General features: G+C 38.2%; 2 protein-coding genes and 1 long non-coding RNA gene across 9 annotated transcripts; 2 read left to right on the top strand and 1 right to left on the bottom strand.

The window, feature by feature from the left end:
- The first annotated feature begins 36,052 nt into the window (after positions 1-36,052).
- C1ql3 (complement C1q like 3) lies at positions 36,053-45,232 on the top strand. The gene is made up of 2 exons (XM_003462767.5): positions 36,053-36,905; positions 42,612-45,232. The coding sequence occupies exons 1-2, from the start codon at positions 36,318-36,320 to the stop codon at positions 42,789-42,791; spliced, it is 768 nt and encodes a 255-aa protein (XP_003462815.2). The 5' UTR covers positions 36,053-36,317; the 3' UTR covers positions 42,792-45,232.
- Positions 45,233-45,382: 150 nt separating this feature from the next.
- On the bottom strand, positions 45,383-104,084 carry Pter (phosphotriesterase related). 7 transcript variants are annotated; one of them, XM_013144556.3, is made up of 7 exons: positions 103,967-104,069; positions 103,173-103,322; positions 101,439-101,477; positions 77,495-77,968; positions 75,920-76,185; positions 51,479-51,619; positions 45,383-46,186 (listed from the first exon to the last, which is right to left on the bottom strand). In XM_013144556.3, exons 4-7 carry the CDS (start codon positions 77,924-77,926, stop codon positions 45,976-45,978), a joined length of 1,050 nt encoding a protein of 349 aa, XP_013000010.2. In that variant the 5' UTR covers positions 77,927-77,968; positions 101,439-101,477; positions 103,173-103,322; positions 103,967-104,069; the 3' UTR covers positions 45,383-45,975. The 7 variants fall into 7 exon arrangements, with proteins under 7 accessions (XP_013000010.2, XP_003462826.2, XP_013000008.2 ...); XM_063237871.1 differs by lacking the exon at positions 103,173-103,322 and adding an exon at positions 48,285-48,344 and having other exon boundaries at positions 46,015-46,186; positions 103,967-104,084; XM_003462778.5 differs by lacking the exon at positions 103,173-103,322 and having other exon boundaries at positions 103,967-104,084.
- LOC134473482 (uncharacterized) lies at positions 47,001-69,885 on the top strand. The gene is made up of 2 exons (XR_010043727.1): positions 47,001-47,184; positions 59,335-69,885. It is a non-coding gene; the product is annotated as an uncharacterized LOC134473482 (long non-coding RNA).
- Positions 104,085-144,179: the final 40,095 nt, after the last annotated feature.

Here is a 144,179-nt window from a genome sequence, read left to right as displayed (position 1 = left end):
ATTTAGCCTTTTAACATATATACATATGTTCAGTAAAATGTTCATATAGTAGCTTCCTTTGGTTACACACGGAGTGTTTGTTTCTGACCAGTGTTATTCAGAATTTTAAGTCATCAGTGGCATGTGATAAAGGGGACAGGAAGTTGAAATTCTATAGCAGTCTAGAAAGATGATTCTTTTGAGGATGCATCTCTACCTTGTATTAGCAAGATCTGCCAGTATGAATGAATGAGAGTCTGAGCTGTCTCACAGAACTATGGCTGCAATACAGCATCGAGTGACCAGGGCACTAAATTTATCCTTGGTTTTTGTGCTTGTTCACCTTTGAGGATTTAGGTCAGTGATGCAAATTCCTAATGAAGGTAAGAGAAGATGACAGGGAAGAGGAGAAAGAGGAGGAGGAGAAAGAGAAGGAGGAGAAGGAGGAGGAGGAGGAGGAGGAGGAGGAGGAGGAGGAGGAGGAAAAGGAACTGGAAGTCTCTAGAATTGCTCAGCTTCTAATGCAAAGGCCCAAAGGCACCCAAGATTCATGATGTCGCAGATTAGAGAGAAAAAATGGACTTGGGCTTTCTAATTAGGACAAAGATATGTCTATCAAAGCCTTCAACATGTTATACTAAATATAAGCAAATGAATTTTTCCAGCAGTTTATTACTAACCTGAAAGCATTCTGGAAGTGGTGGTAGCTCATTGAATCTGCTTTGGGTTAGATTTTATAGAACATTTCTCATATATTGAAATATATGTATAACAACATAGATACAGACATGAACATACATATACAAACACACACACATGTGACTTGTAATATGTTCTGTCAGTTGGGTTCCAACCAGGAATAATCAATCATTTGAGCTTCTTCAAAGAGGAACTTTACTGCAAGGAGTTGGTAACTCCTGCATGGAGCTGCTGAGAAACTAAACAGAGGATGGAGAGGGGAATTAGAGACTGGCCTCTTCAGGCAGTAAGAGGGACAGAGGGAGGGGCAAATTACTGCAACCTGAGATGAGAAGCAAGGTGTTGTGAGCATCTTCTTTATTCCTCGCCTCTTATATTTTTTTCCCTACCTTTGTTTTTCTACTTCTCCATCTTGCTGATTGCAGTATAAGCATTTAGGAAAGAGAAGAAGAGGTAAAGAGAGACAGTTTGTTATGGTTTCTGTCTAGATGTCTTCCAAAGCCTCATGTAATCATGGTAGGTGTAGGTTTTTTTTTTTGTTGTTTTTTTTTTTTTTTTTTTTTTTTTGGAGGTGGCCTATCTAGATTTTATGATTGACTTGTAGTCATCTGACTGAATTGGCTGTCCTAATCCTGGTAGAAGGGATGTACTGTAAGGGATAGAAAGAGGCTTGTCTCATTCCTCTCTCTCACTGATTTTTCTGTCTTCTGTCACCATTAATGATTGCCCCTCTGCCATGTCTCACCCTGCCTTGGAGTCAGCCAATTATGCCTGAAATATTTACAGACTATGAATTAAATAAACCTTTCCTCTTGTGACTTTGGATATCAGGTATTTTGTCTCAGAGAAAAGTAACTAACACGCAGTTCCTGCCTGTCTGGTTACCTGATAGAAGCCAGAACCACCAAAAATAGTGACTGTCCCAGAGGCCATCCATGGCACAGAGTGAGAGGCACATGCCTTGGTTTCTTCCCCTTAGTATCCCCATTTCTCCACAACTTCCTCTTGGCCGAATGATGCTGGAGGCCTTGACATGGATGCCCAGAGACCTCCCAGAACCAATAGCCTTGGACTAATCTTCCATATTTATGACTGGTTACTACAAGGAGAAAGGCCTAATGCAATGCTCACTTATGATTTAATATTTGTTATACATATAAGGATAGAGATAGGTTAGTTGAATCTGCTATTCAGTCCCCCAGCCAGCACTTTGATCTCATGCAAGGATCTGGGCCTCTTCCACATTCATTCATGTTAACAGGATTAATCTTTCTGTGGTTGTAGGACTGAGCTTTCCTGCTGGCTGTGAAGTATGAAAGGTCCTAAGAGACCATGCACAGGTTCTAGCTACATAGCCCAATCACATGGAAGCTCAATGGCCTTGAGACAGAATCTTTCATGCACAACATGATCACAGGAATGAGACTCTCGTTTTTTTCACCAATCTTGCCCACACTCAAAGGGAGGAAACTATAGTGTAGACTAAGTGTTGGACTGTCTAGGTCCAATTTTCAATTGTGCTACCCCAGCCCAGAAACAATGATGTAGAAAAGAACTAAAGAGTAATATTTACACATTTTAAAAAGGAGCCATGCAACCAGATCCAGCATGAGCACATACACAGACCTAAACCAAATTTTGCTTTTCCTTTTGCTCCAATTTCATCAGTGCAGCTACTTAATTCCTTGTATCGTGTGACAATTGTGGCAGCTCTCATTGCGCCTGTCCATTCCTGTGTCATCACACACTGCATTGATGTAGTGACTAGTGTCCAGTTGCATGTCAGAGCCAATACTTGAAAGCTAATCAAAGTTAATTTTTCTCTTCCTCCTCCTCCTCCTCCGAACTCAGACCCAATGGGGTTAGGAAGCTATGTCAGGGAAGGCGGATGGAGGTATGGTTAGTGTCTGCTCTGATCACTAGCCTGCTTTCTTTCTCTATTTCCTTCATGTTGCTAAATGGTAGTCTGACTCACATGGCCATAAAGGGAAGGGGCAGCCACAAAGAGCAGGTGGAGGGTATGGCAGGAAAGTTCTTACTGCAAGCTGCTTTTGAAGATTGGCTGCATGCTTTCTGAGACCAGTTTCATGAGTTTTTTCTCTTACAGACATTTCTCTGTGTTCTTTGGTGTTGTTTTCAGGGCTGGGGATTTCCCAGCTACAGTTCCCTTAATAGCAGAGAGTGCATCTCTCTTCCTGCTGGTCTCCAGTAGCTCTTTGCTTAACTCTATGAACCTGGAATTCATTCCAGCCTCTTATCACCAAAGGTGTCTCACCTTCTGTGCAGCTCACTAGAGTGCAGACCACTTCCATAGGTACCTTCCCACGTGGCCCATTTTCTGACTAAAGGAGACCCTGATACATCTTTTGCTCTGACAAATTGTCAGAGAACAGTATGACCCCATGCTCACCTGTCACTCCTTCAGCTGGTCAACCTACTTCTAGCCTTCCGAAGTCAGACTGCAGTTCACTGGGCCGTACTTTATCATTCTTACTCTCTGTGCTGAGGGAGTCCCACTAGACTGGAGCAACACAGAGCCTCTGAACCTTGTGCTTTGGATGGGTGTGGAGGGCTCCAAGCCCTTCAACAGTTGTTTTTCATATTCCTTTATTCCTTGCACATGAATAGGCAGGTTAAGAAACAGGTGACATTTTTTGCTTTGTCTTATAAGAATTTGCATTTTTAGCTCTCAGAACAGTTCAGTAGCATAAGCGCCTAGCATGCATGGGGCCCCAAGTTTGATCCCCAATTCCACAAAACAGAAACAAAACAAACATAAATTTTACATCTTGGATCTTGGATTTGTACTCACTGGACTTAGGAATATTATCTGTTTTATCTCAGAGTGTCAGTTGAAACTTTTTATTCTCTAGATGTGGGAATCTTAAATTAAGGAAAGTCCCTGTTTGTTGGGAGCCGCAGCCCCGAGCCCGGTCGCCTTACTTGGCGGACGTGAGGCCTGTAGGAAAGAGCAAAGCCTGAGGTAGATTACCCCTCCCATCGAGCACGTTAGCTTCCTGCTTACCGCGTAAGCAACCCGCTCAACAATATAGTCTGCCTGGCAACTGATGATGTTAGCCAATCAGCTTGCCTTGCTTACTTTAACATGATTGGACACTGTATCCGTATATATACTGGTGCCACCCCTGGGGGGGAAGAAGAAGCCCGGAAGTAGAAGCCTAGAAGGAGCCGCGGGGAGCGGACCAAAGGAGGCTTCGGCTGGGAGCGATCCCAGGGCAGGCTGTACGGAGAAGGAAAATAAAAGAAAAGGTTGTCCACTGCCAGACTTTGTCGTGTGTCCTTCCTGCCGGCCAGGAGCGACATCGACATTTGGAGGCCCGCACGGGGACTGATCACCCCCGAGACGTGACAGCGGACAACGCTCCAGTACAGAGCTGCGAGACAGGTGAGTTGGGGATAAGCCTGGGCTCTGGGTGGCGCGCACCTACAGGGCTTTTAGACTCCCCTCAGGCTCACGCGTAAGTGGCGGATTCCTTGGGCCTCACGCGGTGAGTAACATATTAAAAGATGGGAAACATGCTAGGTAGCAACACTAAGAGCGAGGGTGGTTGTGGAGAAAGCTCTCAAGAGCTTACAAAAGTACGCAGGGTATTTGAGCAGGCCCAGTCAGGGAGCTCCCGAGAGGGGCCCGTCAAGGGGAACAAAGATGCTAAGGAGAAGGACGGGGCTCTAGCCTCGGAGTCGTCTGACTCCGAGGACGAGGGAAAGTTGAATGGCAAGGAGGCCAAAGAGACCAGCTGTCAGGAGCCTAAGTCGCTCGATAAGGAGTCGCAGGGTTCTTTCCCAGCGTTGCGCCGTGAATTGCGCTCCGCTCAACTTGGTCTGCGGAGGAGTGGAGAGCTCCTGAGCGCTCCCCGGCGCGAGAGGGAGGCGAAGCCTTCCGCCCCACCTTGGGGGCTGTTCCCGGAGGCGATCCCTCGCCGCGAGGCGGCCGCCCGGGAGCTCCCTTCCCCTTCGCCAGAACAGGAAGTGATGCACGGGCCCCCATTTTCCGCCCAATCATGGCCGCCGTCTTATGCTCCGCCGCCGGCGGGTCGGTATTTTTACAGGCGGCTTTGGCAGGGGGGACGTTTGTCTCATGAGGTACATCCACCACCTGGGATAGATAGTGGCCCCTACGGGATATTTCCTGTACAAGTAGCTATGGGCCAGGGACGTAATGCATGGGAGCCTTTTGAGATAAAGCAGATTAGAGAACTTAAAAATGCAGTTACAACCTTTGGGCCGACTGCGCCTTACACCATTGCCATGCTGGAGAACCTGTCTTCTGGGCCCCTCACCCCCGCGGACTGGATTCAGCTGGCAAAGGCGTGTCTGCCCTCGGGTAGTTACCTGGATTGGCGAGCCTGGTACGCAGAGTTCTCTGCAGAGCAGGCTGAGAGAAACGCCAGTCGGGGAAACCGGGGGTGGAACAAGGAAATGCTTATGGGAGAAGGTCGGCACGCTGATGATCAGACTCAGTTCCCCGGCGCTGTCTATGAACAAATCAACGCCATAGGGCTCCGCGCCTGGAAGCAGGTAAGTGGTGCCGGAACAGCCTCCTTGTGTCTTTCAAAAATAATTCAGGGTACCACAGAGCCATTTGTTGACTTTGTGGCCCGAATGCAAGATGCTGCCGATAAGATATTTTCTGATCCGGGAGTGGCTCGACCGCTGGTAAGGCAGCTGATTTTTGAGCAATGTACAAAGGAGTGCAAGGCAGCGATAGCTCCTCATAAGAACAAGGACCTCAACGCCTGGATTAGGATATGTAGAGAGATAGGGGGGCCGCTCTCCAACTCGGGAGTGGCTGCTCTCCTGGCCGCGGCTGTACAGCAGAGGGGACCTCGCGGGTTAGAAGGGGAATGTAAGGCTAAAGGGTGTTTTGCCTGCGGGGAGCCAGGACACATTAAACGTCATTGCCCAAACAATGCAGATGCTAGGCCTCGCCCTAGGAATGAAGAACCATATGTTTGTGGGCGATGCAAGAGGGGATCACACAAAGCTGAGGAGTGTAGGTCGGTCTTTGATGCTCAGGGCAACCGTATTTGTGGACGAGATGCTAGAGGGCCAAAAAACGGCCAGAGGGGGCCCCCTTCACAGGCGGGCCCCCGCCCCAGAGACAGGACAGCTCAGGATGGCAGCCTTCAACAAGGGCCACCCCTGGGTCAGCAGGTGTGGACCTCAGTGTCGCCTCCAGACTTATATTAGTGCCTGATATGGGTGTTCGAGTGGTTGAAACCACCTTTAAGGGACCGTTACCCGAAAATTCCGTGGGTCTGGTGATCGGGAGATCCTCCACGGCCCTTCGGGGTCTCACAGTAGTCCCGGGGGTCATAGACTCAGACTACACAGGACACATTAAAATTATGGTTCAATCTCTTGTGGGTACTATGGTAATCAATAAAGGAGACAAGATAGCGCAGCTCTTGCTGCTCCCCAGTCTCCACAAGAGATTTCCCTCAAAGCAGAAAATTAGAGAAAGTCAAGGTTTCAGTTCCTCAGGGGAAGTCTTCGAGGGACTCCATATAATACTTGATAAAAGGCCCATGCTCTCACTTAAGGTCAATGGCAAGAATATAACAGGGCTCCTAGACACAGGAGCTGACCGTTCCATTATCTCCAAAAAGGATTGGCCTTCCAACTGGCCCACCAACACTGCAGATAACACGCTGCAGGGCCTGGGGATGGTGTCAGCTCCTCAGGTTAGTGCTTCAACCCTGCTCTGGTGTGATGAGGAGGGTCATCAGGGCCATTTCCAACCATTTGTGTTACAGTTGCCAGTGTCTCTATGGGGAAGGGACATCCTCACTCAGATGGATGTCACGCTTACGTCAAACTGCTCCCCCCAGGCTAAGGATATACTCAGGAACCAGGGATATACCCCCGGCAAAGGCTTGGGCAATGCCCTACAGGGTCGGACATCCCCAATACCAGTAGAGAACAAAAAAGGTAGGCAAGGGCTGGGTTTTTCTTAGGGGCCGCTGAAGAAGCTCTCCTACCCACTTCGATCAAAATCACCTGGAGGTCAAATGATCCGGTTTGGGTACCTCAGTGGCCCCTGCCTAAGGAGAAGCTATTAGCCTTGTCAGAAATAGTCAGTACACAACTTAGATTAGGACACATTAAGCCGTCAACCTCCCCATGGAACACCCCCATTTTTATAATTAAGAAAAAGTCTGGCAAGTGGAGGCTGCTCCATGATCTAAGGGCGGTCAACGCGCAGATGCAGTCCCTGGGGGCGGTCCAGAGGGGGCTGCCAGCTCTCTCAGCCATCCCTCAGTCCTGGCCAGTTTATGTTATAGATCTTAGAGACTGTTTCTTCTCAATCCCCCTGCATCCAGAGGACACTCATAGGTTCGCCTTTACTTTACCCACCATTAACCAAGAAAGCCCTGATCTCAGATACGAGTGGATAACGCTGCCCCAAGGTATGGCCAACAGTCCCACTATGTGTCAGATTTACCTTGATTCCCTACTGGCCCCCCTACGGAAATCCTTTCCCAAGATAAGATGTGTGCATTACATGGACGACCTTTTGCTCAGCGGCAGGGACCCAGACATGCTAAATAATATGCTCGGCCAGTTGGTCGAGGCCCTGAGACAAGCTAATCTGCATGTTGCCCCCGACAAGATTCAGGGAGGAGAAATGGTGACCTACTTAGGCGCGAGAATCTCCCCTATGCTAGTCTCTCTGCAGAAGGTCACCATTAGGACGGATGGCGTTAGGACCCTAAATGACATGCAAAAGCTATTGGGAGACATTAATTGGATTAGGCCATATTTACATATACCAAATTCAGATCTCAAACCCCTGTTCGACCTTCTGAAGGGAGACCCAGATATAGCCTCCCACAGGAGGCTCACTCCTGAGGCAAGAGCTGCCTTACAGAGAGTGGAAAAAGCCTTAGGTGGGGCTACCTTACACAGAATTGAACCAGGGCGACCCTTTGATGTCTGTTTGCTACAGACTAGTCTACAGCCCACAGCGGTGATTTGGCAGAAAGGACCATTACTGTGGATACACCCTAAGGTCTCACCTGCAAAAGTCATAGAGCATTACCCAGAGGCAGTCGCTTCATTGGCCCTTGAAGCGCATGATAGAGCTGTCCAACATTTTGGCTCAGGACCACAAGCCATCCGAGTACCCTATACCGCCAGCCAGATCAAGACCCTGGCTGCCTGCATAGATACATGGGCCATTCTGAGATGTGTTTTCCATGGGGATATAAACAATCAATACCCTAAAGACCCTATCTTGTCATTTGTCACTCAGCACCCTATAATTTTTCCAAAGGTTACTGCCTCTGAGCCATTAGTCCCAGCAACTACAATATATACAGATGGCTCCAAGACGGGGATAGGCGCCTATGTGATCCTAGGCAAGCCCCCGGTTACCATACAATTTGAACCTGATCAGCCTCAGGTGGTAGAACTGCAGATCGTTAAAATGATTCTTGAACGGTTCTCAGAAGCCATTAATATTGTCTCCGATTCTAGGTATGTGGTCAATGCTATGCAAGTGCTTGAGACTGCCGGTTTAATTAGATCCACTTCCACAGTGGCTGGGCTGTTCCTGTCTATCCAGACATTGCTTCAGAACAGACACCATAAGGTCTTCACCACCCACATAAGAGCACATACATCCCTGCCGGGGCCCATGGCACAGGGGAATGCGGCTGCTGATACTGCCACTCGCCCGTTATGGATTTTTACCTTACTAACACCAATCGAGCGAGCCCGTGCCTTCCATGATAAGTTTCATGTCAATGCCAGGACACTAGCAAACCATTTCCATGTTTCCAGAGCAGATGCACGAGATATCGTGCGACTATGTGACTCCTGTGCCACATACAAACCTGCCATACCGATGGGAGTAAACCCTCGAGGTTTGATCCCTGGTGATGTTTGGCAGATGGACATCACACATATACAGGAGTTTGGGACTCTTAAATATGTTCATGTTTCCACAGACACCTGTTCTCACGTCATATTTGCAACAGCAGAAACAGGTGAAAAAGTGTCTAATGTGATCAATCATTGCCTGGCGGCTTGGGCCGCATGGGGCAAACCAAAAATATTAAAAACTGATAATGGACCAGCCTATATAGGCAAAGCCTTCAATGAGTTCTGCAAAATGATGGAGGTTCAATTAAAACATGGTATCCCATACAATCCCCAAGGTCAAGGAATCATTGAGAGGGCTCATAGAAGCCTCAAAGAAATTTTACAAAAACAAAAAGGGGGAGTAGGCCAAGGCCTGGCCCCAAAGGCACGATTATCCATGGCACTATTCACACACAATTTTTTAAATTTAAATAATGATAATTGCTCCCCAGCCGTGGAGCACTGCAACCCTTCCCCCAACCATAAAGGGTGGGTGAAGTGGAAAGATGTCCTGACAGGACAATGGATGGGCCCGGATCCAGTGGTCAGCTGGAACCGAGGCGCGGTTTGTGTTTTCCCACAGGAATCGGGACGAGAACCACTGTGGGTACCGGAGAGACTGACACGGGCGACAAAGCCCTCGACTGAAGATCAGACCTGCCCTACCGGAGATCCATCACAGACCAACCAACAAGATGAATAGAAATAGCGGTAGCCCGAAATGGACAAGAAGATCCTCAGGCATATGCATGGCTCGCTCGCCTAGCCTACGACCGAGTCTAGGGGCGGTGAGCTTCCCACACTCCTCCTCTAAAAAATTATGACATAGCTGGGTAGGAGAGTCAATGACGGGTAAGAGCGTACTCCCCCGGTGCGACTCAACCTAAGCCAGGCCCTACCCCATCCTGCACGTAAGCCGCTGGACTGTTAGATGCTGCCCAGGTCTAAATTTCTCTCCGAGGGGATTTCTTTACGGAGAGGAAATGAGTGCAAGCTTGTGTGCATCCAGGTTCCGTCCAGTTTGTGCCTGGCCCTAGAAAAAGGACGAGGGCCTCAGGGCCTTGGCGGACCATGGGACGGCCGACCAGGGTCTAAGCCAAGGACCTACGGTGGGCCTACGCATAGGGCATAAGCCTCTGCACCCAGTCCAGGAAGGGCTATGATGCGCACATTTATAAAAAAAATAAAAAAGGGGGAGATGTTGGGAGCCGCAGCCCCGAGCCCGGTCGCCTTACTTGGCGGACGTGAGGCCTGTAGGAAAGAGCAAAGCCTGAGGTAAATTACCCCTCCCATCGAGCACGTTAGCTTCCTGCTTACCGCGTAAGCAACCCGCTCAACAATATAGTCTGCCTGGCAACTGATGATGTTAGCCAATCAGCTTGCCTTGCTTACTTTAACATGATTGGACACTGTATCCGTATATATACTGGTGCCACCCCTGGGGGGGAAGAAGAAGCCCGGAAGTAGAAGCCTAGAAGGAGCCGCGGGGAGCGGACCAAAGGAGGCTTCGGCTGGGAGCGATCCCAGGGCAGGCTGTACGGAGAAGGAAAATAAAAGAAAAGGTTGTCCACTGCCAGACTTTGTCGTGTGTCCTTCCTGCCGGCCAGGAGCGACATCGACACCTGTTTGCATAAAGAGGACAAGCCCATGTTTTGAAAGAAATTGAAGGGTCTTCCAGTCATGGTCCTTACTTTCTTCTCTGGAGGAGAAGCTATCCCAAATATGCCTCTGGGACTATGGTTTGACTTTAGAATAGAATCATACTCAGCAGATTTCACAAGGGCTGCAGAGATACTAATATATGAAATAACTTGGACAAGTGTCTGTGAACATTATAAATCATGTTTCATCAGCAATATGTCATAATCAACTGTAGTTGACTTACAGCCTAAGAAAAAAAGAATGGAATCAACATTGTTTCCCTGCAGAATTCTTGTTAGGCAGTTGGTGTTTCAAAGATTTCTCATGTCTCGAAATGCTGCCATCCATCTTGACTAATGGCAAAATTACACCCACAGGGCTTTACAAAAGATGAAAAGTTTGTCCTCATTGTCTATCGGAATATTTTCTGTAATATTTCAGTCCATTGTCTCCAAAATACCATGCTTCTTTATCTGCATGTAGACAGTAGGTCACTGGCAATTTCCCTTTTGTTGAGAAAATTGCATGCGAGGACATTTTCCATGCTACAAGAAAAAAAATATCAAAATACTATCAGGTAATGAGAAGCCCCCTGTTAACTGAGGAAAACAAAAGGTTTATAAATAAATAAAAAAATACATTGCACTTATCAAGCAGTTATGTTGCAATAAACTATTTGTTAACTTATACACAAATCTTGCTTTCCAAGCTTACATTTTTCCAGGGTCACATACAGAGTCTTATAGGACAAATCCAGCTGTCACAAGACATAAACCAACTGTATTTGTAAATAAAATTTTATTAAAATGCAGCCACTTCACTTGCCTTTTGTCTGTGGGTACTTTCTTGCTACTGTATAAATACTTTCAGTGGGATTGTTTAACCCACCAATACTACAAAGTAATTGTGTGACTGAAAAATCTGCTTTTTAACTTAACAGAAAAATTATGCTGCACCTTGCCCTGGAACATGTGTGATATATAATAAGGCCCTGTTGTTTTAGATGGAATTTGACTACCTACATGATTGTCTCGGTCCTTCCAAATACAGGCCATGGAGACCAAGGCCTTTGGAGCTAGACTTCATTTCAGCGTTTAGCTCTGCCCCTTATAAGCTGTGTAGCCTTGGGAAAATGACTTGATGTGTCTGGACCATAAGTTCCTTATTTGCAAAATAAAGATAATCATGACCTCATAGGCTGCGGTGTGGATTAAATGCCATACTGCAGCAGATCTTCAATTGTGTCTGGAATACATAATGTTAGTTCTTAGTAATTTTTCTTATTCCACTCTTCACTGACTTATTCTTCATTATCACATTGCTTAGTGCATTCTCCACAAAGTTGTCTTGCATTTATCAGCAGGGGAATATAGAAAAAAGACACAAATTTCTGGAAGATTAAGATTTAAATAATAGAACATATTTAAATTTCTAGACTTATCCCATGCGCAAAGCAGTTTGACTCAATAAATTTAAGGAATCAAAGCATAATGATACAAACCTGTCATTCTAGCACTTCGGGGTGACTGAAGCAAGAGGATTGCAAGTTCAGGTACAGACTGTGCAACTTAGTAACTGAACAAGAGTTTGTCTCAAAATAAAAAAACAAATTTAAAAAGGACTGGAGATGTAATTTGGTGCTTGCATCTATATGCAAGAAATTCTGTACAGTGGCAAGAAAGCACCCAGAGACAAAATGCAAATGAAATGATTGTATTTCAATAAAACTTTATTTATAAACATAGATGGTTTGTTTTGTTGTTTAAAAATTATTATTTTGCTTTGTTTTGTTACAGTTGGTCTTGTCTCATGAGACTGTAGTTTACCAATCTCTGGGACAAGGAGGTATGTTAAAGACCTTCAAAGCTTCATAGAAAAAGAAGAAAAGAAAAAAAAACTGGAAAACTTCTTTAAAAATAGAATAAAACATATTCTCCTTGTGTGACATGGTTTGTGTATTAGCTGTCTAGCACTGTAACAAATACTTGAGATAATCAACTTAAAAAGAGGGAAGAAAGGTTTAGTTTGTTGTTTAGTTAGCTGTGATGGTGAGGAAGGAACCCAGGGCTTTCACACTAAGCAACACCTCCAGTCTTTTGTATTATTATTTTTTAAAATTTTGACACAGGGTCTCGCTTAGTCACTAAATTGCCCAGCCTGAGATCAAGTTTGTGTTCTTCCTAACCTGCTCTAGCCTCCTAGAGTGCTGAATCACAGGTGTGCACCGCAGCACCTGGCTTGGAGAAAGATTTATTTTGGCTTGCAGTTTCAAAGGTTTCACTCCATGGTCTCTTGGAGGTCTTGTTATGGCAGTGCAGGATATCATGGTGGCAGTGTGGGGCAGAAGAGGTCTATTACCTCAGGAAGTTTGGGAAGCAAGAGAGAAGGGAAGGGCAAGCCCCATACACACCCAGTGACTCAAGTTCTCCAAGGCCTTCTCTACTAAAGGTTCACTGCCTTCCAATGGCTTCACAGGCTGCCGGTCAGGCCTTCAACACATCTCAGCACCACATGGCCCTTTCAAGGTCATTTAAGATCAAATTTCAACACACAATCAGCTAGAAGCAAAGTAGGTCAATGCTGGAAGAACTCTACCTCTCCACCGGCCTGTACTATTCCTCTGAGTTGAATGAAGGGAACATCAACACCAATATCATCTTTACCTGCAGCACTTGCTAAGGGGGAAACGTTTCCAAATCCTGGCCATAGAATTTCCCAGATAACTGCTGACCAGAAACAATGACATCTGGATCTGGATGGATACCAAATTGGACTAGGTATTCCTCCAGTCTCTGCTGCCCATCCCTTCCCCAAGCTGACACTTTCTATGCTTTTTTTGAACCTGCAGCCTCCAAACAAAAGCCAGCATCCTAACTCTGAACCTCTGTCACTGCTGAGGGAAGTGGTGCTAATTTGCCATGATTAGAAGATCTTTGAAGGTCCTCGCTAGTTTTTATCAAGGCGTAAAAAGCAATTATTACAATTAATGCAATTTACCATGTGTTATCCTTCCAGAAAAGCTATTTCAGGATAGGTCTGCCATCTGTCCCTTTCAAAGTGATAAAACTTCTAATTTAACACTGTCCAGCATCACAGACTTTGCATGTGGAGCCCCAGAGAGCATCGTCAGAGGGATATGCTCCAGCATTTGCCCCTTGGGCTGTCTGAGGCCTTGTGTTCATGGATCCTCTTCATCTCCACTGGGACAAAGCTTTTGTGGTAGAGAAGGAGGATGAAAACATTGGCTTCTAAGTGGATATTCAGACATGTGGTTTTTCAGGAGCCCATAGCCTGCAGAGGGAGCTTAATTTTTGCTGTCAACAACCCTTTCCCTTAACAAACACTGCTGCTTGAAGATGTAGTCTAGCAACATCGCTTCTGACAACCAGGAAATATAGAGGAAACACTGTAATTGGCATATGTTGTTGCCAGAGCCAAGGGAAATAGACAAGTCCTTGCCAAAGGGACTCAGGCTGAACAGGAAGGAAAAAGAAAGGCATCACTCATACTGGGTGTTTAAAAACAATTTAAGATCAAAGCCCAACTATCAAAGATCAAATTGAGATCTAAAACAGCCACTTGTTACTTAATCTCTTGAAACCAGAAACCAGATGCTTGATGGATGTCTTTACCTTCTATTCTTTGTAAATAGAAGATTTGGAGTTGAGGGAAATATAAGTGATAGAAATAATTTGACCCATTTCAGTAATCACCCGCCAACCAAATGGCTGGAAAGCTCATGCTTCCTTCTCGCCCATCTCTTATTCCTCGGCAGGAAATCTGGCTGCGGAGCTGCTAAATGTATAGTGAAAAGAGAAACAGGACAGCCTTTTCCCAGTGAGAACAGGATTCACAGAGGCAGGGAGAAGAAACCAGCTTTTCTCCTCATTCACACATTTGGTGGAAGCTGCCATTTCCCAAGCTTGGCACCTTTTTCCTTTCCAATAACCGAGATGGTTTTACATAGAAGATATTTATGTATCTATAAAGTACTATCTACATGTTTTTTTTTTCAAGTGACTAAATGTTTTTATAATTTTTAAATTCACATGCTCTTTGTAAATTTTTTTTTACTGTGATTCATGTAGCCCTTGGGTTTATGAGAGGTAACTAGAAAATAAATTAGTTTCTTGGAGATGATTTTTGGAAGCCCGTGCATTTGTTTACCAGGAAGTAGGTTATGTCTTCCTTGATTACCTTCAGATGAAGTCAGGGGACTGGGATGAGGACATTCATCTGAAGTGCAGTGATGATGGTTCCTTTTTAGTGGAAAGAGTAGGGGAGGGAAAGAGATACACACTTACTCTTCCTGGAAACTGTCCATTCTCCTCCAATCATGTGAGCCAATGTAGAGCTTCCATTATGTAGCAAGGGAAGTAGATATGTGACTTTTCATTGTCAGCTTCTTAAAAGGTGGCTTTCCTCACCACGGTTTAACCATGTGTTCACTAGCCATCATGCTTAATTACTTTCAGGATACTAGATTCAAGTTATTTAAATATTTGTACTTTTTTTCAAGCAAGATTGAGTTTTGCATATATGATCTAACATATAAATGAAATATAATTTTTCAAGTAGACTAAAAGTTGATAGATGGAAAATCTACCAATAAAGAGTTCATCATTGTTTCCTTAAGTTTGTGTCCTAAGTTTGTGTTCCATTTCAGACTAATGAGCGCCAAAGCAGAACTTCTGGAGTAACTGAGGTTCGAGGGAACAAAAGGCAAAACCAAGGCCTCCCAAATGTGCCTATCATGGTCAGGAAAATATCCATCTTTCTGCAAGAGTGGCTACTGACTGACTTGTGGCTGTGTAAACCCGAAAACTGCCATGCACAACCTGTGGATCCCCAGCCTATCCTGTTTGTCCAGTGACCTTCAGTGACCTCCAGGAAAGGACTCTGCCAGGATCACTATTGTAATTCACTAAACAAAGAAGCCTAGTTCTTTTCAGAATCTGAAAGGCATGGTCAGGTAGGACCTAGAGGAGAAGTAAACCCGCATCCACAAATAGTAGCAACAAGAAGGGAAACAGCAATCACCCTTGTTTTCAGGGGTACATCTACAGCTACTAAATTTTTTCCTATGCAAAAAGACATGTGATAGTGTTTAGCTTACAAAATTAGGCATCTTGCAAGATTAACAACAAGTAATAATTAAATAGAACAATTATAACAATATCATATAATAAAAGATACTTAAAGTGTATAGACTATTTCTAGAATTTTCCACTTAATATTTTCAGTCCATACTAGCAGTTGATTGTGGATAACTGGAACCGAGGACAGCGGAACAAAAAGGGGAGGGTGGTACAATGCACTTAAGAAACAACATGCAGACCAAATATAAAATCCATAGAAAATCAGTCTTGGAAGATATAGTATTGCTTAATGTTTCTTGTTCTACCCTCTTATGTTTTTATTATGTATACATTTGCTTAAACTATTTGAGATACTTTGTTTCTCTTGAGTAATCCTAGAATCATGGAAGGAGATGTAATTCAGTGGCAGAGTATTTGCCTAGCATTTCCAATCTCCACAATGGGAAAAAAAAACTGTCACAGATATTGTTATCCTTAAATATCTCATAAATGTCACGAAGAAACTATATAATAACAAATGCTGATGAGGCTGAGGGGAAAAGGGAAACCATCTATACTGTTGTTGAGCATGGAAACCACTACAACTGTTATAGAAATAAGTATGGGTATTCTTCAAAAACTAGAACTAGAAATTCCATTTGACCTAGCTATCGTCCTTCTGGGTATCTTGCTGAAAATTAAAAGCATTATGTTACAATGATTCATGCACACTCATGTTTATAGAAGCATAATTTATGATAGCTAAATCCTGGAAGCAAGCTATATGTCCAACAGTAGCTGAATGCATAAAGAAAATGTGGTGTTTACACACAATGGAGTACTACTCTGCCATAAATAAAGTTAAATTTGAGTCATTTTTAGGAAAACAGAAGCATCTTGAGACCATACTGTTAAGTGAAATAAATTAGACATACAAACTTAAATATTGCATGGTTTCTCTTATATAAGAAACTCAAATTATAAATGAAGGACAAAACAAAAGATGCATAGTAGGAAGCAGGGAGAAATATCTTTCTCAAATGGGAAGGGGATCAAGAGATGGAGTGGGGAGAGATGGAAGAAAAGAGGATGAAAAGGGAATTAAGATGTGGTGTGTACATGTACCAACTCCACACAAGAAATGTAAACATTATGTACTGCAAAAATGTATTAATACAACATCTCATGAATTTTCTTCGAAACTACACAGAACAAAGATGTTCACTTTTCATTTTCCTTGGCACTCTATAAAGTTGATATCTGGGAATAGGACATTTCTACCGTACTAGAATTCCACAGATGACTAAACAGATCTTCGGAGAATGCAGTTATCTGGCATATCCCCATATAGAGCCCCACGTGCTCCAAAGACTCACTTCTGTAGAGAATATGGCAAGAAAGAGCTACTATTTGCTTACCCCAGTTCCTTTTATTTAGGTGATTTTTACAATAACTTTTAAAAATTATGGAGTTTAGATAGAAAAGGATTGCCAAACATCATTTGGCATTTGTCAGTCCTGTTGAATATGGGTAACAACATAGGACTGGTTAGGGATGCTGTTGGTTTCAATTCCCTGTGAGCTTTTCATAGAAGATAAAGAAATTCTGGTAGATAACTGTCACCTTTACCCTGAGGGAAGAAGTTACCAAGATTTGCAAAGGGATTATGCAAGGAGAACATGAACGGGACACATGCGTAGGGAGCAGCATATAGTCACATGCCTAGTTCATTTATTTGACTAATGTTTTTTGAATGCCAGGAACTGTTTCAGATAATGAAAGCAAATTTTCTTCCTTCCTAGTGCTTACATTCTAGGTCAGGGTTCCCAAAGAATAATCTACAAAGGGCTAGTCTATAGAGAGTTTGTAGTTAATAGAAAAAAAAAAAAGTGTGCTTTTAAATACTGGAAAACTCTTGGTTGAGTGAAATTAGGTACATTTCCTTATAGCAGGTCTTCATAGTTTATTAGTTTGTCAGGGTTACTGTGGTTTAAACAGTACAAGTAGGTTGTCTTATGATTCTACAAGCTAGAAGTCTAGGGTCAAGATGTCAGCAGGGTTAACCCCTTCTAAGGGCCATGAAGTCTCTTCCTGTCCCCTCTCCTTGGTTTGAAAGTGGTTCACTTGACATTTCTCATATACATTTCAGCTTCTGCATGAATTCCCTTTCATAAAGACATCAGTCAGATAGGATGAGGGACTACACTCAACCCCAAAATGACTCCACTACACTAATTACATCTGCAATGACCCTATTTCCAAATAGGTCACATTCTGAGGTAATAAGGGTTACCTAGTATATGAATTTTGGGGAGAGATACAATTCAGCCCATAATAATGAATGTGGATCTTGAAAAAATCAAATTCTAGTATAAAATATGGATTTTAGTTAATGATGATGTATCAGTATTGGTGGTATAACAAATACATCACAATAATGTAAAGATTTTAATCGCACAGTAAACTGTGTATGAGGAGAGGGGCGAAATATATTTCAACTCTGATTTTTGATCTTTTTTTTTGGTAAACTGTTCCTAATAGTTCATAAATTTTTTTTGAAGGACAAATTCTATATAATCAGAACAGATGTCTCTTACTGGCTGAAACCTTGACAACTGCCTCTTCTGCCCCCCTGAGCTCTCCTGCCCCTTGCCTTGCTGGGCTCCTGTCTGACTGACCTTCCTCAGTCTTTGGGACTTATCAGTCTCACTGGCGATGGAGGGCTTGGGTGAGTTGTTCCTCCAGTTTGGAGTCTTTTTTTCTTCCTGATTTGGTCCAAGTCTCAGTTTACACATCACATTCTCAGACAGCGCAATGTCCTAGCCTCCAGCTTTGACCTGCATCACAGAATTTCTCCTTGTTACCATTGGTTCTAACGTATTTCTTCCCTTCTTGTCCCCTGGTTCTTGTTCTCACTGAACCCTCACTGACCACCTATCAGCCTCTCCGCTGAGGCCTGATCTCCATGCCCTGGCCTCTGACTCAATCCTCTGCAGCTGTCTGCTCTCTGGTTACCAGGGAGGCACTGATGAAGTTGGCTGGTTGCCCTCGAGGAGGAGCCCAACAATCTTGTCATCTCAGGGCACTTTGGATTTAGCTTTGGATCATGCTTTTGTTTGTTACTTTTTCCTCTTCAGCAGTTTAGTGGTAAACATAAGAAGAAAAGAGAGAAATGAATGCCCTTTCTTCCCATAAAGATCTTGTTTAGCATTTCAGGTTTACCATCCTGGAACTGTTAGGGTAACCACCTGAGTTGATCTCAGCTGGGATAGTTCAGAAAGGTGGTCCGGAGAACAGTGAGAATTTATAGGGTGATTTAGAAAGAGAGATTTAGAAACGCTGAGTGTTCCTGGTAGATTTGGGAGCACAGGTGTACCGTCTTCAATTTGGAAACAACTGCAAGAAATGCTGTCCAACACTGTACATTAGGTGATGCATGGGGCAGCTCCTAAATTAGCTCAAAGTAAATGGGCCTTAATTGGTGTTTGAAGAGGTAAGGAGCAGGGTAAGCTTTTCTACCTCTTTCTCTGAAGCAAATCACTCTTATGCCTCAAAAAAAAATCACAGGGATGAATTAATGGATTTGTTTTGCTGTTTGTTTTGTTGGGTGTATTTTTTCCCAACCAACAGAAATAAATTCAAAGCAATTTAAGCAAGGAAAGAGGAATGGGTGGCAGATGCACAGGAATATCAAGCAGAAAGAAGAGGCAGAAATGGAAGCAGGCTCTCAGAGGGTTCTCAGGGCTCCATGGCTGCTCCAGTCTGCCTGATCGCATACCCCTCTTCCCCTTGGCATAAGGTGGACATCTGTTGCCCCCTTCTATTGCCTAAGTATGCAGAAGATCTTGCAGCCACAAGAGGCTGTCATGAATCCTCTGGTCTCCACCCAAATTGAGGAAGAAGTAATCTATGTGGCACAGTCTCCATCTGTGGTCTGGAATACTGTGGCCAAGGGGCAGGGAGCAAACTGTCCTATTTCTATCTCAGCCCTCTCCATTGTGTAGGAGCCTGGAAAGGGTGTGGAAGTGAGGGGATCCTCAGAGAAGGGGAATTGATGTTTTTCTCTAAGGACACCACAAAGTGGGCATGTTTGTCATTCATTAAAGATTTATGGAACCCCTACTATGACAACACAGTATTGCAAGTATTAAGGATAGGCCTGCCCTTTCAAAATTGGGGCTGTAGCTGGGGAACAAAATATACATGTATAAAATTGTTCAGATACATGTAAATAGAACTTTATTTAGTAAATTGTCACCAAGTGCCTGCCACTTGCAAGATACTGGAGGATGTCAGTGAGCAGGAGTACTAATAACTAGCGTTTCTCTTCCTTCCCCGAATTCTAAACCAATTAAAAAATAAGATAAAGCAAGTAGAGTCCAAAGTACTACCTGGATTACCAACAAACACTATTTTTCTGCAGGTAAGTGGGCTTCCTTTCACTAAATACCATTCTATACACCTGCTTCTACCCATCTATACCAATAGAGTGGTGTTCTGAGCTTCATTTACTAAATACCTGTTATGAGCCAGTCACTGCACTGCACATGGAGCTGTAGCAGTAAACTAAGTCTCTGTCCTTATGAATTTCACTTTATATAGGAGGGAGGGGACACACACACACAACTACTTGAACAGTGATACCTACATCCATGTTTGTGTGCAAGAGCCATGATAACAGTGTATTATGGATTGAATGGATTAAAACACAAAAATTTATTTCCACACAGTCCTGGGCTTGGAAGTCTGAGATCAAGGTGTCATCAGGGTTGAATGATCTGGGGGCTGCAGAGAAGGATCTGTCCCAGGTTTCTGTCCTTGGCACACAAGTGGCTGTTTTCTTTCTGTTTCTTCACAGAGTGCCTCCTCTGGACATGTGACTGTGTCTTAATCTCTTCCCTCCATAAGGACCCCAATCATGTTGGAATAGGGCATATCCAAATGACCCCACTTTAACTCAGTCACTCTTCTAAGTATCCTAGCTTGAAACAGGAAACATTCTCAAATACTGGGAGTTAAGACTTAAACACGAATGGGATGGGAGTACTGAACTCACTGTTACATAATCGTATTGATATAGCAGATTATTTTATAAGGATCAGAGAAAACATTTCTGATGAAGTAAAATTTGAGAAAACTTTTTAATGGAAGTGTGAGCTTAATCACAATCTTAATGCTTTGCAGGTGGGATCCGAGGAGCAGGGATTTGAGCCCCCAACATGTGTGATGTATGCTCATGCAAAGTACAGAATAGATGTGAGTGGTGCAGGGGAATTTTTTTCCACCAGCCATAGAAATTAAGGTCATTTGTATAAAGTACACTCAGTATGAAGTTTGGAATTAGAAATTTAGCTGGAGATAACTAGCCACACAGTATTTTAACGCTTCTGAGAAATGGGAGGAACAGGGTCTCTTAGGAAAAAGAATCTAAACTGGGTATATAAAATGAGAATCGGGACAAGGAGAGGCGAGGAGACCATGCAGGACACTATTATGAGCATCTCAGCGTGTGGTCATAAAGACCTGCTTTAGAAAACAATTGGAGGGAGAAAATTACAAAACTAAATATAATTTCAAAGGAAGAGTCTATGGAGCCAAAGTCAGCATTGAAATCTCTTAGTTACATGAAATAAGTCACACTCATTAAACTGCCTGAAAATGGTAACTTAGAAGAGAGCTATGTCCAAATCTACAGTTCCTCGGATGTGGCAATTAGAATGCATGAGTTCCAACCAAACATAGGCTGGAAAACCTGAGTACGTTTCTGGTTTCCGGAATAGCAACTTTCTGGTCATGCTAGCAAGTAGAATTTCATTGTTTCAGATTAAGGCATTTTCTCTTACTCATTCTTTCAGTGTAGAAAAGTAATTCCCGTGTGTGTGTGTGTGTGTGTGTGTGTGTGTGTGTGGTACTGGATGTTGAACCCTTGTTAAGTAAGTGCTATTCCACTGAGCCTCACCTCCAGACTTCTATTATTTTTATTTTAAACAGAGTCTGGCTACATTGCCAAGGTGGGGCTTAAATTTGCAATCCTTTTGCCTCAGCCTTCCATAGTGTACAGATTACAGCTATGCACCACCGTGCCCAATTTAGAAAAATAATTATTTATTTCATCATACTGCATCATCTATTACATAGTCACTCATCACCTCAAGGTATGTAAATTTAACTTTCTTAAAATTAAGTAAAACTAAATACTTCATGTGATAGTTTAGATCTAAAATGTCCCACAAAAGCCTCATGTGTTTAGCGGTGGGGTTTCTGAAAGGTGATTCTGTCATGGTGGTGCTACACTCAAGAGTAGATTCATTTATTGATAAGTTCATGGCTGAATCTGCTCTTAGGAGGTGGGTACCAATTGGAGGTTGGGGGTTGACCTGGAAGGTTATATTCTTGTCCGTGGTCCCTCACATCTCTGTCTCTCTGTCTGTCTTTCACTCTCCTTCCTGATTGCCATGAGATGAGCAGCTTTTCTGCACTGTACCCTCCTGCCATGCTATTTCTGCTTTAGAGCCAGCTAACTATGGACTGCCTCCTCTGGAACCATGAGCCAAAATAAACCTATCCTTTAGGGTATGGATGTTTCATATATTGTGTCAAGGTTAGAAAAGTGACTAAATGTACCCAATTTCTCTATTCACTATATTTAATTGTTTGCTCACCACTGTAACTAGAGGCTACTTTCATGCATAGCACAGGTACAGAACCGTTATATCATTGGAAAAAGTTCTAGTGAATGGTGCTGGTATAGAAAGTACAGCCCCATTTCCTAAAGCCCTAACATAGTTGTATTTGCTGAAAATTTACAACCAAGGGGAAGAGAGAGAGAGAAAGAGAGCAGTGTGAGTCTTGTTGGGATATCCTTCCTACAGGATCAGGATAGTTGGAAGAACCAAGGGAAGCTCCAAGAACTAGCAAAAGGCTTTTCCTCTATGAAACCACCAACAGTCTCCAATTTCCAGACTGTTTTGTTCCAAGTTTTAAAATATAAGAGAGGGGACTGATTGATCCATGTTGAGTCAATTTACTTAGTCAAATGTGACTGGTGAGGTGGTGACAGCTGGGTCTTTGAGGACAAAATGGCCCTGGGTAGCCCCTCCAAGAGTCTTCCCAAAGTTCTTAGAGCGTAATGATTTACCTAGAGCAACATCACCTCATCAGTAGCCCTCCACTGTCCTGGATAAGGTGTCTCTTCAGTGTGTGTTCTACAACTTTTCATCCTACAAACAGCATTGTTTGTGCTTTAATCTTTACTTTTCTACGGGTACAAGCAAAAAATATATTTTTCTTTACTCATTTCAAAAACTGAGTACCTCCTGGCATTCCAGTGCTGGTAGGGATGCTATGACAGATACAAAAGACAGTAAGATTTGTCTTGTTGCAAATGTATGTAACATTTAATACACACCTGGTATCCCAAACAGAGCATCCTGACAACCGAAAGGACGATGGCATCACTGAGTGTTTGCTTCTTACTTTAACAACATTAATACATACTTTTTAACATGTTACTGATTCACCATTGTGGAAAACTTAAAAAGAAAAACAGCCCTCCAACCTGAGACCTTCCCTTCAAAGCAATCGACTCATTTTCTTTAACAAACTCTTTTTGCCATTTCAGGCCTGATGGCATCTTTACCATCAGACTTGAGAAAAATTCTGTAATTTTCCACTTTCACGAGAAAGTTTTCCAATTTCAGTCTTTTACATCTTATATCAGTGTATGTATACCTCAATCATCCCTTAACACTGAGCTCTGTGATTGCAGCTCAATTCCACAGAAAGACTTCAAATCCTTTTAAGATATGCTATCTACCATAAAGAGGCCACTTCATTTCGGGGGACTCAGTTTAGATTAAACTCTCAGCTACATTAAATTAAAAAATGTTACACAACTGAATAATTAAAATGATTGCATTTGTGGTTAAAAATTAAATCACTAATGATTCCAAAATTAATAATCAGGAAGCAAAGGGTGGAGGATATGGGGAAGGTGACAGCAAAAATGAATCTTCTAGCCAAGAAAACAGTGAAGATTTTAATTTGGTGTTGTCTCCCTCTCAGCTCTCCACTCACAGTGCACATCCATCAAGCTCCTGATAAATATGAAGGACCGCAGTTTATCATGCCGCCAGAGCTGAGGAAGGGTACCAGTAGATTTTGAGTAGGTGGCAGGAAATGGTGATGATCCTATAGCAAATCCTTGCTGTTCCTTGCATTCTTCCCTATTGATTGTTCCTGACGGCACCCACAAAGAGTGTCATCGTTCCTTTGAAGATCTTCCAGCTCTTCAGATATACCCACTGTGCTTCAAAACACTTCCCTGACCATAAAGAGATTTAATCACTGAACGTAAATGTGCTGACATATTTGAAACTTGAGTGATTCTGAGAAAGTTGATACATAAAGTCCTCTCTCAAAGAAAGGAAATGAGCAATCATTTTTCTGGCTCATTCGGATTCTTTTTTGACTACTTGAGACCACCTATGTTAGTTCTTGCATTTTTATTTTCCCTGCTCCATTCTCTCTTGTGTGGGTAAGAGTATGTATCCCTCCCTCTGTATAGTGTCCTGTTTATCACTTTGGAAGAGCAGTTTTCTTGTTATCTTTTGCTGATGGAAGAGTGCTAATTTCTGAGTAGATTCTGGTCATGGGTATTAATCGAACCATTCCAGGGATGGCATTATGATCCACTGAACTCATTTAAAGTTCACTTGCATTATCCAATACATATTTCTGTATTTGTGTGTAGATCTAAGAGGAACTGAAACTCATTAGAATTTGTACTACACTGCATGCTCAAAAATCTTAAGAAAATTCATTGACTGTCTCAAGAGTACTGTTATGTTTTCACCTTGAATGTACTTGTCTATATTTTGGGGATTGTGCAATGACTTACAGTAAACTAAAGGGTTGCTGAGGTTGAAATAAATATTCTAATTATAGATAACAAATTTAATATAAGAATAAAGTGGTTTTCATATTTGCTGTAAGTAGAACAGTGCTTACAACTTAACAGACATAAATATAGTTGTGAAGGATTTTTTAGGGGGTATCTGAATAGTTGGCAGTGTGTATAAATATTGATACTGAGTAATGTATATAAGCATTTCCTGTTTTTAAAACTGTAGATTTTGGTGTGACTTAGTTAGCTTCCTATTTGTTCAAGGTTGAGTTTTTATAATATAAGTAGTAACATATTTATATCTGTAGTAATTCACAGGTCAAAATATTGTAAGCATGACTTGGGAACAAAACTGTCAAATGGTTTAACTATTTTTATTTTCTGTAGCTAGTCACATTTGACTGATATTTTCAAATTACATACTAAAAAGAAATAAAAAATGTGGAATCCATTTGCATTTTTTTCTAGCTAAACTAGTACAATGCTAGTATTTATGGTACTTTTTCTTTTTATTTGAAAATGAGTTGTCACTGCTTCTGACTTAAACTCCTCTCTCTGTTCTTTGATCTATCTCATCCATTCTGTTGTTGCTAATTGTGTATTTGCTGGTAGTAGTATTTGCATGTTTCTTTGAATAAATTTCAAAATGTGCTAAGAAGGGATGAGCTAAGAGAGACTTGGTTGTTTTAGTTCTTCATTTAGAACCATTTCAGTTTCTATAAAGCTACCATTAACTGTTATGCATCATATTGTTTTAAGTGGAACACAGAAAAATAAAGATAGAGAGAGAGATACATATACATGGTACACAATTCTTTCTCTCTGGTCTTCTTTCAATCATATAGCTCTAATCCTCTTATTTTTGCTTTAAAAGACCATTTTATGTCTTTTTTCTTGTCATAAACTTCAAATACTTATTTGGAAGTAACTGAAACTTAAAAGAATGAATATGATCATTCTATATTTTAGAATAAATATATTGCTCCATTTCTGAATGCTTAAAGATCATGCAGCAAAAAGACCCTCACCTGGGTTGTAGCAAAGGTGGCGGATAGATAACACCTGCCTGAGATACAGAGACTGCCTGAGATAGTCAAATTACAATTCAACATAATACAGTGTGGTGAGACACAGAGGGAGATAAATTCTCTTGTCCCAAGAAGAAACTAAGGAGAGAAGAACCAATCAAACATACAGTCCTGGTGCTATTATTGGAACAGGTAAAGGTTCAGTGGTCCTGACACAGCAGGTGACTTGCCGAGCCATCTGAAGTCTCGCTGCTTTGACTCACTGGAGGTGCAGTCACTTGGGGGATCGACCAGCTGAATGGAGAGCTGAGCTGGCAGGGAGCCTGCATCAACCTGTGGTGAGTGACGGAAGTGGAGCCATTTCACAGAAAAGGGGGCTCCAGTGGGTGACATTCTGGGACCTGGCAGGACTGGCAAGTACAAGGGGCAGCAGTGACTTCAGTCAATGGTTCCCTTCTCAAACATGATTGGTAGAGTGAGCTTGGACTGGGTCATGGGACCTGGCTGAGATCCAATAGGTTATCCAAAATCAATTCCCTATGGCAGTGGCGCACACTAACCCAGTGAAGGCCTCAGAAGTTTGACTGACCCAGAGGGGAGGTGGAGCACAATAATATAATGCAGGCCTCAGCAGCTTGACTGATCCAGAAGGGAGGGGCCAGCATATGCTGCCCCTGTTGGCAACTCACTAGCATACTGCAGTGGGAAGAGTCACCTAGCCAGTGTGCTTCAGAAGAATTGGAACCAACAAAGAAAGAAAGTGGGGCCTCCTGGAAGAAACAAAAAAGATGGGAAGAGGAAGAAACAACAAAACGTCCCCAGGTCCTAACCCTGAGAACATTGACCTAGGACAGATAAATATAAAGGAGAATGAGAACAGCAAACATGCAATATCAGACATGGCACCAGTGGATATAAAGAGATATCTTTGGGACCTCATCGACAAGCTCAAAAGTGAAATATCTAGCCGAGTAAAGCAAGATATAAGAAGATTAATAAAAGAGATGCTAAGCACCCCTCAAGAAGACACAGACAGAAGAAGGGAGGAACTCAAATAAAGGAGAGAACCATTTGATGAGGAATATAAAGAAAATATAGAATACATGAAGCAAATTCAAAGAGATTATCAGGAAATTAAAAACTCTATGGAAAGATGGCAAATCTGCTTGAAAGAAACTAAGGATAGATTATACAACTGGAGGACAGTTTTGCAATGTGGGATTATGAAAGGAAAAACTTTTTAAAAATAACAAGGAAACAAGCAGTAAAAATACAAAGGCTAGAAGATGACAAGGTGATCTATAATTGAGAATAAAAATGTGAATGAAGAAGCTGATATACAAACAAAGGAACTACAAAGGCTATTCACAGAAATAATTAAGGAAAACTTCCCAAACATTGGAAAAGGAAATAATATTCTGATATATGAGGCATACAGAACTCCAGCCACCTACAACCAAAACTGAGCTATACCCAGGCATATGATAATCAAGGTCCCAGAAATTCAGTATAAGAACATAATGGTAAAAGCTGTTAGAGACATGAAACAGATAACCAATAAAGGAAGACCCATCAGAATAATGGACACAAACCATCAAGTCAAGAAGAGCCTGGAGCAAAATATTCTAAGCCCTGAAAGAAAATAACCTCCAGCCCAGGTTGATATGCCCTGCTAAACTGGAGAAACAAGATGCTTTCAAGACAACGAGTAACTTGGGAAATTCACAACCACCAATCCAACTCTACAGAGAATACTGCAGGGCATTCTAGAGAGAGAAAAAAGTATTAGGATTGCAGGAACAGAGGCAGAGAGGCCTCAGTGAATGGAGCAGAAAACAGAATGAAGAAGATAAGCAGACAGCTGGTGGCAAAAAAAGAGCATAACAGAAATGAGGCAGAGAAGGTTGGTTATAATCTCTAATATAGATGGCTTTGATACACTAAATTAAAAAAAAACCACACGTGGAGTAGATCAGGAGGTAGGGTCCATGAGATGCTATTTATAGGAAATATAGTTAACATGAAAAAGAGTACATGGACTGAAAATCAAATATGAGAAAAAAATGTTCTTTGTGATAGAGAACCAGAGAGTCATATGGGCAACTAGACCAGTATTTGTGGATAGGTTGGAAATACAGGCTTTAATAGGTAAAGGAATACAATTAGAGATCAAGTCTAGGAGAGAGAAGGTTCTGAACCACTTAGGTAAATAGCAGGTCCCCTCCCCCAATTTAAAATCAAGGGTCTTGGTAAGACCCCAAAATGCACAGTATACTCTGGGGAAGTGAGAGGGAAGGGAGAGTCTTAAAAAAGATGGCAGAAGATATTGTTAATAGTGTATCAGGATTTAAAACCCACATTACGCCCACCATTCTGCTTAGATAGATTTTATTCTGTCCCAGTTTGTCTACTTGCATTAGATTAGAGGGCACAGACAGCTATCCCAAAAGCATCAGGATATAGTACAGTAATCATCTTTAATTTCCTATTATCTTAATCTGGAGCCCTGTATGACTTATACTGTTTTATCATGACTGATCTTAGTTAAATTTGGTATGTTTGATTGCTGTTTGGTATCGACAGATTTTATTCAAAACTGATATGATTGATAATATCAAGTCTGAGAGTATAGGCAACTACACTGAAGATGACAAGACTCTACGATACACATTCTAGTTTGATAACTGCCTGCTTTCAAAGTTTTATACTATATACAAAGTTGTGTTTTTATTAATACTGTTATGTACTGATATATTCAATTATACTATGTCTGATGATATAGCCAATTCTATTAACGATAACAAGAGATAACACAGGAACTATGGTAGAACTCCTTGTACAATGGTCTTGTACGTCTTCTTCGTTTCATGTGTTTATAGGAATATGTTTTATTTTGCCTTGCTTTGTTTTCTTTCTCCCTCTAATATAGAAAGGATAGAAATACATGTTAAGACTCATGCATGTGTAGAATCTATAAACAGTTTATGAGAACTGATCTTATGACACATGATGAAATGAACAGATCCTTTGAAGAAAAAGAGACATTAAAGAACCCAGTGCTGATCCTGGAGTGTCATAATGTGATGCCTAGCAATAATATTATTCTTTGTTCAGAGTGATATTAGCCTGCTTGGGTTTGTTCAATCTCAACATAATTGAAGATATGGATAACTGCACGTATGTTTAAGTGTTTAAGATTGATAACCGTATTTATAAGTTTTGTTGGATAGTTGAACAGAACTGGTTGCAGTCTCACTGTTTGAATCTCCACTTTATATGCTCCACTTTAGTATCTTAAATAACTATACTATATCCTGATGCTTTTGGGATAGCTGTCTGTGCTGTCTGTGCCCCCAACTGTACTATATCCTGATGCTTTTGGGATAGCTGTCTGTGCCCTCGAATCTAATATAAGAGGATAATCTGTAATCGTCAACTAGTGATTTCTTACTGTTTATTTTTTTCTTTGAAAGTATGTATTATTTCTACCCATTTTCTGTTTTGTCTAGTCTTTCTTCAAGTAAAATTTAAAAAAAAAGACACTACAGTACCCAGTGCTGATCCCAGAGTGTCATGATATGAAATCCAGCAACATTACTATTCTTTGTTCAGAGTGATTTTAGCTTGCTTTGAGTTGTTTAATCTCTACATAAATGAAGATACGGATAACTGCATATATGTTTAAATGTATAGGCTTGACAACCATATTTCTCAGTTTTTGTTGGATAGTTGAACAGAACTGTTTGCAGTCTTGCTGTTTGAATTCCCACTTTATATGTTCCACTTTTGTATCTTGAACAACTATTCGTAAGAGGACAGTATGTAAACATCAACTAGTGATTTCTTACTGTTTATTTTTTCTTTGAACATATGTATTATTTCTACCCATTTTCTGCTTTGTTTAGTTTTTCTTTAAATAAGATTTAAAATTTTTTTTTAAAAAAAGCCCCTCACCTGATGTTGAACAGATGTGGACACTATACCTTTGGGCTTCCCAACCTCCAGGGTGGAAAGTTAGAAATGATAACACCAGGTTTTCTCTCAACTAACAGAGAAAAGACATGGCCTATAACCAAAGAGAATGAGGTAGGGTTGCAAGAGGAGAAACTCAGTGTGCTGGGGAAGTCCCTGTGGGGAGCTGTTAGGCAGAAAAGCAAAGGAGGTTCTTTGGAGCAGGGAGCACAGGACACAAGGGTATTGAAAGAATAAAGGAAATAGCAAGAACAGAACAAAAATGGCAAGAACAAAACCAGCAAGCAATTGTCAAGGCCATCTGAAACAGGATTAACTGCTAAGTGAAGAATGGAATTCATGAGAGGACCAAATTATGTAAATCAAGGCTGTGAATTTAGAAAGGTTTCTGGACCATCTTAAAGATCCTGGCATTCCGGGCTTAGAGAGTTAGACTTTCTAACCAGAGACAATGAAGAAGTCCTAGTTTCTGAGCAGAGTGCTCACAGGCTCTGAGCAGTTGTTCAAGGAACTGGGAAAGATGGGAGAAAGGAAATAGGTGAAAATTCAGACGGCTTCATGCATGTTCTAAATTAAACCGAATTGAGGGGACTGAGGCTTTAGTTCAGTGGTGCAGTACTTGCCTGCCAAGTGTGAGGTCCTGAGTTTGATCCTGCAACCCCTCCCGAAAAAAACAAACCCCCAAAACAAAAAAAAAATTAAATTGAATCAAATTAAATAGAACAAGTTAATGAAAAGATAATAGAACTGATTTGTCCAGAGAATTTATTCTAACCAGTATAGCGAACAGTAGATGGTTTATGCCCTGTGAGGCTTGTCAGAATTTCTAAAGGGAAAGTTGATTACATATTTTAGAACTAATGCATGATTTTTTTTTCCCTGACAAATACTCTTCTCCTACAATTCCTTCAGTCTCTCCCTGTCTCTGTCTCTGTCTCTGTCTCTTCTATTCTTGGACTTTTAAACAAGAGGCATGTGTATGGCACCCTTAACTCCAGGGGAAATGGACAGGCTTTCTGAGATGGCAGAATAAATACATTACTATGTGTGTGTACTGTGGTGCTGAAATTATGTTCTGAGCCTTTGGACAAAGAGATAACATCATAAAGAGACAGTATCTGAATTTCGTCATCTGGCCATCAAGACCTTCTCTCTACCCACAAAAACAGAACCACAACAGTGGTTTTAAATTAAAGAAACTGTATAAATATATATAACACACATTTGTGTGAGTTGCTGATATGCAGTGGGAGACAGACAAAGGACTGTAAACAAATACATTATGGCAGCTATTGGATAACAAACATGTTCAGCTGATCCCTTAATGTAGCATAGTTTTAACCTTTCTTCAGAAAAGCACCTACTGATAAGAAAACAATTTTGCCTCTGTTCTTTCTCTGTGAAGTTGCTGAATTGCTAGAATGGTCCCTACACAGCAGCATCAGGCAATAAAAGGCAGAAATACCCGGCACTGTTAGTATTTCTGAAGCATTTTATACTTAGAAGCCTCCTCTCTGCTGATGTGTGGTTAAAAGGGCCTGAGTGAAAAAATAGGCCCCTTTGTGGATATTGTCAAGTGAAAGAGTTTCCACTTTATCTTCAGCTATCCAGAAAAAAGACAAACACAAAAATCTGGTCTAAATAGGACTCTTATTGAATTCCATCCCCCACATTTTAGAGTCAAAGATAAAGCTATTAGTTAACTAACTAAATAATGGATTGTTATAACTACTTTCATTGGAAAACACTGCAATACAATTTATAATTATTTATATTACAACATCCAACTACTTACAATGAGTTATGTTTGACTCCACTCCCCACTGCAGCTTATTACAAATCAAAAACAATCTCTACAATTCCTTTTTTTAGGATAGAGGTGTTAAGTTGTATCTATTTTTACCTAGTTCAACTAAGAGACTGTCTGCCTTAGGAAAAAGCTGGTGTGTCTATTTGCATACAGGAATGGAAGGGGCATGGAATTTGTTCATGGGAACTGTTGTTCATATAGAAATGTGCGCTACTGCTGGTGACACTCAAGGAAGAGAAGGCCTTGGGCCACTGCAGTTGTGTCTCTAGAACAGACCTTCTGCATGAAATTCCTTGTAGATTAATAGTAGCTGCTTTTAGTTTTTTGACTGTCTCTATCTTTTTTTTTTATGACTGAGTTTTCATAAATATAGCCTAAGAAGGCTTGCTAACTCCTCAGACTTCATTTTTGGTAATTTTCCTTCAGTTCATCTGGAAGGACAGAGAGATTAAGCATTTTACCTATGTCAAGTACAAAATATCCCATCTATATGGAGATGTTATCTTTCATTGATGTTGCTTGAATTTGAGACCAGTATGAAGCCACATACTGTAACGGAGTCTTCAGTGCTTAGCTAATCGCCACCTCTCATCTGCTCATTTGATAATCTGTGACAATAGATCTGTCAAAGTAGCTTTCCAACTCCCTCTCTTTTACAGAGAGTTCTGCCTTGCATTTGCAACTTGTTGACTGAGGGGACTTTCTAGAGGACAAAAAAGCATCTTACATTAGGTGCTACACCTGAACATTTGGTCTATTCAACTGAAATGAATTCAAATAATCTTGATTTAATAAGATTCATGCTTTTACTTTGAAGAAAGTTAAAGTGAGCCTTGTTTTGAGTTTTGCATCACTTTGATTTTTACATTACACGAGAGTACATAGGAAACTCCTTGGGAGTACTTTGTGTTATTTTTAGTTTATCTAAGTCTATAATGATTATTGTCTACTGTATGCCATTGGTTGTATGTTTAACCCTTTAGTTTTAGCTTCTTTTACTAAGTCTTGTTTCTAGCATGCACCTCATGGACACACGTGCTACTCAGTAATCCTGCAATAAAGGAAGATGCAAGTTGATTTTTATTCAAATTTTATTAACAGTTAAGTACCATTTTATTTGTTTATATTAACTTATTTAATCTTTACAACAACTTTGTGATTTAGGAAGAAGTGTTATTTCCATTTTATAGGGAAGAAAATTGAGGCTCAGGGTGATTAAGCAACTTTCCCAACTAATTAATGAATAAGCTAGAAAAATCCAGATTAAGACACATCTGGCTCACAAATGCCAAGAAGACTCTTCATGGTTGGAAATCTATAACTAGTCAAAAGAGTACATGCCCTCAAAAACAATTAATAGTCCAAAAAATTAAAGGTAAATAGCTGATTCAGTTCTAATTTTCCATTTATACATGCATACAAATATTTTATGCCTGTTTCTCTGGCTAGCCCTGTTAACTTGGTACTTCTTTCCTTCTTACAAGAAAAGTTATTTCTGTAAAGGTGCTGCTGGATTTGGAAATCATTCTCATGACTAAGTATCTGTTTGCCTAGTAAGAGGCTGGGTAAGCCAAGCTGCCCAGTGCGTGCTCAGTGAAGACTGATAGAGAGCTGCACACGTCTGAGTGGGAGTTGCGGGCTTAGAATTTCCTCAGCTCTTCAAAAGTGACAGGGATGAGATGCAGGAAGATGAATTTACAGGATTGCCACCCAGCCCCCAGTATGAATGTCCAAATTGGACTAAATCACTTGAAAGGTCCCAGAAACAGAAGGAGTGGGGATATAGAGCAGGGTGTTTTCTTAAGAAATGGTTGGGAGATGCTATGAAATGGGACTCCAAGGCCATTTTAAAGACTGATATCAAATATAAGAGAAAACTTGATTCTCTGATGAGTGCTGGCAAAAATTAAATATTTTTAATTGACACATATTCTATTATTATATAAAGAGGATGAGTAATGTGACATATCAGATGGTTTATTCAAACTGTCAGAGTGAGTGCTGAAGCATGAGTAACATTCCAGAGAGCTTCTGAGAAATTCAAGCAGAGGAAAGTGACAGTAACCACTTAGATACATTTGTCTACTATCAAGTCATCCTTGACAATCTTGGGGGAACCAAAAAGCATTGTCCCAAAGTTTCTGGTGGGGTGTTTCTAGAAGAGGGGAAGGAGACCACTTCCTTAACTAAAAAGCCTAATGTTCACTGCTAACTGTGTATGTACATTTGACACAAAATCTGGAGTTGGCCTGAGGACTTTTGTCATAAACAATGACTACTGAGTACTTCTCTAAATATCAGCATAGTCTTGAGGAGTGAGGGCACTAACTTGCAAAACCAAGCTTGGCTCTGGCAACAGAAGAAAGACGAAGAGAAAAATCTCAACTACCAATACTAGTAACCACCAGTCTTAGAGGTGGGGGATAGATACATTAATGTTGAATACGGAACATCCCAGCCAGTTAGTAAGATGGCCCTGATTCTATTCACAGCTCTTTGACTCAGTCTCTTCATTTGGTAGAGACTAAGTTTCTAAAATCTATACAAATCCTTATAGGATTCCTTCTTAGGAGAAACATTCTTCAAGGAGATGGCTCCACGTATCTTGAAGATGAGAAATTATCTATACCTCTCTACTTTCTAAACATGCCTTTTACCCATCCCTCCCCCAAGTCCAGTGGATCTTGATAACTTAGTGCACCAGACAAGAGTTTATTTGAGGAGTATATTAGCCTCCATTGTTGGTACCAGATCTTGTCATTTTCTCCTTCAAAAGAAAGATGAATTTTGTGAAGTGACTAAGATGTGTTCAGAAAACAGGTATTATACCCAAAAGAGATGTTTCTACATTTGCTGCTTAAAAATATGAAAATAAAGATAGCTCATGAGAATAAAAATGTATAGAAATACATACATAGTTATGCTTACGGTATAGACCCACGTTTATTAAACCATCCTGAATTAAAGGTCAAAGTTTTGAGAAGTGAGAAGGGACACTTTCCACTTCCAGGATCCATGGCTTTAACAGCATCCGAGCAGGTAGACAGATCACATGAACATCTGGCCCATGCTGGGTCTTGCAGGCCAACACCTTAGTGCTGATTCTCCCATGGAGACTACGAGGTGCTGCTAGCGTTCCTCTTAAACAATCAATGAATCTGATTCCTTCTATCTGTTCACTTGACCTTATTTTGTTTCCAATCAAAGAAGGAAAGAAAGAGCTAGAGGGTTAGGGGAGGCAGAGAAAATATCTAGGTTGTGCAGCCCACAGACAGGGCTTCTCTTGGTTACTTGTGATATTATTGTTTGCTTGCTGTAATCTTTTTTGTTCCTGCTTCTTATTTCATATTCTCACCCTGCTATCATAAATGACTATCTTCTAAGCCATCATCCAGTATTGACAAGCAAATGCACCCATGTTTGATTGACATCCATTGCTTCTGAATGCAAAAGTATGATTTAGGAATTAGTTATCCTTATTTATGTAAAGCCTTTCTTGTGTGCCTTATGTATTTATAAGTGGGATAACGGCTAATATCTACTGTGAGGGCTTTCTATTAATATTCAAATCAGAGCTGTTTCTTGTGCTCTCCCACTGCCAATGTGGGGGGGGGCGGTCATATTTTCCTATTTCCCTCTTCCCCAATATATATGTGGAAAATCTGCAATGGAACTTTCTGTATCTTAAGGGAAGACCTTGTTTGGCATATAGTGTAAAGGTTACTTGCTTTACTGTAAGATTTCCTAAGGTATTCTGACAAGTGATTTCTCACATATGCAGCACTTTTAAGTAGATGCAACTTCAAGCCCAGTGACAATATCTGCCAAGATGTACTGGACTTATTAGTCGAGTACATATACAGGTCTACTCTCACTGCTGTACAGCACTTGTAAAAAGAACCACAGACACACACACCCCGCCCCCACCTGTGTGGACATGTGCATTTAAAATCATTGAGAAATGTCCTTTGGTATTTTAATACACCTTCCTGTTCACGGGGTAATATCTTATTTCATTTAGAAAGCTGTGGAGGAAAATCACAAGGTTAAAAAAATCATAGGTACCATCTGGAAAATTCTAAAGGGCCCTCCTTATGTTAAAAGTGGCATTTTGCAAAAACACCTGAAGCACTAATCGCGGGTGAGCCAGGAGAGAAATACTGTCAAGGAAGCCACCTTCCCTTCAACCTTCGTCCCCACCCTCCAAGTGCGGCTTCTGGCAGTGGGGACACAGGCTGAGGCACTGCTCTCCCCTCCCTCAGGTCTGTCCAGCGAGAGCGCTGCCATGGCCTGAGTTCGCCAAGGGAGAATTCAGGATCTCACTGCTCATCCATGTGCAGAGAGAGAAAAAAAGAGAGGCCGGAAAAAAAAAAAAAATCCCACATTGTCAGAGTAATGCCAAACTCTCTCTGAGTGGGATGAGCGCAGCAGATGCTGCACGGAGATGCCAAAGCGGCTCCCCTTCCTCTGTGCCTTGGGTGCCTATAAATTGCTCCGGCGCGCGCTTGTCAGCCTCCTCTTCTCCTGGCAGGTGGTACCCAGGCAAAATCCTGCTTTCAGTCTCTCTCGCGCTTCGCTCTCAGCCGCGAGGCGCTCGCCGCTGCTCGCTAGCGGCTTCCACGCTGTAGCCCTGAGCCCAGGCGAGCCTACAGTGCCTGCCTTCGCCGCCTCAGCTGCTCTGCGAACCCGGGGGGCTCCCGGCCAGAGCTCGAGTGCCCAGAGCAGCGCCCAGGGGATGCACTTCTGCTAGAGTTGCGGTGTCTGCAAAGAAGGAAGAAGAAGGGAGGGGGAAAAAAAGCAGCGGACAGGCAAGCCCATCTTGCAAAAGAAGAGAAGGAGGCAGAAAAAGGCAACTTCAGGCGGAAAGTTGGTGCGAACTGGCGCAGTCTGCAAAAACGGAAAAGTCGATGCAGGCAGCGGTGGCATAAAAGTGTGAGCGGTCCGGGTGAGCGCAAGACGCGGTGGCTGCTGGCTGCGCCCTCCGGGTGCCCGCGCCCGCGGCGCCAGCCACAAGTGCGAAGGGGCTCGCGGGAGGCGACAGGGCGCCCCGCGCACCCCGCCCCCAGCCCCCACCCCTGCCCGGGACTTCAGCTCGAGTCACTCGGCGCAGCTTCAGCGAGGGGAGTAGAGCCGCCGAGGAGCGGCCCGCGCGCCTGCCCAGGGGAGTTGGGGTTCGGAGGGAATTGTTTTCGGCTCTGAGAGGTCCCCGCCCAACCTTCAAAATTTTGTCCAAAAGCAGACAAGAGGATCGCCCCGCGCTGAGCCGGCTCGTGGGCAGCAGGAGGCGCCTCATCGCCGCCGGGGCGCTGGGGGTGGTGATGGTGCTCCTGCTGGTCATCCTCATCCCGGTGCTGGTGAGCTCGGCCGGCACGTCGGCGCACTACGAGATGCTGGGCACCTGCCGCATGGTCTGCGACCCCTACGGCGGCACCAAGGCGCCCAGCACCGCCGCCACGCCCGACCGCGGCCTCATGCAGTCCCTGCCCACCTTCATCCAGGGCCCCAAGGGCGAGGCCGGCAGGCCAGGGAAGGCAGGCCCGCGTGGGCCCCCCGGAGAGCCGGGACCGCCGGGCCCGGTGGGTCCCCCGGGAGAGAAGGGCGAGCCCGGCCGCCAGGGCCTGCCGGGCCCGCCCGGGGCGCCCGGCCTGAACGCAGCCGGGGCCATCAGCGCGGCCACCTATAGCACGGTGCCCAAGATCGCCTTCTACGCTGGCCTCAAGCGGCAGCACGAAGGCTACGAGGTGCTCAAGTTCGACGACGTGGTCACCAACCTCGGAAACCACTATGATCCCACCACGGGCAAGTTCACCTGCTCCATCCCGGGCATCTACTTCTTCACCTACCACGTCCTGATGCGCGGAGGGGACGGCACCAGCATGTGGGCTGATCTCTGCAAAAACAACCAGGTGAGTGCTGGCGGGCGGACGGGCGGGCGGCGGGGAGGGCGGGGAGCAAGCGCGCAAAGGTGCGGGCAAGAGGGAGGAGACCCCGGAAAGGGGGGTGGGAGCCCGCGTAGCAAGGGCGCGGCCACCGGCTCCCGAGAGCCCCGGCGAGGACCAAGCTGGAGAGGCGGAGGTAGAATTTGGAAGAGGGCGCCCCGCGGCCCGGAGAGGGTGGTTTCGGGGTTCCGGGCCAGCACTCGGTGCAGGAGCCCAAGACACCAACCCTTAGGGGACGCGCAGCCAAGCGCTGGGCACCCGGACCGCGCGGGGGCTGGGGTGACTCAGATCCCAAGACGACCCCTGACCGCGGGATCCCCAGTAGCATAAAGGAGTTCACAGACTTTCTCCAGAACTGAGAGGGCTTGGAGAGCCCGAAATGGGCGTGTCTGTGTGTAAAACTTCAGGGAAATAGACTAGAGATGCAGGGAGAAAGAGAGAAATCAGAGTAAGTTCCAGGTGGGCGCACTCAGGGCAGAGGCGGAACCGTGGGGCCGCCGGGACCAGGCGGTGAAACTCCAGCATAGTCGATTTCAGGACACAAACTCTGACTTGGTTTTCAGCCCAGGAGGAGGGATAGAGGGACGGAGTGTTAACCAGAGGAAAAGTTGAGAGCAGCAGATTTACTTGATAAGACCACCGGCACCCAAACAAGGAATCCAAACTCTAATAGGACGAAGCAGATGCAGGTGGTCAGGAGGGCGACCTTCCGAGCTCAGCCCGGTAGCCTTGAGTCTTGCCGCCAGCGAACCCCAGGACACCGGGGCGAGGGTTTTTTCAACCAGAGTCTTGTGGCTTGTTTGCGGCAGCGGCGGCAGCAGCCTTGGTCTTGACTATGAAATAGTCTCGGGCGGTCCTGGCCACCAGATCTTGCTCTATTGAGCTGGTCAGTGCTGGCAAAGAAGCCACGGTTTCAAGTATTGTGCTAGGGCCACTCATCTGTTTGCTGAACAAATTCGCGCATCTTGCAAAACCGAGGCATGTTGGATTTTTTATAGGAGGAACAAAGTGTTTGCTACTACCTCAAGGTGTAATCGCAGCTTCCAAACAGGAGCCAGGCCTTGCAGTTTGCTGTCTGCAGCCTAAGCTGAGCTGCTTGACTTTCACTGCACTTTTTGAGTGACATAGAGAGTGGCCCGCGGCCCTTCCGTCACCCTCAGGAGGCCTTTTGTCCTGCAGCAACTTTAACTTAACGAGGGTCATTGGGCTTCAGCTCCCTGGGTCCCCGGAAATTCAGCTATAACCCAGGTTTCCATTAAGACCATTAAAGCAGGATTTCTTTCAAAGACCTAATTCAGAGTCAGAATTCTCTAAAAAATGAGAGACAAATGTCCTACATGTAGGAGTTTTTCTTTTAAGTCTTGTTCTTTCCCTTTCCTACAAATAGTTCAAGGGCCCCCCAGGACACTTAAAAAGAGGGGAAATGGCCACCAGGAGGCACTGACAGGGTAGTTTATTATCGTTATTATGCATGAAAATAATATTAAGATAAATAAAAATTATTCACAGAGCACTGGGATAGTTATATGTAAATGGCTATAAAGGGCATGAGTCACCGTTCCAAAATACAGTCATTGTGTCACCTAACAACTTGGTTTTTGAATAGATCCTCAGCAGGCATCCATGAGGCACCCCTTCATTTACAAATTGGCCCTCTTCTGACTCAAAGGTTAGGTCTAGAGAATACTATCAAAAGGAAGAGATTTCTTGTAGAGCTATCAACTTACAGTGGAATAAAATTTCAGTTTTGTACAAAGGTATTAAAATGGTCACATTAAAAAATATCAGGCAATTTTACTTCCATGAAAAACCAGGAAGTAGTTCATTTAAATTAGTTTAAATGTCAGTGTCTAGACCGTAAAAGCTGTATACACTGCACTGACTCTAAGAAAACCATTGTCTTCAGGCCTTATTTGAGCATTTTATGTCTTAAAATCATTTCATGGCTTGGTGGTATGAATGGCTCTATTATACATATTGTATGAGAAGCAGTGAAAAAATAAGGTTAAGCAGCTGACCTCATGATGTATAATGCTGTCCACTGGCAAGACTGAGCTACTCCTTCAAAAGGTGTGCAACAGGTCATTCAGAAAAATAAACATAGTGTCAAACAATATATTTTTTAGCCCAATGTGGATTACTTTAGAAAATGGTCATTGCAACATTACTGTTAAGGAATTTCAGCTTTAGAATAGAACTATTCGATAACATCTGGCTTGGAGCCAGTTATGCATGGGAAATCTTGTAAAATCTCTTTTCATTATTTTTAAATAAATACTTTATCCTTGATTTTCAATTATACTCTTGTCTGATCACTTCTTTGAGGGGTAGTTTCCCCCTCTGAGCTGACCTAATTTGTTTTCATAAACCAGAAACTCAGAGATTCATGTTAGTGTGATGGTCTGTGGATTAAGTGGATTTTGAGATGCCCAAAATTTAAACAACATAAGAAAGGCAATTCACTATAGGAAGGAGTAATGCCTCTGAACCATACCCATAGGAGCACCATTTTATTTATGCTTTGTATTGAATGTAGGGTCACAGATGGAAACATCAAAGGCCAGTAAATTAACCTAATGTACCACTTAACCTTTTGTTTATGATTCCACAGAAGCACAATGAAAATGAAATTAGGAGAACATCAGCAGCAATTAATTAAATTACCAAATGTTACCATAAATATTGTGTCTAATGATGAATCCTCAATAATAAGACAATGCTAAAACTATGCAACTTATTACAGTCTCACAAGCATACCACTAAAAGGACCAGAGGTCTCCTATTCCCCATGAAACCATCAACTGAAATTTTATCTCACTATTTGTTGAAAGCTCATGACAGTGCATATTAAAGGTAAAAACTGGGCTCAAACAGCTTTGCATAGACCGAGAAAAAATTTTTAATGTTTCAATACTTATAGCTGAAAACCTGAAAAAAGTATTAACTAATACAATCACTATGTCATTATAATAAGTTGCTATAATAAAACTAATCAGGTTTAGGTTTAGAGTATATAATTATTAAAGACTCATTTTTTACTTTAGCAATTTATTAGTTGTGGCACCAACAGACATGAACTATTTTAGATAGAATGAATAGTTTGTGGTTTGATGTTCATTGAACAGGCTAGTAACAGTCAAATGGATGATTTTTTTTAGGAGCAATGAAACACGGGTTAAGGACAAAGCAGAATCCATAAGGTTAACATAATAAGAAAAGACATTAAGGTAAATTTAGGTAGAAATAGGTATGTTGGATTAAGAAAAAAGATGCATGACATTCTCTGACCAACTACTGAAATCAGTATACATTTAGGAATGTGCAAATGGCCTCCAGAGGGAAAGCATTACCTTTCTCAGTAGTTTGATGGCTTGGAGGAAGAATTGTTAAAGTCACTGAGCTAGATACTAGAGCCTGAAATTTCAATTCCATTCTACCTTTAGAGTGTGATCAAGTGAGCAGTATACTTGAATCATGCAGCCTGAAGAATGGTGATTGTTAGTGAGACAGTCTTATGGTACAGTATAGGTTAAAATTTTGAGAATTACTTTCCTTATAAAGCAATCACACTGGCTTTATTCAACAAAGGAAGTGTAATGCCTAAGTAACCTTGTCTAATGCATTTGCAGGGTTTTGTGGTTACACCTACTGAATTAGGAATGGTAACATTTACTTGGTTTTGTGGCTATATCCTATAGAATAAAAACTGCACTATATTGTTTTTTAAAAAGATGACTATCTCTAAATCAAGAGACTGTTATTGTGTCCCGGTTCTCAAATGCTTTCATGTAGGAAACAATGATAAAGAACAATACCCATGGAACATACACTGAATGTCCAAAGCACTGAATAAAATGTGTGTCTGGTTAACAATGGCTGAGAAGTATATTATGGTTAAACAATTCAGTAATATATTACTAATATAGCTAATTACATTTTGTATTCTAATTTTTTCTTATTCATTAGCAATCCACGTATTAAAAAAAACAAGTCATAGTCTTCCTTATGTAGATCCTCCCCTATGGGAATTGATGACTAAAATAACTTAATGAAAATAATCAAAGCATTCAGCTTCTACACACTGATGACTAATTCCTTATTAAAATTTTGAAATTCACATGCATTATTATTTAATGGTCAAAGCAAATCACCTCACTAGTGGTATATACATTTGACTCAATGCTGCTAAGCATAATTACCATGGCATATTGCTTTCATTACATTTATGCCAGTTAGTACAGTGTTAAGCAATTTTAAATCCTTTAAGCTCTTTTCTTCTTTTGCTATATGATACCCAGAAAGAAATTTTTAAAATATTACTTGAATTACAAGTTCAGCAATGTCAAAGAGCCTTCTCCTTTTTTAACATTTCAGCATGAATGTGAGAACGTATCCCATGAAAATTTAATTTGAAAACCTATCTTTTAAATTTTGAAAGAAATGCATGGGAATTCTTGACTTATGTCTCATTTCTCTCATTTTGCCAAGTGATAAAGTCCAGCATATTGTACCCCAAGTCATGCATTATTACATAGTGCAGGTTTACAAAACCACTAAATCATACACTGTTATTTGGGGGAAATATCATTATAGTGGCATAGAAACAAGCCACAAACTAGAAGATGTGTAACTGAAATAAGTCAAATACAAGTCTGCCTCGTGAAAGCTTTTCCAAGGCAGAATCAAAATATGTCTAAATGAATATGAAGACTAATTTGATTTGAGGATATGACAGAATGTCCATATTACATGGCAAGATAGGCAATTCAACTTTTTGCAAACATCTATCAATTCACTGATGAAACCAAAGCCTCAGCATGTACAGGTTACAAGCAACTTCCATCCTCAAAACAAACCATATGTTTAGAATCGCCTTTACATTACATAATAGGATATTCGATGAGATCATTCAAAAACTCTAGAAATTTTAGAGACTTTAAGTACAGAAACTTAGTTCCTTCTATAGCTTTTAGATATGTTGAAATTAAATTGTTGTTTCATTGCATATAATTAAGTGATAAAAAGATGGAAATAGAAAACCCTGAAAAATGGACGATATTACCAAAGATATTTAAATGTGTTGAGTTTCTGAAATAGTCTGGTAAAAGAGGCTTTGCTTATATTTGATATTGGAAGCCCTAAATTACAGGACGCTTTTTCTTTATTTCCTATATAGTAGCATAGTAATATTTCTCTGGGTCTTTATCTAGTGTAGATCCCAATTTTCTGATTGTAATGAACCACTGAAGTTAGATTTGAACTTCTGTACTCTGATTTGGTTAGTGTATTGCTATTCAGCTTAAATTGAAATGCAAAACAATGCTCTTACTTACATTTCAAAAAGTGGTTGAGCAAAAGGATTCAGAGAATTAGAAAAAGTGGTGATGTAGGCAAGAGATAAGATTGGTTTGCTTTGTTTACAGAGGTAGCGAAGCTTGCTGGGATGTCCCTCACTCAAGCACTGTGTCTTTCCCTTGCTGTCCTTCTTTCCAATAACATAACCTAAACTGTTCCAGAGATAACTATAAAACTCTGAAGCCAGGTGGATGTTCCTATTCTTACGCGACATTTCAGACTATGGCAGCAAGTCTACTTAGGAGGCTGTGTGATTAGAAAAAATGAAAATTGGAGAATTTTCTTTCACTAACCTTAATTCTTGTCTGTTTCACATAGGTGCGTGCTAGTGCAATCGCCCAAGATGCTGATCAGAATTATGACTATGCCAGTAACAGTGTGGTTCTTCATCTGGAACCAGGAGATGAAGTCTATATCAAATTAGATGGTGGGAAAGCCCATGGAGGAAACAACAACAAATACAGCACATTTTCTGGATTTATCATTTATGCTGACTGATAATGCAGAAACTAAGCTTATTATTCTGAGTCTGAACACTGGATTCGTATGGCTAACGTCAGTGAATGAAGGATCCCAGGGGATGCACCTCAGTTGTGTATATGTGGGGAAATCAAATGCTACCTGACTCACATCTGTATCACTCAAAAACATTATGTAAAAAAAAACCATATTTAAAGCAAGATAAGCAGATGTGTGATCCACTACCGCCAAAGCAAATACTCCTTATTGTTAGTGTCCATGTGAATGAAGTCCTATATAGATCACAAATTTTTATAGAAAAATCTAAGACACTAAATTATTTCTTCAATATATATGATACTTTGGTGTACTGTGATCTTGCTGCTTTTATCTATGTGTCAGCTTTGGTTCTTGTGAGTTTACCTGCTTATTATGATACTTGGAGTTCATTCATAGTGTGGGGAAGAATCAGTTTACCCTGCAGGAGAAGGTCTAATTGAAGTAATACTGCTTGTCCCCAAAGAAATTGTTTGCCTTGTACTCTTGTTAACTTTAGAGCTAGACCTGGGAATGATTCAACTTCAAGCCTTAACCTAGAATTTTCTGAATCTGTGGGAATTCCCAAGCCTATGATCATTTTCACATTTTTCTTTTCTTACGAATTTTTTTCCTCTTTTCTAGTGATAGTTATTAACAATTAGAGTTTGAAATTGTATCATAGGATTACTCTCTAAGTGTGAAACTGTGTAATTATGTGTGGTACTTAGAAAATCCCATATGTGTCCATTTGTCAATAGAATACATTTAGATTTACTTGGAAAGTCAGAGAAATTTATTCTTTGGTATTAAATCAGACTGAGGCTTCTGCCTTCTTTGGGAACAAAAGATTATTCATAACCCAATGCACAAAGGTTGAATTTGAGCTACTGCATGCATCACCAAGGGAACACTAAGTAAGGCCTTCAAACAGTTACTACAAATCTGTGGCCTGAGCTTATCTCAAAATTCACATATGACCAGGATGACAACAGTGTATATATTTTATATAAATAACCACCACACACATATTTATATACATATACATGTATATGTTAGATGAAACATTATATACTTATGGCTTCAGTCCCTGATGGACAGTGGCTGTAGAGCTTCAAAAATTTAATTTAAAAGTTTATGTGTATACACACACAGAGACACGTGTAAATTACTGGACTTATTTTGGATCGAAATATATTTTAGGTGACAAAAATATATGGAGTAGAGAAATAATTAATGTGACTTCTCTTTAAGAGTTATCCAGAAAATTAAATCTTAGGTTAAAGTATCCTACACTTCACATATATGAGTTAAGCCTATGGCTGTTTTTATTACCATATGCCAATCGATACTTGCACTGCATTCTCTGGCAGATTGTTAACATCAGGACGGCAGCAACAAAGTGGCTCTCCTTCACAATGTTTATGAATTATATGCATCTGAGTTATCAATTTTTCTTTTTCTCAGGTGAATGCAAGTGGACAGTATGTTTTGGAAGGAATGCAAACCCTTTCTCTGTAGTTAAAATACACTGCCAAACGCCATCTATTTCATCTAAGATTAAAATGCATGTTGATACATTCTAATTATCACACAATTTCCATTATTACAATGAAAAAAATCTGTTTTCTTTTCACTCGCCTTTGAAGATTCTTTGACAAGTAAATTTCAAAAACAGATTTAAAAATCTGCTTGTTTTACTGGTGAAGGACATTTGCATTTTTTCACTTAAAGGAACTGGTTTGTTCTCATGGCTCATTCCTCTTTGGTACTTTTTGTTCAAATACACAGAACGCTTGATCATTTTGATCAGCTAAAATATCTTGAATTTAGTCAACTTCAACTTTCCAAGAGTTGTGCATGGTGTTCTCATTTGAAGGTAGGGTTTGCTGTGTTTAAGTGCTTTGGACTGAGTAACTGTCATGATTTACATGATTAAAAACACTTGGCCCATTCATCAAGCATAATGACAAATTCTCTTTGGCCTTTCTGATATGTATGATAACTCATAAATGAATTTTTTTCTTTAATATATATTTATTAAAGAGGAATTGGCAGCAACAGATTGGTGATTCATTGTAAGAAACAGCAGAGTAATAATTCAGTCAAAATACTAATTTATAAACAGCAGTGCAGATCAATTAAGAGTTTGAACTAACAATTTTTAAAAAGGGTTTATTTACATAAAATATCAGGCCTGGACACCTTTTAAAGAGAAGGCTTTAGAATCACACTGTCATTTCCAATAGATCTGACCTTTTCTTTAGATATATAAGAATTATTTTCTCTGTTTAGGTCCAAGGAAAAACAAATAAAAGATAAAGGAAAAAAAGGGAATATATATAAGGCAAACATTTCTCTTTTTTGCATTATATCTTATGAATTAAATTGTGGCCTTTGTTATTATAAATGTAATGATTCATTAAACTATATTATGTAATATATTCTGACTTTTATGATTGAATTTTTATAATTCATGCTGTTACACATTCTTATATAAACTTTGCAAAACACAACAAAATTTATAGCAAAAAACAAAACAAAACGGAACCCCCCCCAAGCCCCCCAAAACAAACAAAAGGATACCAAAAAGCCAAAGGTATCCAAACTGATTTATTACAGATAGGTGGATAACATACAGTTCACATTCTAAAGCACTTTTATGGTTGTGAGTTGGTAATTATATTACAGTATCCTTTGGATTAAAAAACTCTCAAAATTTAACTTCCCTTGAAGCAAAAGCTATTTAAAAGTGCCATATTATTCATTAAGCATTAATTAAAGAACAGCAGGATAATTAGTAGGATCATCAATATTACAAGAAACATTAGATTGCTCCAGAAGGGGGCAATTTAACCAGAAATACTTTAGATTTTCTCAAGCAGTATAGCTGATAGATGAGGAAAAAACCCTAAAGCTCTTAGGGTATACAGACTTTAAATCATTCTTTGGAAATAAGGATTTTTTCTGTATTTATTTTAAAGCAAAACAATAGGACTCATTTAAGCTCTGCAGCTTCCCACAGGTGCAAATAGCCCGTTACAGAGAAGGCAAACTCTTCTCATGGGAAGGAAACAATCAGTCATTGCATCCTATGTAGATCTGATTAATACTGCACAGTGGGGTTGAAATCACTAAGGTTTTCTCCAAGTTTTATAATCAAGGTGCCAATTCTTAAGCAACCATCTTACTTGAAAGTGAGCCATCGCTTAGGGTTTTCTATTAGTATCTTATCAAGGGCACTCTCAGTTATACCTCTAAATAACATTTTAGGAACAATGTTGGTGAGTATATGAGAATAGCCATGACCTCCATATTTCATCAGACGATGCTTTGTGTGTATGTCATGGGCTATCAGAATTCGATCTTCGTAGCCTTCATCCACCAGGAGACACACCCTGTGAAAATATTAACTCATTAGATGCCATTTGTCTCATGTTAGAATTTTGAGTGCTTTAAACTTGGTATTCATCAACCTGTCATGTTTGTCCAAAGGATACTGCCTTGCACGGTGGCACGTGTACCCAGAGACCCTTAATAAATGCTGTGCGGTGATGATAAAGATATTGCTGCCTCCTAGGAGAAATGAGATCCTTATTCCATGCACACAGAAATTTCCAGCCTGGGATATTTATGACAATGCTTGACAATGCTGCATTAAAGATAGCTTCTAATAGGATCTGCCAGCTCAAATGAATGACCACTTTAGCATTTCACTCAGTAGCTTGGTTCTGGTTTTGTATTCAGCTGTTCTCTTTCAAATGTCGGTCTTAGTAGGCCCAGTTTCTCTTTTTGTCTAGCACATAAAATCATTGGGTATTTGTGACTAAAATATGGAAACAAAAGGAATCTTCATACAGATAGGGCCCTTAGAGTAAATCAGTTGATTTGCAATTGAGGGCCATACACAGTCAGTGAGGTTTGCTTGACAAAAGCAACTCTGTATTTTGAGCATTTATTTTTTTGAAATCTATGGGAATTTTGACTTAGTAGTAGTATCTGAATATTGGATTAAATTGAGCAAAGAAAACAAACAAACCAAACCAAACCATTATTCTGTCTTCCTTTCCTGTCAGCAAGATTGTTAAAATACTAATATATTCCTTTAAATTTATAGTCAGTTGACTAAAGAACAGGGCTTCCTGACAATTGTCTAAAAATGTAATCCTCTTTGCTTGGTTAAATGCAGTAATCTGTAGAGTGAGTCACCTCCCGACAGCCACCATCTGTATATGTCTGTACTCTGGGCAGCGTCTTTCCTGGCTTCCAAGGGTCTCTGATAGCAGAAGTGCAACTGGGTGACACGGCACATCCTTGGGATTCTCACACAGCCCTGCGAGTCCCACATGGATAGAAGAATTGACAGCGCCTTCCTCCAGGGCCTGATTATTTGAAGGTATCATTTTTGTTTCCATAGATAGCATTCCTTGGGGTTCTGTGCCATGAGTTCTATTTAACAACTACTATGCTAAGTAAGATGTGTGACACAACACACATACACACATACACACACACACACACACACACACACACACACACAAACCTCACGCATAAAGCCCTGGCCTCTGAGAATATACATTTAAAATAAATTATAATTTAAGATTAGACATGAAATTTGCAGCTCGAAGGGGTGTGAGTGCCAGAATAGAAGAGCCAGCCTGGACATTTTCTCTAGAAATCAGCCTGCCATGTGAACTTCATGCCTGGAATTCCATTTCATCCTGATATTTTCTGAGCATTTCCCAAAGTTTTAAATACCCTTTCTTTATCTGAAAATTGTGATAGCTCCTTACCATGAAGGCACAGGTATGAATAAACAAATTCCAGCAAGATGCCTTTTGCCACACCTTGAAACATAAAGTTATCAAATCGGGAAGTGGTAAAGAAGGTGTATGGTGAATAAGACACACTTATTTATAAATGAAACTTTTAGAACTCCTAAAGTCAAAGATGAGGAGATTGTCTCATGAACAAGATAAGGCTGGAGCTCTAGAAACACAGTTCCATTCTGACTACCAAGGAAATCTGCCTAGTCATGCCATAATGAAGAGATCATTTCACATGTTTCTGCTATTACGTGGAAGAACAGGAGTTATGGAGATGCTGCCAGAAGGGAGGAACCACTACAGATGAGAAGACAAAAAATTACAGTAATTATAGCAATACAAATGAGTTAGTGTTTTGCAAACAAATATTAGAGAGAGACTACAAAGTGTGAAAAGGCAGAGATATAATAAGATTTGAGAAATGGAGCATAAGATTGAAAACAGGTGTTAGACACAGAATTTCTGGTGCCGAAAACCAGAGGTAGGCAGAAGCGTGCTTCTTCTGTGTTCTGAAATTTCAGTGCATTCAGACTACTATGGCTAAAAAAGGATTGCAGGTCAATGATAAATCCAAGTGCTCGTGACATGGGGGATCGAGCTAGTGGATCAGACACAATCAAAAGGGTTATTCAGCTATTAACATGAAACGGTCAGGTGTCATGGCACACACCTGTAATCCCAGCATTTGGAAGACTGAGGAAGGAGAATGAGAGTTCAAAGCCATTCTGGGCTACAAAGAAAGTTCAAGAGCATAGTGAGACCCTGTCTGAAAAAAAACATCTAATAAAAAAACAAAAAACAATATGAGCTACGCTTGGGTAAGATAATTCAATGGCATGGTTTTAATTTATGAAACATTAAACTCATATACATATACATACATGCACCTATACACTAAGTAGCACACACACACATATATATATATACATTTATATATCTATTTTTATATAAAATTTTAATATATTTTCATACATTCAGAATGTTGACACTTAGCATGATAAAAGAATCAAAGTTAAATTCTTATTCTTGAACTAATACTTAAAAGGATCTAAGCAGGCATGAATGGGAAGTCTTTGATTCTTTTTTATATCTCCATAGGTTTCCTTTTTAAAATTTCATGTCTCTTGTTTCAGAAGGTCTGGAAACCTCATGGAAGGATTAGGAGTGCAAAGCACACACCTCACTGCCTCAGAGTGGCTTAGAAAAAGGAGACAGATCCTGAAGGCAAACTTTCCATGTCCAAGATGAACTGTAAAATATGTTGAGGGCATTCGTCATGAAGTCATGTTTGTGTCTTGTTATATTGTAGTCGTCTTGGAGCAAAGAATATTCACCTCTTGAGAAGGGCCCCAGGGAAACCTACTGGCCTGCATTCATAGTGCTCCTGAGCAAACAAATTAAAATCATAAAACAAATGAAACAATAAATCTATTTGCCAAAGTACTAGTGTAAGTGTTAAAAAACCAAAGACCTAGCTTCAGTGGTTAAGTCACAGCAGTTTACCGACAGAGTGGCTCCCCCTTACATAACGAGTGTAACATTTAGAAACAGGTACTAAACTTCAGGCATATTACTATTACTGAGGTCATTCAGGAAGACACTGCTACTGGCTCGGCATCTTTCTCTCTTCCCCAGTGTGTGTCTGTTTAATCACCTGTAACTTCAGTCTCTTGGCCTCTAGACATTATTTCTCGATTACAGTTTTGTTTATTTCCATTCTAATTTGTTTTCCACCCTTATAACCATTTTATAGACCTTAAAATCATGGGGAAGTGCTTTTTATCTGAAATCTCAAATTTCGTTTCCCCACTCCAATCCCACGGCCTCTTTCTGCTTTTTTGACTCACTCATGCATCTGTTCATCCACTTCACGAAGGCCTCTGGTATTTCCCCTGTGATGCCATTCCTGTTTGTCTCCTTGCTTCTCTCTCTACCTGCTTTCCTCCAGCTTAGACTCCACGGCTCCCATCTCTTTGCCTATCTGTCCCCGTGGTTATCACCCACATTTCTCCAACAGAATCTCAAGCCAACAGCTCTAACTGTTCACACTTTCCGCTTCTACTCACAAACTTCTCTAGTCCTGCTACCAAAACCCAAATATCTTTTTAAAAAATCACCGAATCACGCTCACTGCTAGCAACACACAGTCAGGCAGTTATGATCTCCAGCCTCATCGGGGTCTCACACACATTGCCTTTAGTGTCTCTCTCATTCACCCACCAGCGATGCCAAGACTTCCTTCCCCTTTACAAGGTGCTGCCCTGAATCTACTCGCCCTTTCTCAGGAGGTGACTATGTCTATCTCACAGAGACACTCCAGAAAGCATTGTTATTGGTCTCAGTTTCCTGTTCCTCTGACTAATAACTTATCTGTGTTTATATCATCGCTTCCTTTGTGCTCTCATTTCTATGGAGGAAAAAATCCTTTCAACCAACTTTCTATTTGCTACCCAGATTCCATGTGTTTGTCCCCTGAGAATCCTATCTGTATACTTCTTATCTCTCCAGGCTTTTTAAAGTCAGTATCTATTGGACACTTCTACTGCACCAGATGCTCAGATATAAAAAAAAAAACACTTTGCATATACATCATTTCACACACCTTCTATCACAACCTTTGTGGAATGGCATTCCTTCCCTGGATCCATTTCATTTCTATTTCTCTTCTTTTCCTCATAGCCACAGAAATTGCTCAACTCTCAATAAAAGTTTCTCTTGATCCTATATTTCCAGTTTCGGCCTCATCTACCAGCTTGCCTTTGTTAGCACACTTTTTGAAAGAGTAACCACCAGTCTTTCACCTCTTCCTCTCCTTTGACACATTTCTTGAGCTGTTTCTACTGAGACCCACACTTACTAAATGCAAAGGAGACCCATCTAACTGTGAAATCCAATGGTTGCTTTTCTGTCCTGTTCTCACTTGATATTCCAAGTCATTCTACCAAAGCCTGGAAGCTCTCCACAGCTTCCATAAGAAAATCATTCCATGATTTCACTGGTTTGCGAACTTCTTTACCATTCCCTGGATGGTTCTTCCTATGTTTCAGGGTTTGCTCTAATCTTTCTCTCTGAGTAATCGCTTCCATCCCCATGTCTTGAGCTATCACCGATAATATCCAGACTTACTTTTCATCCTGAATTTCCGCTCTGAGCTTCATATCCTTACCACAGGGCCCACTGGATAGCAACGCTTAGATACTCTTGATGTTTCTCTGGTCAATGCCAAATCTGTTTTACCCCCTAGATACCCTATCTTGGTTTTATTCAATCTTTATAATACCATGCTATCAAGATGTACCCCAGTAGTCACCCTTGGCTTCGGAAATTTTCTACTTGCTTGCAAAGAATGAATCATACAATTGTATGTGTGATGAAACATTAGACAGGAGATTACATCTGTATGGTATTGGGTGTTCAGGCACTGCACTACTAGCACTTAAATTATAATCACCCCTTAATGAAAATTTAAATGAAGCATTTCACATAATCACAGGAAAGTATGACTTTAGTGTGGTCAGCCTGGGAGAGAATCAGCTTTTTTCATTAGGAGTAAAGGAGGAAAATGTCTTTTGTTCTCTTCCTGTCGTGGCAGGGGCTGAGCATTATCTGTTTCTTGTCAGTTGCCCATCTGCACTGAACTTCTAAGGCTCTGCTAAGCTTTAGCCTACTTAGGATGACTCATTTTCTCCTTGAAATAATATGTAGAGATTTTCTCCCTGAAACAGCTCAGATATACTTTTCTCTGCAATTCTGTGCTTCAGCCTGCTCACTGTTTTCTGAATCTTTGCCAATACTCACCCAGGTATATGACAATCAAAAAGGGATGGTAGAAGACAATGCTATGAGAGATGTAACCATATTTACCTTCTAATTCTTTTGTTATCATCGGGCATATCAATATCTCGGTTGAACTGGTAATTAAGAAATTCAGTACCAAAGAGATCATATTCCAAGTAGCAGCCAAGTTGAGCAAACTCCAGCAGCTCCTTCTTATGAACTATAGTCCTAGAGAAAATAAGACAGGCAGGTGCTTATTATTAAGAGTGTATTTCCCACATGTATAGATGAAAACTTAGTATGCTATGTATTAGGACATAGCTTAAATCAAATAAAATAACTTCTGGGGTAGCTCTTATGATGTGACTATAAAACAGTAAGTTCAGTTTGTTACCAGAAGCAAGACAATATATCCATCTAAAAGGGAACTTTCCCTTGAACTTGGAACTAGGTTTATTTTAATTATGCTACCATTACTCAAAAATAATTTTGTAACTCTTCTTCAGAATTGTCTTTAGGTTATGTCCCATATTTCTCTGAAAATCCTTAATGGATTCGATTTTACCCTTTAAGGATTGCTGTGAACTATGGAACCTATCAAAATAAATTTGGCATCCGATCTATAAATTAGATGAGTAATACTGCTCTCGGTGAACAGGAAGGTTTTACTGTAATGTAGCAGGATGATTTTCTTATGAAGATTATAAAGTAGTTTGAAAATTAATTCAAAAGCCTTGTAGAAATATCATTCCAACTTTTTTTTTAAAAGGACAACACTCATACAAATATATATGTTTTGGTGTCTGTCTTTTAAAATGAAATTTATTATTTTATGGTAAATTCATGGGTGTCTTTTCATTTCAATAGGTATTATATTAGGTATATCATTATTTTAGAATGTAATTGTGGATGTAAATGAATGGGAAAAATGGAAAATGTAAGATGCGTACAGGTTACAGATGAGCACAGAGTGCAGAGCAAAAGTAGGTAAAAATTCAGGCTGGGCATGGTGGTGCTCACCTATAAACCCAGCACTTGGGAGACTGAGGTAGGAGGATCATTATGAGTTCAAGTCCAGCCTGGGCTACAAAGTAAGTTCAAGGCCAGCCTGAACTGCATACTGAAATCCTGTCTTGAAAAAAAAAAATAGATGAAAATTCATCAAGAAATTTGGATTATAACAGTTAAAGAAGAAATCACTAAGGTAACCCCAAAATATCACTGCAGATATTCAATCACATAGATAGATAAGAAACAATTAAAATGTCCTAGCAACATGGAAAAAATGAAAAGAAAGGTATTAATAAGGAGAACCAAGGATACAGACAGAAAGTGACTGGGATCCAAAATTGAAATGGAGAAGAGTTCAGAATATCAGATGACCATTGTCTTGTCAGGCTTTTATCCATGCTGCTATTTTTCATTTTGGTAACTCAGCACGCAAGGTTCAAAGAATTGTTATATGTCTATAAATCTGCTTCTGAAAAGTCAGAAGTATTTTCAAAGCGGTTCTTCCAAACCATGGGAGGACCAATTAAGAGTCCGTGTGTCACAGGTGTGAGAGGTTGTGCTTCACTGGGACACTTCTTGGAGCTGACTATTGACTTTCACTTTGAGCTATTGTTATTACGGCTGGCTTTCTTTTTCTACGTACTAGTTGAGCATAACTTGTAGTCTACAATATTGTTTTAGGCAGAGTGGCTAAAAACATCTTTTCTTTATACTCCAAAATGTGCATTAGCTCTATAGTGTCTTCTATTAATACTACTCCTATCCCAGCTTCTTACCATGGAGACCATCTTCAGCTTCCAAAATTGCTGGGCTAAAAGAATGCAGGTCTTACTGTAGTAAACACATTCTGTTATCCCCTAAAGGATCATGCTTAGTAACAAACTATATACAATTAAAATAACACAAGTACATTACACTTATTTTACTTAATATGTTCAATAATTCTATCAGCTCTCAATTTCACCAACGAAGAAATCAGAACTTGAGAGACAAGATACTCAAAATGATACACTTTCATTTCAAGGTTGGAACCTCTCTTAAACATCATACTGTGCAATCATACTGTATTGCTAAAATTTCTCAGAATTACATAGGTTGAATATGTACATAGTGTATTTTAGTTTTTACTTCAAAATTTGATTCCCTGTCCACAGTACCCTCAAACCATACTTCAAATATTTGAGATTTACCACCAAAGGATAGTATTCAAGTAAGGCATTGAATAGGCCAGAAAGGCAAGAAATTATTACCCTGTAGAGGTCTTCAATTGCCAGCTCAGAGTGAAACTACATATAAAAAGTAAGAGCAAACCTCTACAACAGTTTTGGACAAACTGAACAACATGGTCAAAGGAAAAGGAACTATATTAGTCATAACATTAGTTACTTTATGCCACATTGCTTTAAGTTTCTTATAAAGAATAAAGTGTACAACATACCTGTCACCAGATTAGATTGGCTGCCTGCTCTAGATCTCTACTGGATGTCAAATAGCTCAAGCTTAATATATGTCCTATTTTGCACCCTTCATTCAAGATCCAAATTGTTTGCTCCAACACACTTTACTATCTCAATTGATGGCAACTGTGTTATGGGATGAGCATGTGATCCTAAAAAAATCCCTGGTTTTAAGGCTTGGTCACCATCCCATGGGACTACCCAGAGCACCTTGAAGACATGAGGCCTAGTGGGAGGTCTTTTAGTCACTCAGTGTGTCCTTGAAGTATATATTGAGACTCCAATTTCCTTCCGCCCCTTTCATCATCTAATCATGAAGTGAACAAGTTTGCTCTTCCCTGATGCGCCCCTCCCCCAACCTGACCAGAAGATTAACAGCAGTACACCCACAGGATCATGTACTGGACCTCCCAAACTATGAGCCAAAATAACCTTTTCTCTTTACAAGTTGATTCCTCTCAGGCATTTGCTACAGCAATGGAAAGTGGCCTAAAATAAACTATTCTAGCTGCTCACACCAAAATCCTTGTGGTCCTTCTTGTTCCCTTTTCTCCTCTTACATGCTACGTTTAATCCACTGCAAAAGGCTCACCCTTCACATTGCTGCCTTCCTGATCTACATCACTACAGTTTCATGAAGGATCCCTGCAAGATTCCCAACTGCTCCATCAGCTTTTCCTTTGTTCTCTTAAACAAAGCAACGAATGTGTCATCCCCTCACCCAAGTCAGATCAAAGCCCACTAATGACACCTCATTTCCTTCAGAATATTAGCTTTTAGGATATTAGCTTCAGAATATTAGCTTTTAGGACTGGAATAAAATGCCTCACACATGCAGTTTAAAGGAGGAAATGGATTATTTCAGGTTCATAGTTTCAGACCCTGGTCAGTTGGTTTCACAGAAGAAATATCATGGTAGAAGGGCATAGTGACAGAAAGCTGCTCATTTTGTGGCAGTTGGAAGCAGAGAGATAGAGAAAAGCCAGATCAAGAGATCCATCTCCAGAGGCTCTGTCTTCAGTGATCCACTTCCTTCAACTGGACCCCACCTCCTATCCATAGATGAGTAGAGTACCCCATAATCCATTCACTTTCTGAAAGCCTCACCTGGCCACATACAACTTTGGGGGAACATTTGAAATCTAAACATAAGATCCCTGTTGTCTTTCATTGTGGTCTCATGAAAGTCTCATTAAAAGTGAGTAAAAGTTCTCCACAAGGGGGCTATAAATGTTGTCTGAAGAATTTTACCATAGAGAGAGATTTGCTTCTAGAGGAAGACTAATACTGTCTAACAAGATTCATTTACACATATAAGTTCTAAAAGTAGTCCCGTGAATTCTTACCTTATAGAAAAACATATGGAAAGGACTGTGACTGTGAGAACTGGTAAATTCTGTAAAACATGCTTTAAAAATTTATAGTCATATGTAGAGCAGAACGTTCCTTTATAAGGAAAGCAATTAAGTTGATACTCGGCATTAAAGTGTAGTTGAAAAGGAGGGATAGAGAAATTCACTTTCATTAATATATATGAGAAGGTATGATAAAAATATGGTTTTACATGATATGTGTATGCATCAATTCTCTAGAATGAATATAATTATGAATTACAAACATATACTACTAATAAAGAGTTTCAGAAAATATTGCATTAAAGGCACATTGCCACTAATCCTCCTCAAGACACCCCTTGTTCCAAACACACTTATCTCACTGTTCATGCCATTTTCTGAAGCAGTTTCAGAAATTCTCTTTCATGAGCCTTTTTATGCTATCTGTCAAGTGCCGTTCAACAGAAAGGCAGCCTCATAAATGTTTTTAATTGACTCAAGACATCAAGATAGTCACAACAGTGCAAATCAAAAAGACATTCAAGAAAGAGGACTTCCACAACTGCTTCAGAAAGTGGCAAGAATGAAGGGATAAGTGTGTTTGAGGTGAGGGCAGTATCCTGAGAAGGATTAATTACAATCTACATTTTACTGTTTTTCAAAAATTTAAATTTAACTTTTAAATTAAAGTTAAAATTAATTTTTGTTTATGCCTCATGTGTATATGTAGTTTTTATTTGTTTTACTGACATCTAGTGATAGGACCCTCTTTTCTGAAAAGCTAAGCATTAATATGAAGCCAATTAAATGAACTTCTATAAATTCTGCTTATTGAAAAAACACAGTGTGACATGCAAGAGGAGTAAACAGTGTTACTGACCATGCACACTTTTCAAAGGGAAGACTTCAAAAAGGAATTTGGTATTCTATCTTAGTGGAAGGTAGGGTGGAAGATATAGATGCTGCCCCCCAAAATCAACATTTAACAACTTCAGTTCTTTTAATCCTTATTAAAATTACATGAAAAGATTATGAATATCACCACTTTACAGATGAGAAAACTAAGTTTCAAAAATGTAAGTAACTCAGCTTCTGAACTAAGGAGTTCTGAAGAAGTGCAGACTGCTTTTGTGTTCAGAAACCATGTTCTTAAACAAATTCCTTCCGTGGTGAGAAATTCACGCACCAGCACAATACCATTCCACCTTGCTGGCTTTTACTGTATGAAGAAACACACACTACCGCAATGACATGTAGGAGACAGCTCTATGAATGTCTACCAAGGTGACTTAGTTACATAAAATTGACATTCTGTTTGGATGACTTCCACAGACTGCCAACATACTACTGAAATTTCATTTATGCAAGTGTTTTTTTTTTCTCATTTGGAGAAAGGTTTGACCCCAAATGTCAGTATGGTACCCTAGGAAAAAGGACATCAGATGAGGATTAGCAGAGGTCTTCCTCCCATCCTCAGGCCTCCATGGCCTCATCACCCATCTCATTAAAGTGGATGTGCTAACCTCTCCTAATCTTCATGTCATATGCTATGCCCATGAATAATTCTCTTCTTTGCTGAGTCTGATGTTCCCCAGGTTTAAGATAGGTCTTTTTCACAACATGCTCTAAAGAGTTAGGTAATTGTGTTATGCAGCACAACCACTGCATTTCACACTAAGGAAAGTCCATTTTTCAGGGTGAAGGAAACAATTGCGGTGTCATTTATGAAATATTTTGAGATTTTCCCAGCAGGAAGGTGAGATTTTTGTATTTGTTCTTAACATTCACATGATATAATTTCTTCTGCTGCATATTTTATACTTTTATCCTCAACTAAAAAATTGACATTATATAGAATATACATAATGAATTGATATGCCTATATAAGGAACAGATGTAAATTTAGGGAAAACATATTGCCATCAGACTAGAAAATGGCATCTGAAGTGATTTCATCTTAAAAATATTCTTATCATTTACCTAGTGTTTCAAGGCTGAAAATAAAATGCAAGACAGCTGATTCTGTTTTTCAACACTCTTTATATTCTAGATCTTATCCATGTGCTGAGGGGTTTGGTTTAATGTCAGAATGTACTCTGAGTAGAAGTAAGACAGTCTTTATGAACTGATAATTTAGACAAGGATCTTTGGGCTTTCTATGTAGAAAGGACTAAAAGGAGAGGAAAGGACATGATTCGTTGGTACGATGAAGATGATAAAAATATCTACCATTTATTTTTATATTTACAAAAGAACCCTCACATACATTATTTCATGCCATAAACTTAAGTGTACCTTCATAAATATATTTAGCAAACATCTGCTGTCATTTCTTGTGCTATCCTCTGTGTTGGTAATGCAAATATAAATGACAAACTATAGCTCCTATCTCAGGAAACATAATGTTATTAAGAGAGATACTTAAATTAATGATTATAGTTAAATTTGTTAAAAGGTTCTATAGTAGCAAAATAGTACAAATAAGTAAACATATTATGAAAGAACAATGAGCGAGTGATTTAGTTGAACTGAGTCTTAAAGAATCCAACTCACAGAAATGTGGGGTGAAGTTTGGATAGTTTAGATAGCTATCTAGTGAGAGTCAAAAAAAGAGCTTGCTATTCTAGAATACAAAGTTGCAGCTTATCAGAGGCAAAGTACATGAAATAAGAAACATAGCCCATCCATCCACTCATCTATCCATCCATCCATCCATCAATCCATTTGATAAAATATTGTTGGTCTCCTACTTACTATGAAGAAGGAGCTGGAAAACAAAGACCAATAAAACACAGTTCCATCCTTTATGAAGTTTAGTATGTACTTGGGAAAAGAGATATAGAAACAAACAATTGTCATAGAGAATTTACAACTAGGAACTGGGTTGGCAGAGATAGAAATATAACAAATACTGGTTGTTTGAGAGAAGGTTTTATAGGGAAGAAAACCTCTGGATCACTGTATGTTGCAGAAAGACTCTGCTAAATAAACATAAAGTAGAGGATTAGGACATTCATAGCAGCCAGACTAGCAACTGTGAAAAGAATATTAGCACAGGACATATAAAGACAAGGACAATGTGGCTTTTGTCCAGACTCTGTGTGGTTACAGGAGAATAATGGGCAGTTTGGTGGAGAGAGTCAAGGCCAGAAGACCAAGATGTTTGGATTTTGTGTCTAGGGCTCAGAGGAGCCACTGAAAGGTTTTTAATCAAGTGACAGGCATGCAATCAGATTTGCATTTAGAAAATTCAATACTGTGGAGGCTGGATTCTGGAGGAAGGCTAAGGGAGTGAGTGTCCTTTTAGAATGTTACAGAAGATCAAGGGACAAAAGAGGGCCTGAATTCAGGTGATTACAGATGTGTGGATAGGAAAGGCTTAGTGAGATGGACAGGTTTCATCAGAAGAGTGCAGGGGAAGGAGGAATCTAGGCTTAATGTGGGGTGAGCAGTACCATCAGTGAGCAGAATAGGCAAAGCACTAGCAGGAGGAGTCACTGATGAGGCACTGTCAGTGATGGAGGAAAACACTCAAGAGTAAGTCTCGGGCAATGGATTGGTCGATTAAACAATACCAGGAACACAAAGAGAGCAGGTTCTTAAACAATAAACTGGTGAAATAGTCTCGCCACTTATTAATGTTACTGAATACATAAAAAGACACTAGCGCATGGAGTTCCTAAGTGACCCACAGCCTGAGTATTCCAACCCTTAGTCTTTGATTACTCTGCATTGTGACATTATTTTAGTTCATTAGCCATTCCCATCTGAATTCCTCAGCCCAGAGACTGGTCCATTTTGGCAACAGTTTTGGCCACTAAGATAGCTAACAGTCTAGCACTTGGAGAAGCGTGGAATATATTCCCTGCTAAAACTTACACCCTAGATCAACTAATTATTTTTAAAAATTGCTATACAAATATAAAAATAAAGAGATACTCATTTATACAACTTATTTACTAAAAGCAGTGAATCTCTCAGTAAGTGGCCATTATAAAAATTGCCTACCAAAAAAAGTAATTCTAAAAAATCATCACTCTCAAAACAAAATCATTACTTTCCCTTACCCACCATTTCTGAATTTAGAACCAATGTCATTTGTACAGATAAAATTGTGTAACATTCTATCATTTTATGAAAGTTTCTCAACAGCTATTTAAAAGACATTGAGTGGCCCTGAGACCATGGCCTGCACAGCCATGTGCTTCCTGCATGACTCCAACCAGCCCTGAGGATACCCATGCCGCTTTGGGACCTTGGCCGGTGCAGCCATGTGCTTCCTGTGTGACTCCTGCTGGCCCTGGGGAATGCATGCTGCCCTTGGACCTTCGGCTGCACAGATGTGCGCTTCCTGCATGACTCCAGCTGGCACTGAGGAATGCCATGCTGACCTGGGACCTTGGCTCATGCCCGGGCCAAGGACATCTGCTGGCCCCTCGGGGACACTCCCTACCTCCTGGACATAATACTGCTGTTGATCTTCAGCACCCACCCTTTCTCCCAGAACCTTGGACTACAGAGGATTAACTGTGTGGCTTGAAGGGAGATTCAGTAACTGCCTCACACAAACATATGATCTCAACAGGCTCCAGTCAGTGTGGTGAGTATGCCCCTGAAATAGAGGCATAAGTGGGTAAATAGGACCTGTAGTAAGGCTTCCTCTGACTAATTGTAAGATCTTGGTGAATCTGAGAAGAGTGTGGGTGACTCCTAGCTGCACACAGAAAACATTAGGCAGGATGAGGAGTGTGCCAATAAGGACTCCCCCCAACATGGAGAAAATCAAAAGGGCTCATGAGACACACAGGCACACAGTAGGGACACAGGAGGGCCTCAGCTAAAGTAAACATTATAGACATGGAGATTTGGTGACCTGGAATAACCTGAAGATAAAATAATAGCAGGAACTAAAAGTTGACCTACAAAACTCAGGAAGAATACAGGACTCATCCAACAGGCCCTGCAGTGGGAAGACAACTGACTGGCTCATCTATTCATTGTGGGACCCAGCAATTGGACAAACATCAACCTTACATTAGGACCTCAAGATACACACTACCAACAGTTGACACAAGTGGGATTGAAGGACCAAATATTAACTCAGAAAGGGAAAATGGCAAAATGAAAAAGCAAAATGCAATTTCAAACATCTAGTCCACCAGGAGCAAGTACAGGAGACATTGAAATAGAGGATTTCAAAAGTAACACCGTGGGAATCTCTGGAAAGATAATAAGTGAAATAAAAAAATCAATGAGGCTATAGAGGAAATCAAATTAGAAGTACCCTCCCATGAAAGATAGAAATAACAACCTTGGTAAAGGAGTTGCTGAGCACAGCTAAAGAAGAAATAGAGAAAACGTACAGGAACATGAGAAACTGATTGAAACCTTGAATGAACAATATAGAAAACAAGCAGAATTCATGAAACAAACTCAAAGACACGTCCAAGAAACAAAAAATTCTATTCAAAGCTGGTAAAACTGTTTAAATGAAGCTGAGGACAGGATTTCAGACCTTGAGGATGGGATCACAATTAGTGATCATGAAAACATAGAACTTTTAAAAATAACAAAGCAGCCTGAAATGACAATCCAGCAGCTTCAAAATAATGCCAAGATAAACAATACAATATTAATAGGCATCAGTGAAAATGTAGGAGGCAATACAAATGACATAACTAAACTATTCACAGAAGTAATAGCAGAAAATTTCCCACACATGGGGAAAAATATGATATGCAGATAAGTGAGGCATATAGAACACCAGTCACAACCAATGTAAACCTACACCCAGACATATAATAATTAAGATCCCAGACATGCAGCATAAAAAGAGAATACTAAAAGCTGTTAGAAAAGACACAACTCACCTATCAAACAAAGCCCATTAGAATCATAGTACATTTTTTAGCACGAACTCTCAAGTCAAGACAAGCTTGGAGTGAGGTATTTCAAGCCCTGAAAAAACACAACTTTTAACCCAAACTGATACACTCAGAAAATCTTTCATTCAAATTTAGTGGAGAAACAAGACAATTCCATGACAAAGAACAACTGATGAAATTCACATCAAACAAACCAACCCTAGAGAGTATTGAAAGACATACTAGATAGAGATAAAAATGACCACAATCCCAGAACAATAACAGAAAGTGTAGTTGAAAAGGAAGGATAGAGAAATTCACTTTCATTAAATAAATATGAGGTGTGATAAAAATATTGTTTTACATGATATGTGTATGCATCAATTCTCTAGCATGAATATAATTATGAATTACAAACATATACTACTAATAAAGAGTTTCAGAAAATATTACATTAAAGGCACATTGCCATTAATCCTCCTCAAGACACCCCTTGTTTCAAACACACTTATCTCACTGTTCATGCCATTTTCTGAAGCAGTTTTAGAAATTCTCTTTCATGAGCCTTTTTATGCTATCTGCCAAGTGCCGTTCAACAGAAAGGCAGCCTCATAAATGTTTTTGACTCAAGACAACAATATAGTCACAACAGTGCAAATCAAAAAGACATTCAAGAAAGAGGACTTCCACAACTGCTTCAGAAAGTGGCAAGAATGAAGGGATAAGTGTGTTTGAGGTGAGAGGAGGATCCTGAGAGGATATAAATATATATGTACCAAATACAGGCGCACCCAACTATATAAGACAGATACTAATGGACATGAAAAACCAAATACACAAAACACAATTATAACAGGAGACTGTAACAGCCCATTGTCACAAAGAGATAGATCAATTGGACAAAAAATCAGCAAAGAAATAACACAACTGGATCATATCTGTGAAAAATTGGACTTAATAGATGTTACAGAGTATTCCACTCAGTCACATCAGAATACACATTCTTCTCAGCTGCACATGGGACATTCTCCAAAATAGATCATATATCATCCCATAAAACTTTCTTAACTGCAAAGGTATTGAAATTATCCCATGCATAATATCTGACCATAGCACACTGAAATTGGAAACTAATGGCAAAATAAATCACAAAGCCAGCATAAATACGTGGAAATTAAATAACAAACTTTTGAACAACCAATGGGCTACAGATGAAATTAAAGAAGAAATAAAGCAATGCCTGCAATTCAATGAAAATGTGGAAACAATATACTGTAATCTGTGGGATGCAATGAAAGTGGTCTTAAGAGGGAAATATATAACAATAGATTGTCATATCAAAAAAACAGAATGAGCACAAATAAACAATCTAATGCTTCATCTCAAGCTTCTAGAAAAAGAAGAGCAAGTTAAACCCTAAGCTCATAGAATAGAGGAAACTGTAAAGATTACAGCAGAAATCAATGCAATTGAAACTAAAAAAATACAAAGAATTAATGAATCAAAAAGCTGATTTTTTGAGAGAATAAACAAAATTGACAAACCTTTAGCTAACCCTATAAAGGAAAAACCCAAATTCATGAAATAAGGACTGAACAGGGAGAAATTACTACAGATTCCATGAAAATTCAAAAGATCATGCATACCTACTTTGAAAATCTCTACTCACATCAAGTAGAAAACATAGAGAAAATGGACAGATTTCTAGAAACATACGAACTACCAAAGCCCAACCAAGAAGATATAGCAATTTTGAATAACCCAATATCAGCTATTGAAACTGAAAACCTAATTAAAAACTTACCAACAAAGAAAAGCCCAGGTCTTGATGGATTTGTGGCTGAATTCTACAAAAAATTTAGAGACAATTTGATGCCAATATTCCTTAAACTCTTCAATGAAATTTAAAAGGAAGCAATCCTCCCTAAATCATTCCTAGAGGCAAGTATTACTCTCATACCAAAACCAGAAAAAGACCCCACCAGAAAGGAGAACTATAGGCCAATCTCACTAATGAACACTGATGCAAAAATTCTCAGTAAAATAAAATGGCAAATAAAATGCAGCAAATCATCAAGAAGATTATACATCATGACCGAGTGGGATTTTTTCCAGGAATGCAGGCGTGGTTTAACATATGCAAATCAATAAATGTAATACACCACATCAACAGAGCCAAAAACAAAAACCACATCGTCATCACAATAGATGCAGAACAAGCTTTCGATAAAGTGCAACACACGTTAATGATAAAAACCCTTCAGAAACTAGGAATACATGTGTCTACCTCAATCATATAAAGGCCATCTGTGTCAAACCAACAGCCAACATTGTACTAAGCTTTCACTTTAAAATCAAGAACAAGAAAAGGATGTCCACTCTCACCACTCCTATTAAGTATAGTTCTGGAAACACTAGCCAGGGCAACCAGACAAGAGAGAGAAATAAAAGGGATAAAGATAGGAAAGGAAAAAGTTAAATTATCACTATTTGCAGATGTTGTGATACTCTGTATAGAAGACCCAAAAGATACCATTAAAAGACTGCTAGAAATAATAAACAAATTCAGCAGTGTAGCTGGATACAAAGTCAACACTCAAAAATCAATAGCATTCCTGTACACAAACAAAAACTCACTGAGAGAGAAATTAGGAAATATCGTCCTTCACAATAGCATCTAAAAAAATGAAATACTTAGGAATCAACCTAAGAATGTAAAAGACCTATATGCTGAAAATTATGCTGTGCTTAAAACGGAGACTGAAGAGGATATTCGAAAATGAAAAAATATTCCTTGCTCTTGACTAGGAAGAACCAACATTGTGAAAATCGCTATACTTCCAAAACTGTTATACAGATTTAATGCAATCCCAATCAAAATACTATTAACAATGTCACAGATCTAGAGAAAACACTCCTAAAATTCATTTGGAAACAGAAGAAACCTAGAATAGCAAAGGCAATTCTGGGCAACAAAGGCAGGCAGGAGGCATCTCAATTCCTGACTTGAAACTATACTACAAAGCCACAGTGATAAAATCAGCATGGTACTGGCAAAGAAACAAACCTGAGCATCAGTGGAACAGATTAGAAGATGCAAGCCCAACTACAAAACACTCAGCTACCTGATATTTGACAAAGGGACTAAACATGTCCACTGGAAGAAGGATAGCCTTTTTAATACATGGTGTTTGAAAAATTGGCTCTCCACATGCTGAAGACTGAAACTAGATCCAAGCCTAACACCATGCACAAAACTAAAGTGTAAATGGATCAAAGACCTAAATATTAAAACAGAAACACTAAATCTACTTGGAGACAAGGTAGATAGAAGTCTTGGAGACATAAGGGTAGGCAGAGTATTCATGAACAAAATGCAAACTGCACAGGTAAGACTTCAAAGAATCAACAACTGGGATCTCATATTATTGAAATGTTTTTGCACTTCAAAATAAGTCACCAATAGAGTGAAAAGAAAACCCACAGAATGGGAAAGAATTTTAGTCAGTAACCCCAGACAAAGGACTCATATCCAGAACATACAAAGAATTGAAAACTATCAAACCCCCAAATTCAAAGGTCCTCTCCAAAAATGGGAACCTGAGATAAACACACAGTTCTCAGATGAAGATATACAAATGGCAAGTAAATACATGAAGAAATGGTCACCATCACTGGTCATTCGAGAAATGCAGATTAAAACAGCATTAAGATTTCATGTCACTCAGGAAAGAATGGCTGCCATCAAGAAATCAACTGATAACAAATGTTGGCGAGGCTGCGGGGGAAAATGGAACACTGCTCCACTGTTGGTGGGAGTGTAGACTGGTGCAACCACTATGGAAATCAGTATGGAGAATTCTCAGAAGACTAGGATTGGATGTTCCATTAATCCAGCTATTCCCTTCCTGGGTATTTCCCAGAAAAACTGAAAAGGTCATATCACAGTGATATATGTGACATATGTGCACCCATGTTCATAGCAACACAATTTGTAAATCTTGGAAACAACCAAGATACACATCAACCACAGAGTGGATGAAAAAGATGTGGTATTTATATGCAATGGAATATTACCTTGCCAAAAAAGGATGATCTTGAGGCCTTATAGGCAAATGGAGACAACTTGAGACTATCCTCATTAGTGAAATAAATAAGAATCATATTTATAATATCACATTGTGTCTCTAGTGCAAAAGTATTAAGAACTGTAGGGAGTAATAAAACCTAAAATGTGTAATTGCTATTGTAAAAAAGAGAAGAAAAGAAAGTGCTCTGAAGGATATAACTGCATGTATGTTTAAGTATGTAGGATTGATAAATATATTATTAAGTTTTTGTTGGATCATTGAACAGAACAGTTTGCAGTCTCGCTGTCTGAATGTCTACTTTGTATGCTTTACTTTTGTAACTTGAACAACCATTTCTAAGAGGACAATATGTAATTTATCAACTAGTGATTTCTTACTGTTTATTTTTTTTGAAATTATGTATTATTTTTACCCTTTTTTCTGTTTTGTTTTTTTTTTCTATTTAAAAATATTAAAGGTAATTCTTTAATTGAAAAAAAAAAGACATTGAGTATAATACTGCATTCACATCAATATATTAGTTAATGCCTACATATGTAGGTATTTTTTGAAGACTCTGTGACCTTTTCATGGATTCATTTTTCATTAAGACATGACGTTTCTGGAATAATATTTTCATTATTTGACATTAACTGGGGATATATAATAATAGAAAATTAATTCAAATTGCAATTATCTATATTTTACCCAGCACCTTCTTCCCACATGTCTCAGTTCTCTGACTGGTTGCATCCATGTTTGATGACATCATAGGAAGGGATGATGTCACATTTTCAATATTATGACTTCAGTGTAGGCTTTAGCAAAAGGAACAGATGGCTGCAAGAGAGAAAAACCCTTGCTTAAATTAGACTAACGCCAGAACTTGGCTTTGCATTGTAAAGTGTAATTAAAACGTTATTTTAAAATACATTTCACAGTTTATACATCCTAGGGAGAGCTTTTTACCACATGAACTTTCCAGCTGCCACACAGCACAAAGGAGGTTGGGTTTTTCATGTAGGGCGATCCGCAGTTCAGGGGATGACGGTATTGAAGAAAGCAAAGATAAATCTCATAGACACAGCAATCCGATTTGTTAAAATGTCACATTTCACACGAATGGTGTCAGAGTCATGAAAAATTGCTATAGAAAAAAAATTACTGGTGGAAGGTTTCAGTGAGAATATCCTGGGTAGAAAAACATGACCAGTGACTTTGGCCTTCACACTGCCAGGCTTGCCCAGCCTAGAATGTCTTTGTTAGAGTGCACAACAAATACCAATTTCCATCATAATGTAGTTGCATTTTACCGGCACTGTTTGTGCCTGTGAAGAAGTTTTGGTGCATTTCAGTTTGCCAATTGTTTGCCTGGTTTCTTTTCACTCTTTGTTTCTGTCTCTGCCTCTGTCTCTTTTAGTTTCTTATTCTCTCTTTTCCTTTTTAAGTAAACTCTACATTGAGAGGAAATACATAGTAAGTATTAATAGGGAGGGGAATTGGCACAGCACTTTAAGGGTTAAAATAATTTTTCTTACCCGTTTGGCATATGAGTAAACCGACTTGGAGGTTTTTGTCACTTTGAAAGTCATACAGCCATACTCTATTTGCTGGTGTCAGAACTTGAAACCAGGCAACCTGACTCCAGTATCCTGTACTCCTCTACTGTCCCCCATAGGCATAAAATCTACACTGCATTAATGAAAGAACACTGTAGTTGTTGCCAGTGTCATCACACAACTTCAACCTCAAATAAATCCAAGGTTTGTGTCAGTGAGTACTTTTTACAAAATGATGTATATTTATGGAAAATTTACTACTTGTATCCCCATATAGATGTAAGTGGCCATAAAGATGTGTTTAAAAGAGTAGATTTTTGAAAATTTATTATTTTTTTTATCTTCTGTGGTAGTAAAAGCAGAGAACATGTCTGTGGACAACAGTATCTGGAGACAGGAAGTGTTACTAGTAAATATTTTCTTATTAAAATTTCTCTTTTGCTTATTAGGCCTCTTCTTCATTGCCTGAACTAATGTCTTTAATGTTTCATTCTGGTTGAATCTGAGGCAAAATGATTGAAATCACTTGTTTTTACTACTACACATTAGATGCATATTACACAATGCACACTCATGATTATCAATTCATTTCATGTATTACATAGATAAAGCAGACATACACATATTCCTAACAAGAAACTATTAAGAAATATAGTGTGATGTTTGTAAGATTCTAAATGTTATAAACCACTGCATGTGTACAACATTCCAATTACTCTTCAAAAAATGCTACTGTACTACTTAATGATATAAAGATGTTTTTGTTCAATTTCCATTTTCTAAACATTTGCTTGGAATTGTTTTGAATGATACCACATTAATTCACAAGTATTTATAGGGATTAAAATTGCACAGATCCAAGGAAACTGCATAATTATTTTTGTAGCTTTTCAAAGACAACCTTAAAGTTGACAGTTGCCATAATTATAATTAAATAATTATTTTGTGAACTGAGAGTGGAATATTCTTCTGGATATGACCCAGTATACACAGTAATTAGCCATTCAAAAATTTGTTAAATGAATCGATGTTCCACTCTTAATTCATTAATTAAGAACATGGAAGAAAAGTATCAAAATTTTATCCTCTTAAGATCTGGGCCAATTTGGCTTAAATAATCAGAGGCCAGGAGAATAAAATGCATGATTGGCCCATTGTCTGATTTTTCCATTTTTATCTTCCAGATACCCTTGGGTCTAATTCATTTACCTTCCACAGGAAGCAATTTTCAAAGAGAGTAATATATTGTTTTCCTGCACTTAATTATTGTGCCCCTAATCAAACTCTGGCCCCTGGATAGTCATCAAAGCCTTTTGGCTTGTTAAATGGCTATCCAAAAACAAAATAAACAAAGTAAATCAAAAAAGATTTAGCCATCGCACCTGTTCAAGGCTATCCAGGAAATTCAAAAGTTTAATTAGCAACTGGCACCCCAAAAATCCACCAGCCAAGTTGTTTTACCCAGCTTTCAATGGTAATGAATAAATGTCCTTGCCCTAAAACTATTTAAAGCTACCTTAATAGTGAGATTAGGGGCAAAGATAAATGCCAAAAAGATGATCTGAAGGGTGTTTTCTTTTTCCTTTTGATACTGTGGACTGAACCCGGGAGCACTCTACGGCTGAGCTACATCCTCAATCCTCACCCTTTTACAATTTTGAGACACGTGGTCTCGCCAAGTTGCCCAGGCTGTCCTTGAACTTGTGATCCTCTTGCCTCAGTCTCCTGAGTTGCTGGAATTCTCAGTACGCACTATCATGCCTGACCCTGAGAGGTGTTTTCCTAATCACATATAGGCTGCATCAGAGAAGGGCCAGGGTGATGCTGTCGGTACCTGCCACCTGGAAATGTAAATAGAAGTTTAACAGGTAATAAACTACTGTAAATGATTAAATGTTGAAAGTTTTGTGGATTAAATGTCCAAACAAAGACAGAAGGGACCATTGCTATTTCCCAATAAATGTTGACTTTGGGTGGCTGTAACTGTCAAGGGCACCCCCACTGATATCCCCGAGGGTTAAATTCACAGCAGTCAACCATTCTTCAAAAGGCCTCTGTTTCTTAAGGGGAACAGATGGTTAGGGGAGGGCCTGGACACAGAAGCAGATTTATCTTGTCAAGCTGTTATCTCTTGGTAAAGGACCTTAAGCAGTTCAATGACAACAGTGTGGTTCCCAGGTCTCTGAAGGTGATGGCCATTCATTAACTGTTTCCCTCTAGCATCAGGACTGTCCCTTCTGGATAACTGCATAGCCAGTTGTTGTATTGGTAGTGGTGGTGTGTGTGCACATGTGTGCTGGGCGGTGCAAATCCTAATAAAGATTTTATAAAATTTTGGAAATATTTAATTGCTTCAATATGACTATGAAGATACTGAAATATTTTATTTTTGAGTTCTCAAAGATGATAAGAAATGCTACTTTAAAGGGGAAACATGAATCAATTTTTCAGGAATACCAGACTGAGAATTCATCCTGCTTGGATTTAAAACCCACATTACTTGCATCACTCTGCTTAGATAGATATTATTCTTTTTTTTTTGATAGATTTTATTCTGTCCCAGTTTGTCTACTTGCATTAGATTAGAAGGCACAGACAGCTATCCCCAAAACATCAGAATATAGCACAGTAATCATCTTTAATTTCCTATTATCTTAATCTGGAGCGCTGTGTGACTTACACTGTTTTATCATGACTGATCTTAGTTAAATCTGGTTTGTTTGATTGCTGTTTGGTATCAACAGATTTTATTTAAAACTGATATGATTGATAGTATCAAGTCTGAGAGTACAGGCAACCTCACTGAAGATGACAAGACTCTACGATACACATTCTGGTTTGATAACTGCCTGCTTTCAAAGTTTTATACTATATACAAAGTTGTGTTTTTATTAATACTGTTATGTACTGATATATTCAATTATACTATGTCTGATGATATAGCCAATTCTATTGACGATAATAAGAGACAACACAGGAACTATGGTAGAACTCCTTGTACAATGGTCTTATATGTCTTTTTTGTTTCACGTGTTTATAGGAATATATTTTGTTTTGTTTTGCTTTGTTTTCTTTCTCCCTCTAATATAGAAAGGATAGAAATACATGTTAAGACTCATGCATGTGTAGAATCTATAAACAGTTTATGAGAACTGATTTTATGACACATGATGAAATGAACAGATACTTTGAAGAAAAAGAGACATTAAAGAACCCAGTGCTGATCCTGGAGTGTCATAATGTGACACCCAGCAATAATATTATTCTTTGTTCAGAGTGATATTAGCCTGCTTGGGTTTGTTCAATCTCAACATAATTGAAGATATGGATAACTGCATGTATGTTTAAGTGTTTAAGATTGATAACCGTATTTATAAGTTTTGTTGGATAATTGAACAGAACTGGTTGCAGTCTCACTGTTTGAATCTCCACTTTATATACTCCACTTTAGTATCTTGAATAACTATTTGTAAGAGGACAATTTGTAATCATCAATTAGTGATTTCTTACTGTTTATTTTTTTCTTTGAAAGTATGTATTATTTCTACCCATTTTCTGTTTTTAGTCTTTCTTTAAATAAAAAAAAAAAGACACTGCAGTACCCAGTGCTGATCCCAGAGTGTCATGATGTGAAATCCAGCAATACTATTATTCTTTGTTCAGAATGATTTTTAGCCTGCTTTAGTTTGTTTAATCCCAACATAAATGAAGATATGGATAACTGCATGTATGTTTAAGTGCATAGGATTGATAGTTGAACAGAACTGTTTGTAGTCTCGCTGTTTGAATTCCCATTTCATATGTTCCACTTTTGTATCCTGAACAACTATTTGTAAAAGGACAGTATGTAAACATTAATTAGTGATTTCTTACTGTATATTTTTTCTCTGAAAATATGTATTATTTCTACTCATTTTCTGTTTTGTTTAGTTTTTCTTTAAATAAAATTTAAAAAAAAAAAGATTTCATCCTGCTAGGGAGCCCTGATTCTCTGAAAGGGGCTGTGGGCAGAACTGGTCCCACTCCCAGGTTTCTGGTATCAAAACCACAACAGTGTGTGGCTTTAGCATCTTCTTCCCTACACCCAAAAGCTGAGGCTGGGAGAAATAAAGTGCAGGTCTGCGCAGTTGGGGTTTACGTTAGAAGTCCTGCTTTCAAGACGCTCATCTTTGCATTTTGTTTTATGAAACCCAGGTCCTTTTGTGAGTGATCCCCATTATGAAAAGCAGAAGTCCTTGCCGTTTCAGCACAGGCAGGGTGTGTGCAGGGTCAGCAGACCCCAGAGCGTCTGGGAAAGCCTGACTGGGTCCAGCTTGAGCCTGGCAACTGACGGTGCACAGTTTCTTCAAAGGGATAACATAGCCCACATCTGCTACACTGATAAGTTTTCTCCTATTAATTAATTGGGTTTTCCCAAATTCACCACACTACTTTGTCTAAAGCCATTTTCCCCAAGTTGTCTCCCCAGAGAAGTCCTCATATTTCTATGTACTTCTTTATCAGGCACCAGAATCCCTATTAAGTCATAACATAGGTATACTATATACTACAGCAGTGGGTTCAGGGTTTTTTAGCTTGTCTAATGTCAGGTCAACCATTTCATCCAATCCTGAGCCATCCAAGAAAGAGATGTTGAAACTACAGCCAATGGAAATCAGGTGATGCACCTTTTTCATTTCAAAGAGAAATGTGTACATGTGGATACATACACCATGTGTGTGTGTGTGTGTGTGTAGTTCAGGCAGTCCAATATGTGGTCCATGGGCCACATGCAGTCCTGGACAGCTAGTGATGTGGACCCTCAAGATCATAAACTTTTAACATTATGCGGTGAGTACTTAGTTACTTTTTCATGACTTGAATGTGTTGTAATTGATCACTAACTTGTAGGTGCTGACTCCACTCTGTACCCACCATACACCATATCTGCCTGGAACCTGTGTGTATCACATGTTATATCTGCTTGTGTAGCTTGGTGAATGAAAAGTGATTTCTGATAATAGCATTTCAATTTCCTTACACATATGTGTCTGCGAAAATGGGCATTTGTGTGTTACCAGGGAGATATGTTTTCTTATTCATTAAACATTGTCTTCTTATTTTATAAAATACTAAGGTCAAATATAAAGAAGATAGTTTTGTTATTCTTGTAAATTAACTATGTTATAGATTTTATATGCAGCCCATGCAAGCCAAAAAGTTGGGCACCTATACTACAGTCTATATAAGTGATGGTGAATGTTTCAGAGCTCTCAATGACAAAAATAGCCCACAGTAGCACGCATGCTGTAAGTCTGGCACCACTGGTCCACATATGTATGTACGGTGCCACAAAACAAACATTTGTACTTTATAAATTGCTTGCTTTTATGAGCCAGAACATAGTGTGGTAGAAGGTTTATTACGTAATTTACAGTGAAAGCTTTATTTTCTAGTTATGCAAGCATAATGTTCTGGCTTACATACGTGCCTAACTGTAAAGTACAAATTTTCTTTAAGAAGAGCCTTAAGCCAGCTTTGAGCAGTATGACTGTTTACAGAAAACCTCTCCAGCATAGTACATATGAAGCAATATAACTGAGGAGCAAAACTCCCAGATTTTATGAGTTTGGTTGGGAAAGTGAAGATTCCTCAGGGGACAGAAGTAGTAACAGAGCCGAGAAAGGGAGGAAAACGGGGAGACTTGGAATTGGCATCGCTGGGAGCTTTAACATAGAAGTGTGACCAAGTTTGGGACAGAAGCATTTGGGAGATGAATTGAAGATGTATAAAGCGAGCTGCCTCTTCCACAAAGGCAACACATTTATGGATGAACTAGATAAAAGCTGCTCACAGAGAGAGTTTTCGGAGATTATATGTTTTTCTCAGTTTTCTCTTCTGATGAAAGGGAGGGAAATTGAGTGGAAAATCTGCTTAGAGAATCCATTAACTGAAACTGGTGCTCACCAATTTAGGGGCTAGAATTCCCAACATCTGTCTGAGCCTAAATCCCTCAAGTTAAATTTTACTTAGTTACAACAAGCTTTGTGTCATGCCATTTATTTGAGATACTTACAGCAGTTAAATTCATAAAGAGAAAAAGGCTAGGAGAGTGAATGTACTTAACACTAAGGAACTGTATGCTTCAAAATGCTTAAGATGGTAAGTTTTATGTTATACATATTTTGCAATTTAAAAAATTTTAAAATTTCCTGAAATTTAGTTTAAAGTAGTCTCAAGTTGATCATTCTCCCTTACTGCCTAGTAGAAACAAATACAACAACAACAACAACAACAACAAAAAAAAAAAAAAAAAAAAAAAGAAGAAGAAGGAGAAGAAGAAAAAAGCAAGATGAGGCCATTGCCAAAGAAGCCATTTCTCATCATAATTGCCAAGGTATTTGAGCTGTGCTGAATAATAAACAATTTTATTCTAAAACACAAAGAAAGCCAGGGATATAGCTCAGTGGCACAAGTGCCTGTCTGGCAAGCGCAAAGGCCTGAGTTCGATTTCTGGTACCAAAACAAAAGTAAAACAAAAACACAAGGAAATAAGCTCCTGTGAAGAACAAAATGTACAAAATTTTAATACTAAGAAAAAAAGCAGATACTTGAAATCAGATTTATCAGTCATAAGCTAAATATTGTATATTTTACATTTTTATAGATCAAATTGAAAACATGTTGAAAGAAAAATAAATCATCAAATTTAACCAAGCAGATTTGAAAGTCAACAAATTGAACTTAATAAACGAAATAAAAACAATAGTTCTCAATATTCTAAGACAAAATAATAGGGCAAGCACAGGATGATTCTGCAGGAAGAGAAGTAATAGATAGGAAGACAAAACTCAAGATGTTACAGCTCAAAAGTATAAATGGAGGGAAACAGGAAAGAGATATCAAAAGATATGAAGGACAGATAAGAAGATCCTATATATATATATATATATATATATATATATATATATATATAAACTGGAGTTTATGATGTAAATAGCAAAGAATATTTGAGTGAAGGAAGGTTTGGAGAGACAATGACTGAGATTTTGTAGAAATAATAAAAGAGAGATACATCTTTATAGTCAAGAATCTCAAGGGAAGGCAAGTATAAAATAAAGACAAATTCATGCTTAATTGGGTTATAGTGAAAATGCAGAATAACAGAAACAATGATGTTAAGAAAGACAAGAAAGACAAAACAGTTCCAAAGGAGGGCAACTAGTTTCAGCTGACTTATCAAGATGTTACTTGATAATGGAATATCTTTGACTAGCTTAGAAAAATAATTTATGAATAAAATCTATTTCAATTTAGCAAGTCTATGAAACCTACTATGAATAAAGGAGTAAGGGTTTGTGTGGACAAAAGCTAAAGATCTTAACTCAAACTTTCACTGAGGGAAATTCAAATTTTTCTTAGGAAAAACAAACTCAGAATGAATACTGAAAATGCAAGACAAAACAATAAAGAAAATAGCAAACAAAAAGGTTAAGCTAAATAAACACTAACCATTTTTATGTTTTATAAATAATAAAAAAAGTTCTAAACATTGGGATTAGAACAATAAAGTAAACTCAAAGTTCTAGAAAGAACAGTATCTGATTTAGCTGCTAAATAAGAATTGGAGGATTCTATGGCAATCATACAACTAGGAAGAATGATAAAACTACTTACATTTAAATTTTGATAAATTATACATATTAAATTTTCCATTACAACCATTAGAGACTAGGTATAGTATATATACCTTCCAAAAGGCAAACATAAAATGAGAGAAAATAATTAATAAAAATAAACCAAGAGGAGATAACAATAACTGACAAAAACACTAGAAAAATCCTATTGGTAAACACACTCAATGTAAATAAACTGAATTTTCCATTTAAGGATGAAGCATATCCGAATAGGCAAATACCCAAATCAGTCACATGTTCATTATATACGATACATCTAGAACATAACTACTCTGAAAGGTAAAAAACACAGTATGGGCAGGGGGCAGAATGTAAGTGTAATACTAACACAAAAATATATTTATGTAATATTAACAGATAAAACAGTCTTTGAAACAAAAAACATGACATAAAGCATCTCAACGGAAAGATGTAAAAGTTTGTATGTAAAAGTAGTAATATAGCTTCAAAATATATATACCAGAGGCTGAAATATGTGTAAGGAAATTTTAAAACATCCATTACAGTAGATTTTAGTATAGTCTCTTAGTAATCAGCATATCAAGTAGGCAAAAACTCAGTAGGTATATAGGGTATTTAAGCAACACTGACAATTATAGACAAATGGACAGACACAGAACACATACAGTTGCCTAACAATGTTCTCAAGAACCTAAGAAACATTTAGAAAAGTTAACAATATGTATTAGAGCTATACTCTTTTGTATGTATGACATACTTTAAAATATGTAAAAAGTGTGGAGTTCCTTGGGGCACCAGTAAGTTAACATCTGCTTGGGTTCACTCAGGGCTTAGAAAGCAGCTGAGCCTGAGGAGCTGGAACAACTCAAAGATGAGGTGTTTGCTCTACCAGCACCCCAGAGGCGAGCCTTGCTGGTGACACAAGGAGAGACGCTGGGAATCATTTGATAAAGTTAATGATTCGGCAAATTGTCATCATGATTTTCTGACCTAAAATATGCACCCCCATTCAGCAGAACACAACACCTTTGCTTGTTTCTCAATAAAATTGAGTGTTTAAGTCAGCTCAAGGCTTCATTTGAGTGAAGACTCCTGACTTTCCCACAAAGACAATCTCTGTCTCTTGTATCTTTATTCATCTCTCTAATCAGGGTTTGCTGGCTCGAACTTAGCCAAAAAGCACCCTACTTATTAAATGGACTACATGTACTGGTAGTCTACATCACACATGTAACACTGTCAAATGCATTGTTTTATTTCTTCATAACTGTTTTGGTTTTGAGATGAAGGTCTTCCTGTGTTGCCCAGGTTGTCCTATAACTACCAGGCTCAAGAGATCCTCCTGCTTCAGCCTTTCCAGTAGCTAGGATTATGGGCATACCCAGAAACATACTGTTTAAAATTCCATTGCAGCTACTCAAGATCTCATAGCATTTTTCTGTCAGTCACAAAAATGGTGGCATTAACTTTTATTTCTTCTAGATAGCTGGTGAGTTTTCCTAGGAGGTTCATCGATCTGATTTCTGATGATTTTTAAACTTGGTTCTCCATTAATCATATGGTGGTTTACATCAATTTGTAAGACAGCCTGCTTACCTGTCCAGGTGGGACATCACTGTTTTGGACATGTCTGCACCTGCCTCTTGCAATATTCGGATAATCTGAAATGGTGCCCTTGAATTCCGTCCAGGATGGATAATAACCGGACAGCCGAGCTGAGCCTGGGCATGTGCTGTTGCATGAAGAACCTTTCTTTCACTCTCAGTCAAAGGCCAAGAGCAACCAATTTCTCCAATGACACCACACTTGATAGTGGTTCCATCAGCTCCATGGAGAATTTCATCAATAAGGATACCAGTAAGCTAAAGAAGAGTGAGAATGAACACATTTTATAGATCGTGGAATTCATCACGGTAAATAAAGGAACTTTTTAATTTAGCCATTGATTGCTTGAAAAGCATGTTTGACATTAATTCAATTAGTGCTGTTCAGTGAGTAGGATATTGTGCTGGGAAAATGCAACAAGCTTTTCTAGATTTAAGATTCAGTAAAGGGTTACTGTGATTATTTAACTAGCACATCAGAACTCTAGGAAGTTCCAAGGGGAAAAGTGAGCTTATGAGCATATATGGAGCTTGAGAAAAAAATATCTATAATTTAATCTGGGAGTAGCATCTATGAATGCCAGTGAATCTCTGTCAACTGTATCAAGTAATTCTTTAAGTCTCCCTTATTTGCTCAGTCCTTTGCCCTATACTGCATAGAAAATCCACAGCACACAATACCAACATCACACACTGGCTTAATTGTATACTAAGTACTAAGAGTGTCTGACAAATTTTTAATCCGTGCTGTCAGCTTAGTCCTCAAATAACTTTAATTTGTTTTTACAATCTTGGTTGGAAAAATAATAGCTTTAAATACAAACCATTTTAAGCTTTAACTGATTCTGTGCAAAGATGTCAAGTAACATTTTATGCCTTTCAAGCAGGTCATGAAAGATATGTAGAAATATGTATCTATATGTATAAATACAGGTAAACACACATATGTGTTTGGGAGAGAGCATACACATGCAAAAAAGCTTTGAGGTTTGTTTTTTCTTTTCTGTCCATGAAAGTTTTACTTTCTTCTGTGCATTCTTAATTAAAGTCATAGCATTAACAAAACAAAACAAACACAAGAAGAAATTTTCTTCCATCCTTCCTGTTTTGAAAAAAAGAAAGAAAGAAAGAAAGAAAGAAAGAAATATTTGCAAGAAGGAAACATATTTGCAAAAGTACCAAGTCTCTGTGTACCAAGTTTCTCCCTATAGTGAGGTTTCATTCTTGGTTATTATAAACTCCAGAGGGAAAATACCATGGTTATATACTGAAGTTTATAACGGACAAGTGAAGGTTACAAACAGACAGGGGCACCACTACTAGGCACTTACATGGTATATGCTAATCAAAGTATTAACCAATAACCAATGCACTCAGGTTTCCTCCCTCAAGACTTTTTCTTTATGATGAAAAATGTTACTAATTTGAATTCCAACTAGCAGATGTCTTTGAAGGTAGTGACTTTCTATACCACATTCAGCTACTTCTGAGCCAATGGCCTTTTCAGTATTTGGAAATTATTCTGAATTTATACACAAACATTGTCAAAGAAATGAGGACTTTTTACCTGCTCCACTGACATGGCTTTGGTCTCTGAAGAATGAGTTGCATCTACATAAAATCCAGCTCCTGCTATGACATGGACCCCAGTCTGCTCTGAGAGCCACTTCAAGGTCTTCACATCCCTGCAGATACCAGTGGTCGTGTTCTCCACCACAGTGCCACCACCCTTAGCTTTGAAATGCAACAGCTCTTCCTTGACAGCTTCTGTCTCCTGATTCAACAGAAGATTCTCTTTATGGCAATAAGGGTTTTGCTTAATCCAAAATGAGTTTTTCATCAGGATAGGTTCCTTAGAGGTGGCTTCATAGCACGGAGAAGGTGGACAGTAACAAAAATCAAAGGTCATTGTCAAATGTTCATGGGTCAGGGTCCGGCCCAGTTTGCTTGGATCCACAGGGCCCAAAACAGTTTGCACTTTTCCACTTAAGGAAGACATTTCTGATGGTACTACTAGGAGGGTCCTTAAAAAGAGTGTTTTCTGGAAAAAAGAAGACTCTAATCAGAAAATTTAGCACGCTGTCTCTAAAGGGTAGGAGGCTGCAAATGGATACCTATGTAAGAAACAGAATCAACAAAACTAGAGACAGGACCTCAGTTATCAATCTGCCAAAATCAGAGTCTATTATCCATGCAGTTCTGAGTAACATGCATGGTATAACATGTCTCCTGCCACTGCCATGGGTACTCCTCTATTTTAGTCCACCAGAAATCTTTATTTTAATATTCAGTCCACATTTTTTAAGTTTCACTTAAGTTTATCTTATTACTCATAGCTATACTTTCTTAGATAATTCAGTATTAATAATTAAACAGTTCTTCATAATCAATAACATCAAAACCATCCATATATTAGTACTGTTTCATTACTTTTCAGCTAATTTAAATATACAGATGCTAGGAATTATTCCACAATTTATCTGTTATCCAAGTGAATGAATTTCTGATGAAATTGGAGCTATGAAGAAACAAAAGCTGGGGGCTGGGGGTTTAGTTCAGCGGCATAAGCGCCTGCCTTGCAAGCAGGCAGTTGTGAGTTCGATCTCCGGTACCGATTAAAAAAAAAAAAAGAAAGAAACAAAAGCTGAGATTTCTAAGCTGTATGGTTTCACAGAGGAAGTTCCTAAAACAACTAGGGTGGGATGAGCACACCTAGGTTTAATAATGAAAAAACAACAACAAAAACAAAGCCCACCACTTAAAATGGCTTGTTGTTCAGGCACATAGAAAGGAACACTTCAATGAGGCCAAAATTCTTAATGAAAGCAACTGCGATACTACTGAAATTGAAATTTTTGTCTCTAAAAAGAACAAGGACCTCTTTATTCTTTATACATTTTCATTTGTGTTACAATTTCTATGATTGGCAGCAAAAATCCCAATCTAGTACTTGTGTGTTAAAAAACGCATTCCCGAAGTGAAGGGCTGTGGCTGATAAAGAAAAACGCTATGAAACTGGTGACTTCAAACTTCTACCTGGCCAAGAGCAAAACCACTGCCAGAAAAGGAGGTAATACACTGGGTGTCAGCCTCACACGGTGGAAAAAACTGACCAGGAACTGAGAAGAAAAGAGCATCTTTCAAAGTTCTCAAATTGTTCCTGCACAAGACATTCTGAAATCATTATTTTTCCCCACTTCTCTCTGAAAACTTTTGACATTCTAAGTATCTATGTTCTTAAAAGTAAATTAGAATAACAATGTATATTTCATAAGTTGTCACAAGAATTAAATGAGATACTTTAAGTAAAAATACCTGTACAAAATATTTTGCACACTGCTCATGCTCAACAAATAGTAGCTTTGTTATGCTAGTGCTAAGGCTTATTTTGTACTTACTGGTTCATTTCTTTTCATAGGAAGTGGCTGATGGGAGAGTAGATGATTTGGAGGAACAGTGGAAGAGCTTGTAATGTGGTTAGTGTAAGCACTGGACAAAATCGATGCATGCATAGGACATAGTGAAAATGAAGTCAGAGGTCAGGAAAAAGGGTTCTAAGATTATAAGCTAATTTATATCCAGCCATTGCAATTATGTTGAATTCAGGTGTTTTAGAAATACTGGCCCACCGAAGTGGCCAATTTTGATTTTTGTCAGAGCATTGGGTTACTTATGGCTAACGTGGTCATTGCATGGTGTTTGACAGTGCTCTTCGATAAGTCAAGTTTCTTTCAGGTAGACTGTTCACACAGTGGCCACGAGGAAAGAAGATGGTTCCTTCTCAGAAAATCACTACACCAACATCAGTCCTTACACAGGACAACATTTTTCATTGAGGACATCTAGGAACTCACTGTCCAATGCCTTATTCCTTTTTACTGAGAGCAAAGAGGTTATAATTTATTCTTTCAGCTGATGGAATCACAGCACCATTAATAACAGATTCAATCCTCCATATGGCTCAACTTGCTGTTTCCTTCCCTCTGGCTGACACTGTTACAGATGTATTCTGGAGAGTCACAGAGGGGCAGAAACTAGGCAAAATTGATAAAACATTATCACTTTTACCATAAAAGTACCAAATTGCATATTTAATTGATGTACATTTGAAAGAGCAATGTGATATGCTTCAAGCTCACAAGCTGTGCGTCTTTGTAAAAAAAAAAAAAAAAATTCACTTAAGAAATGCCACCCCTTCTGGGAGACTGCTCTGATGCTAGCAGACAGAACAGGTTGGCTCTTCTCAGGATCACACACAATGTAACCCACACTCAAAAGATAAGGAAAGATTAAAGAACAAATCATAGCTAACACAGTTTTAAGCCTGAATGTATCTCTGAGTGGGATAAAGTATGAATCTATAATTCATGGTTGCAGTACAGCTCAGGTGCTCTTTTCAGACTATATTCAACCTGGAGATTGCTCTCTTTTCAAAACACAGGGGAGAATTCCCACAGCTAGGAGAGAAGTCATGAACCATAGCTGTGCAGACAGAAGTGACCACTGATAGAAGAGGAAGCTTCTGGCATCTTCCAGAGCAGCTATGGGAAGCTTTGGTGCTGTACGTCCTGCACAGAAGCAAGTAGGAAAGGGCTAACTGGAGAATAAACACAGCTCCCAAAGCTCTGGTGTGCTTCTCAGGGGAAACTGAACAGTCAGAGAGGACAGTCTGCAGCTACTCATCCAGTCTTGCCAAAGGACACACTCTTCTAATCCTGAGAACCAAAAGAATACTAACAAAATGAGTAAGAGGAAGAAAATCAGAAGCAGGACAACACAACTACTACCATGCCATTGAGAACCAGAGGCCACCAAGTAAGATTTGCCTTTGTTAAAAAATGCATGGGTAAATTAGCTTTTATAAAATATGTAGAAAATTTCTCTAATTCCTGAAGATTTCTGAAAGGGTAGTTTGGAGGCAATTTTTATTCAATTTCATGGAAATATTGCCACAGTTATTTTTCCTTGGCCATGATGCTTAAGATAATTCTGTTAACCAAGGTGGAATAGCCTGATCAACTGCATTTCACGTTTCAATTGGAAGACTCTAGAATTCCAAATATTTAACACAAGAGTGGGTGGGATTTCTTCTATATGCAGCAGATGCATCATTTTTCTTGCAGACTTACTCTCTTCCCCTAATGCTACCACACTGGTCCTACAGCTGGTTGAAGGTGCCAGTCTTGCAATTTTAGATGCAATGTACAAATCTGCAAGGTAATTTTTAGTGCATTAACTTTAGTTTTAACTAAGTTTTAGTGCATACAACTTATTCTATTTTGCTCATTTATTTCACTGACTCCACCCCATCCCCCTGATAACACATGGGAAGGCATTTCAGGGTTTTATGCAAGAGAAAATATGAAGTGAGTAGCCTAGAAGCCATGTGCGGAAGAGAAGGAAGGGAAGCCATGTTCCTGCAACACAAAAACCAGAAGGGCACTGCTATAATCCAGAAAAAATGAGGTGGTAGCTTGGTCTGAGATGACATCGTGAAGATGGCAAGAAAGCAGAAGCAGTGAGAGGGAGAGCAGATGGAACTTTGTAACTGGACTTGCAGACTTGTTGGTACTAAAAAAGTATCCTTCAAAGAAAAGAAATGGCCCAAATATATCAGCCTTTCTATTCTTTTTTTTTTTTAATGTGTTACATCACATAGTGCAGCAACACTCTACAAACACAGCCCTTAAAGCTACCATTTGATTTGCGACAAAAATATTTTTAAATCTGTAAAATATTTTTCAAAGCTTGTTTGAATGCTTCTACCATGCAGGTTCAAACCTGCGACACATCTTCTCCCGAACAGTGAGAACCTCTGGCTGAAGAGTGAACACACAGGGAGACCCTCCCTGCTCGCCACCATTTATGGCAAAATGGTTCCACTGCATGCAGATTTATGTCTTTTAATATTAACTATTGTCAAGAAATCAATAACCATGCTGGAATGAAGAAAGAAATCCAACCACATCAGTATACAGAACAATAAAGGGACCCAGCAAGTTCTTCAAACAGTGACATAAAGAAAACAAAACTGCTCAGGATGCAATAAGGAGTTTGCATTTTAAATTCAGAGGAAAATGGTGGGTTTCATTCCCAAGCCTTTTTTCCCCCATTTTCCTAAGAAAATAGATAGTCTGGGAATACTAAAGCTATGAAATCCATCAAATTGCTTGACTGAATAGATTCTGTTTGTGGTTTCATTGACTTTTCAGTGCAATCAGACATGGGCCATCTGGTCAACTCTTGAAGTCTTTCACATGCTATGGATTTTGGTAACTGGTACAGCTGGCTTCTTGAATTTATTATTTTTTTACCAGTTAAGTCAATCAACTAAAAATGCATTCTGGTTAAAAGAAAAAGAAAAGAGTGAAGGAAAAATGCAATAGGAAAGAGGAGAAAGGACAAGAAAGAAAACTATATTTAAGTCAAAACACAACATTATACACCACTTAATATAATACTTCAGGCTTGGGACAGTGCAGTAGCGTTGTCTAAAGATAGTTGGAATAACTGACATTTACATTTTCTTGTAATGTTGCATGTCTTGCTCCTTCAAAGAAAGCTCCCCAGTTAATGGTATGACAATGTTAGAGATATTTTCTTGATTTTACCAAATATCTATGACTGAAAGCAAAACATGCACCAAGTTAAAATTTCCAAAAGTTTACATCTTTTTCTTCATAAAGAATTCTTCACACTGAAGTTGGTCCCCAGCTTTTTATAGACAGGATTTTCTGTCTCTTGGATTCCTAGTAATAGCTTGTCTCCCAGAAACAGCAGTATTTTCAGCAAATTGTACAGCTGGTTCTTAACTGCATTTGGTCATCAAAGAACTTAACATTTTTCTTACTTTTAATTCTTGCCAAACCAGAAATTAATGTCTGAAATATTTTAAATATCTGTATTCTTTTCAATTATATTTTGAAGTCTATGACATTGTGTTTTTTTTTTTTTTTTTTCCTGAGAGGTACTGGGGATCCAAGTCAGAGCCTTCGGCATGTTAGGTAATCACTCTACCACTGAACAGTAAGCCCTAAACACCAGCTCTAGTTGGAAGAGCAGGGCTTTCAGAGTCAAGATTTCTTGTTTCTTGCACTAACTAGCTGTGTCATTTGGGCAACTGACTTAACCTTTATGAGCCTGATTTTCTACATGTGAAATGCAGAGGTTAAATCAACTTTCTGATAACATCCATGCTTCTGTGCTATCCTTTAACTCAGCTGAAGTTGACTGTAGGTTGTTAACTGTGGATGAAGTCTGTTCTTTAAGCGTGGCTTTTAAAATGTGTATTTTACATGGAAACACAGACATGCATACAAATACATACAACGAGGGATACAAATTTCAGTTTCAGGCCGTTCAAAATTTAAAAGTGAATTCTAGGAGGGATGGGTGGTTTAAAAGACCCTGGGACTTGGAGTCCTGGCTGTAATGTTTCCTAATATGACTGTGAAAAATTTAAAAGCTCCTGATCATTAGTTTCCTCACCAAAAAATTAGAATAATATCTGCCTGAACTACTATGTAAGATTTAAAATGAAAAGCAAATAGGATGATATCTAAAAGCACTATCTAAGCATCATTCAAATGTTCAGAATTATTATTATACACCAAACTTTGAATTATTTTCCAAATATTTGCTTAGTATCCTTAGGCAAATGAAACTAAACTCCTTCTTTTTAAAAACTAACAATAGGGGGTTGAAGTTTATGAATCAAACTGAGGCTCTAATTTGCTTATAAATGAATTCTTTCACTTGAGGCCTATGATGGTTAAAAGCAGATTGACTGTTGCGATTGACATCAGAACTCATTAGGATTTTGGAAATGCCCACCAAAGTGATTACAGCTCCAGGAGGTCCTCATTATCTGTGGGTTACTGGAACTAGAAATGCCTTTTTTAAATGAAAATACTTAATATAGTGTGTTAGTAAGTCTCCAAAGATGGCCTTCAGTGGACACGGTTTTCAATCTTTACATTCTTGCACAGCCCCATTCCATGCTTATCTTGAGCTGGCCCATGACTCATCTTAACCAAAAGAACATAGCCCAGGTATTTGATGCCATGTAGGTCTAAATTTTGGAGGTAGCATTTGCTTTTGTGCTTTGAGGAAGCTTGAGCTACAGAGTGAGAAATCTGGCTGTTCTCTCACACGAAGGAGAGGCCCTGAGGCTGCGCAGAGAGGGTGGAGCTCCCCAATCATCCATGTTGGATATTCTAGTCCAACCAAAGGTCACAATTGAAGGCAGACACTTCAGATCAGCTCTCAGAGCTGCAGAAGGTAATAAAATTATTGTTTAACCTCTAGTTAAAGGTGGTTGATATGGACTGAATGTTTACATATGTAATGGAAAATTACATAACAATTAACATTGTATTTTCAAAGAACATTAAATGATATGAAAGATGCTTTATGAGAAAAGTAAAATACAAAAAGGATAATAAACTTACGAAAAATACATATAAAAAGTAACAACTAGACATAAGATGCTATATTTACTTTTGGGTGGTAGAGCAAAGAATTTTTTAAAAATCTTTGTTATACTTTAATATATTTCTCAGTTTTTATTCAGTGTTGTATTCATCATCAATGCAAGGGAGTAAGGTGCAGAAAAGATCACTGTTACACGTATATCCCATCAGATATTTATACTGTCACATATAAAATCGTTGAATAGAGATTTTGAATCTTTCAACTAAACACAAGCAGGCAAAGATTTATGAACTCAAGAATTATTCTGAATTCTTATTATCACAGTGTTGCTAATTGCCAGTCTTGCCAGGGATTTGATAGTTTCTTGTGCATATCAAATTACATGGCTTTTAGTAGCCAGAGTTCAATTAGATTAAGTTCAGGCTATTTGACCAAGTCCTTAGTGGAATGACCCTGAAGTACAGGACTCCAGGCAGAGGTTTTGGAGCCCAAGCTCAATTTTGGAAAAGGTTCATTGTGCTGAGTAATTCTTGTCACAATCAAGGCAGACAAGAACAAAGCTCCCACTTGAATACAATCTTGAGAGGGCTTAGGAGTGAAGATGAGGGTTTTCAAGGAGAGTTTTTAAAGGACAGTGTCAGGAATTATGAGTGTGGGTCATCAGTTATTTGTAAGTAAAAAAGAAGAATCAAGCAAAAGAAATTTCCAATTAAGATAAACCATATAAGAAAATGCTTTTGTAAGGATGATGCGCAGCCTTTATAGATTAGCAGAATATCAGGAAGATGAAATAAAACATTGTGATTGATTTAATAAATATTTATTTAGCATCTATTAAATATAAGATGCTATGCCAGGCAGGGAAAGTTTATAGCAGACACATAAGACAGAACTCTCCATTCTCATTTGGAGGCCAGAAACCAATGATGATGGGTTTTATTCATTTAGTAAGCTATCATTTAGTGAATTCCTACCATGTACCTGCCAAGTGACACTTTTAAAAGTACTTTATATCTCTAATCTTGAATTTTCACAAATACTATAAAGTTGATGTTATATGAAGAAATTGGCATCAAGAAAATTTATGAAATTTGTCACGGGGTTGGAAAGTTGCAGTTTAAACTTGAGTATGTTTAAAAAATGCCAACTATTGTTTATGAATAGCCCTTTATAGGCATTTGTTAAGATTCATCAAACCTATTTAGACTATGATGATAACAATAATAGCTAATTTATTGAATAATTGTCATATGTCAGTTGCAGTGTTTGGCAACTTACATGGGTCATCCTCTTTAGACCTTAGAATTTAAATGTTTAAATTCTCTTTGGTATCATATCTACAAATGCTTAGACAGACACACAAACTTGGATTTCATACAAGACTCTGGTCTCACTTGCAAATACCCAGTTTCTATGTCCTATAAATTCCACCACTGTGATTGCTCTTTAACTCATCTTCTCTTTATCTTCTAGCCACTACCCCAATGGGACCCCATGAGCTCACAGAGGGATTATGCTAAGGGCTTCTAATTTTCTTCCTGGCTTTCCCATCCACATTACCAAACCTACACAGGGCCCTTCCATGAAATGCAGATGTGAATATCTGAGTCCTCTTTCCAACCTCTAGAAACACATCAAAGATAAAGTCTGATAGTACCCTGGTTTAACTGCCTACTTGCCTGAATTCAACTCACCTGCAAGGGTCTTTTAATGATTTGCTGCCTCCCTGATTCCAGCATGTATATCCAATCTTACTCTATACCCTAACCCTTCTCCTGCCAAAATCACTTCCATCTGGCCTTAAGGAATCATTCTTAATTAGAACATTTTCTTTTCTTTCTTTTTTTTTTTTTTGTCTTTTTCCTTTTTATCGGTACCAGGGATCGAACTCACAACTGCCTGCTTGCAAGGCAGGCGCTTATGCCGATGAGCTAAATCCCCAGCCCCCTAGAACATTTTCTTGATGTTCTTATCTGGTGTTCAAAGTGGATAAGGTACTGGTTTTAGGCAGTCTTATAGCATCCCAAATTTACCCTTGAAAATGCACTTCCTCTGTTTGATGTCTATCAGACTTTGAGCTCTTTAAGGGTAAGTTCGTCCCTTGTCTGTCACTTAGCCCTCAGCTCACTACAGTGCCTGGCACACAGTAAGTACCAATTAACATTTATATGTTTGTTTACTTTTGTTCCCAACTTACTTCACCAATGACTTGCACAAATGAAATGTAATGAACAAGAAAACAAATATTAAAGCAGGAGCAAAAAAAACTATAAATATAAGCCTAATCAGGGACAGCAAAGAACAACATAAATCTTTATAGATTAATGGTTTTAAATTTTGGTTAACGCTTTTTAGAAAAGGACTAAACATTTTCCTGGAATATTTATTTCATGTTCCAACAATATAAAATTCTGAGATCACAGCATACTCGTTTTATAGCATACAACCTTATATGCCTAACTCAGATAGCTAAAAATTATTAAAAAGCACAGAGTTGGTTGAGATGGTACATCCCCATAATCCTAGCCCTCTGGGATGCTGAGGCAGCATGGGCAATTTAGCAAGAAGCTGTCTCAAAATTTAAAAAGAAAATTAAATAAAAAAGGGCTGGAGATATACCTTGGTGTAAAGGCCCTGAGTTCAATCTCTAGTACCACAAAATAAAAATCGTGGACTACTGTTTCGTCTAAGGATTTTGGGCTATGGATTTCAAAGTCATGTTCTTTTTTTATTTTCAACTTTTCCCAAATCTTCACACTTTAAGCTCTCAGAAGACATTAAACATGACTTTCTTAGCTTAATTCAGTGCCCAACAACAGTTCTACATAGGAAAACATTTTAAAACTTTCTCATACTGAAGAAGAACAAGATGAGCACATAAAAATAACCACAAGTGACTTCATCTTCCAAGACATTTCCTATCTGAATTAGTGGGAGTCAACTGTAAATCAGAAAACTATAAATACCTGGTAAAATTACAGCAGGTGATTCATGGCTACGGTTACTCTTTGGGAAGGGGTAAAACTGGATGCTGGCTCTTAGGCTAATGTTTTAAATGTACACATCATCCACACTAATTTCTTTTTAAGGCAGTTTATTTTTAAAGTAATATTTCTTGAATCACAGAAGGCCTTTGTGATTCTGTTGCACAAGCAACTTTCCACAGAAATTTTCTCAGCTTCTTTATTTTTGAAGACCACACAGCACACTAACTTTGAAAGTCTTTAGTTTTGCTACTCTGCTCAGTTAATTCAGACTTAAAAACAACACAGTACCAGGTATGTGTTTTTAAGTGGTGAGGCCTAGTTTGGTGTAAAAATGGGAATTATGCAGAATAAAGATCTGAGTGTCATTTCAGGGGGCATGAGAGGGTTTTCCAGGCTAATTCTAGAGTATATTGCTTGCTTTGGTGACTTACTTGCTAACTACCTGGACACCTGTCTGAGAAACACTGTGCCATGCTTAATAAAAAGGAGAGTTGAGTTATACTTTTAACCAGATCTTATTTGATGTCACTCTAATTGTTTCCACACACTCTGAACTATGGATACCAACAAAGAGCTATGCTAGTGATTGGCAAGAAGCAGATACTCAATAAACTTTTGCTGAACTAAGGAGCAGCTCTTTAGTTCTGTGCTACCAACCCTCCAGTTTCACACTAATGCAATGTCATTTTAGGTACAAGCAAGCTGATACTTTCATTAATATTGTGTCCTCTTCACACACATTTTTTCTTGAAGCCTAGTTTTCATGTAATGCTAAAAACTTGCTCTAACTTACAGATAAGAGGGGATAATTTAAACTCATAAGGGTACAGGAAGGAAATTCAAGAAAACTAGTCTTCCATGCACCCACAAATTTCATCTGAACACAGTTCAATTCAATGTAGCAACCCTTTGCTAACACTGTACTATACTGAAGGAAGATATTAAGAAAACAAGGATAAAAAAGAAAGTCTTGACCCTAAAATGCTGCACTGGTCAGCTTTCCCATTGCTGGGATAAAATACTTGACTCCTACAATTTAAAGAGGAGAAGTTTATTTGGGATCATGGTTTCAGAGGGCAAAGTCCATGATCAGGTGGCTCCAAGACAAACATGGCAGAGAGGTATGACAGAGGAAAGCAGAGAAATAGCAAAGAGCCCCAGCAACTGTGGGTGTATCCCACAGTTACACCCCAGTGACCCATCTCAAACTGGGCTCCTCCTCCTAATAGCATATTTAGCTAGGAGCATACGAATAGATGAATCCATTGATGAGTATCATGCATCCCTGACCAAATCACTACCCAGAATCTCCACCAATGAACACACTAGACTTTTAGGGGACATATGAGATTTATAGCATAACAGAAAGAAGCGAAAGAGCCCACAATACATTGCTTGGCACATTGGGAACATTCAAGAGGAACTGATAGTAATGGGACACTTAGGCCTTAAAATAGAGTATAGTCAATGTTAGGAAGGGGGTACAAAGCAATTCTCTGTGCAGTGGGGCTAGAAATAGTCACAATACTGAAGAAAGGAAGAAGACTTTCTGGAGGAGGTGCCATGTCACAGCATGAGCACTTAAGGACTTTCAGGACTTACAAACAGCCTGTAAGAGCCTGTACACAAAGGACCAGGTGTCACATCTGGTCCATTGTGAAAAAGCCTTAATGCATAGGCGTGGCCCAAAGGATTAGACCTGTGTTAGACAATTAAATGGAAAATGTGGAGTGTAGGTGGATTCATGTGAAGACAGGCAGCTAGAAGATAATTAGTAAACTAACACAAATTTCCTCGCTCCTTAGGGACAAAAGCTGGACTACATTTCAGGCAAAGGCAGTGTTGGATGAGAACTCATCCTATAACATACAAAAGTGTTGTAATTTTCATCTGAAAACAAAATTGGTTAAAAAGCAGCATGACTTGAATACCAAACTGGTCTCTAAAATGTGTGATTAATTTATGGGAAAAATTAAGTCAGGATACTTAGAATAGTTAGAAAGTTCACAGCAATTGAGCTCTACACTCTTAAGCCTACAGTGGTGACCATTATTAATATAACATTATCAGAATAAATGTGTGTCATAAAATCCTACCCATATTGAAGCCACGGTTTTCTATATTTCTCATTCCATTTCCTTCAAGAGGTTGTATTTACGGTAAGAATGCTGGTGTTTCCCCAAGAGCTTATGACACTCTACAAACTTTAATTAAATATCCTAATGTCCAGGACAAGTAGGCAAGGGATACACAGATGGTGAGTCACCAAAAAGGATCCAACAGCAGATCACAGGATGTACTTTGAGATGTAATCCACTTTTAGTATTATTGTTCCCATTTCTCCAATGAGGAAATGGGGTTATTATTCGGACCAGGATAAGGTGCTGTATGTCATTTTGGCTAGAGGCAGAAAACACTGCTGTAAGCTGTAAAATTTTCCCTGAGAGACCTTTAAAAATAGTATAACCACTATGACCTCAGGGGCTTCTCCTTTGAGAGTCAACCAACACTTATATGTGGGCCAAAGAAAATACACATTAACTTGTACTTTTTGCCTCCTTTGTGTGTGTGTGTGTGTGTGTGTGTGTGTGTGTGTGTGTGTGTGTGTGCGGTGCTGGGGATTGAAGCCAGGGTCTTAAGTGCTCTGCCACTGAGCTCCCCAGCCATATGTTTTTCTTATGAAAGACCATGGGGCATGAATCCCAATGTATCACAATGTGTAGTCTATTAGCTTCAGTTATCTAGTTTACCAGGAGCTTGACTGAGTTCATACCTATTTCTTTCCCTGCATCCCCATGTTTCATTTAGCTCCAGAGAGATGAGTGGGGAATTGCCTTAAAAGAATTAATGCTAGGACTAGGGCTGATTGTATTGAACACAGTAAAATCATCATGATAAAAAAGCTGAAAAGATTATAGTTTGAGTGTGTCCCCAAAAGGTACATGTGGTATAAGTTTGATGCTCAGAATAGTAATGTCAAAGGGGACATGGAAAATAACTGGCCCTCGGAAGATTATCTCCTGGGACCTTGGTTAGCTATCATAAGAGAGCTACTACAAAAGAACAAGCCTGAGAGCCCTGCTACGTCTCTCTGGCTTCCTATCTTGCCATGAGTCCTCTCTGTCTTATACATGCTCCTGTTATTATGCTACTTGCCATGATGTGACAGCCAGGGGGCCCTCAAGGAACCAAGACGTTGGTGCCATACTCTTAAACCTCTAAAACTGGCAGCTAATTAAACATCTTTTCTTTATAAAATATTAAGCATCAGGTATCTTGTAACAACAATGGGAAAGGAATTAATACAACTGAGAAGACTCCAAATAAGTTTTGACTCTTACTACTTCCTTTAGGAAGTGATATATACCCTGAAACCCAAATCTGAAAAACAAACATACATGTAACTTTCATATATGATCTATGTTATAAACTAACTCCATTTCTATTAAAGGAAATGGAAGGGCTTTAACCATGTTATCATGCTCTCAATCCAATTACTTTCCTGTGTCCCCTGTGTCCCCTGAAATATAGTTATGTTCCCAGAGAAAGAGATTCCCAGTTTGGAAAAAGATCACTACAAAAAAAATATGCTGCTACTTTAGCTGATAAGTTGGTATCTTACTGTGTCTTAAATAGAAATATAGATGCAAAATGTAACCTTATGAGAATATTTGATTATAAAAGCAATATAGCAATCCAGGATGAGCTTAAATTGTTTAGAATACCATTATCTTATGTGTGAAAACACACAGAAAGGTTTGAAAATTGGTGAAATTCAAATTTGAGAAAATCTGGCTTAGAAACATGCTTTATTAATAGGTCCATAAAATAACTCAAGGTAATGAATTTTGCCTAATTGTATAAGCACATGGTACCTGACATAGACACTTTTTATCTTTGGGAAAGACTAGTATTTGATGTACTACAAATAAGGCATAGTTTATTTCTACTCTCAAAAGCTAATTTACTACAGAGGGATCATGGATAAATCTCTAATAACTACAATAATTACTATAATAACAGCAATAATTATTCTTTTCCAGTCTGAGATAGCTGGATATAGACTTCTATATTGTCCAGAGAATGAGCCTTACAAAATTAAGAAAAATGTCTATCATCAAATAACAAATTTTAATTAACTAATCTATATACAGAATATATGTACAAGATGAAAGGAATTTAATCACATATTTTGTACATAAAAATAAGGTACAATGATACATGTAAAAAGCTTTATATAGCACTATAATTTCATTTGGTACCTCATTCATGGTTGTTCCCTTCTTAAGAAGTCATGGAGAAGCATATTTTAAAGTATTATTCAACACAACTATTTAGCTATATACTTATATAATTATCAAGCAGAAATATTGATGGTTACTAACTACACTATTATAATATTGCCTACACACCAATTGACCATAATTTAAGTCTCTGCCTTGGATTTGATTTATATGTAACATTAATAATTTTAGTTAGTTTCCTGAATAAAAAAATACATTCTAAGTGAAATCACAAATCTACTGCCAAAATGTCAAATCATTGAGAGCAAGTAAGATATGGTTTTGAATTCAAATTAATGGCTTTACACTAAATAAAACATTAAATATTTTAAACATTAAAATATATTGTGGGAGACAACTCCATGACTCCTTTTGAATCCAAAACAACTGCTGTGACTTTGATTACTTGGAAACTCATTTCCTTATACTGATACGTAAAAGGCTGGCTAGGGTATTTCCTTCTCTCTTCAATTGGCTCTGAGCATTGCAAATAAGGCTAGCTGAGGTGCTAATGTGCAGTCTATAGCCATAAGACAGTCTTGTTTCCTCGCATGGTGCTCTCCACAATACAGGATTGAGCTGGCAAGATGTTAGAGCAAATAGCTTCAGGAATGTCAACTGGGTACAAGCCTCAAGATTAGAGGCTATGACTCTCCAGGACACAAGAGTTTGCATATCAGAAACTGAAGTGATAGCCCCCCAAAACAATTCCATTGCTACTTAAATTGGGTTATGTAAATTGATCCTTCTGCACATCTTTATCTCTGCAAATTACAGAGAGCCATTCTTGCACCTGGTCAGCCAGCTCAAGTTACTCAATAATCCCCAACATCCTCACTATCATTCATCCCTGAGCCACCCCGCTTTCTTCAGAAGATAATAAATGCTGGGAGAGGCCTAGGAGGAGGCCTTTGTCTGCATGTCCTCACGAGGATTGGATTTAGGATCCCTTGGCTGCCCTTAACTTGGAACATGTCTTGGTGTCTTTGTTCTCGCTAAGGGTTAGATTGGTGATGGTAGATTGGAATTAACCTGCTGGGATTCCAATAATGTCTCAATGGGATTATCAATACAACTTTTTGGGTTGTAAGGAAAACTAGAAAGAGGATTACAATATGTGGATGATGGAACTCGATATTTAGGTTTACAATATATATTACCTATAGTGAAAATACTTGTTTCAATTAATGTTAAATGCTAATTATTCTTAGACCTTTTGAGTTGGAGGAGAGTATGGGGCTCACTTAATTTACTTTCTTAATTTTTAGATGCTATAATTGAAATCCTTCATCTTTTGAAGGTCCAGTAACCTATACTAGAGCTCAGTCTTCCCACTTGTCAGTCTAGTGTTCTTTTTACCAAGCCACGTAAATGTTTACTATGAAGATCACAATTAGTTACCAGGATCTCCACTGACATAGATGTACTACTCAGCTGATAACACTACTTGTTGTCTAAAGAGAGGCTATGATAATTCACAACGACGACAACAACAACAACAACAACAACAAAACCTGATTCAACCCACTACTCACTGGATGACACAAAGCAAGCCATTAGCATACACAGTGATTTCCTTTCCCTAATTATGAAAATATGAACTCTGGTAATATAGACTAACCTACTTAATTTGGTTGCTGCAAGAAGTGATAATAAAAATAACTAAAGCATACAGCATAGCTAAGTACAAACTAAATGCTTAATAACAAAAACCCATCTCAACTATATTTAAACCAAGAAGCAATAACCACTTTGAGTCATAATTAGGAAAGAGTACACACGAGCTACTCTGTGTCCTTATAACATCTGAACAAGTTAATGCTGCTATATTTTAACAAGTTCTGGATTTTCTTAGTGTTTTCCCCATGAGCTAAGAAAGCATCTTTTTTATAAACTATCTTTATGTCCACCTAAGCCATGCAATAATTATTTAGTTGGGAAGAAATGAGAACTATGATTTCTCAGAGATGCCACTGAATCCTAACCAGAAAGCAGTACTCAGGGCCTGTACTGTTGCTAATAATACCTGAGGAATTTACCGTAGTTTCACTCTGTAACTGATCTATGCAGAGCAGAAACACTGCCAAATATTATTCCCTGATAGTAAGATACAGTTTCCCAGGTGACACGCAAAATTTTCCAGATCGAGCTGACCTTTAAAAAGCAAATAAAAACTTATCAGCTGTATTCTCTTGGATAAGAAATAGAGCTTGCAACTGGAACAGGTGGAAAGAATCAGTAAGTAATTGTTAAAAGTGGTGTAGAATGCAAAGTTTTGAACAAAGTGTGGGTATACTATGTTTGGAAAATAGACTGGAAAAAGTCCTTTGGAAAAAGGACTGAGGTGTAGCTCAGTAGTCGTGCACTTGGCCAGCATACACAAGGCCCTAGTTTGATGCTAGTTTTTTCTTTTGTGCTTATCTGTTTTAATACAGATTCATTATGATGTATATAAAATGCTACTTTTTATGAAAAACAATTCATTTTGGTCTCTTCTATTCTAGAAGGTACTAGGATGTCCACGTCAAAAATAAAACAGGAAGGCTGGAAATGTTGGTAGCTATAATAGGAATGGAATTGGATCCAATCCTTGCTACTAGCCTTGACACTACTTGTCTGGGGAAGCCACTCTGGTGTGAGCTTTTCCTTCAAGTTAATACTAAAGAGCGAGTTGTAAATGGTTTCCAACCATTTCTAAGCTTACACTCAGCATGCATTTTTGTTAACCTATAGTTTTCATTTCTGAATTGTATGTCGTCGTCTCAAATTTTAAACAAGCATTGCTTTCAGTGTTTAATTACAATTTAATGGAAATACTACTTGCACTCAAATTAGCTTTTAGTTTTCACATCACGAATGTGCATCCAAGTTATTGTGTCATTATAATCTCATGTTATAATGGCTTCATAATGCAAGTCCCTGCAGGGTTGAATTAGTAGTTTCCTATGGTAATCGCCCATCACTATAATATCATAATCACATAAGCACGGTTCCCACATGCTTCCACTGCAATCATTTTGACATTGTAAGAGCATTTTAATAGTATTAGCACAGATTCTCCAGAGAAATCATCTCATCGTCACTGCATTACCATATGAGATTAATTGTGATGGAGCCAGGTTGTGATATGAGAGCTTAAAAACAAAGTGATGTTTAGCATCAAGACATTTAAACTTCTCAAAACGTCACTGCCTGACCCCTTGGCCACACCACATTACCTTAACAGAACATAGGTCCTTTCCTGAGATATTACAGTTTGGGTTTTCCTTTATGTTTCCTTAGGATTCATACCCCAGTAATAAATTGGGTCAGTCTGTCTCAGTGGTATTGAAAAAAAAAGCAGACTTGGTTCCTGTCTTCAAGGAGTTTATAGTCATTTATAACAAATTATCTACAGTGTATATAGGTAAACATAATCAATACTCTGTTGACAAACAAAGTACTCTGCAGAGCAGTCAAACTAGGTTTTCCTGAACAAGAAATGTTTAATAATTAAAGAAAAGGTTAAATACACCGAGTGCAATGACTGTGGCAGAAATGGGGTGTATCTCACTGGATTCAGGCTAGCATCTTTTATTCATTAACTGCAGGGAGAGAAAAGCCTCCAAAGATGCTAACGGGAGACAGCCACAGCTCCACTCAAGAAGGGAGGAAGAACAGACTGGAGGTGGTCCCCCCTCACTACAGCTTCTGCAGATGCTTAATTCCCAAAGGAAAAACAAGGAGATGTGTCGAGACCTTAAAGGGCTGGGACTTAGTGAGAGATAACTAGGTCATGATCCCTCAACAAGGGATTATTCTGGTCCTGGGGAGTGGATTAGGCTTCACAGAAGTGGGTTAGTTCTTAGAGAGTGGACTGTTGCAAAAGGATGAGCATCACCCCTGCCTGGTCTCTTACTTTACTCTTCTAACACAAGCTTCTTCCATCCATACTCAACTGTCTGCCATGGTGTGATATGGTTAGGGACCCCTGGCAGACATTAGTGCCATGCTGTTTGGATTCTCCAGTCACCAGAATCAGGGGCTAGGGAAACCTCTTTCTTTGTATCTTACCCAGGCTCAGCTATTTTGTAATAGCCACAGAAATAGGCTGACACAGGCAGGAAACTTTTTCCTTACAGTTTTCAGTGCAGAGTTACTGGATCTTGTTTATTGTTCAGAGCAAGGTGTCTCAGGATGATCAAAGACCAGAGAAAAGAAACTCTTGTTCAGCAAAGCACTGCCCAGCCCCCAACAATCTCCTCAGTTTACTGGTCATAGTTGAAAACACAGTATAAAATAACCATCATGTGTCCTTGACAAATGGCACACACCGCAGAGACTGGCAGGATATCGTGTTCCTCTGAGGGGCCTCTAATCTTCTAGTATTCTCTTAGGACACTGCCAGAGAATCACAAACAGATTATCCTAACTCACAAATCATCCCCTCTGCTCAATGTTTAAGTGAGGACAATGTCACAGACAATATTTAGCACCAAGTCTGGTCTGTGGTGGGCATTCTATAAAAGTTTTTAGGAAGATGATTAAATTAACTGGACTGGAAAAAATGCACAGGTTTTGGAGTTGCTGTGGGTATGAAAACACAGGGAACAGATCTGAAATATGTACTCCCCAGTAGCAGAAATTAACAACTGGCAAAGCATCTTGTATTATTAAAGACTTGCTTGGTTTCTCACTTACAGCAGCGTATCATAGCATTCTGAGGGATAATGGTCACTTATTTTCCCCTCCTTGGATTGTGTGGGCCTGGGAGACCTCAGAATTACTCTGAGATTCAGTTTCTGAAAAGCAGTAATAATGCTTTTTTAATTGGAACACAGTAAGGATAAAGACATGCTCTCTAAGTGCTCAAAGCTACTTTTACCAACAAGCTGTATAAATATAAACCTATTACAAAATATAAACCTATTACAAAAAATTAGCTGTCCTTCTTTTGGAACTTATTAACTTGATAGGGCAAGTCTTTATGGCACTTGCCATTCTATTCTTTGAGTTCTTGTTTAGGTACCACATAAAAGTAAACTCTTACTTCTTGGCTTATTCTTTAATACTAAAATTTATTTTTTATATTTTAAGTTATGTATTAATACCAAAATGTATATTTATTACATATGGCTATCAGTTTTTATTATAATCACAGATTAAAAATAAAGAATTTGGAATGCTAAGAATAGCAATTGTATTTGTTATATCCATATACCTTGATACAGCTTAGAAAAGATTTTTTTGCTCTTTCAAATGTACTGAAATAAACAGATGTAATTCCTGATTCAATAGGTTAATCTTCTAATTTAGTAAGTTAATACTTTATTGATACAAATAATAGCTATAAAATATCTGAAGTGAAACCAAACATTATAAAATATCTGAAGTGACACCAAACATAACACTAAACATGTTAAGCTACCATAATAATGGACACAGACTGGACAGCATAATGATTTTTTTGAATTATTTTTTCTACTGTTTGTCTAAGAGTAAGAAAAATGAACTTGACCGACTGTAGAATGTTATCAATAAAGTTGAAATGCTAAAAGTGTGTCTTTGGACAAGTAAGTCTACAGAACTCAGTTTTCTCATTAATTAAAAAGACAGTTAAAGTGATCTTTAAAATCCCTTTCAGATACAAATTCTATGACGCTCTGTGGACAACTATCACAGCTTTTCCATTGATTCAGTTTGTTTAAACATAAGGATACATGTATCACTATACTACTGATGTCTACTGATATCTTTCTCTACATGAATTCTTTTTTGATGTCCCATTAAGCAAATCTCACAAGCAAACCATATTACAGCATTTACTTTACTATCCATTTACTAAAAACAGCAGATTATCACTAACAGTTGAATGAAATAAAAATATTCCACAACCCAGAAGTTCTAGATTGTTATTTATTACTAGCCTTTATACTGTTTGTGAAAAAGAATAAAACAGAGGTACAAATCTAAAATAATGAAGGCTTTATTAGCCCTCAAATATATGATGTTGTCTAAGGAATTGAAAATAGTTGATTATTTCCCAAAATAACAGCTAAAATCACCCATTAGCAATTTATATACATGTGTACACATGTGCACAGAAATACACATACACAGAGTTTTTATAGTTTTGAATAATTTCAAAAGATATATAGAAACTTTTCTAAAAATTCTGTGCCAATTGAACAAGTAGGAATTACTTTTTTCTTTACTGGATGGTGATATAAGTAAAAAAACTCAATAATCTACTTGATTTTGTCCACGTTTTTATTTAAAGAATTTAATAGTAGTAGTAGTAGTAGTTCAAAACGGTGATAAGTAGTAACAAAAATTTAAAAATATTTTAAGTAAGTTTTAATTTATTTTAAAGTGCTTAAAGAGAAACAGTAATCAACATTACAAGCCACAGATATGGCTTAGGATAAAGCTAATGTTGAAAAGTAGATTTGGTTTAAAAATGAATATTCAAGAATAGGTAATAAAGGTAGCACATAGATATAACAGATGTTCTTGAAAATGGTATGAAAATTAATCAAGCTTTACAAGAATTGTTGAAAATTAAAAGAGTCTATCACCATCTCTACAATATCTTGTAACCCATTATTAATCCTAACTCCTAAAATCCTTGTCACTTCATCAGAAATATAACCTTGACTTTTAATTAGGCAGAGAATTCTATTATCCAATTCCAACTCACAGACTTTTTTATTGATCCTATAATTGCTGACATTATTTTAAATGTTTGCCTAAAAATATAAATATGACATATAGAGTATACTGACTTTGAATCCAGACATTATTGTCAGACACTGTATAGCTACTTACTAAGCTTTTTGGTATTTGTAGAGTAAAACTCTAAAGTTTAATGCATTATTGTTCTTTGTATAGAAATGAGACAGCAGAAACTCTCCTTACAGTTAAGAGCTTGGGCTGCAGCTTAGTGAGGGAACCCAGTCTAAGCAAACATGGGGCCTTGGGTTGAATACTTAGTGGCAAAAACAAAAAGCAAACAATTAAATTACTATATTATAAAGGAATAAGTCATGTCAACTTATTTTGGCCAAGGTATTACTAATAAAAATTAAAATAAAGTTTAAACAGGATCATGAATACATGAATATAATGTCATAACATAAAGCATTATGAAATTTCTGCATAAAAATCTTTTATAATCCTAATTCAGTCCATCAAAAAATAAAGAAATTTAGAAACTTAACTATCTGACTATTATGCAAAATTAATTATCAGCAAAGATCCATGAAATATTACAAACACCAACAAATTACATATGTTCTTTTATAAAGTACAAGTCTAAGAATTAAGTTGAAATTCACATGGCCAACAGACCTACAGAGAATCATCCTGGAGATCATTTAACTTTGAAACTGTTAAGCTTGGGCTATTTTGATCTCTCTACCCAAACACACTGATGGACAAAAATTACAAAGATAATGCTTAAGAAGAATGAGAAATGTCAAAGCAAGAACTATTTCATGTACATCTGCTAGACCAAATATGACGACAGACTTAGTCTCAGTAACATACATACTTGAAATAGCAGATTCTTCACTATTGACACATTGAGTTGCTGCAAAATATTTGGTACACAACAGAAAAAGGAATGTCCTTCAAGACACATTTCACTAAAGAATAGTGGGACAAGTTCAAAGTGGCTTGGGAGTAAAAGGAAATCTGCATCAGGCCTGAGACTTGTGCAGAGAACCGAGTGAGGCTCCTGAGTGGGACCCACGGTAGTTTGCAAGATAGAGCTCAGCATCATGACTCCTCCAAAGAACATTCTTGCCTAATATCACCTCCTACAACAGCAGAAGACATTTTCATAGACTGCATTGGGTAGCAGGCACTCCAAAGATTGCAGCCTCAGAGCCTAGGAAACTCTCTTAACAGGCAGAAAAACATAGAAGGTTGTTTGATTTACTTCTTTTTCTAGAAGGCTTTAAGCCTTTTCATATGGACATTTTCAAAAATTCATAAATGAAAGATTAGTATACTGAACCTACCACTCAATATTAACAATAACTTCCAATTTATAATAGTTTTACAAGGGGAAATTATTCTGCTACATATTAAAAACTACCCATCAGTTACCCCAAATATTACTCACATACTCTTACATACTCATGTAACTAAGGATTTTGGCTACTAATTTACTATGAAAGATTATTTTTCAGGATGGAGAAAAAATCCCTGATTCTATTCTGAAGGATGGCAGAGCTTTCCAAAATTCTCCAATACGGTAGTATCCATGGCAGATATGGACAGATAATGGTGAAGTGGTTCTTTTATTCACTCCCATTTCCCAACATTCATTTGACTGTAAGAGCTCTGCTAGTCCTCTGTTTCCCCAGGCATTTCCAATTGATAATATGTGGGACAGTAATGCCCATGACATTGAAGCTATGATGTCACCTTCAGGGTTCTTAGAAGCTGACGAGACCACAGCATACTTGGTATCCTTTTGTCCTTTTTGATGGTGTGAGTATGAGGGCGACTCACAGCAAGTTTCTTATTCAGAGAATAAATTTTGGGTAAAAATATCTGCAACTTGTTAAATAAATACCTGGATGACTGTAGTTTGGATAAGAAGATATGCTTGACTATCTACATGTGTTTACTGGTTAATAATAAACTCTACCTATTCAATTTAATAATGTTGCTTTTGTTTTTATTTAAGTATTTTAGTGTTTTGACTGCAAACCAAGGAGAGAGGCCTCATGAGAAGCCAACTCTGCTGACAGTTGATCTATTTCCTGTCCCCTTAAGTGAATTTGTTATGTTTAATCCGTTTAGTCTATGGTATAAATGAGACATGTAGAAATCTGAAAGTGTAAGCATGAGATAACTTTGAGAGTTTATGAAAATATTTAAAACATTTACAAAATCAATACATATATAATGTTCATAGTAAACAACATCAGGAAAATCTTTATTGGTATACAACAGTATTCAGGATTTTGTGGACATAATGAACATTAAATTAAAAATATTTACCAATATTCTGTTCAAAGTGCTTTTCAATTATTGTACCAAGTAATTACCCAATTAAGTCACTGCAAAATAAGCTATTATTATTCCAGATTTAATGAAAAGGACTAATAATGACTATTATAAAAGTTTTGTAAAGAAAGACAGTATTTACCATATACAATTGCATACTACTCTTTAATAAGCAGGGAGCAGATAAAATAAAAGGCTGATTATTTACGTGAATTCAGTGGAACAGAGAGGTAACTAACAACTAAAGAACTAGACTTCTGAAAACAGAGAATTTAATATGCAAAGCAGAGACCCAAATTGGCAGGCTATTTATGAATATTGTCGATACTCAGTATGGTAGACTGACAATACAGAATCTTTGGTCATGCCCTAAACAACATAATTCATCACACTAGTGCTCGGGGCCGTCGTGTCCAAGCAATCTATCATCATCATATCACTCGTTGGAGTACAAGAAGGGGAGAACTTTGATTGTTAACCTCTGGGGAGCCTGGATTTATGGCCACTGTCCCTCAGAATGCAGCACAGCTCTGCCTGAAGCAAAATTCTCCCTGCTCCACTTCTGTCTAAGTCACAGCAAAAGCGTGAACATGTTTCCTCCAGGATGTTGAGAGCAAAACCTAAGGCTGATAGTCCTGGATTTGAAATTAGAGAGTCGGGAAATTATATTTAAAATATTCTTTCACATTGCATGAAAACAAATAGTGGTAAGTATGGATGATTCATTTCAAATGCCCTTGGTGACCAAGTAATTTCTGAAATGCAGTCACTGATAACTACATTTGGGAAGAATCATATCACAACTCACCTGTGAATATTCCTGGATCCTCAACAATGTGGCAGTACACTGAAAATTCAAAAATAGATATATAAATTGTATTTCTCAAACTAAACCTGAAACTTTTAGATTCTACCTTTTCCTGACCCTTTGATATATTTTATACTTTAACACCAACCAGCCTTATAAAATATAATTAAGCATTCTCACATAATTTTTTGACGCTTTTGGTGAAAACCACAGCCTGTCAGGTACACTGGTACATACCTATAATCCTAGCTACTTGGGAAGCTGAGGCAGGATGACAAGTGTGAGGCCAGCCTGGGCAACTCTGGGAGACCCTGCCTAAGAATTTAAAAAGGGGTTTGGATTGTAGTTCAGTGGGAGAGCAACTCTGGGTTAGATCCTTACTACTACAATAAGTAAATATATACATAATTAAATAATTAGAAAATAAAATTACAAAGCTAACTAGAGCATCACGAGAAAGAGTGCACCTGTCACATTCCCAACAGTGAAAGGGTATTAGTCCTGAGATGGGTTTTTTATAGCACCTTCGTAAGGTTCCAAGCTGTCTGGCGCTAGAAATCCCTGTATACAAGTGGATCCCACCTCCATGAGTATATTAGGCAGGCTAGGTGAGATTAGGCTGCAGTAACAAGCAAATCCCCAAATCTCAAGGTCTAAATACAATAAAAGTTTATTTCAAGTTCATCATACATATTTAACAGCGGGTGGCAGGGGCTTATTCCATGACCTAGATTGGCAGGGGTCAACTGCCCCTTGCACCCGAGGGGTACCCTTGCCCCTTGCCCGAGTCACCCATGCTCCAGACACTCTGTCCTTCTGGAAGTTTCTAGAACATAAGTTCTTTTATACTTCTTCTAATTCTGTAGCTCTCAATGAAAAGAACAACCAACTTCAAGTACTTCAAGTCTTTCTCATCCTTCCATATCAATTTCTAAATTCATGATCCTCTTCTCCACCATATTTTGAATCTGCTCCCCACTCATTTTTTCTTGTTTACAGTTTGTAGCTATTGGTTAATTTATTGGTTCTTTCTCCTCTAATGAGAATATAAACTCCAAAAAGTTAATTTTAGATCTGTCCTGTTTTGTATGCAGCCTCAGCACATATCCAGGTATAATGACTTATTTATTGATTGAATAAACCTGGCCTTCCTGATCATACCAAATGTGACCAAAAGTGTCATTAAATAGCACAATCAGGATCTTAAATTCATGAATCCACAGACTATTAAAATGAATACAGAACTACATAGAGATCAATTACGTTTATATGTCTAGAAAAGATAAGCAACTTGTACAAAATCACAGAACTGGAACTGAAACTAGAAATGATTACACGCACAGATCCAAAATTCTTTAAATCAGTAACCACCCTGACTGCTCTATTCAGGAGTGTGCATTTAGTTTCTACTGATGGTGAGACTTTGGAGTCAGAAAAACAAGATACTTGCCACCTTTAAACTTTCCAGCATTTCGTTTCAAACTGTTCTGTGCTTTAGCTTTCTCATCAGTACTATGAAACTCTCTCAAGGACTTAGATACCACACCTAGCAATTAGCTTTTACTAACTGAAAAAGTATAGGTGTGGGCATTCCTGTCATGATCCTAAAATCAAGGAACTGAAATAAAACATGCTTTGCTTTTTTATTCTAAAAATCTGTAACCCACGTTTTGGTAACCGTTATAACATTAGAGCAACATACAACCTCTACAAGTGCAAACATAACTTCATCACCTGGCACTTTGTGGATCTGGTGTGAGAATTATCCTTCGAAAAATTAAATTCCTATCAACAGCAAGTTTTCTGATCTCTCTCTAGTGCACTGAGATTTCTTGGAAGGGGGTTAGTTATTTCTGGAATTATATCAGGCCTTGAGGATAACTGCTGTAAAATAAAATGTAACAGGACAAGCGGCTGTCATAAGTTCTTAGACTTTTTTTTTCATTCTCTATGACAAGGAATGCGATGATCCTTCAGGCTAGGAATAAGTGCTTGTCAGTGCCCTCACTCCGGAGGTGACTGGAGGGCTAATGCACCAGTGTGTTAAAACCAACACGGGAGTTCTCATCTGTGCCTTTGCCCCGCTCAGGTAACTCGGCACTTGGGACGTCTTTGTAAAACCCTGAACAACGCTGGATACACTTTGCTCGCACCCATTGGGAGGCGCAGCTAGGTGGGCAGAAAAACTTCGTGACAGAAGAACCAAACCACGGTAAAATAAATGGCGAGGCCAAGGCACAGAGGCGGGAGGTCAAAGGCTAACAGGAGACTTCTTTTGCAGAAGGAAAGGAGGGGAAAGAAAGAAACAGGAACCTGAACAGCGCCCCAGCCCAGCACGCGCCTGAGTCCGCCGGCGTGCACCCGCCCGGGCCGGGTTAGGCTCCGGGACCAGGCCGCCTGCTAGGCCCCAGCCCCTGAGCCTGAGCCCGGACCTTTGTAGTTCTGGGGCGGGTGCGCTAGGAGGGCAGGAAATCTTTCCCCGGACGGAGCGCCCCCTGCCTCGGCCGCAGCGTCGGACCACTTCCTACCGCTCCAAGCCCGCGCCCGCTCCGGCTCCAGGCCCCTTTCCTCTGCTCGCCGCGCCCCGAGCCCCAGCTAGGCCAACTTCTGCCGCCCCCTCCTTCCCACTTCGCCTTCCACTCCGGCCTTTCCCCGCCCCGGGATCTTGCCACGCCCACCGAGACCCCAAATCACCCCAGCGGTTCAGGCCAACTCCGCCCTCGCCCTAGGCCACGCCCACAAGGCTGCAACCTCGCAGCAGGCTTTTATCCCAGGCCACGCCCAGTAGGACTCTGTCAAGTCCGGCCCAATCTTCTTAATCCAAATCTGAACCTCAGCCAACTGCAGGGCCTTCTCTGAGGCAAGCATCTGACCCGCAGCTCTAAAGTCTGCTCTGGGGCTAGGCTGTGTGTCCACTTACTCTGTCATAGAGTCTGTTATAGAGAGATAACCCCAAATAATCCTGCATGAAGAGGCTTTTTTTCTTTTTTCCTCTCTCTGCTTTGGCTGATATCAAAGAATTAGGGACTCAGCTCCACCAAAGAAAAGTTATCAGCTGCATTCTCCCCCTCCCAGTTCTCACAGAATAACCTGATACATTCCAGCCTGTAGTAGCTATTTTATATTTAGTTTCCTCCAGGGACAATGCGTCAGAGGTGGTGGCATAGCATCTGAATCTCCATCCTTCATGCATAGAACCTTGGGTCTGAAGTCCCTGTTCTTTTTTGTTTCATGTTCCTGGGTCTGAGTTTTCTCGTCTTTAAAACTGGCTGTACTGCAGAACTTCGCCTGGTTCAGTGAATATAAGATTAGTAAGTAGAGGGTTAGTGAGTGGGTCATTTGAAAAGAAAAGTCATTTTAAAGGAAGGGAAAGATTTAATAATAATTTATGAAGTATGTTGAGGCAAATGGGGCCGGGCTTTATAACAGGTGTATGGTAACTTGTTTGGGTTTTAGAGCAGCCTGCATACTGTAGGAGTTATTCCCTCCAATTACAGACAGGAAAACAGATTTAGAGAAACACCCTGTTGGAGGGCAGGACTACAATCTGGGTTGACACATCAACCGTCCTTCTCAGTTCTACAGAATGGGTCATTTTGCTAGGAGGCTGGGAAATAAATCCACTTAAGGCAGAAAAAAAGAACTACATGTCTTCTTTTCTTATTTAAAACAATTTCATTTTGTTTTGTTTTTTAAGGAGTGTAAAAAATGGGAGAAGTTATTGAGAAAAGAGGTTGGTTAGCAGGGAGAAGATACTGAGGAGAACAGTGGTTCTTAAGGAGCTTGGCTGGGTAAATCCCAGGAACAGGGATGAGGATCAAAGTAGAGCCTGAGAAGAGGAGAGACGAGAATAAATGTGAAGATTAAGAACGGCAGAGATCTGAGTCCTAAGAGAGCTGAATATTCCTAGAACGATTGGCGCTCACATTGCGATTGTATAATGAATAGCCGGATTGAGGGAGGCTTCCAGGGTGATTTCAGTGCTCGCTACCACTTGATTGTGTTCGCAGCAACCCTGAAGCCATGTCAGTGAGGACCTGACAGTGGTTGTTAAAGAGAGGCCTAAAAGTCCATTATTTATAATGTTACACATTTTAGCAGTCCACACTGCCAGACATGAAATTATACACAAAACTCATGTTAGAAAATGACTTCAGGTTTTCTTTAGGGAAGTTACTAAATTCTCTGTTGCCCACATTAAACTCATCGAACAAGATTTGTAGTGGATTTCACTTGCAGGCTCTTATTTCTATGATTTTATTCTTTAAAAAGGTAACATTACTCTACAGTATATTTCTTTTTGAAAGAAGGAGCTGCAAAAAGCCTTCAAATTAATATGCAAAAGATTTATATCAGAAACTTACCAAACTATGTGAATGGATATGCTCCAACAAGGGGTAACAACAGTGAAAAACTTTTCAGCATACAGCATTTGATTGTACACTCTTTGTACATGGTAAATTACTAAAGTACTACTGTTGAGCATCAAAAACACATAAGATAAACGTTCTTCAAAATTGACTAGACTTGGAGGTAGGCAAATGGGTGAAAAAGATCTTTTATGATGTTCTGTGGTCAAAAATAATAATCTGGCATCAAAGTTGTACCCAATTTAAAATTTTACTCTTTCCTCCTGGAGAAACTTAACTTCAAAATATTTTTTGAAACCTAAAGTATCAATGTTCTATCAGATGTCTGTGATGAAATACCAAAGTTAAAAATCACATTATTGAGAACCAAAGGTTGCCAAATCAACCTCTTAGTTAAGGGTTTAGTTCAAATACACTCGCATTTCTATAGTACTTGCTTTTGATTTTCATAGTTTCTTTGATTTTTGATAGTACCTGTACTTAGAAACACTAAATTGGCAGAGAGAATGAAATCAAAACCAACCATTCAAAGCCCCTTGCTGTGTGGCTTAAAGTTGTAGGTTTTCATCACCCTAGCTAGTTGTTTTAAATATTTACACAAAAATTAATCTGTAGAAACAGATTTCTTAAGAGAAAGGTATTTCTTAAGAGAAAGAAATACAAAGCATCTGCATAATTATCAGATAAACAACAGAAAAAAGAGCAGAGCTAAAGAGGTCAATTCTTTAAATGGTGTTGTTGGCAGCTTACTGTTAATTAGAAGTTAACACAGTGGAGCAGAGATGTTCTTCACTTCAATTTTGGGCATGGTGTGATGCACCACTCCTATGATTTCTAGGAAATATATTAGATTGTGTAATGATTTAATCTCATATGTCCCCCACAAAAGTTCATTTTTTCAGAAGTGGTGCTGGCTTGTATGGGGGGTGCTAAACTCCTGAGAGGATTAATCCATAGTAGGTAGCTACTGATTATAAATTTGTCTTAAAAACATTTTGACTTGCAGGGTGCTGAGGCAGGAGGATTAACAGGAGTTCAGGGCCAGCCTGGGCTGTGTAGTGAGTTCAAGCCCAGGCTGACCTACTCAGTATGACCTTGTCTCAAAAATAAAAGCAAACAAACAAAGAACAAAAACAAAACATTTTGACTTTATCACTGTTGTGGGAAACAATATGGCAGTTTTTAAAAACATTAAATAGAATTTGCACATGATATAGCAATTCCTCTTCTTAGTATAAATCCAGAAAGTGAAAACAATGACCTGAACAGATATTTGTATATCCGCATTCAAGATTATTTGTAATCCTGCAAAAGGCTGAAGTAATCCAAATGTACACTGACAGATAAATCATGTTGTAGCACGTGCAATGGGATATTATTTAAATTTGGATGAATCTTGACAGCACTGTACTAAGTGAAGTAAATCAGGCTCAAAAAGACAAATATTGTATTGTTTTCTTATATGAGGTACTTAGAGTTGTCAGATTGATAGAGACAGAAGGCAGGGTGGTAGTTGTCAGGGGGTAGAGGAAGTTATTTACTAGGTATGGAGTTTCAGTTTATGATGATGTGAATGTTGTAGAGAGAGAGAACGGTGATAGTTGTCCAACAATGTGAAAGTACTTAATGCCACTTACAAATAGTTAAAATATCAGTTTCACTTTATGTACATGTTCCCGCAATAAAAATATTTGACTTTGGGCAGGTGTTTGTAGGTATTAAAAACCTAAATTACAGCTATTTCACTAGTAGTTTTTGGTGTTAAAGGTCATAATTTAAGGTTTTGAAGGGCTGTAATGCTTTCATTCTTTTGTTTTGATCAGTTTTATACTATTTTGTCTTGTTTGAATTCAGTGTGTGGGAAGATATGGGCAACTATTTTGAAGAAAATGAGACATTATGGTAGCCACTGTTGATTTCCTGTTGCCTTGTTTTGAAATTCTGTGTTGCTTGCGTTGTTTTGTTCTTTTTTGTTTTATTCTCTTTAAAATAAAAGAATGTTAATTTTAAAGATCACTTGTTAATTGAATTTCTTTTTTTTTTTGTAGCATAGCAAGCTCTTTTGGTATTTGTGATAAGGATTCAATTATATTTGGTAGCTAATCACTGACTGAATCCATTTTTCCCTGTCCACCTGTACACATAGCTGTACTACATTTCCCAGAGTCCCTTGCAGGTAGGTGTGGTCTTGCCACTGAGGGTCAGTCAACCTATTCTGGTGGAAGTAGCAAGTGTCTTCCAGACCTTGCCTGTCCACACAACTCCCATTCATCCACCATTTTGCTCTCTTTGTCCTTCTATGGGCTTAATGGATTTTCTAGGACCTGAAAACTCATGCGACAAGAAATCAGGGAGCTATATCTGAATAATTTAGTTGAGTAGCCCTAATTATGCAAGAAAGTGAATAAAAATTCAGGTTTTTTGTCTTAAGTCTCTAGAATTTGGAGATTACATGTTTGTTATAGCAGATGGCTTACCCTGGTTAATGATACACACATACAAATTGAAAACTACCCCCATTAGCCAGTCATTAATAACTAATATTAAATGGCTTCCACAGTGGTGTCCAAATTCTTGAGAGAATTATTTATGCATTAGAAGCATCTATTAGCACACATTAATGTGATTATTGATCTCTAATAAACACTGTGGAGAATTAGTTTGAATAGAATGAATTAAAACTGAAAATGTCAGCAGGAAAGCTATTCATTAACTGCTAAATCTGTGTTTATCTGTGAAGATACCAAATGAAAGTTTTTCCAGTATTGAAAACCAAAGCAATGTAGACTTGAACCAAATATGGCTGAAATAACTTGAATTCATAAGTCAAATAATTGATCTTTACTTTAAATAATATGAATATTTTCTTTGCATTGGAAGATCTTTTAAAAATCTGCCATAGAGGTAGTTGAAAATTGTAATTAGAGACTTCATTTAGATATTGTTTGTAACCATTGCAATATGTAAGGAATACAAGCCTTTGCAGCCTTAGATATTGAAGACTTTTTTGGCATTTGCAAAAGTTTATCACTTACTTAGTAAATATTGTTAAGAATTACTAACATATGTAAAATCATGTGGTAGCTAAAGTAACTCTTTAAAATCTCCCTGCCAAAATATGGTTGGAAAATCCTAGCCTTTGATTTGAAATAATTTTCGTACTGAGATTGCTGGAGGCAACTGCATTCTCAGTGACCATGGACACCCAGGGACTGATAACCAGCACACTCACAAATAGCTGTGCAGTCTGATGGAACGGACTTCACTTTGTGACACCTCTGTTTTCTTGGTGGGAGAACTAATTTCTCTGAGTGATTGTGTCCTCATATAAAATGGAAATACTATTGCCTCTTTCTGGCAGCTTTCTGGTTGTTTCTAAGATGTATCTTCCTTTTCTGTTACTCTAGTAATTTAGTGGGGTTCATGGACACTCAGGGATTCTAATTCTCAGCTTCTGTTGGAGCTTAGCACAGCCATATAACTGAGCAGAATTGATATGTATTCCATCTTATTGGAGATGATGAGAATTGAGGAAGCTGTCTTGGGACCCCAGAGAGTTTATGGTTTGAGGATGGCCAAGACCTTGTACCTTCATAAGATTGGTGGTGCGTGGATTAAGTGATACACTATTTTTCTTATCCGATGGCTTCAGAACTGTATTATGAGGTTTGCTAGATAGGGAAAGAGTAATTGAGGTTTAAGTATAGAGAAATCGGAAATACCAAACAGAATTAAGTATACAATGGGCTGTTAAGCCACACGATATGTGGGAAGGGCAGACAGACTCCCAGGATCCACAGGGTAGGAAGACCAACCTGACTTCCAGACTGTGTGCAGGAAAATCAAGTCTGAATGAAGAGTCTAGGATTAAAGACTTAAGAATACTGGCCAACATAATGCCTATTTAGTGACATCTATAATAATGATAATGACAGCAACAAAATAACTACCATTTTTTTTTATCAGTACCAGGGTTCGAACTCACAACTGCCTGCTTGCAAGGCAGATGCTTATGCCGCTGAGCTAAATCCCCAGCCCAATAACTACCATTTATAAGACTGTGCCCCCATCTGCATTCTAATAGCCCTTGGCAAACATTTTTAAAGATTTTACTCCCATACAATCCCCATTTTACAAACACTCAGAGATGCGAAATACTTTTGCTGAAGGTCTTATAGATAATTAGTGGCTACACTGGAATTCAAATCTAGATCTTGGCAACTTTCACACTGTAAGAACCATTCAGAAATTCAAGTAAAATGTTTTACATAGTGCTTGGTAAAGTGTCCAATAAGTGTTAGCTGTTATTATCTACACAAATAATCAAAAGTCTGGCAGAGATCACCAGAAAAAAGATCTCTCTTCACCTGGAGCCCCTGAGAAGCCAGGGTCCTTTTATGTACCATGTATGCATGCTAATCCAAGTATTGTTCTTTCTCTTCCATAGTGTAGAGAAGAATCTAGTTTCTTTGATAATGAGGATGCTGGAAAGGCAACTTGACTCTTTCCTTGATGAACACTGAATCAGAGATTTTTAGAGCCAGATGAAGATACTAAAAACAATTCCACTTCTAACCATCTTCTCTTGGCAGTGGGTAAAGGACATTTGCAGGGATTTTTAAAAATCACCAACTTCTGTGAAAGGGGTTTTAGCTCAAAGAGCTTAGAGTCCCAGAGAAAGATTTTTACCTCAGACAAGCGGGATAAATGGAAAAGCACTTCATAATCACTGCAAGTGTGTACAAGTAAGGTGAAAATGTTTGTTCATGGTAACAAATGCAGTAGGAAGACTTGTATACTAGGCATTGGTATTCTTTTTCAGAGATTCTCTACAATGTTTTAAATAGAATATTTCATTATTTTGATATTTAGATGATAATAGGATGTGAGGAATTTTGATCATTTTCATAAGAACTGTCTATTTTTAACAAGAGCTGTCTAAATGAATGGAAGTTGTTAACTGACAGTGATATCTGAATATCTGGCATGTAGTATTATTTTAATGATACAGAAGAATGTATCTTATATGTCATATAAGTTACAGAGCCTAGTAACAAAATAAACAATGATGAACACTTTGACAACCACTGATTTCTTTTATAAGCTTCTGTTCCCTTCTCCATTCTTCCTAGACAACTACTCTCCTGAATGTCATGGTAGTTATTATTTTGTAATATTTCATGCATCTCTACTACTCTCAACCACCTCCTTCATGTAGGATCTCAAATAGTAGGGAAACACTGCCATTGTAGAAAACAGTTTCAAAGTGATAATAAATACCAAATTCGTTAACAGTTTTACTGAAGTTTAACTTGTCCTTAAAATTCATGAATGATACTACTTTTCAAATACATGAAAAATAAGGTACATTATTACTGTAAGTCACACTGGATCTGCAGGACTTCTGTGAACACTAAGGTATGTGAGAAATGTTGCTAATGCTTACATCTAAAATGTGCCCACCCCCTAAGTCCCACCCCCAAATTTCATGTACTCAGATATAGGGTTTTTGAAACTGGTTGGATCATGATGACGCTATACTCATCGGTGGATTCATCCATTGCTAAGTTCATGGCTGAGTGTGCATTTAGGGGCCTTGTTAGAGGTAGGTAACTGGGTATATGACTTAAGAGATATATTCTTGTCCCCAGCTCCAGTTTTCTCTATCTCTTGGTCATTATGGGGTGAGTAGCTTTTTTCCACCATGCCATTTTCCCTGCCATTTCTACCTTGGAACCACCAACCATGGACTAAATCCTCTGAAACTCTGAGCCAAAATAAACTTCTTCCTCTTTAATATATGGATGTTGAGTGTTTGTACCAATAAAAGGAGAATGAGTAATATATGTATGGTAGATCCTCCACGCCCTCCTTGGGCATTCCTAACAAATCACCTTGAGCCAGATTATGAAACAGAAAGAAATATGGGAATTGGAGACCTGAATGAAACGAGTGATGATCTGAGATAGGAAACCATGTGATTCTGTTAGAAAGCAGAGTGGAAATGAAAAGAAGACAAAGCAAGGATGTGGTGACGTGATGTTTCAGTTCAAAAACTTAAAGAAAAAAGGAAGGAAGGGAGGAAGGAAGGAGGTAAAGAGGCAAGGAAGGAAGAAAAAGAAAGAAAGAAAGAAAGAGAAAAGGAAAAAAAGAGAAAGAAGCAAGGAAGAAAGAGTGGTGATAAATAATTTGCTTCATTATTTCAAGAGAAACAGTAGTTCAGTATCTATGGTCTGAGAAGTGATGTCTCTTTTATTTTGGCACATTCCTCATCTCTGATTGTGTCTTGGAAGCTGTGTTCCAGTGGTAACCTTGGCAAAGCTCTCAGAGTGGAACTGCTGATGGCTAATTTGTGCCTGCCCTGAGACAGTGATGCTGAGTTTTTAAAAAAAGTGGTCACACGCTATTGAGAGTTGTAAAATTCCTCTACCTGATTAGCAAATAAAATAGAAGCCCTTTTGCCCTCTTTTGCAAACTGATTCTTGAGCATAGGTTGCATAACCACATAATGTGGGGTTTTGTTTGACTGTTTGTTTGCAGTACTAGAGATTAAACACAGGGCTTTTGTACGGTGCTGCGTTCCCAACCCTTTGTATTTGTTTTTATTTTTTGAAACAGAATCTCACTAAATTCCCCAGACAGGACCTGAACTTGCCATCTTCCTGCCTTGGCCTCTCAGAGTGCTGGGAACAGGTATGTGGCACCATTCATTGTTCACACGTGGCCTTGCAACTGACGTGTGATGAGTGATTCCTGTGTTTCTGTGCAGTTGTGAGATTCGAAGCCATTCTTATTTAAAGACCATTTCCTAGAACAGGATAGACAGAAGTACAAAAGGGGAAAAGTTGCAAAAGACAAATGTGGAAGCTAATCAAAGACATATCTAAAAGTACAACTATCACCATCAGCACTGTTATCTCACATTTACCACAGTAGTAGAAGACAACATAGTATTTTGGATATCAGACAAATTCAACATTTATACAAAGTGAATCATGTGGGGATAAGTTATCATTTAGACCTCTCAGAGATGGGATTATTACTTTCCTTCTGGCATGGGCTAAGTCACAGAAATGTTTATTTTGTTAACTTTTTGCTTGCCTTTTTCCTCTTTCAGACAACAGGCCAGCCTGCCTTATAAGCACAAAAATATTTCTTTCAGCACCCAGGAAACTTGGAGTAAGTATAAAAGGAGAACAGTTATGTCGGCCTTCACTTTTAACATAAGCTCAGATAGTAAGGGCTGCAGCAAATTAAAAAAAAAGTTGCAGGCTGTCATGCTAATTAACAGTTGACAAGGCACAAATATTGTAGCCCATCACATAGCAGGGAGATTGTACCTTTAGACAAGCAGTAGAAGATATTTCATCGAATGTGAATATTAAGGTGAAAAACATGACTCTAGGTGAGAAGAAAGAAAAAATGTCTTGCTACACCAAGACACAGTTTTCAGAGAGGATTCAGTTTAAAGTCACAGTGCCCATGTACATCGTGTCTTCACTGAGTCTTGATGCTGAAATGATATGCTTATCTCACAAAATAAAGCCCTTTCACCATTTTTTTTCTGGTCTATATTAAGTTGTGATGAGAGGCAATGTTGAACAGTTGTCTTAGAGTCAAGTGAATCCCTAATCACTTAAAATTGAAAACCCTAATTTCAAAATTAGATTGGTGTTTACAGGTAAATTCTGGGTCTTGACTACCACTTTACAGAATAAGTTAATATTCCATGGGGAAACTATTCTGGGTACTTTTCTTTGGAAGAAACTCTTCAACTCTCATCATAAGACTATATTCAAAATAGAAAATTAAAAAATTGTGAGGTTTTGAGTAATGATCCTAAAATAATAAAATTAACTCATTTTCCATGAAAAAAAAAAAAAGTGAAAATGTAGTTGGTGGTAAGCGTCAGAGCACTGGCGGAGAACCATGCTGTGTTGAACATCTGATGTGTATTTCTAAAGATCTCCCCACTTTGCACCCTGTATTCTATTCATGTATATATGAATCAAGAAAGAATTACTTCTAGGAATTTTCTTAGAATCAGGGAGCATTAAAGTAATTTTCTTTGAATCTGCCTCTAGAAAGCAGCAATAGTGTATTTTTCCCTTACTAAAAGTAGTCCTAGGCAAAAGAGGTCCATGAGCAAAAGCTGTGTTGAATACCTCCCACCATTTTCTCAGTTCACTCCATGTGGTCCTTTTGGTGATTCTCATATGTGCTTTCTGGACTCCCTGCTACGCTTTCACTCTTCCTGTGGGATTTCTTGTAACTTATAGAGCAGGGCTGCTCCTAGGCTCACTTCCCCAGCAACAGTCCCCTTCCATGCCCAGCACTCTCTAGGTATCACCTTCAGTTAAATCAAAAGGAAAATTCCTTGTTCCTACAGATTTCTCTTCTCTAATGCTAGATCTTTTGATGAAAAGAAAAATCCATGCTCAAGTACTCATGTGTGATTGTGGATTCATGAGTTGCTGTAGTTAGTTATTTGCAAATTTCTGTCATCTGAATATTGATGTTCCACTAAAATTCATACACTGAAATTTCACTCCCACAACTGGACTCTGGAATATGATTAGGCTGTAAAGTTGGAACCCTTATAAAGAGTTCTGGTGCTTTTAGACTGGTGCTTTTACAAAGAGGACCTGTGTGAAGACACAGTGAGTTAAGCGCCATTTATGAACAAGGGAATGAGTCCTCACTGGACACTGAATCTGCTGGTGTTTTAGCCTTGAACTTCCTGGCCTCCACAACTGTGAGCAATAATTTTCAGGTGCTTATAAAATAGACAGTTATAGAATTTTTTTGTTACAGTACCCCTACTACACTAAGATAGCTCCTTTCAGTGGTCATCTGGGAAGATGCCTTTTCTAATCTGAGTAAAAACAGTCTATCAAGATGCAGTATAGATACTCCTCATTTATTTAAGTTCGTGCTTAACAACTGTTTATACTTAGACCAAGGTGTGCTGTTCAGTCTTATGACCCATTTCTCAGACTTATAGCCTACCGTTTTTTTGGTACAGTTCCGCACATCTTGTTTATAGAGCTTCAATGTCTTTTCTTGGTACAATATACTTTTTTTCTATAGTATTATAATTTTTCTGATTATACTGTATAATGTAGTACTATAGTTTCATGTTCTATTTTATGTTACAGTACATATGAGAGTTATACAAATAAAAGGACAATCAAGTTGGAGCTTCCTTTGACCCTTTCTTTGCTCTGAATATTGTACATACTGTATACAATTCCTCATTTCGTGACCAATTCATTTAATCACCCAGTCAAATAAATGGTATCAATTGTTACACAGAGAATGTCTGTATAGCCAAAAGAGTTTGGAAAACTTGGTATTATGTCTCATTTATTGGTGATAACAACACTTAATTTTCCCAAGCAAGAAGTTCTGTAGTAAGAGAGCTATCTGCTTAAATCTGGGGCTTTATGAACATCTTTTGTGTACATTTCCCTTTAGTATATCCCTTGTTGATTCTCTAGGGAGAATGGACTTAGAGATATATGCTACGTTCATGAAAGTAGTGATTGATCTGATGGTTTGGGTTTCAGATACTGTGATGAGTCTCTGAGATAAACAATTTGGAGTTATAGAGGGTTGATATTTCTAAAGTCTAACTCAGTAAATGGCTACCTATTCCAGTCCTGAGTGGTTAACTTTCTTAACTACTTTATTTAAGTAGATGATCAGTTCTGTTTTTAAGTTAGTTCGAACAAATATTTTCCATACTTATTATGCTGTCTTACAAACTCAAGTCTGCTTTCAATCACTCACCTAAAAGAGGAGCACAAATGCCATATCTTGTTTCCTGGGTAGATGACAATGACTTCTTTTTATGTAGAGAAGAGAGTCTGCCTTATCACAGAGCATTGTTCTGTGTGTGTAATACTCACCAGATCCAACTCTCTGCCAGCAACCATTGCTAGTATCTGGAGAACTGAGACCAGTAATGTGTTTTTTGTTCCTTGGCTTGGTCAGCTCTATATGGGTGGTGAGGAGGCTACTTTGTCAGACTCAAGCTGCTGTTTCCAAGCTGCGTGGTGCAAAGTGCATGCATACAAAGCAGGTGGTTTCCACTTAGAGTACTTACTTCAAATTATTTGAGGTTAGGATGGTGAGGCTCTGTTCAGAATATTGCATTTTGTTTTCACAGTTTGGGGAGAATGCTGAGGCATCCACTTTTGCCCTTGAATCCACTTTTTGTCTCTTATCAGTGGATATCTTATCTGTCTCTTATCTATCTGGACACTATCTTATTCTTCAGTTCAGGGTTGGTTTCATTTTGTAGACTTGAATTTCACTTGGCAAAATTGTATTTTTCTACAAGTTAACTTGGAAAAAGAAACAATAGGAATACAATTATTTATTGGTTTAAATTACTATAGGATGTATAATTTCTGCTTTAGAAAGGATATCATTATATAGTAATTTATGGAAAGAAAAGTAGAATCATCCATCTGACAGTAATTTTCTTGAATATTTTTTGAGAATTTAAAGCGGGAAGACATTATTCTCAAAAAGAAAACCAAAATAAACAATGTTTGATAAAACGATACCATTAGAATCTTAATCTTTGTCCTAAAACAATGTAGAAATATTGTATTTGTCTATATTTCCTTAGCCTTTAATGTAACCTAAAATATTGCTCAAAATGTTTAAATGTTACTAATAAAAGTGGATTAGGTAAAATTCTTAATATTAAAGATGTTTGGTCAAACACAACTAACTGAGTGGTTTGATGAAGTTTGCCAAGTCTTTGTGCACCTAAGTTCCCTTCAGGAACTTAATCCTTAGTTAAGTTCCATGTTATGATGTTGTAAAAGTATCTATGTATGCATTTTGTAGCAGTAGGATTTGAACCCAAAGCCTTTGACCAAGCAACATCTCCCTCTCTCTCTCTTTTTTTTTTATTTTGAGATATAATCCTGTGGTGTAAAATAGGTTGGCCTCAAACTCATGATCTTGCTGTCTCAACCTCCTGAATAGCTGCGGTTAGGTTACAGGAGTGTGCTAGCACGTCTGGCATCTGTGATGCCAGTAGTTTACAACAGAAACATTCTGAGTAGGTTCAGTTAGTATCATAACAATTCAAGTTGCTTTTAGGTTAAGGTTATTTAAAAAAGCCACTTATATAGAAAATCATATAAAACAAAAACTCAACAACATGCTAACGTGCCTGCAACCTATCCATTCTCTAGGACAAGGCATAGATTCTGAATGTTTGTCAGAAAACACAGCAGACCCTGAATTAACAAAAGCAAACAAACAAAAAGTGGATTCATGCACTTTTGGAAAGGTGTTCAACAATGAAGATTAAGCTAAACAGAGCTTTTGGTTTGACTTGGCCTACTCAGAAGTTTATTGCTGTGAAAAATTACCAAATATGGGCAAATTGAACTTGGAGCATTTTAGTGAATGTGTATTCTAAATCAAGCAAGTAATGACGTTTTGAAAGAAGGTAGAAAATTTCTAAGCCTTTGCTTTGAGAGAGCAAAGTGCAACAGTTGTGACTGAAATGATGCCCAGGCACCAAACATTCTGATTTCTAATTTAACTCTGCACAGAATATTCAGCTTCTGTGAATTAGAAGCTCATTTTAACCTAATCTTAAAGAGGATATGCATAGGCTCAAGCTCTAGGCCTTGGGTAACTTATTTAATCTTTATTAAACTTGTTTTTTAATGTTAAGACTCTTTTATATTCTCCAACTATACAGAGGATTTCCAAATTTTGTGTATGTTAGTTATATCTTGCAATATTTGTCCTATTAGAAACGAAAGCTAGGGACCTTTGGAGCCAAACAATGTTGAGTGCTCCATATGTGAATTGTCAGAGCATTGATGCTGCCATCTGGTGGCATGGAGCATCTAGAAAGCCCTATCATCCACAGCTGAAAAATAAATCACATCTAAAGTTGACATCCTGGACCCCTAAAAAGGGATCTACATCCCACACTGCAAGAGTCTCCAGTCTGCACTTTGGGAACCACTCTCTTAACAGAAGTGGCTTGTTAACATCCCATCCTTTTAACTTCTTGGTGGGCACTGGAATCACCTTGGGGATGTTGGCTAAAGTGTAGATCTGTAGGCCCTGTACCCAGAGATTCTGGTTCAGTGGATTTGGGGTGAAGCCCAAGAATTTTCCTGAACAGAAATCATGATGCCCCACCCCTCATAGTCTCACTTCCTGCCCCAACTCTCTTGGGGATTTTGATGCAGGATGTCTGTATATGCACTTTGAGAAATCCTGCCTATACCTAATTGCTGCATTTTAAAATTGGGCTTTATTCAATTTATCCTGAGTACATATATGCAGTGTTTTGGATCAGAGACAAATTTCCTGGTAATAAGTAACGTGTGTGGTTCCCCTTGCCTCAGTCTTGCACCTGAGTGATAAGTTGATAACCAAGACAGGTTGGTAACCTGTCTTGAAAGAACAGGTAAGGTCAGCATAGTGACATTCCCAGTTCTTGAGGAGACATGACTCTCCATTCCTGAAAAGGTCTCCTTCTTACTCTAGTACTTTGCATATAAATAAAATCTCCCCAGTAGCTTGCTAGCCAAGTGTCCCTAACCTGTGACTGTTCTATGTTCCTAGGCCTCCCCTTTCTTTGAAATGCAAACTTATAGAGAGCTAGCAGACTGCGTTCCAAGCACCTCAGACTTGGCCTAGGGACTTATTCAGGACTCCATCTGGTCCACATGATTGGGAAGGAATATTGAATATATTATCAGACCAGAGCAATGAACCAGACATACAACTATAGAGCCAGTTCTATTGGAACATGAATGATGGTGGGATTCTAGAGAAACCCTGACAAATTCCAGAGAAAATTTCCTTCACCACACTAAGAGGGGAAGTAAAAGAAGATTCCTAATTTAACTAAATATTAGTGCAAGTAATTCAGCCCTGGGTCCTTATAACTTAGCACATTTAGTCAGGTCTGTAGTGCCAGTGGTAGAAGAAGACAGGTTGCAGAAGTTGTGCATAGTCTTCGTGATTTTAATATGCAAATTACCCACCTTTATGAATGGATATCCAATAAGAAGAATTGTCAGAAAGGCAAGGGAATATGGTCACAAATATGAGTAAACAAAAGACTGTGCCACGTGCAAGACCACAGGGATGGACCGGAAGGAGCATGTTGTTGTTGCTGGTCCTTAAGAAAGCTGCTATTTGTACTGCTGCTGCCAAACTCTCATTACTGTTCTGGGTAAAACAGCCCTTGAACTTATGCCAGAGATGCCAGGGTCCTGATGTTTAGTGGGTCACACACACAAACAACACACACTTACAAATACATCCTCGTCATTTGAGATCTGTCATCCAATACTGGCATAGTCTGACTCATAATCCTAACTATGTGTTTGAGGTTAAAACCAATCAGGCTCCAGGAAAACAATTCTCAATCTTCACTCGATATCTTTGAAACAAAAGGCCACTGTACCCAACACTGAATATTTGTGAGTGACCTCCCTGACAACATTAGAGGTGGACTGTTCTTCCAAAAACTTGAACAGGAAAAGAATTTAAGTAAGATGAGCATAATTAACTTGTCAGATCCATTCAGATAATAATTACTGCACTAAGGATATATCACAATTTCCAGTAGTGTTGACTATCCATTTTTTTGCTTTGCCTTATATTTTGATTTGTGATCCTGAAGATGCTAACGAATTAATGTGGTATTTGCTATACTGTAGTTATACGTGGAAACTACAGAAATTTTTGTGTCTTGAATTCATGTTACCCTTAAATTTGTATATATGCAGGTCTAGTCTGCCACTGTTGTTTCTGGATGTTACTCTCACTGCCAACCAAGGGTTTGATTCGTTAGCCCACAAATCTAAGTCAAGAGTTTATTTACCAATACATGAAGGACATCTATGTAACGATGGGTAGCTGCAAGGGAAGCTGTGGAAATGAAGATTTGATATTTTTAGCTTCCATAGTAGGAGGTGAATGTTGCTTCTCACCAATTTCCACATGCTAAATATTACCCAAATATAAGAATATATACATATGGTGAACAGCCAAAAAAATAAAGCCAGAACAAAATGAAAAAACAATTAACTACCCAGTATGGTATGCCTCACACTACACACTGTCCTCTGAGAAATAGAACTGTGTTGCAAGAGTGGTTGGTATATGCTTCGATATTAAATGTTTTTCTTTCAAAACTCTTACCACTAAGCTTGCTCTTGCTACTATTGAAAGCAAAAGCTTTTATACTCTTGCTAATCTCTACTTCCAGTGCATGTGGTCCTATCACTTCATTTATTTTTTTAAAAAATTATTCTTGGAGCCCAAGAATATTCTTGGTAACTAGTTTTCCAGTACAATGGACAAGCTCAAATCCTTCATATATACTCGTCAAGTGGTTAATGCATAATATGAATCGATCACCTATGTTAAAAGTCACACTAGTTTCTGCCATGATCCTTCTTCATCATGGCAGAAGTTTCTGAAGCTGTGATTCCCAACTCTAAATTAGCAGGAGGTTCTTGTACTTACACAAATTTAAGAGCCACTACACTTTTCCTTTAATCTATTTTTATTACTTGTTTTCAGTACAAGTGGGAAAAAGCAAACTTTCCAATCCATAAAAGACCTATGTTCTAGATGAAGAAATGAAACAATTAGTTAAGAGCAAGAAATTACATTGTGTGATAAAGTCTCCTATATTTTTTCTAAAAATTGGGACCCTTAATCATTTTGCAGTGAGTCTAGGCATAGCTTCTCTTTCAGTAGCTTGAGGATTTTTCCTGAATAAAGAGAAGGCATAAAAGAGTGACCAAAAAAACCCTTTTTTTAAGGTAGTCTGAACCACGAGGCAGGTTGCCAAAAAGCCTATTTTTTCTATAACCTTGTCTAAATACTTTCATTTACCTGAACATTAGTTATCACACACACAAGGAAGGACAATTGAACAAAATTATCTCTAAATTCCCTTTTACTACTAATATTCATTCCATCACTCTTTTTCTCCAGGGGAAGTATAAAACTAAATCAGAAGCTAAAATGGAAATGAAAGTAGGAATCATTTAAAGCAGCAAATAGTGAGGATATGCTGTTTTGCAACCAATTTTCTTTTTTATATTTTTTTTTCAGAAAATGGAACAATACTGTGGAGCAGTGATGAATAAAATGTAGCTACACACATCAAGTTGGATGTATCCTAGGAAATAATATTGGTTGAAGAAAATCAAATTGTAGAAGACAGTGATTCCACTTATATCACTGGAAATCATTCAACAGAGGTGCCAAAATCACAGGGAAAAGTAAAAAAGAAAACAAACCAAAATTTAAGGCAGTGGTTTTTCTCTATAGAGGAATAATATGATAATGCACAGAGGCAGGTGATGTCAAAGCTTTATATGTACTAAAAGGGTCATACTTTGTATTCAAAGTTACCAAGACCACTCTTAACTTGGATGGCAGATACATGGCTGTCAATTTTGTTATAACTTGTCATACTCTATATACATGCCATAAATACTTTTTGTATACATTTTGCTTTTATTTAATGGTACTGGGGAATGAATGCAGAGTCTTTTCACTGAGCCACATTCTCAGCTCCCTTTTTATTTTATTTTTAATTTTGTGACAGGGTTTCAGTAAGTTACCAAGTTGTTCAGACTGACCTTGAACTTGTATTCTTTTTGCCTTAGCCTCCCCAAGTGCTGGAATTATAGGCATGTGCTACTATCCCTAGCTCACTTAGTGTTTAATTTAAAAATGTGCAAACATGCATATCTTGATACATAATAAAGTTCTCTCTTCTATTGCATGTTTCTTTGCTCCTATATTTCATCACAGTCTTCCATGTTTAAGCAAATACATGTTTCATGAGACATACGTAACAGCCTCTTTTGGTCTTTTTTATATAAAAAATAAAACAGTATTAATAACAAAGAGACCATCAACAAATATGTAATGAATACCTTCATTACAGTAAACCAGAACTGTGTAAACATGGATTGCATCAAGTATGCATTTGTGCAAACAGAGAAGCTGGCTGCCAGATTTCCAGAGCATCACCTTCTATCACTATTATTTCAATAAAGCAAAGCAAAAAATTTATTTATTTATAAATACTGAAAATTACTCTTGCTTAGCTCTTCTATCATAGACGCAATTTTTATTTAAAATATCCCTATCCAGGGACTGCTTTGCAACAACTATTCTTAAAAAAACACCTAGAGGAACGAATGCTGAATCTGGAGTCTTAGCCATATTGTTGAACCTATGAGTCTCCTGCCAGAGGACTGGAGACTTGTGGGATTTTATAAAATATTATTCTTAACATTTATGATTTCCTTGCTGCAGTTGGCTGGTCTTCTCAGCTCATAGAGAGTAAAATATTTAGCAAGGTAGAGAAAACAACAAAAACAGATACGATCAGGGAGATTTAGAATTTATGAATTACCTCCCAAGTCTAAGGAACTGGACCACCAACAATAGAGTACCATGTTTGTTGTCTTAATCATTCTCAGGGTACTGAGGCACAATACCTAACCATGTAGCTTAGAAGATGAGAGGTTCATTTTGGCAGGAAGATAGAGTAAAAGGGCCTGCAATGGAGGAAGGGTTAAGTAACCAAGAAGGAAAAAGAGCAAACAGAGGAGCAGGGGTGGGTGACAAATTCCTTTAGGCCACCCCCCAAGTAACGGGCCCTGTGGACCAAGATCCCACCTCCTAAAAGCAAGTCAGCTATGCTGCCTGCCTGTATAATACGATCACCTTTCTAAAGCCCCTTCTCTAAGCCATGAGGCTTTGCGGAGAACATCTAGATATAAAGCATAACATTTACCAACATGGAAACACACTACCTCACATCTCCACCAAATTCCCTCCATGACTTATGTCCAGGGAGTCATATAGCTGTGCTTGAGTATGTATGATCAAGTTCCTTAATTACATATCTAACTCCCCTATCCCCCAGATCATATAAAGAGAAAAGAATTTCATATCTTATGTGAATACACAGAAAAAAAGAATTTTAATTCCCTGAAATTCAGTATCGAACACTAGTCATAATTAAAAATACAGTTAGGATATAGAAATAATTTACTCCACTGGTTTTGAGACACACACAGAACAAACTCTGGGATTGTTCTACTTGTGAATGCTATGGGAATGCATTTGAAAAGCAAGAATCAAAGTAGTTCACAGCCGTTTATGCCAGAAAATGCAAAAAAATGTCATATCGAATCTTACATCTTGTTGCTATGGAAAGTTGCAGTTTGAATATGTGTCCTAATCTGTTTGCAAAAAATGGAATACACAATATAATAAAAGTAAAATTCACTGTAATTCTAAACATTTAAAGTAGAGGTGACTTTTGATAATAAAATTTATAGGATTTTTCTCCTATTAAGATGGAAAATAAAGCTGGCTGCAGTTGTAATTTTTATAGGAGCAGGATCTCTTTTGTAGTCATTTGAAATAGCATGATAAAAGTGGATATAACACAAATAACATACATGACATCCACAACTACCGTGGTGAGGGACATACACAGTGATAGGAGAGAGGCCGAGAGATGTGCACTGAATAGTGATCGGGGGACTATTACTGGCTGCACATTTGCTTAAATGGACACAAAAGCAGAGAAACACTTGAGCTGAGCCACAAAATAGTATCATGTACGAGCCCAACTTTATGTATAAGGCAAATTAAAGGACTCCGTGGTCAACCTGCTCATAAGCAACTGATAGTTTTAACACAAGGATCTGAAAATGTTGGCAAAACTTCAAAGCTTCATACTTCCATTTGGACTCCTGGAGAAATTCCCTATTAAGTTAAACTAAATTGTACCAAATGCCTTAAAGAGTTGCCTGTCTGTTTTAATTTTCCTAACACTCCTCACTGAGATTTGATCTAATAGGGATTGTATGAGGCTATTAGGAATGCACATGATAAAAAAGAAAAAACAAATTTCCAGCTACTGCTTTATAATTTTGACAGTGTGCAATAATTTGTTCACAATCATTGTAACAGTAAAAAGATATAGTGATATATCTCAAATGCTAATGAAGCAACATGAAATGTCATATTAATATTGGATTTAAAGAACAGATTGTAAATGCATGTATTTTCAATCCTTAACTAATTATTGTTAGTGTGTTATTTTAGACAAACAAATTCACTTTATAAATGAATGTAACAATGCAATGCCTTTTGTGTTTTCTTTTCTGAAATCTAACCCTTTAAACCAGTTAGGGCTTTAATATTTAATTTCCTACAAAGATGTAGACTAGAATGGCTGTGTATGCATTGAAGACACTCTTAGGCATTCTTTGTTTTCATGTAATACAAAAATACATGCTATGGTGATATCATTTTACCAATAATACACTTTGATTCTGAAGGGATGAACCAATCAGAGAAATATTGAGCAGGTAAAAATTAATCTAAAGGCAATGTGGAGGACTTTTGCAGACAAGTTACTACTTATAAATTAGCGAGAAAATCAGTCAATGAGATAAAAATAGTCTGCCAGGGAAACACAATGAAGCAAATAAAGATTGATCACCAATCTACTGCTTCATTCATTTGTGTCTATTTTAGGCACAGTGTAGTATTTTCTTTCAACACTGGTGAATTTTATTTCAATCTCTGCACATCCGTAATTTGGTATTTTCTGGCCCTGATTTGTAATCACAAAGATACTTGCAAATGCCCAGGAAATTTGAGCCAACGTGGACCCTAATCTTAGTTTATCAAATACTATTTTAGCTCCAAATGTACTTTTTATTATCCTCTAAGCAATACATATTCAAATTCTCATGAAAGGAGTGCCTCTAGGCTCCATAGGGACTTTACAAACAATATTACTTAATTGGCAACATATTCATAGGATAGCTATAATTACTCTATTTCCCTTTCTTTCTCATATTAAAAGCCAAGACTTAAAAAGGAAAATGACTTGCCTGAAAATCTCAGAGCACTATTTATTTCCCTCTTACGCGGCCATTCCATTCCTTCTAGATAAGATCTTAAAAGATATTGCTGGATGTCTTAGTTTGCTTTGAATTCCATAATGAACTGAGTGGCTATGGACAACACAAATTTATTTCTCATAATAGCCGAGGCTGGGAAGCCCAAGGTCAAAGTGACAGCATATTCAGTATCTGGTAAGAACCAGCTTATTGCTTCAAAGATGGTCTTCTTACATCATGTGGCAGAAGAGGTGGGGAAAGGGATGCTTTCCTAAGCATACTAATCATATTCATGATGGCCCCTGCCTTATGCCCTGATCACTTCCCAAAGGCCACCATCTCCTAGTACCATCTCTTTCAGAATTAGTTTTTTTTTTTTTTAAATCTTTTTCCTTTTTATCGGTAACGGGGCAGAATTAGTTTTAAATGTATAAATTTGTTTAAAAGAAAAGAAGTTCATTAAAAACAAGTTTGTCCAATGTATCAATTCTACACAATACAAGTATTCAGACTATAGTAGTGGAGTTGCCAGCCAAGTGCCTAAGAAAGCAAATGTGGCTGGTGTAAGGACCATCTAGGAGGAATTACTGCTATGGATGATTAGATAAAGAGCTCTGGGCTGGCTTACATGGAGTCCTGAGATATATAAGAAGTTGGGGTGATAGCAGTAGCATCTATGTGGGTGCAGAAGGCAGAGCAATGAGAAGAGAACAGGGTCTCAGGCAGGAGCTCTGAACTGGGGCATTGATGATTCTAGAGCTAGCTCTGGCTATGACTACTCAGTCTGAGAAACTGAGTGAGGGTGGTTTGCAGATATCTGAAATGGAGAATATTGCTCTGAGGTAGGACAAAAGAAATAAAAAAGGCAAAGAAAAACTGAAGTTTTAAAACTAGTTTTAAGAAAAATTGCATCTTTAGAACACAAATTTACTCAAGTCTTTCCATGCCAGGAAGTCACACACACACACACACACACACACACACACACACACACACACACATTAAAAAGTCCTGAAAGCCTGTAATTGGGTTCCTGTGCCTGTGATTTTCACTGTAAATTGTGCGTCCTCCTGCAGAGCTCCATCCTCAAGGAAGCAGTAATATTGGGGGACCAGCACCAGCATATTTCAGTTTCAAACACATGGACGTGGCTTGTGTTTTGCAGAACATTCCAATGGGTAATCTGCCACGAGGCTATGCTTCCTATGTCACCTGTCTTGGAGACACCCCAAAACCCCATGGTATACTCAGGTCCACATCATCATGTACCTCTCTTGAGGGCTCATGCTCTATTCTGAGTATATACTTTAAAACATTAGGCCTAATAAACCTCTTCATGCCTCTTAATGACACTTTATTAAAAATTCTTTGTCTGTGATGGAAATACACAAACCCACAGCCTACCCTGTGGGTGGGATGAGTTGAGAACCCCTTCTCTTCTTTGGACCTCAAGGAGTGACATCTTTAATGTAGTCCATTTCACTGCCCTGTGTTTTCTTCATGGAATCAAGTGTTTTCCCTTAGTTATTTTGATGGAATTGGATTTAAATTACTACAAAATGAATGAAGCAATTTTTAAGTTTTTATTTTCTGGTGGGTTGATGACCGATTCCCTGTTAAACTATAGGTACAAAGTCTTGTGTATCTCTCCCTTGAGACTCTGACTCTAATGACCTTTAAGTGACTGCTAATTGAAAGACGTTCCCTGCTTTGTCATCCAGGGGGGCAACTTCTTCACCCTTTGCATTGTTTTATAACCAGATGTAAAAATCAAAAGCACTTTCTCTGTACCCAAACCCATTCTTTTTGTGTCAAATCACATAGAAATCTGGCCTGCTATGACAGCTCCTAACAGAAGACAACTTCTTAGAATGTGGTATCGCTGGAGCCAATCTCTAAGTGGGGACACTAGCTCTTCATTCTCTGTGGGTTTCTTTTCAAACCATCACAATCAAATCATTCCTTTCCCCCTCTAAGATGGAATCTTAGCTCCTGCAGAATATTAACAGCTCCTATATTCACTAGCACTTTTTCTTTTCTTTGGAAGATAAGGTTCTTCTTCTATGTGGACTATGAAAAGGCATTTTAATGCTATCTCTCCGATTTATTCTCCTGTGCACTCCTTTTCCATGTTCACATTATTCACAGCAATACTCCTGTCTTCTTTCTTTTTAAAAAGCATGGCTTTTAAGCTGAACAGACCCTGGTGGAAACGATCAGGGCGGATTTCATAGCAATATTGCTTCTACAGCAGGCTTTATTTCCCCTCCTAACAGACCGAATGAGGACCATGTTTGTCCTCTGCAGCCTCACAGCATGGACGGTGTTTACTGCTCTTTTTGATCAAAATCTTTTGCCCTGGAGATTCTTGAAAGACGACTCAGAAACGTGTGTGTGTGTGTGTGTGTGTGTGTGTGTGTGTGTGTGTGTGTTTAGATTCAGCTCTTGGTAGGCCATTCAGTGCTAAAGAATATTGATTATGATCTTGGATAGAGAATACAGCTGGAATGGAGGGAAGCCATTCTCTGCTATGTGGCTTATTTTTACCCAAACAAATGGTTAGTTTGTCCTTTAGACGCTGCTTGTCTCAGTGTCCGCCTTTGCTGAGAGTAGTGTGAGCTGCCCCTGGGGCCTTGCCCATCTGTATTCTAGCAACTCTGTACTTTAAATGGTGTGCATTAGCTACAGGATCACCAGATTATCAACTATTCAAAGAGTATTTGCCAAGCTCTCCTTAATAAGTAGAATAATGGGGGATTGGACACAGCTATTCTCAAGTAACATATGTGGACTGCTCAAATCAGCATCCATGCTTATTATGATAAGAATTCAGTTCAAAGCCCAGATGCCTTCAAGAATAATTTAAAGATCACAGGTCAAGAGGAAGTACCTTGCATTGAAGTCAAAAACGTCTCATATATGGGTAATAAAGCTGTAACTGATATGAGAAGTCAAAACCTGCCAGAGGTACTGTCTCCTGTTACAGTTCTCTGCAATTATTGTAAAGTCATCTCTCTCTGCATTTCTCTTCTATCCACCTCCCACAAGATTTTCTCTAAACAGTGTTCTCTCTCCATGTACACTTTGCCCTTGCTAATTTTTACTTATTTACATTTCATCTTTGGTCTTCTAACTTTTACGCTAATTGCCTACAGGCTTAAATATTATGAGGAAGTAGGAACTGTGTTATCTCTCGTTTCCCTGCAACATGCATAGTTAGCACCTTGTTTAGGGTTATCCAGTGAACAAGTGATGGTTCTGGACTTTGGAACCTGATTATTTAATTTCAGGCTTGGTGATGTGTGCTGTATCCTTCTGCCTTATTCCTGCACTATCTGAGAGGTGAATCAGCATTTGGTGAACATCTTGCTTCCTGAACAATCCCTGCCACTGTCACCCTACAGAGCTAGGCCTGATATGAACCGCATCTCTAAGCTTATGGTTTGCTGATGATCACCACACTCTCTACCACAGTGAATGGACAGTTCTTCGCTTTCTTGTAAAGAGAACTGAGTTTTGATTTCCCTATGCAGAGGACAATGAGTATAGTAAATAGTCATGCAAGTGTAACAAAAATCAAAATTTGTCTAAGACAAGGACGAAGTCATTTTCTTTTCCATTTCCCAAGATGACTTTTTAGTGGTTTCAACATTTTAATTTCGGAGAATTTTATTGGGTCCCAGATTATCATCCATTGTTCATGTTTGTTTTCTAATGATGCTTGCATGAAGTGATTGGGTTGTTTTATTTGTTTGTTTGTTTTGTTTTATTTTATTTCTGTTTGTTTGAATTTTGGTCCTTTATAAAAATCTTCATTTTGTTTAGAGAAAATTGAAGGTTTCTATCGTTAAAATTAAGAAAAATGAATTGATATTTAGGTGTATTAAATAAAAACATTTTGTTTAGCTGAATATGAAATAGCAAAACATAAAAAGCACCATTATAATATATTCCACTTCTCTTAATTTGACACTAAGCGGCTTGCTTTCCTTCATCCATAGTCAACACCGGCTCGCCAGACGGTTGGTAGTTAAGGAACAAGCTGTTAAATATTAAAGCTGTATCCATGTAATTGAATGTTTTTGATATAGCTGTGTTCTAAATATACACTATTAAGATACTGTTCTACAGAGATATTTAATTACTGACATATAATCATGTTACTGCTGTTTCTTTAACCAAGCAAAAATATAAAGTACTGGAAAGAAAACAGTTTCATTTTAAACAGCAACATTTTATTAATCTCAGCAATAAAACTAAACTCAAATCTCCAAATGAAATCATTCCTTTTTTAAGGATAGCTCTTCTCAGTTTGGTAATCCTTGTGTAATATTGAGATATACAGCTGTATTTAAGGCGTTACAACATTCTCACAAATAATGCACACAATAAAAGTTAATTATGCTCATTTATTACAACAAAATAAAATCTAAACCATGAAATTCACGAGGAGACTCTTACAGTTAACTATGGAACATTATTTTAGATGTTTATGACTGTCACATTTTTAACATCATAGACAATTTGGAAAGATGTTCAGACCATAATCATATAATAATAATAATATCTTCCACTTGTCCCCTGCTTTCACAAATTTACAAACACTGCCAGATTCTATCATAACAGCAGTCCTAGGAATTAGACAGAGACGATACTGTCATAAGCATTTTACATACAGGAAAAATGAGGCCATTAAACTTATGACTTGTTTTAATTTATATAGCAACTTAAGCCATAAAACTAGATTTATCCAGAACTCTGAATTTCAATTTCCAAGAATTAGAAACTAGGCTAAATGTTAGTAGTTTTGTAATAGCAGTTCATGGTGTTCAATCTTACCTTTTTAAAATTAAAAGGGTATTGGTTAAAATGATACGGCAAAAAATGACTTGATCAAACAATATTAGCCGTCAGTCCAAACATACCAGTAATTCTAACTTTTGGCAAATACAATAAATAGTGGCACTAAAATACTACAAAATCAACTTTATTAAAAGCAAATATTTTAGAAGAAAAATCTACTTACTTGTTTTTCTTTTACATCTCCACTTTATTTCCTCTTACAAACAAGTTAATATCCAGTACTTGTGAATATAGAAGAGATAAGTAGGAAGTAGAAATGTTGTTCCTTGAAAGATGAAATAATTTTTTAAAGGTGTCATTGTTAAGTAATTTGAAGATGACCTGGTTCACATTCATAATGGAGTCAGAACATTTGAAGTTTGATCATAAGAACATCAATATATCACTATTTTATCTCAGTCATCAAGGTTTTTAAAATAAATGAATAGACTAGCTTCATAATTTCATGACCATGAATTAAAATACTGTATCAGCTCACTAATTTAATAGGTAAGAGGCAGTCCAACTGAATAGATGGATATTGAAGGTTCAGGATAGTTGAATATGTGAATTCAGTTTCTAGAATAGTTCATCCAACTTGCCCTGAACAAAATTTTAATTTAATCTTTCCAATGATCTAGGCCAGGGGTCAGGAAAAATTTTAGGTAAGATCCCATGTAGTATCTCAGGCTCACAGGGCATATAATGGGCATATTCTGTGTCCAAGTACTCAACTCTATCATCATAGCATAATAACAACTGTAGCCAATATGTAAATAAGAACAAAGCTATTGCTCAATAAAACTTTATTTACAAAAACAGCACTGGCAGGGCTGTAGGTTGCTGGTATCTCATCTAGAATAGCTGGATTTTGTTGTTTCATGATTATCTATTTCAAAATGATTAATTTGATTTCATTTTCAACCATTTGTTTTGGCATCCAAGTAGATGAAAAAAATCTGTTTATTATGTTTTCTTGTCAAATAATGGCCTTACAGTTGACATTGGAAACCATATCTTTCACAGTGCTTTCTGTGAAATTTTACATACTTAAGGTGTTCAAGACAGTGAGTATGAACAAAGAAATGTTTTTTAGGTTAAAAGAATGAATGCATAAAGGGTGATCAATGAATATGGTGAATGTTTAAGTTAAAAGTCATATTATAATGCTTGCTGCAGGGGCACATATGCTAAAAACATATTACAGTAAAAGTCACATTGATACTGATTTCCATCAAAATGGTCCCCTTGCTTAGACCACATTCATCCTTTTATTCTTGCCACTATCTGAAGCTGTTCTTCAGGTTTCTGTGACTGTCTTTGTTTGCACTGTCTCAGTTGCCTTGATCCTTTGAATTCATTCAAAATGTGTATGGCAGTTTCTGTTAAGCAAAACCATGCTGATGTGTCTTCATTTGGGACCACGTAACTTCTGGCCTTCCTCGGTCTACATCAAAATGCACATGACAGAGACAACACTGAACTGAGTCAGGAGGCTGAAGCAGCCAGGACAGCTCAACTAAAGACATTCATGAAAGAGAATGGCCAGAACTGCTTCAGAAAGCATCAGAACCAATGGGCTAAGTGTTTTCAAAGTGAGGTGGAATATTCTGAGACAGATTTATGGTAATGCGTCTTGTTATATAATAAAATTGAAAACATTTTTAAACATTCTATGTTGCTTGATCACACCTCCTCTTGCCTGCTTCCCGCTGGTAGAATTGGAATGGAGAAGAGATATGTCAAAGGAACTTAGCCGTGTTACTCATGCCCATATTTTATCATCTTTCCCAATTATCTTGAATAAAGTTCTTTTTTAAACTTTCTGATATCTATTCATGAAACCAGCACCCTTCTTTTCTAGAGAATTTTAAAATAAAGTCCCCCAGTTTTACATCAGATTGGTAGCTTTTTAAACAGGAATTCAATCCACCCCTGACAAAACTGTTTAAATTCTGATGCCTTTCCTCTTCCACATCTGTGCTGTGAGGGAGGATATCACATTGCTGAACTTGTAATACAATTCAGTCTTTCTGGTAAATATAAATTATTTATCACTTACTCCTTATTTTATGAGCTTGATGGTATTTAGAATTATATTACCCAACATCATCATGCTCCCTATTCCACTTCTCATATCGCCGAGACCCTCTGCTAAAGGGACAAATTGACAAATGCAGCATAGGAATGACTGGCTTTCCCAACAGACAGACGAAGTGATTGTATAATTTAATCTCAGCCGCTTACTGCATAGGGGCTTTCATGAAGGAGAGAATCACAGTAGCCAGTTTTCTCCTTCAAGGATATAAGCAAAGTGATATTAATCTCCTGTGATTGAGATATGGGACTGACGGCTGGGCAGGTATGCAAGAAACGTCACCAAAATGGAAGTGCTCTGTGAGCTATTGTGGTTGTTACTCTTCCCTAGCAGCCTGATGAGTAGTCCTCAGCTAGCTCAAATCAGAGAGAGATGGGAAGATGTCCCCTTGGCAGACTGTTGTGCATCTCATCCCAGGGAGAGAAATATGAGTGCACTAGGAAACAAAAGATCAGTGTGTAGCCACTTGGTAAGGTTATTAATACAAACACCCAGCTATGGCTGGAATAGCTCTTCTTCAATAGCTCTACTGCTGGAGTGAGCAGAAACCAGACAAAAACAGAGAAGGTAGGGAGGTTTTTGATTAAAACTCTTAGTGTTACAGCAATTCACTGCCAACGATGATTAGTGATGATGAAGACAAAGCTGACTTCAAAAGAAAACAGAGAAAACTGGCATTGTTCTGGAATAGGGACTCTGTGCAGAGTTCACATTTCTCTCCTAGCAAGGCCAGCAGGATCGAATTTCAGCAAGATTATTTAAGCAGAAATCAGAAACAGCAACTACAAGAATCAGGCAGCTGCATGTGTAATTTAGGTAGATAGGACAGTCTTGTGTATACATTGACAGAAGCAACGATATGTTAATTAGAAAGGAGGTTTGGGCTAAAAGACAAGAAACGTTAAAAAATCAATGTGTCAAGGGGCACTTGTTTGCGTTGATGGATGGAGCATCTGGTAAGTGGTGACCCTGGAAGGCGATCAATATTGATGCAGTTAGATGGTCATTTGGGGGAGCTTAAAGAGGGGGTGGGCCAGAAAGGTGCTGCCCTTTTTGAATGAATAGACTGCAGTGCTTTAGAGAAGCCAGTGAAATCTTAATGTAGAATAAATTTCACTGATAAGCAGTCTTGGGATTTATTTAAGCTGAAATATTTTCATTTGAAGAAGTCCTTCTTGACACAATTATGTTTCCACTTCATTCCCCACTTTTCTTTTTTAAGCTTTATTTTGTGTTCTTCTAACAGAAGAAAATCTTTTTTATAAAGGCCTCTTTAAAGAACATAAGCTCTATGAGGGTGGGAGCTGGGGTGTGGTTTTGCCCTGCTGCGATGTTCAGTACTGGAGCAGAGCCTGGCACTGAGTCTAGGTTCCATCCATATTTGCAGAATCTTACATTCACCGTTTCCCTTTAGGTTTCCAGTTGCTTCATGCTCATTCCCACTTTTACTTGCTGCCAGAAACCTGAGCTGCTAGGATAACAAAGGGAGAACTTTCTGCGGCACTGAAAGCTGGACTTGCCTGTCCATTCCCATTCTCAGTAGATAGAATCGATTTTGTAGCAATGGTGGCTGTCATCATTCACTCTATGCTTGGTCACCTTCACAGCCAGGCACTTGCTTCCCATTCCGGGTTCTCGGTTGTGTTTCTGAAGATACTTAACTACTTCCTTTATTGTCTGTTACGTTTAACTTACTATGTGTCTTAACACTTTTGCCAAAAGGATACATCAATGGATAATCCATTATTTGAGGAAGGACAAATCTTTTTCCTCTGAGCAAAATATAGTAGTTTGTAGATTCCTCACCAGCTCTGTAATTCATTTTCAGCTTACTTGTAATTTGAGGTTATCTCTTCTCAAAATGTCATGCTCAGAAATGAATCTGTTAGAAAAAATAGCTCCCCCCAAATAAAAAACAGTAGCGTAACCAGAATTGAATATAGTAAAATTATTCCATTGCAAAAACTAGGGATTTTCAAGCAGAGTAACAATAAATGAATTAAATTAATAATATCTTGCTTTGGCTCAAATAAAACTCATCAATGACACACTTCTGAAACTGTCCTGATTTTTTTCCTTTTTCATTCATGCTCCTATCCATTCCATCATCCTCTTCTTTCTTTGTGTGTGTGTGTGTGTGCAATTCTCATTCAGGCTTTTTGAGGTTACTTTGCAGGTTAATCACTACCCACTTATCATCTATGTGTTCCTAGTTTTGTATCTTTTCAGGTAAAGTAACCAGGTCTCCTTTCACCCAAGTTATTGATAACAAAGTTGTACAGAGCAGCAATTTTGTCATTCCCCTCAGAAAACTTGTTTTAGGCCTCATGGAGGTTAATCCACTTTCTGAAAAGTATTTTGCTGTGAAGTAGATACACATTTCAGCTACCACTGAGCTGTAAAAGATAACGAAGAGATCCCTGACCTTGCTGAAATTGTGATGTGTGTCTGAATGGCATGTTCTTCATCTGCAAACATAGTAGAACTGAGAAAGAGAAATGTAGATCTCAGACACTTGTCTCTGACAATGGAAAAGAAAGGCTATACCATTAGAAAAAAAAATTTCATTCTTCTGAGCTAGGTAAAAACATATGTGGAAAATACCTGAAAAATTCCTTATCAGCTCTATATTGCAGGGTTAATTCTTAATGAGGCATTCCTAAACTGAATGCAATTCCAAACCACCTGATAGAGAGCTTGTTGAAAATTCAGCATCATGGATCCCATCTCCAGATCCCTGATGTAGAGAGCTGGGATGTTGTCTTCGTGCAGGTTACCTAGGTGGTTCTAATGCATTTGGACAGTGGATGACATGTGACATACAGTGCCACACTGAATCACATATTAAGTCTCATTTGACTCTGGTTTTTCACTACCCCTTCCACCATCCATTATGAGACACCTTGACCCTGGAGCCTTGAAAATGGTGTCATTTGTTTTTGACATTCACCATTCTTACTCACTAATTACCTGACATCCTTAAACACACAAATGTACTTACATGTTTAAAATTAAGATTTAAACCACGTGTGCTGCTAGAGGTTGGTTCAGGTGTCTCAACAGGATAAGGTGTGCGTATTCTAGGACAAGCAAAACTTTGTATAACCTAGAAGCAGTGTCACTTGATGGTGCCTCGTTTACATATCCTAAAATCAGAACCAAACATTAAAATGACAGCATTTGTTGAGGAGTTACTATTGGCAGTTTCTTTATTTTTATTATTCTTTTAAGTCATAATACAAGAGTACATACAAGATTTGTGAGGCCTGAAGTTCATTCAGGTTGGGAAATTTTGTTTAAGAAAATCAATTTAAACTCTTGAAGATATAGACATAGGCAAATACTTTGGAGACAGAACTCCAAATGGTACAAGAAGCAACATCAAGAATCAAAAGAATGGGATTACATTAAATTACAAAGCTTCTGCACAACAAAGGAAACAACAGAATGAAGAGATAGTCTAAAGTGGGAAATATTTTGCCTACTATTTCTTGCACAGAAGACTAACTAATGTTTAGGATGTATCAAGAACCCAAAAAAAATTAGACACCTCCACACAAATGACTTAAACAAAAGATGGGCAATAGAAATAAAGAAAAGGTTCTAAGAAGTATAAATGGTTAATAAATACATGGAAAATGTTCAAAATCACTGACCACAAAAACAATGTAAATAAAAATAACATTGAGATACCTCCTTACTTCAGAAAGAATAGTCATTGTCAAGAAATCAAGTAATAACAAATACTGACAAGGATTGGGGAACAGAACACTTTTGCTTAGTTGGTGGGAATGTAAGGTAGTGTAAACACTGTAGAAATCAGTGTGGAGATTCCTCAAAAAATTAAATCTAGAAATTCCATTTGACCCACCCAGCTAGTCTACTTCTAGCTATCTTCCCAAAACAATTCAGGACCTCATATTACAGTGAATCATACATGCTTATGTTTAGAGTGACACCGTTTTTAATAGCTAAGTCTTGGAAATGGCCTATATGCCCATCAACAGATGAACAGATAAAGAAAAAAAATTTTTATACACAATGGAGTACTACTCTTCCATAAAGAAAGATAAATCCTTAGAATTAGTAAGTAAATGAATGCAACCTGAGACCATAATATTAAGTGGAATAAGTTAGACATGCAAGCTGAAATGTGGCTTGGCTTCTTTTACATGAGATGCTGTCTCACTTTCAAATAGAAGATAGCTAAATAGGAAGTATCAAGATCTTTCTCAAGTGGGTGGGGGAACAAGAGATGGAGGGAGAGAGGAAAGACGGAGGAAAAGGGCATGGGATGAAAGAATTGAAAGGGAAAATGATGAAAATGGAAGTTTTGCCAATGGGGAGGGGACCAAGAGTTAAAACAGGGAGGACAGGAAGGATACAGGATGAAAAAGAGAGTGAAAGAATTAAATCGTGCCTGTGAACCAACTCCCTTCAGTAACTGTGAACATTATGTACTGCAAACATGTAGTAATAAAAAATAATTTAAAAATGCAGGGTAGTGACACATACCCGTAACCCCAGAATATGGGATATGGAGGGAGGAGGAATGCCCTGAGTTGGAGGCCAGGCTAGCCTTCAATACCCTATTTCTTTTTCTTTTTCTATCGGTACCAGGGATTGAACTCACGACCGCCTGCTTTCAAGCAGGTACTTATGCCGCTGAGCTAAATCCCCAGCCCCTTCAATACCCTATTTCAAACCACATTCCTTGAAAAAGAAAATAAATACAAAGTACAAATACACTTCTCGGTATGGGGCCTCGGAAGATATCCACGCAAATGAGCAGTCTTAAGACTAACCTTCATTAGTTCTGCTAATTTACATGGACTTTGGCAATGCCAAATATAAGTATTTCTAACCTGTGATATGATTGAGAAACCTGAGACTCAGCAAGTTTGCACACCTTCTTAGGATCACACAGCTTAAATGACAGCACTGGAATTTGAACTCAGCTCTCCCTTGCTCCAAAGGTTGCACACCCCAGGGAACAATGGGCTTCTTCAGACAAAGGTGTGCTTGTCATTTCCAGATGCGTTTGGTTTTGCTCATTTTTGTATCTTGTATTACAAAGCCCTTGCACACCTTGACTTGAGAACAATGAAGAATGGAATGATTTGAAGTGAGAAAGGATATTTAATCAATTTGAAAGACAACAATATCTGTGACGAGGTATGAAAATGGTGTGTTCTGCCTCAGTTTCCCAAAGACTCACTAAATGGTGAGCCCAAGACCTTAAAAACTACTTTTTATTTATTTTTTGCATTTTGTTATCATGAACCAGTAAATAGAACTAAAGCAGAACTTTGTTCCTTAAAGACGTTCAACAGAAAGTCATGATAAAAATATTATTGGTAAATGAGAGGGAGGAAAAGGGAAGTAATGCATATTTTGAGGATTGTGGGGTACACATAGAGATCTCAGTGTCTTTACAGATTGAGGAAACCGAAACTCACAGATCAGATAAGTTAGTCTAACACATACTATTACAGTAAGGAGGAGGCTGAAATGATTTTTAAATGGCAGTGTTTTAAAGCAAAGAACATTTCTAAAAACCATGACATTAAATCTTGCATTTAACTTTACACAGGTTATTTTAACACAATATAGTGGCTTTCTGAAAGAGAACGAAAGAGAACGAAAGAGATGAGCTTTCGTATCTTACAGACTTGAAGTATTATTTATCTCATGTAGCATAGCATCACTGAAATTCTTTAATTGTAGTCTAAAAAGAGCTACAAGGATCTATTAACACCCGGCACAACAATGTGACAGAAAAGTATGATAGCAGACAATTTCAACTTCTAATAGTGAAACTGGTCTGTGTTTGGGTTCAGTACTATTTTCAGTGAGCTCATGAAAGTCCTATAAGGGACCATCTCTCTACCCAGAGCTGATTGCACGAGCCCATGTCTTTCTTGTCTTATGGGGCCATATGTTGACCTCCGACCCCAAAGGTTGGGGGTTTTAGATGAAGGTTTAGAAAATATTTCCCTCCCTTGATAGCATACACAGGACCGTTCCTGACATTAAAGGGGAGTAGTGGATGAGCCTATAAGCTTTGAAGGTCACTGCCTGCACAGAGAAGGAAAAGCACGTATGTGCCTCACAACACATTACCATGAGGATACACACATTCACGTCTGCTGCAGCAAACTCAGCCCAGCTTTATTCAAGAAGAACATCACAACTTCACAGAATAAAAAAAGAAAAACAACCAAACAACAAAAAGACAAACTGGATTTTTGTTGTTGTTTGGCACACTGAACATTTAAGTTACATTAGAGAGGTTATATAACAGAAGCATATTTTCTTGTACATTTTCCCCTTATTCATAAATTAATGAGTATTTCTTTTCAAAGGATGTCTCAGGCTAAAGTTACCATTCTAATTAGGGTCAATATAACAGAATAAATATCTGAGGATGTAGCTTGGCGGGGAGGAGTTTGCCTATTATGTGTAAGGCCCTGAGTTCAATCTTTAACACTTCAAAAGTAAATATATATATATATATATATATATATATATATATATATCTTTTTTCTGATATGTATTAGAAAAATATTTCAATTAAATGTAGTGCATCCTTTACTAGTTGTATTCTCTATAGAGGTACTGAACCAATCTAACAGTTCGTTATTATAGTGGATTTAGATTTAGATTGGCATTGCCTTTTCTAGTATTTTTAGAGGATCACATTTCCTGCATTTTTCTCCTACTGCATTGTTAGTGATGTGGCTGACTGATTTCTATCCAGATGCATTTCTGTGACAATCCATCAGTACCCTTTCCTGGGGCTGAGCAGGTCTTACTCAGACAGCTCTGACCTGGGCCGCAGGAGCAGAGGAGCCAGGCGGCAGCAGAAGTTGGCACATTTTTCCCACTCAGTTTCCAACCATATGCCTCATTCCACATTCTGGCACGGGGCTTCTGTGCGTGTGTAGGAACAGCCTCAGCAGCAGCACAACCTACTCCAAGGGGCAGCCTTTGGAGATAATCAGATGTGCTTCGTGCGCAGCTCTGTGGATTTTACATTGCCCCGCTATAGGGCCAGAGCCTCTGATTATTGCCATGGTGATCAATTTGTCCCTTGGGAACCAGCCAGAGACCATCACACTGATTCTATGCAGGCCATTAGGTAATGCTGAGAATCTCGGACAGAATTGCATTTTTGTATGAAAAGAATCCCTGTGGACGCCCAGCACTGGGTTTAATTGGACTGTATAGTTAATACTGACTGAGAGGGGACAAAGGCTGTGAGGATAGAGTCATGGAAGTGAACTGACTGATGGGTTAGTCATATTCTGCTCCATTGTTCTTTCCTCCTTTTTTAGGTATTTAGCAGGAAGGAGGCGAATCTCAGTGTTTTAGGGCCAAAAGCTATAGGCTATTTGCAAGTAATGGATTTGCAGATAACAAATAGTTGGGGAATTTTTAGAGTGCAGCATGCATTTAGGTCTTCATTGACAGGACACCTGAAAAGTAATTGTTGCTTCTTAGAGACCAATTACTAGACATCAGCCCAGCTGGAGACCACATTCTCTCTTTCTCTAGTTCTTGCAGAGATTTTGCTGTAGAGGAGCCAACCATTCCTAGGCTCTTTTCATAACTTAAGAACCTCAACCCTGCAGATATTATCTAATCAGCACTGTTCTGCTACTAGGAAGTTCACTGTAGGTTTTGGCATCCTGATCCTATAGTCTTTAAGTAGTGGCTTAAGCCATAGAGTGGATACTTAAGCCATTAACTCCAGCTTATTTTGCTTTATAGGTTCGGCCCATTGGTTAACTTCTCTAGCGTAAGTTGGTCTAGTTATAGGCCATGAATTAAAAGTGGCCAAAGTGACTTGCTCTGAGTGGTCATATAGATGACTTATGACAGGTGTCAGGCTAATATTAAAGTTCTTGGGCTTAAATCAAATCACATTGCTGATTATAGAATTTTATTTGTCTTATTCTGTTCTGCTCAGATTTTCTGATTTCAATATATTTACATAGGCCTCCATCTTACATAGGTAAGTATACTAACTATTGTGTTCAAATACTTTTTCTCCTATGGCAATTTCCATGCATAGGTATTAGAAATATCAGTAAAGAAGAAAAATATTCCATTTTAGAAATGTTCTAATCCAAAGTGCCCAATCCTTTCCCCCTTTTCTCCCAGAAGAAGGTTTTTGTAGTCATTTTAGATTTGTTCTTTTTTCCAGAAATATTTGAGGCTCTCTGTAACATACCATCACTTTCCCTGATGTTTTTCTGTAAGTCAGTCATGTCAGGTGTCATTAAACTGGATGAGGGCCCTACGTAGAATCCTCTTTTCTCCCAGAACACTGGGCTAATTCTCTTCCATCCATGATTAGAAGTATTTTTACAAACCTTCCTCTCTTCCACGGACCTCCTAGAAATGAGAATAAAACTCCTCCCTACTCTCTGGCTCCTTTCTTGGTGCTATCTTGGTTATGCACATCATAGTTTTTGCTGCCAAGATGTGGTCTTTGAATAACTACTAAGTGACATACTCTAGCCCATTCCTGACTGGTTTTCCCCATTCTGTGTTCCTATACATGATGATCTTTGTCATCTTAACAAAGCAGTTAACTAACTTTTGTGCACCCAATGTGTAATAAAATGATTTGTTAGGTAAAAACAAAAAATATAGAAATACATCAAAAAGAAAACAACAACATATAAAGTGAGACCTAAACAGTCACCCACAATTAATGTTTACTAGATGCTTCCAGAAGATGATGGTGATGGTTTATGACATTCAGTTAGCAAATCATACTGGCTCAAAGCGTGATGGAAAAGTTACCTAATTTTAGTTGATGTCCTCAAAACTCTCTAAATTGTAAATTTATTACTATGCTGTATTCTGTATGATATAGCAACTTCTCTCATTTCATTTAACATCTGTGCAGCATTATTTTTTCTCCTAAAAATCTAGCTTTCTTGTACCCCCTTTCATTTCATGGATTTCTAAAAAAGACTTAGTTTCACATTCATTTTCCTATGGCTTCAGTACTTCCTGAAAAATGCTTTTGTCATAATTTAGCAGCATCCGTCAATCACTTCTCTCTATTCTGGTTGCCTTGGTTTCTCTCGTGGTGGAGACACTATAAGTAGCAAAAGAAAACAAACTCATGACTCATTAATCATTTGCTCAGTCTCCAAGTCAACCGGGCCCACGGCAGAGGTTAATCATGAAGCAGATGTCCATCTGTACAGGGCAGCGCTCATGGGTAGTGGTCACCAGAGTCATCTCTACAAGAACTTTTGTAAATGATTACTTTTTAAGTAAAAGTAGGCTAAACCACTGGTTGAGTCAAGGCACAGAAAGCAATGTATAGGCCAGAAAAATTAAACAACAATGTAGTAAAAATTAGTTTACAGTGGTTCTAGACCTTTGTACTCCAGTAAGTTTCTTTGTTGTTGTTGTTGTATTGTTTTTGCAGTGTTGGAGACTGAAACCAGGACTTTACACTGAGCTATACCGAGCCCCTTGGCCCTTTTATTTTGAGACAAAGTCTGTGTAAATCATTAAGTTCCAGGCTGAGCTTAAATTTACAATCCTTGTGCTTCAGTCTCCCAGAGTAATGGTGTTATAGGTGTACCTCACAATACCCAGTTTTAGTAAGGTTTCTTTCTTTCTTTTAACATAACTTTTTATTTCTTTGCTGAAGAATTCTGTGGAGTAAGGGTACTTTGACAGGCCCAATAGTTTCATTTCTAAAATTTTCATTAAGTTGTATTTAAGTTTGTTTTATGTCTTATGAGACTTTCCACCTTATGAAAATTTCATTACTTTTTAAAGTTAATTCCATTAATCTTCAAAGTCATTCCTTGATCTTCTTAGGAGATATTGGTGTTATGAGGTCTCTGTGAAGAAATATGTTGCTATCTCTTTTACTTCCTTGTTAATTTCTAATGAAATGTTTGAATGTTACAATGTAGAAAATATTTCAGTTCTTTTCAAAGATGTAGTCTATGTAAGAGAGGAGACCTGATATTTTTTAGGAAGTACATTTAAACATTGAATCTGAATTTAAAAATCACAAAAAAACTTAAACAGGATAAAGAGTTGAGATAGAAATGAAGTTAATTGAGGAGCATTTTCTGAGTGATAAATCAGAGGCACAGGTACATCCAGCAAGCAAAAAGGAGAAAGCTGAGAGCTCTTATATGAGGTCTAATACCCTGGTTGTATCACTAGCTAGCTGTGCAACATTGGGCAAGGGAATTAACTCCTCTTACTTACTGCATTAGGAAAAGGTGGTGAAAATCATATAATCATATTTCATACCCTTCATAGTGTTGTTCTAAGGAAGAAATGAGTAACTAGAGCACTTTAGCTATATGCTTAGAGTGTACCAAATATTTCATTTCTTTGAGAGGATTATTATTCATTCTATGCTTTTTAAAAAAGTGTTTACAAACTAGTTAAAAGTCCCTTGATTATTTAAAGTGTTTATTACAGGTGGAAGATACGACTCAAGTATTCCCATGCTTAGGAAAATAAGCAAGGAACAGATACAGCTCAGCTTTGAGTAATAAAAGAAGCATCACTGGCATCTACTAGGAAAATTTAGCCTAAACTAAGTCTTGATTAGCCTTGAATCCAGAGAATTTAAAGTGTGTTACAAACACATGTCTTTCCCAAGTCAGGAATTTAACTGGGCCAATGCAAGCAGCAACTGATATTAGGTCAAAAAGATATGTGACATTTACTCATATTAGCTCAAAAATAAACTATGTCAGTAAGTAGATTCTATTGTATAAGCTGAAGCATAAGAAGTAGAAATTCAGAAAGGCATGATGGTCACTTGTTGACTATGGAACATGGTGCCACTAACTGGACATTACTTCCCATCCGAGTGTCACATCTATGACGTCTAGACATACTTGTTCTTGTAGAGTAAATGAGTATTCATAATTTAGTCCACAGCCTCTTAAGACAGCCCACAGTGCTGCTAATGACAATCTGGTTGGGGCAGGATGTTTAGTTTGGTAAGCCTCCAGAGTGATTGCAATTGCATCTGGATTTAAATGCCGTCGTGTGCCTGTCCAGTTTGTCACATGCTTACCTTGTACTGTCGTGTAACCCTCTAGCCAGCTCCTACATTCTTCCTGCCTCTGACCTGCTGGAATAGGTGCTTGAAGCATGATAATAATTCTTTACAATGGTAACAGAATGAACATTAAAAGCTAGTATTATAAAACAGTTGTATTTTTATGAGTACATTTATTGAGATTGAATTACATTTTCAAAACAGATAATGTATGTGCATGATTCAACTCCTCACAAGGAATATAATCATTAGATATTGAAAACATACATTAATGAAAACTAAAACCCCCAGAATATTACCTTTTTCAAAAACTAAATGAATTTTGAAATTATTTTTCTTAAAATATAAATTTAATAAATTTTTGGTATATGTTAACTGTAATTTATATTTTCCTTTATTTTAATTGATAATTCTATTAAGAAAGAAAGTATCTTTTAAGAAAATACATGTTCAATCTTTTGCATTTACATTATTTACATTTTGAGTGAAAATATACTTAAGTTTTGGACATTATTGAGCATTTCTACATTAAAAAGCTCTTTAAGTGATTACTGATAATTAAATGAAAATTATGTAAATATAGTCACTATAATGACTATTGATCTTATAGAAAGGAAAACAAAAACTATGAAATTATAATTATGAATTATATACATATCTTATTGCTTGTTTAATCACTAGTGCATTGACAAAACATTTTGATACATACAAAAGTAAATTTAGTCACTTGCTATTCTATTAATTTTTAGCTATGCAAAAGTCATTGCTTTATACATTGATTTCTCTTTTGATATTATGGAGGCATATTAGTGAAGGTGGGGATACGTTTTTTCATGTTTTTTTAGCTGGAATTTCAATGTGAAAATATTTAAGCAAATATCATGTATGTCTACATTTTTTCAATTTAATCCCCTCTCATCCCAATCCTGTAAATGTTACCCGCAGGTCCAGACTGAAGCACAGCAGAAAATCCACAGGGAAACCGTCCCTTTCACTCCCTCTCTGCATTTTAGAGATGACTTCACAGAGATGTTCTTTTCGACTGCATGATAGAAATTACTTCCTCCATCCCCTCCCTTGTAGAAGTTGGTCCATGCTTCTCTCTGTCAGTTAATTGCAGTCCCATATTCAAGGTTGTTTTTTGAGTTGACATTTATCCCAGTCGTTGTTAATAGAAAAATATCCTCTCATAGTAAAACTGTGACGAATACTGATGTACAGGACAAAAACAAATCAAAGGATGAAATTAATAATATTTTTGTAAATAAAGGCAGGATTGATGTCATATTACAGGAGAAACTGGAAACACTTTTAAAGATGCCATTTTGGGGATGAACATAGTTAAGTACTATTTCTATACAAAAACATGCACCTACATACTGTGAAATTTACATGAAAAAG

Source organism: Cavia porcellus, unplaced genomic scaffold (assembly GCF_034190915.1).
Source record: "Cavia porcellus strain 051 isolate PalLab524CR breed Dunkin Hartley unplaced genomic scaffold, mCavPor4.1 scaffold_27, whole genome shotgun sequence".
Lineage (NCBI taxonomy): Eukaryota > Metazoa > Chordata > Mammalia > Rodentia > Caviidae > Cavia > Cavia porcellus.
This window is presented reverse-complemented; position numbering and strand designations above follow the sequence as displayed.

What these genes read in the sequence shown, in the direction of transcription:
- C1ql3 (XM_003462767.5), top strand. Translation starts at nt 36,318, where the DNA reads ATGGTGCTCCTGCTGGTCATCCTCATCCCGGTGCTGGTGAGCTCGGCC. An exon ending in ATCTCTGCAAAAACAACCAG is followed by an intron (nt 36,906 to 42,611) that starts GTGAGTGCTGGC and finishes TGTTTCACATAG; the next exon opens with GTGCGTGCTAGTGCAATCGC.
- Pter (XM_003462778.5), bottom strand. Translation starts at nt 77,926, where the DNA reads ATGTCTTCCTTAAGTGGAAAAGTGCAAACTGTTTTGGGCCCTGTGGAT. An exon ending in GTGATGTCCCACCTGGACAG is followed by an intron (nt 51,620 to 75,919) that starts GTAAGCAGGCTG and finishes TATTTTCTCTAG; the next exon opens with GACTATAGTTCATAAGAAGG. An exon ending in GATAACAAAAGAATTAGAAG is followed by an intron (nt 46,187 to 51,478) that starts GTAAATATGGTT and finishes ATATTTTCACAG; the next exon opens with GGTGTGTCTCCTGGTGGATG.